The sequence below is a fragment of the Lates calcarifer genome, linkage group LG2 (assembly GCF_001640805.2).
Source record: "Lates calcarifer isolate ASB-BC8 linkage group LG2, TLL_Latcal_v3, whole genome shotgun sequence".
In the NCBI taxonomy this organism is placed as follows: Eukaryota; Metazoa; Chordata; class Actinopteri; family Centropomidae; genus Lates; species Lates calcarifer.
Window position 1 is genome coordinate 29,314,910 of NC_066834.1, and position 116,607 is coordinate 29,431,516.

A 116,607-nucleotide genomic window follows, 5' to 3' on the forward strand; every position below is an offset into this window, starting at 1 on the left:
CAACAGGTGGCAGTCTGGAATTAATAATACAGGGCGGAGGTGCCTCCCATCCATTCATGCTTCAGTGTATGAGAAAACCTGCTTTAGATGACAAATTATCCTTTAATTTCCTCTTGCATGACATATTGTTTTGCTTTACACATAAGTTTTGAACATTTTTTGTTGTCTGATAAAAAATGACGTTGTCAAAGCTTACACAACAAACTGGACATGAACACATCATGTGATTGGGCCCTGCAGTTCCTCTTGTACAATATGTTCCGTGGTGTTTTTATTGTTGACACATTTTGTATGGCATTGCCTTCAGTTACAGGTCATGGAAATCAAAGATCTCCTCTAAAATCTACACAGTTTGAGGTGCTGGAGTGTCCACTGGCTTTTTGCCCAGGGGCTTTATTTCTTTGGGTGTATGCAACATCTGAGTTTATTATTATTATTATGTACAAGTGGGGTTACTGCACTGAAAACTTATGTCAGAATAGTAACAGGGGATGTGTGATTTAATGACCCGCTAGCACTTAACAAACATACTGTATATGATCTTAAATGAATTCATGGGTAAAATTCTTCTCTCATCTGAAAGATTCAGACAAGCACTGTAACTATCTACCTATCATCAGCCTCTGCCAAACTTACCACTGTGCTCCCATGGTCTACATATATAGAGTGTCTGGACATGTTTTTGCTATGTAACTAGTACGTAATAAACATCTATTGTACAATTTTTTATATATATATTTTAATAAGTGTTCTCTAACAGCCTTTACTGTGAAGTCGGTTTTATATTTGTTATAGCTTCAGCTTCATACATTCAAATTGCCATCACACATTTTGTAACAGTGAGTATTCATAATGAGAAAAAGCCTATGGCATGCTGCCAACAATGCAAAACTTCACAATGTTTTCACACACAGCAACACTTAGACATATATTTTTGTCAGGATGCAGTCTGGTGTTTTCTAGGGGTTGACAAAAAAAAATATCACTGAATGTTATTGTCAAAGTATGTAGTCTTTGTCTGCTAAACATGTAGTTTAATATGGTCTACTGTGTGAGCAAAGATCTGAATGGTGCCAAAAGTGTTGGTGGTTCTGGGAGTTTACTGAAGCTGCTGCCGGTGTAACAGGCCACATTCAGCACAACATCTGGATAAGATAGGAGGGGCAACCCCTAGTGATGCACCAACACCCCACTTGACTCTCACAAGGTTCACACATGAATTCAAATACGCTTTTGACCAAAAGTGCCAAAAATTCTCTGGTTCCAGCTTCTTTAATGTCTGAGATTTCCTGTTTTCTCTGTTTTGTATATATGCAAACAGAAAGTCTTTGGGTTTGGGAGTGTGGAGAAAACAAGTTATGTGAAAGGGATCCTTGGACTCTGGGGAACTACGATTAGATTGATCACACATTGATTAGAATTAAGGCTAAATAAGTCGAATGACAAATTAAAAAAAAACTTTGGTAATGTTAGGGAAATTAGTAACATTTTGGCTGTAAAGCAATGGTCCTAGCAGAAGACAAACCGGTCTCACAGCAGGAAACCTCTTAGAAGAGTCAAAGGCAAGCGTACAAGCTCATCCACCACCCATGCCTTCTCAACAACCTTCTGTTCTTTGCAATTTCAGTTTTAAGTTTGTTCCTTTTTCAGTCATTATAGTTTCAGTCAAGGTGTGCCTCCTCTTTAACATCATGCAGCCTCAACACCCACACCAAACTGTCTTCTCTGACTTGTAGGCCAGGTTTATAAACCACTCAAATTCAACAGCTCAAACAGTAACAAAATGTAAAGTATATTTGTCAAATATTGTTCACATGCCTAAAGATAATAACATTTGAGTTTAGAATTATTTATCTACCACACTAACTTGGCAGGGCAGGTTATAAGATAATTATCAATGCATACCTACAGGACAGTCTTTTTCTTCTCAACTGCCCATTGTCTGCACTATAATTTCATGTTAAAGAAGCATCTTTCTTTAAATTAATAAAGTTGCATTTGTGATGTGCTGGAGTGAGCTAGTGCTTTTTAGCCTCTCTGCAATGCTACATCAATTATGCAGTTACCTAAATTGCACAAACAGTAAATCCTAAGCCTGAGGCAGTTGCTGTAGTGACAAGTAGCAGACAGATTTTCATTTCTTGATATGCATCCCCAGGCCACAGCAGTAGCCAATATGAACCTAGCTTCACTGCTGTCCTCTTGTCTGGTTTCTCTACAGCGTGGAGGAAAAAGTAGTTCCAACACAGCGGAAGGACTGCACAGCAGTGTTTGAATATGGTCTTGAAGAGCATTTAACAAAAATAGGGACCGTTTAAATACACTGTGTTGCCGTGATTCTACATATTCTCTCATTTAATATCACCAAGTCCAGCTGTCAAAACCGACCGGCAACAGAAACCATGTTACTGGTCCTGAACATATCTGTAGACATAACAGTAATGTGATGCAGAAACTCTTCTCGTAAATTCATTAACCATTCTCTGTGATTAGTGCACACAGAATAGCAGTGTTTCCCGCGACCATCGCCCTCCCAAAAATGGCAAAGAAAAAAATTTAAGATTTAAAATTTAAAAATTTAGCGGAAAAGCTGTGGAGGAGACGGGTTGACAATTCGCCGTTAAGAATAAGAAAAGCTCCGACAAGTGTTGAAAGTCTCTAAACCATAGATGGACGCCGATCCCTAAACGTCCGAAAATCAGTCCAAATGATCAGCCTTTTATTACGCGCGCTAGCTTCGAACGGTGGCTTTGCTGGCAGAGGAGGCAAGCCGTGCCCCCTACACCCCACCCCCACCCGTCGGTCAAGCCGCCCTCCCATCATAAACGCTGGAATAGTTGGCATACACCACATTATGGTCATGGCTCATAAAATGTTAATCACATTCAGACTTACACAGTGTACATGAGGTCGTTATATCGATCCTCATCCACATTCGCCTCCTGGTTCAACAAATCCAGGGTTTCTTTTCATTATCTGGTTTCATTAAGCCCAACAACTGCAACCACGCAGTTACACAATCGAAGTTTTACAAATTGGTAAGTCAACACGGGTTTACCTTAGGCTTACTTTCATATCTTACTTAGATTTAAGTACAGGGCTTTAGTACTTCAATCAGTCTCTGCTGTAGGATGATATTAGTATACAAAAGCACAATGAAATAGGTTTGTCATTGTTTTAGTGGACATATGACCCTCTGCAATAATGAGGGTCACCCCTCTGCATCACCCACAGCATACATAAAAGTACCTGTGGCAAAGTAAGACAAGACAATGCTTACAGTCTGCCGGACTGTAAGTGCATGACTCAAAATGTGGCTCAAGAAGCTGACACAGATAAGTCATTCCCACTGGCAAGAATCTCTATCTCACATATACGACATTGTCAGGGAAAGCCAAAGGGTAGTGACATCACACATAAAAGGTTAAAACTAAATATATCATTAACAATCACTATCGCAGCTATAAGCATATATCAATGTTACTTACCTACTAGGTAGTCTAGGTCCAAAGCAGGATGCAGGGACAGGGACCACAGAGAGTTGCTTATGGGGTGTTGAGCTTGGCATACCCGTCCTATAACTATTGGAGAGGAAAAACAACATGTAAAGTTATTACTGTTAGGCTGTATCAGTGTTTCAACATTATTAAAAAGAATACACCACTAAGTTATGTTTTGCTATCGTAAGCTATGGACCAGCTCATGACAGTGAATTACTTACAGGGTTGAGGCCTGTAACTGAACTAACAAACTTGTGAAATAGACTTTGCTCTTCATCCCCAATCTCTCCTTCAGTTCTTGCCAATAGGTGGAAGCCAACCCTAAATTCAATCTCCTTGTTCATCTACTTGGCATTTTGTCTTGCTTTATCCTTGCTTTTACCAATTTTGCTTTTTTATTTTATGGTCTGGCACCTGGTGGCTTCCTCTTCATTAAGTCCTGTTATTGGCTAGGGGCTACACACATGCTACCCAAAGGTTAATGCCCAGAAACATTCCAAACACAGTACCTTGAGAAGAAAAGACAGGCTTTTTCACATAAGGTATCCAGACTTGGATCCAAGCACAATTGATCCCAAGACTACAGTTTGACTGACATTATGTGTTTTGTGAAATAGGATTTGTTAATGTGTGCTCTCTATAAACTTGCAATATGAGCTGTTCAATTCTCGTTACACGATAGACTGACACTGTCGGCAGTATCTAGCTAGCAAACTTTATCAACTGCTGTTTGTCTAACTTTAACAGAGAGGCTCAGCAATGTCAGTATTACTACATTTGCTGGATGAAAACGCTAAGTTAGAAAAAGAAGTGTTGCCACACTTAATCATTGACATGATAGTTTCCATCAATCTCATTTCACTGAATACATGCACATTACAGACTTTCTATATAGCTAAATGACTGAATGGGTCTGACAGTAGTTTTTGAGAAGGAGCTGATTCTGCTACTGAAGAAAACCGGCTCCAGGTGGCTCAATTTCCACATGTCACAGGAGGGAAAGATGGTGATCAGTGATCAGCCATATTCAAGGGGTTTTTCTTGACATCTTGGACTTCCAGTGAGCAACACCAGGAGTACAAGCTTCAGAGGGCAGCCACCATGGTGCACCATGAACTGCCGTTTTATGCTGACAGATCTTGATGGTTAATCTTACGGTCAGGTTAAATAAAGATAAGGTGATTAATTTACCAGCGCCAGAAGTTCGGAAAAATTCACAGACCCAATCCACCCAGCACAGTATTTGCTATGTTACACAGCTACAAATTTGTTAGAAGTCAAGATAACACTAGGTAACATTAGCCACCTAAAACCACAATATTGCATCATATTTCACATATGCTGAAGTAATGTTAGCTTACCTGTCCAACGGTAAGGAAGCCAAACGAAGGTCCCTCCATGGATCAAATGTACCGCCGATGTTGACGCTGTAGCGAGCTGAAGAGGGACGTATGAACGTCACATCCGGAAAACTCGACCCGAGTCCTTTGCATGAAAATCGGTCCACATGGTATTATAGGCAACGGAGAAAGACGGCGAGTGGTTCTTTTTTGAAAGTGATTTTTAAAGCTACGCTACAATCTTTGCACACTCTGTCAATAAAAGAGCGATTACTACTCTTACATTCCTTTAATATCTTACATACAGTACTTTTTCCCGTATAAAAAGAATAGTTAAATGTCATACATGAACTTATGGGCTACAGAGGATATTTAAGTTTATTTTACCATTTAATTTTAGGCTTAGATCTTTGGTGTTTGTTAGCAAAACACGCAGTGCTGTTATCAGTCATAAAAATGGTCTAATGATTATTTCACCAAACACTTACAAGTTCAAGAGATAGTTAGCGACGTCTCCGTCAGTCCGTAGATTCTTTTCTTCCTTTAATTTTCTCCACCTTGTGAAGCAATAAGATATGTTTATCCTTGTTTTTACTCGCAGACGGTCGCTCTCTTTTCTCGCTCTCAGACCTTCCTCTGATCGACGGACTGGTTTCGATTTTTTAGCAACTGGAGCTGATGTCTGATTAACATCAAAGGGTTGTGTCGTTTTCGCCCGTTGTTTCGCCATGAAGAAAATGTCCCTCCATTCGTATTTTGTTTAAATACCGGCAAAATACATACTAAAGACAACTTGCAGTTAGCTTGTTTTCAAATGCCCGCCTGATTTCCGCCAACAGCAGCAACACTTCTGGTTTGAACCCTTCAGAATAAAAGCATGGACTCAACATAAATGTGGCTCAGTTGCATAAATGTATGTCACATAACTCAAAACCTACCAGTTGGGATTATTTATCACAAACATTGGCAAATGGGACAAAACGATATTGACCGACTGGCTGTGTGAAACATAGTTGCGCACCTGTCAAGCAGGAACAGAGCAACATCCGCATCCAACTTCAAGCCTAGTAACTCTCGGAGGTCTCTCCATCGTTGAAAAGCCTCCCCGATGTTAACGCGGCACTTCCCCCTGGCTTGATCGTACCCCTTCTTCTTCAATCCATATTCCACGGACCTTATCCTCTTTGGCCGTCTCTCGGCCATCTCTCCTTTTGAGCAAAGTGATTATGTTGTGCAGTTCAACGCGTTAGCATGTGCTGGATTCACCGCCACTTCCCCACACTGGCCTCATCTTTCCTCTTCTTCTCCTTCTTCACCTTGTCCTTTGCAAGAGCATGAACGCCCCCTGTTGCTGTTAGGCTGTGTTGTGTGGCTCGGTCCGACCATGTTATAGACTTGAACCATATCTGACCCACTATGTCTGGCTCTCATTTACAGAACCAAGGCTGTGTAGAAACATCTGATCTGAACGGAATAGACAGCTAGCGCACCAGGGGGAGATATTCAGTGTAACTGACAAAAGGAGTATTGGATTAGAATCCCAGACTAAAAAACCAAGACAGTAATAAGGAGGTTTTGCGGTCCCACAAGACAAGGCAGCAATCTACGTGGTGATGTTCATAATTTTGTGCCTGTCAATGTAAAATGCCTCAATCAAAATAAAGTATACTGAAAACAGGTGTTTTGTGTGGAATTATGTCTTATGTCTCTAAAAGACATGGCTAGTAGGCTTCTGTCAAGAATTATGCAGGCCTAAATAGAGAAATAATGAGGTATAATTTTATTTATAGTAAGGTGTAAAGTATATATAGTATATAGTATGTAGCATGATAAAAGTGGAAAGATCGGTAGTGTTGACATATTTAACAAAATAATAATAATAGTGTGAAGTGTATCGTAATGTACTTCTCTGGCTTGGTTATATATAGGAACTTAAGAACAAAAGCAATTGTTCCCAGTTCACCTCATCAACAGGAGATTCCAAATAAAATCTATCAGCCACTGGCTTTTGTTAGGTATTATGTCCAGGACATGTACACACCATTTATTGTAAAATGGTATCCTATTTGAATATTATATTATTCTTAACACAAATGGTACTTAAATTGCAAATGCTGCCAGAGGTAGGCAAAGTTCTGAGAACAAGTGTAGGTCTTTCTGTAGTGCTGCTAGCATGGGAGTGGGCTGACATCTATGGACCAACAGACTAACTTGCTTGATGGCACCTACTCCACTGACCTCTGTGAAATATCTATGTACCCTGTACCCTCCAAGTTTCCATCAAATTCTAATGCACCTAGTGCTGCTATGCTGGAATAAAACTTACTGTGTTGTTTTTTGGTATTTGAGGTTATTACAGGCATATGCAACAAGACAAAAACAACAAAACAAAATGACCTGATGATGCAGGACCCACCTGAATTTATATCTATTTTTGTAAATTTGTAGATTCCTTTACAAATGCGCAATTATAAAATTACCAATTATCACTGACGTGTAGTACTCCTGGGTTTTTTGGGGGCCTCTCGAGGTCAGGGGCCCTGCAGGCAGTTGCAATCTTTGCCTGGTAGGCAAACCAGCCTCGCTTACATCCCTCTGCTGTATGTATAGCACATAGCAGCTTTGTGAGAAACAAAAACTATGAACAGTTTCAAGAATAAAACAATCAGGAAAAAATACAAAATATAACTTCTTTAAAATCAATTAACTATGTTGCATTTCCTCATGTATTCAAATGTAAATATTTCTGAGACACTGTAGTCCATTAGAATAAACTAGATGTGGTATCTCTTCTAATAAAGTAGATGCGGGTGGTGTTATCTGTGTAGCCCAGGACAGTGTGTGCTGACTCCCACAGCATCTCCCGCTGTGTGGGACCAGCATGTCACTGCGCTCGGCGGAGGGATACAATAACCAATGTCATCGTGGTGCTGAGGCTTTTGCAAAGCAAAAATGTCTGCCTAAGGGAAACTCGTAACTGATATATATAGAGGATATATTCCCAGATTTTGCTGTTTAAATCAATATTTCGCTATTTTGTGGCGTATTGCAAGAAAGTGAGCCTTCACCAGATCACCCTAGTCGGGATTTTAATCGGAAAAAAGGTAAAATATTAGTGGGAGTTTGCCAAAAGCTTTCGGACCTGTGAAAGAAGTTGGGAGTTGAGAAAGACCATTATTGCGTTTTGTGCTCTGGAGCGGGGGATTGAGATTGTCTTTTGCACTATTTGTTTGTCTGTGTTACTTGCCTTGAACCAGTGTGTAATTTACGTTTCAGTCGTTACAAAGGCAGGGTCTTCTCTGTACTACTGTGAACACGGACTGAAACCGCTGCAGCTGGTTGCAGTTCGCTAGCTATTTTCAGTCCATATGAACCAGTAACTGCAGCTAGCGTTAGCCAGCTAGCTAAGTGACGTTAGGTGCCTCCGCTGACATAACCATCGTTATGTTTGGAAAATCTGCCGCACAAATCACTGACATTTACATCGTCAGTGAAAGCTTCATCAGCGAGTTATGAAAATGTCTCACCAGCAGCATGCGGTGTTATTACAGAGGAACACTGTTACTGCAATAATGTGATGCTGCAGGTCCTGGCTTTGACGAGCTGTGCCATCCATTCAGAGCTCCTAGCAGCGGTGTTATTATCTCCTTTTAATCAAGGCAGTGTTGGAAAGAATAAATGTGTGAACAAAATCTTTCAGCACTTTTGATCAATTAGTATGTGGTAGCACTGTCAGTGTCTGTATATGATGCAACGCCAGAGCCAACTTTACTTCACAGTGATGGTCCTTTTATTCTGCATCCATAACAAATACCTCTCGTGGCAGTCATTTCCCGTGGCGCTAGTCCCCGCCGTTAAATAAACCAGCCAAGATGTGACCTGATGCACTGTGTTTTCTCCAGGTTACTAGACCGCAAGGATGAATCCTCAGCAGCGGATTGCCGCTCTCGGAACAGACAAGGAATTAAGTGACCTGCTGGATTTTAGTGCGGTATGATGGCTTTTCATTTCACTTTTTTTCCAGCTCTGAGGGCTTAGAGGTGTGAGGACCTAATAGGCTAAAAGAAGGACTAATTGATCAATGCTGACTGTATGATTTTAGAAGCTACTCTTGTTTTTTTTTTTGTTTTTTTTAAATCACGAGCTTCTTTTAGAATAAAACTGTAACTGATAATCTGAATGTTTTCTTTTACCCAGTTGAGTCTTTGCTCTAATTGTAGAAAAATGTTCATATTCCTCTTTTCAGATGTTCTCGCCACCTGTAAGCGGAGGGAAAAACAGGCCCACCACACTTGGAAGCAGTCAGTTCAGTGCATCAGGTAGGACCCCTTCACTCAGCATACTTCAGTGAACCCTCTTAATATGTAGTCTTTCTCTAGTCCTGCTTGCATGACTCATTGAACTGCGCACACAAAAATCAGTTGTTTACTGACTTCTGCCTTTGTTTAAACGGTGTTGGGGTTTATTTATAAATGGAGGCTGAAGGAAAATGGTCTTAGTTTCCAATCTTAGATGCGATTCTTTTCCCTCCTCTGTGTGACGCTTGTGTGTGTGCTGTTCACATCTGGTGCTTGAAACATGAGCTTCCCACCTGGAATTGTAGCGGAGCGCTGTAGTAAAGATGTGGAACAAAGCACGATGTGGGCCATAGACATGTGTAAATGTTTTATTGAGCTAATTACCACTGCGGTGTAATAACAGTGAATGTCATTCATGTTTCATCTTACTGTCAGATGCATAAATCAGGCATGTTTTGGCTGCTTTGATCAAGGTTTGTTGTTGTCAGTGCAGCAAGTGCGTACAGAAACAACACAGTATGTTCTTATTGAGATTTGCTGTGAGGTGTGTTGGAGGCAAATTTCAGTGCGATTAATAAATATTTTTGAATGAGATTCTTGTGAATACAATTAGTGCTGGAGCTGCTTGTGAAATGCAGTGTAGTTTAATGGGATTGTGGGAAATCCTCTCATCAAGTTATTTCTCTGTGTTTTTTTTCTTTGCCAAGTGGCAGTTTGATAATAGCTCAGTCCCACATATACACACATACATTGGATTGTCTTTTCCAAACTTTACTGGTCCTTTATGATGTTATCTGTGAGCATCTTTATTGTTAAACAAGTTTGTGGATGGTTTTTTTTGTGATAACAAGAGTTCAGATTCCCTGCTTCTGGATCGCTTCTTCCCTTATAAACGCTACGGGACATTAATCAGAAGCACATCTATTGTCTGATGTGCTACTAGAGAAAGTCAACAATCAAGCATTATGTTTTCTGAAAGCATGTTTTGTGTGCATCTACAAAGCCTCGTTGTAGTCGGTTATCTGTGAAACGAAAGACACACATTTAGTGGAAACTGAGGAAAAAGACAAAGAAACAAGAACAGGGCTGTCACACATGAACTATGGAGTCGTGAGGATTAATTTTAGAATACCTAATCATTGAAGTGAGGAGGTGAGGAGGATGCTGTGTGTATGTGTGTATGTGTGTGTGTGTGTGTGTGTGTGTGTGTGTGTGTCTTCAGTAAAACAAATGACAAGGAAACTCTAGTCAAACCGAGATGTTAATTTTATGTGTTAATGACAGAGAGGTTACAGACATCATCATTGGTGCTTTTGAGATGCCTTGTTGTTTTTTTGAGAATTACATTTAAGGTGTTTTTATTAACCTGTGGATGAAATATTACATGTACACCACCACTGACTGCAGCCTCTAAAATGACCGTAGAGTTGAATCGGCTTTTTTCTGAGCCACTGTAAACACACAGACGTATCAAAGACAGGAACTATTGCAGGGGCTTTTTTTTTACTGGATTGATTTAGACTATACATATCTAATAAACTGGTAACTCACTGATTATTTTCAAATTGTGGATAATGAAATGTTCTCACAAGCCAGGTTGTTGTGTCATATCTAAAGCACACTGATGATACATAATGAAATTTTTGAAGGTTCACTGGTCTGCAGAACAGTACGCATTTTTCAAAACCAGATTGCATTGACTGTATACTGACTGTGTACGAGTACAACGGCCAAGTGCAATCTCAAACACTGATGTTAGCCATGTGTTGTATTGAGAAGGCATTGCTATGTGCTGTATGATCAAATAAAGTAAGATGTGGACATCGTGTGGACAGCCACCTTTAGCCTGGGCCTTGCACTCAGTGACTTCCAAAATAGAGCAGCAAATCAGCATGGTGCTTTTTTGTGTGGACTAGAAAAGAATTGGAGACTGTCAGGAGAAATGTGTGTCACAGCCAAAGCTCATTGTCATTGCTGTTTGTTGTCTGGTGACCAGCTTTGTCCTTTATACACGTAACAAAGTCTAAATGTCGGCTGCTGTTTTGTACCACTTCCAGCAAAAAATAAGAAATAAATTAAGACATGACTGCAAACAAGATACTTAGCCTCATTCAAATTAATGACTTTATTATTTATAAGTACATTTTTTAAATAATTTCCTGTAATTTTTTTGTTAGTTATTTTGTTTGTAAAAAGGAATCTGTTCTGTTCAACTATAAAATACTCTGACATATGTCACCACTTCATAATAACCATATCTTCTGTAAAAATCAACTATACTATTTTATATTCTTCAGATATCAATTGTCTCAAATGGGCTAAAAACACAGAACTTGCCAGGCGATAGTGGATTGTCAGCAGTTTAAACTTCATTTGTATCTGATTAGTTTTAGAAGGCAGCCGTAAAGATCAGATCATTTCATGAAATGTGATATTTGGTGGATATATTTTGTTGTAAGGGGACCACAGATGAACAAGATCTGCATATCTGTTTATTCTTAGATATGATCAGTATCCTGTTTGTCTTTGAACTGAAAATAAAATGACAGTGTTATTCAATTCAAACACAATGATAATTGAATGCTTTGGCTTTTGGTCTGCGGTGTTTTTCAGCCTCAAATGTCTGAATGTAGAGCCCATGGTAAATCAGATTTTGAGGATCCTGGTTGAAACCCTGTTGCTGACTGCTTAATTGTTCCTAGTTTGGTGGTTATAAAAGAAATGTGTGCTGGGCATAAGAGGAATGGAACTGAATACATTCTTTCAAAGTTTTTAGTGTTTTTGTGGCTGATCTTGATCCAGAGTGCCAGTAACTTGAAGAAACTGCAGATATTAAATGTACCATGATTTTTTTTTTTTTTTTTCATCAGGCGCCTGCATAACTTTGACTCCTGGAGTGGATTATAATTTCAAGAAACTAAATTTGGTCTGCATCTGCTTGAATCCATTTTAATGTAAATGTGCTCCTGCTGAAAAGTGGTCACACTGACACCTTGCCATATATTGTAAAACTCATCATATAAGAGATGAAGATGTCAAAATGAACTGCTGCACCTTAAGGTGTATCAGGCCTATACCGGGTTAAATCCCTCCTCCTCCTCTCAGCCTAGAGTGCTCCTATGTCTCTGATCCTCAAGGTGGAGGAAGAAGCACCGACATAAGTGATTGTGAACATAAGGCAAGTGAGTGTGCAGACACAAGTGTGGAAATTGCAGGGAATGAGAGTTTGGATTATTGTATCTCAGCTGGGCATAGCCAGATAATTGAGGCAGAGTGGGACCAGCAAGACCCTTCAAAAGTGTGCCAGAGAAAGATGGGTTGGAGAAAAAAATAGCCAAAGTGGCTGCAACAGAGACTCATCATTTCTCCCTTCCAGCTGTGTTGATGATGCAAATTTGATGAGGCCATTGAGTCTTTAGTGTAGTGTGGAGCAGTGGATGGCTACTGTCAAATGGGGGAGTTTTCATTTAGTGGTATGTAGTGGTACATTTGTTAGCAGTGACCAGCAGCTGGAGCAGGTTGTTTTTATAAATCAGAAAAAAACTGTGCAACGTTTCTCTGATGGACAGAGCTACAAAGAGCCTCACTGGTGCTTCAGTTTGAGTTCCAGGTAGTCAGTAAAACCAAAAGCCTGTCACAACAGAGAGCCTGAGCCACAGCCCTGTGTGATGTGAGTCAATTCTCACACTAGTTAGAAATAATCAAATTATTCGTTCACAGATTTTGATGATGATGATCTTTCTTGACAGTTTCACATTTCGTCAGTAAAATAACAATTTAGGTTAAATTGAATAAGTCAGTCAGCTCCTTACAAGGAAGATATAATATGAAAACATGAGATAGTTAACATTTCCAGCACATGAAACCACACCATCTAAGTCTGTCCCTTAGAAAAATGGTAAAAAAAAATTGGTTAAAAAAATGCATTTGCAATTCTTATTGTAAATTTGTTTAAGTTTAGTGAATATATCAGAAAGAAAACAGACCTGGTGCAACTCAACAGTTGGTGTGTGTAACCCTGTGAGTGTGGCCCAGTGTACAGTTTATTTGAACTGCTTAAGATACTTTTACTAAAGCACAGTCATTGAACAGCTCTGGACCACATTTGTGTAAAGACGGGTTTGTGCTATAAGGACATTTACTGTATAGTAACTCTGGAGATGCACGGGACATACATTTCCTATCCTGGCAACTCTTCTTTTGTCTTGTCGTCTGTTTTTTGGTGGCGTTTCTGTATGTTTGTTTGTCTTGACTGTACCTTATACTGGCCCATTTCCATAAATGATAATAGTTACGTGTGTGTATATGTGCCTCAGTCAGTATTGTGACTTGCAGTTTGACAGTCTTTAGTCACTCTCTCTCTCTCCCTCTCTGTTTCTCTCTGACTCTCTTTGAATAGGAGTGTTGCCTCTTTATACAGGGATTTAGGACCTGTAGCTTAATATTGCTCTAAACGACAGGGAAGTTAATGTAATTTCTACAGAGAAATAGAAGGCTGAGACATCAAATACCCCTTTTGACCCTGTGTCCCTGTGGAAACTGTTTGGTTCACATTCATTATTTGTATACATCCAGTTGAGGCAGTCATCGGTTTTACCATTAGCTCTGCTCTCAGTGCTTTTAAACAGAAACCCTTTTTGCCACGTAAAGCAGTAAGCTCTCTGAAAGTCAACAAAACAGGAGTGTGTTTTGGATTTGTTTACATTAACATGGATGTCAATTAAAACTTTTGTTGTGAAACATTGTGGCATAAATCTGATATAATTTAGGTGTAAAATATTAGATTCTTTTAGGAAGCTCATCTTAAACTCATTAGACTGCTGCCGAGCTCGAGCTCAAGGAGTAGTTACACATACATTTACATATTCTCACACATATATAATGATCCTCAATATGTTTTTTTTTGTGTGGTAGGGGCTTTGCACACACAGGGTCACAGGAAATAACGAGAAATAATCTGTGCTGGGAATCAGGTTGACTAGTTTTGAAATGACTGACATTTCTCATTTCTCGTTTCATTCAAGATGCCGTCCGGACCAGAAGTTTTTTTCTTTTTTCTTTCTTTTTTTTTTTTTTGTAGTTTTGCTGCCAGCTGTTGTTGTGTGACGGGAAGTATTCGATACCAGGAGGAATTGGATTTTATAGATTCCTCTATCAGAGTCAGCTGTTAGATCAAGCTGAGGCTTGTGTTCAAAGGTATTTAAAAATGTTTGAGTTTAATGTTGGAAGCATATTAAATCACCATTTGGATTTCTCTGTTTATATTTGGTCTTCTCCACTGTATGTCCTTAGTGAAATTGTTTGGCCAGTTTAAATGTTGATGTAATTGCAGTTGTTGTAAATATGTAATGCCTTGTTTTGCCTGATTCACATCTTGGGTATTGCGAGCATGTTTTTTGGGGGGTGGGGCTTTTGACTTTGCTGTAGCTTGTGTTTTACAGTAAGTTTCTGTATTATCCAGAGCTACATTGGTTTTATCTGTAATTTCTGTCTCTCTCTGTCCATACAATTCAACTTTTGAATAAATAAAACCAAACGTCTTGTTAGGTTTTTTATGCCAAATGATAAACAGATCCAGTTTTCATGAATCAAACAAACAAACAAAGATCATTCTGCTCTCTATGTGTGTATTAATTGATATCAACAACAGTAAAGACACTGGTAGGTAGATCATTTAAAATGTATGCTTTGGTGATGTGCTTACAGTGCTTTTCACACCAGTAATTTGGTTCATTTGGTCCAGTTTGTGCTCACACAGACTTTCTCCAAAACAAACAAACAAACAAACAAACAAACAAACAAACAAAAAACCTAAGAGGAATAAACATACAGTCAGACAGTTGGACAGGTAACTCATTGATTGGACATCATCAGTGCCAGTGCCGTCTTATGTGTTTATTATTGTTCCCTGGTGTCACCATGAGGAAATAACTGAGACAGAGCATTAGGAGCATTATTAGGCTGACTGTCGGCTCGCCACAGTTCTCTTTGACCAAACCCGTTCAGGTTACGTGTGAAAGCACCCTATATGGAGAAAATAGATTGTCTCCTCAGCGTTGGTCTGCTTGTCCTTGCTTATTCATTGGATACGGAGATGAGGCAGCGTCACTGGTTTACAGAGATTATACAGAGATTATAAATAAATGAGCTGATATTTGGCCTTTTTTTCCTCCCTGCTGTTCGCTAAGATGACACTTTGCAACATTTCAGCCTCGTTACATGATCTTACACCAGGAGTATTTCATTCGAATCTCTGAAATCTCTCCCATTTGTACAAAAACGGGCCATAGTCTTTCTGTTGGATGAATTTTTACTGAATTAGGGGCTCGGGGAGGGTGTAGCTGTTTATGAATGACCCAGCAGAGACCGTAAGAATGGAGCAGTCAGTTATGATAGCTAACATCTGTGTTTACTCTGTCAGCCCTCCACATTCTCAGCACAGGTTTTTTTTTTTCATTCAATCACATTGTTTCTCAGACATATTTCTATTCATTCCCATAGGTAGACTGCAATCAGAGAGTACTACATAGCAGAGGTTACTCTTCTGAAACATGCCATAGCACAGGAACTTAAAAAATAGCATTAGGAGACATGTTGCACTTAGCAGACATGTTTTATATTATGCCAAAGACCAATTCATCAGACTTAAAGTTTGTGTGTCTCTAATTTATGCAGGCTCTAAAAATTCTTGAGGGTCACCTCACTTATAGGACATTCAAGGATACAAAGTGTATCCATAATGTGGCCTGTCGTAAAATTGCTGAATATAGTTTTTCTAGTTGTTGCTGAATGTTTTTTTTTAGTAGGCCTGGACTCTGCGAATCCAGTAGTTTCCATCAGTAGTAAATGTGTAATACTGAATCCTTAAGCAGTGTTGTGAGTGGTGACAGGGACCAAGCAAGACAGGATGAAAATGTCCCTTGTGCGCCTCCCTCCAGTGTGGCCATCTTTCATCTGTTTTGTAACCTTCACTGGCCCACCCTTCTCCTTTGGAATGGACCCAAAATGTAACCAAACATGCAAATATCACACCTGGTCTTCCAGCAGAGTAATTCTGTACTTAGAGTCTACAAATATATACTAGTTCATAAATTATTAAAACCCATCAGATGTTCAGCAATATTACATTTTTATGTTTCTTGTAAATCTCTTATTAAATATCACAGAATAACCACAACTGAATGGTGTTTCTGATCTTAAGTCTTCCCTCAATCATTTAAATAGTTAGGAGAAATATTAGAAACACCCCTCAGTGTGGCAGTGTACAGTTCAGCAGCACCACAAACTACACCCTCTGAAACTCTCATCAAGTTGAATTGACACCTCTCTGAAGCTGTTTCAAGAAAAACTCAGCATTAGAACCATCATGAAGGTAGGAGTTACTGCAGGACTGTTATATTAAACTGCTTTAGTTTTAGCTGGGTGTTCATATTAAACTGACAACTGAGTGTGTGTTCACCAGTTAGTCTGTGACTTTGTCTGCAGGCAATTTGGTTGGCTTTGAGTTTTCAGAGCCTTGCCTGCTGCTGCTGCTGCTGGAAACATTTGTGACTAAACCATATAGTAAATGTGCGGCTTCATCAAGCAGTGAACTAAAAGAGACCAAAAAGCTCAGTGGGGCTCCAGAGTTGGTTTATAATTCATGGGTTTGTCACTGCAAGCCCCTTGACACTAATTTGATCCACTGTGAAAATAAAACAACGTTGATTATTGCAGCTTTAAACAGTGTATGAGAAGGGCATGGCTCTCCTCTCTGGGGATTTTCTACATCTTTGTACACAGAGCCTTCATCAGTACAGCAGCATTGGTGCTTCTAATTCATTATCTTTACATTATAGCCAGTGCATTTGTTTTTTTTCTTTCCTTCAGCCTCTTGTGTCAGTGAGTAATCTTATTGTGCTGGCTGTCTGTGTGAGGAGAAGAGAGGGGACCCTTGAGCCCTGGTAAGAGATGGTAATCAGACGAGATGACAGCCAGTGGCCCAGAGAGCAAACACTGACCATTGTTACATTCAGTGTGTGAAAGGCTTCAGTTGGGCCACAGTAGTGTTGTCACACTCAGAAAATTTGGACCCATATGTTATTAGTAACACATGCAGTAGTTAACAGAAGTACCACTGTTGGAATGATAATGATGAGCCAGCCAAATGATGAAAGTGAAAATTAACTATATTTTAACTATATTTTTTCCCTAAAAACACCAAAGAAGAGCAAATGAATCTTCTGTGTGCTAGCAGCAAAACATCATGTTTGTCAGGATGAAACTCATGTATAACTCAGCTCAGTGGAGCATGATGTTCTGGTTAGAAAAATGCCACTGACTTTCTGGTTAAGTATATAATTAGATTTACGAGAGAAGTTTCTGACTAAGAATTTATTTGCGGCACAACAGCGGAAAATAAATGTATGATAACACCACAGAATTAGCATCTACAGCTCCTACAAAATGTGAAATTCATAACTCAAATTGGCCATTGTCTCACTTTCTAGTACCTCAAAAACATATCATACCACTTTTCCATCACGTCTCTGAGGAGCTCTGTTAAGCTTCTATTGCCGAGTGGAGATACCTCATTGCAAATCATTTGTTCCATTTTAAGGTTAGAAATATGTTAAATATTGAAAAGTTGTGTTTGTTACTTACTATATTATTATTTTCCTGAGCATACACAATTTCTTTCAATCTGATATTTTCTTTATTTGACATTGAAGATGAACAAATGGTATTGCATTTTTACTGAGACAGATGAAATTACAACAGGGGCGATCAATAACTTGGAGACTTGTTGATGTTTTACCCGCTCTGCAATTATGTTTTGTTCGTGGGGACTTTGGCTGTTACCGCAACACAATATTGTCTCAAACAGCAGGAACAATTGAGGCATCAAATGTTTTTTACTGACTATATCACACAAATTAGATTGTAAAGATCAGATATTATATTTTTCAACATATGCCAGATGGTCTGGCTTTGCAGTTTGGTTGGAGTTATTGATTTTATTTGTTTGATTTTTTTTTTTTTTTTAACTTAAAAAATGAGTTTTTATTAAATTTCAGTGCTCAGCTGTGTGGAAGTAGCCTGGTGTACACCAGTGCCAAATCATGAAGTTGTAAGTTCCTTTTTTTACGTTGAGGTATATAGAGGAATGCTTATTTTTTCAGTTCATGCAGAGCAAAATAAATGATGCCATTAAAAATAGTTCTTGTTAATGGGTCACTTTTCTTTTCCATTTCCAAACAGGAACAACATAATTAAATTGTAAAATCACATCTCTGTCATGTCAGTTTTCAGGGGAGATAACATTACTTTGACTATTACGTGCGTGCTGGAGTGATATGTTAATCAGACCTTAGATATAACACAGGTCTGCCCTTTTAATTATTTGTAGCATTGCCAACATCTGTGCAGGTTTCATCTGAAGAAAGCAAGTGGATTTCGGGCTCTTGACCTCAGACCATGGTTTTGAGGACCACAAAACGACGGTTGCAAAGTTTTCCATTCAAATTCTGTTTTTGCTGCTGGCCAGACATATTGTTTTGGCTGCCAATTAGGGCTGCAACTAAATGTTGATTTTAAGAATATTTTCAGCAGTTGATTAGACAATTATTTTTTGAGTAATATATTTTTTTGTAATATGTAGGAAAATTTGGGAAAATGACCATGTCCAATATCCACATATTCACATCTTGTGTTGCTTAACCAACAAACCAAAACCCAAAGATATTGAATTTACAATGATATAAAAGACACAAAAGCAAAAAAATACACATGTTTAAGAAGATGGGAAAGCAATTGTGACACAAAGGAATTAATTCTAAAAATAGTTGCCAATGAATTTTCTGCCAATTGATAAACAAACAAATTGTTTCACCTGTCCTGCCACTATTTAAAAAGACTAAACTTAGGAAAAATTACTATGTTATTGTTCCTTGCGTGTTGCAAGGTAATGTTTAGGGAACTTGTGGGAAACACTTGTAAGTTTTGGAATGTCCACACTTCATGTGCAGTAGAGGGAAATTACCCACGAAAGACTGGAAGAGATGAGACATCAGATGGTTACTATGCATCTCTGTGAAACACTTCAGTTTTAAACAGAAGACATCCTGTTAAATGCAGGTTATCTTTGTGATTCAGTTGTTCACATCTTCCTCATTGTGTTTCTGTGTGTGTCTGTGAGGCACAGAGAATGTATATGTACTGCGTGTACGTCCACCTATAGGAGTAATCTGGACTTGCGGACTGAGTTGTGCGTCTCTCTCTCTCTCTCTCTCTGACAGGTATGGATGAGCGGACCAACCAAGCATCTTGGGCCCCAGGTGGCGAGTCCAGTCCTTCCTATGAGTCCTCCCGGGTAAGATGACCCACACCTTACCTCCTCTGAATGGCCTTTCTGCTCCACAGCACATCATTTAACACTCATTACGTCAAAGTGGTACATTCACAATGCCATGTTGTTTATACTATGATAGACATATTTCTCGGTGACAGAGAGGACTGGTGGAATAGATTTTTTCCCCCCAAGTATCCAAATTTGTGTGCAGTCGGCAGGGAAATCCAGTTACTGTAATATAATATTATTGTTGGATTGAGCTTCTTGTTAGGAAGGGAGATCATGTAATGGACATTCCCCCCAGATGTCGTCCCAGCACACTGTTGATTTTTTTAACTACATCAGCTGACATTTCTCAGTTATTTGAATAGTTTAGTTTAAGAAATATCAAAAGAAAAAAATATATAAAACAGAAAAAAGCAGTGATTTTCACTCTTGACAGTCTGAAACAAGAGCATGCTTTGTGTTTTTGCATTGAACAGTTAATCAGATATCAACATAGTTTCCAGTTAATTTTCTGTGGATCAGCTGATCGATTAATCGACCAACTGTTTCAGCTCTAATTAGGAGTGTTAAGCAGGCAGCAACAGGATGCAGAGCCTCAGAATTAGTACATGCTTCTTGTTGTACATTTGAAAACCAACAGAGATGATACAAGCTGATGTAGTGACAGTGCAGGTGATTTATGTTTTAATGTTTTTATTTATGTTTTTATACCTGCCTCATATTCTGTAAAAGCTAGTTATAGCAAACTGACTTTAACTACAGTAAAAGATCTGATGGCTGAAAGCTCCGTGCTTAAACTGCAGTCCTGTTCTTACAAAGAGTTTATACATGCTCAGCATTTTTGCAGACATTACAGTCGTGTTATTTACAGTCAGTTTTATTTGTCACTGGAAGTAGCAACTGGCTGCTATGTGAATGAATGCAGGGAAACATGACTCCTGCCTCTGCCCTGAAGCAGCTAAAGGGTAAATGAACCAGCTCATTCATGGCAATATTTCAGAAGCATTTCATAAACAAAATATTCCCTGTGCTAGAATCAGGCAGTTTTCTGTAGTACATCCAAACACTGATGATGACTGATATGAAGCTGATTTGAAAAAACAAAACAAAACAAAATAAAACCTTTTTGTCTCACACTTATATTGCACTGTGCAAAGACGGTCAGTCGCATGTGCAGCTGAGCAGTTGGTTCAGTATTTTGTTCATGGTCACGGGTCTACAGAAGAAAAAAAACTGTCTGTAGTTCCTTTGAAGCAGTGGAAATTATTGACATTAACTTTGATATTTGCATTAGCTACTCAGTATAATAATTGTGGCCTGATTTTAGTTTATTGTTTTTCTTAAAGGGGAAGTCATAATCACAATATTTTCGAAGGTGATGTATTTCTATAATAATAATACACATGTAAAACTGTGTTTAAACTGCACCTCTGTTGTCCAGTTAAAGTGAGAACATCTCACTGTTTGTGTGAGAAAGTGTGAACAGATCTCCCCCTGTTTGTTTGTCCCTCACACATTGGTTGTTCTAGATGCCCTGTATGAATTTCATTTAATGTCAATCTCCTGTCACTATCTATTAGAATTCAGTGAAATGTCAGAGCCACTCGGGCTGCGTTACCTTGTTTATTTCTCTGTGCCCTTCCCGAATGAACATCTACAGGCTATGGTAACATAGGCAGCTTGATTTGAATTATAAGACAGAGACACTTGAGATATCTTTGCTCCAGGTGCATAGAAATGAGTGTTTCTGACATTGCAAGGCACAGCATCAGCCAGCAGACAGCTGTTTGAGTCTCCATAAGGCGTGCTCACAAACACTTGCATCCCACATTCTCCACACTCACACACAGCTGCGTACACACCTTATATTGATACAGATTTGATTATATAGCCTCTAATATAATATATTCTCTCTATCCTGCTTCAAGAAGTGAGTGGCATTTCTTATGAACCTTAGTGGTCTACAAAAATCTTTTGAATGATTTTTTGAAATTTACGACCATTTTGTAATTGACATTACAGTTATGACTGGGCTTCACAGATATGTGAACAGTGACATAATTACATTTAGAGAATAGTAGCACATTCCAGTTATGAATGTAATTATTAATTGATGATCATTGAATCTGTCATGATGAATTCATTTCATACATCAGGTGAGTAAAAATGGAGCTGAGTCGTGTGTTGTTCAGAAGATTTTTGCCACAACTGTGACAAATTATTGAAGTGAAAGAAATAAATTTCCTAAAGCCTGATTAGCTGATAAAAAAAAGACTCATTCTGTGTCATCCTGTGTTTTATTTGTCAATGATAACATACTTTACAGAGGGCAGATAAGAAATCAAGAATACTTGTACAGTGCAATGTAATCCATTCATTCAGCCCTGCAACAAATGCTGCCTGTTCTTATTGACTCTGTGTCAGAGAGATGTGAAAACATCCCAAACCATATAGAACTAAATTATTGTTATTCTGTTCAAGTCTAACAACAGTAGGTTCAGCACCTTGTTTGAATATGGTAATACTGTACTAGAGCAATGTGTTGTTTAAGCAGTGTGTGTCTGTTTTTGTCATCATAAATGTGGAAATATTTCAGGATGGAAGTGACATCTGTATAAGGAAAGACACTGACAACAAGTAATAGACATGATGGCTAAAGTAAATGGGCTGACTGCCACTGTATATGACTACTCCCCAGGTTGTGAAATTAACATACATCACGTGTTGGTGGTAATATATTTCTGAACAATGATTTTCCACTTGTTATAAAAAAATCACAGTAATGTTAACACACTAACAAAAATAGATTCTAACAAAAATACTAACATTAACACAAAATCAGTCATTTCTGTGGCTCCTATCTTTGTAAAAAGCAGCTATCTACTAACCAGTATTGTGCATGGCCCCGTTTTTTCATTGACGTATTTCAAATCATATATGCATTTCTGAACCACATGTTCTGCTCATGGGTCATGGGGGTCTGCAGCTTATTACTGCTCATGTTGGGCAGTTTTTACATTTACACCCGCTGTAAATTTCACCTAGATAGATTTTAAAGCACGTTTGCACCAGATGATTGTGTCCCTGAGATTTTAAGATGTCCGCTGTGTTGTCAAGACCTTCTGTATACTTTTCCTTGACTTTGGAAGGCATAGGTAACAACAATGTTGTACTGTAGAAAAGACTTGAGTGTTTGATAATTGATCAAAAACTGGAGCTATTTTCTTGTATTTCCCAGTTGATGCTGTATTCACAGTATCTGTCCAAGGCTCTTGGAAGAAATCCTCAGTGCTTCATCTTTCAGTCTGTTACAAAGGGAATTCAGCCTTGTCCCTGAGCTTGTTTGAGCTTCTGCGCTACGAGTGTGTGATCAGTCGACTGTGAACAGTCCTGAGCCCTGCCGTGCTGACCTTGGCTCCCAGCCAGCCGCTATATCCTGGGCAGCTGTGGCTGTAGGCTGGCGGTCTGACAGTCAGGGCTATGCCCACCGCTGCCGCACGACAACCCCCACTTCCCCAGTGCCCTGCCCCGACTTGATACTCGACCCCACACGCATCCATCACGACCATATCATCACTTCCCAAGCTGCCACACGTTCACCTGGGATGCAGCGCACAGACTGGAAGAGATGACTTTTTAAACGCTGTGGCGAGTGATTGGGGGACAAGGCGTGAGCTCCGGCCATCACGCTGCCACAGTGATCTGACAGTTATTTAGCCGGTAGTGCTAACGTAGCCCCGTGGCAGCGATGACAGCGTGTGTTAGTGTCTCGGATAGATGTAGGCCACCAGTGTTTGGGAATGATGAGGGATCTGTGATTGATGATTTAACGGTCGCAGAGCAGCAAACACAGTGTGGGTTGCACTGACGCACAAAAGTGCAAGGTGAGCCTGGATTGACTATTATCCCCCCTACCTCTCTTTCCTGCCCTGCTAACCTGCTAGCCTCTTCCTGCCTCACAGTTCTCTATCTCTAAGCTCTATGTTTTCATTACCAAGTGATTTCTAATGTTTATTTTGAAGAAAACTGTGTGGCATTTTGAGAAATAGGTTTATTCGCTTTCTGCTTTAAATGATAAAATCAGCACCACTCTCATATCAGTCAGTTAAATAAAAGGCTACAGTCAGTGTTAAGGCTGAGAACAGGGGGAAACAGTTACCCCTTAACACATTATGCACTGCTTCTTTCATCTGTACAGAAAGTGAAGTGTAAAAACAGCAATCGATGCTTTGCAATTTTGTTTGGAGGATTTTGTGTGTTTCCATTTCTGTGACACTTTGATTTTTGTACAGATTAAACTGAGCTTTAGGGGTTTGCTGGTATGTTTCTTTATCTGTGGACAGAACCAGGATAACTGTTCCCCAGTGCTTCCACTCTTAATGCTAACCTAAGCTAACATATTCATATTTAATGGACAATATAAGAGAGTAGAGAGTGATTAAGTGTATTTCTCAAAATTCTGAGCTTTTCTTTTAAGTGTTCAGTGTGAAGCGTTTTTCCTTGTTTTGCTGCAAAGGAAAGGAAATGTTTTTTTCTTGCTAAGGTTAGCTGTATATGTGTAAGCCCGTGTGTATGTGTGAGTGTGTGTGTGTGTGTGTGTTAGTTTGCTGGAGCGTCTCACAGGGCCGTTGTTATTGAGTCTGTTCATGGTGTGATTAACAGTGTGTGCGGCCTGGCAGGAACACAATAGGGAATCTCTGAGGATTCCCTCGACACAGCACAGCACTCCACTGCCTTTGAAATTACTCCATCACCATCCACTCACAAAAAAAGATGGATAATAAGATTTACTTTTTTTTTTTACTGTATGTTGAATGCAAAGGGTATGAGTTGGTGAAAATAGCTCTATAGAAATGCAAGCCCACTGCTGCTCGGTCCCTCTGGTGGGAGTTAATGTAGTTTTGGGAGATGTATTTGACTGGAGCACAGGCGGATTTTCACAGGGCTTGGGATTAGCACTGTAACGGAATATCTTTTATTACATGGGACCCCGAATTCTCAAAAACCATACTGTGACCGATATTTAGACCTAAGCCCAGGAAGCTGATAACTGTCATGAAAAGGCACTGTTAAGCTGCAGGAGAAAAAGGCAATTTTTTAAGCTGCAGGTAACAGGGAATGATGTAGGACTGCATCTCTCTGTTTGTTACCCGTCTATTAAACAACATCTTCGTATGAACTACCCGCATGAAATGACATATAAACCTGTTATCTTATAGATGAAATACTAGAACTAAAAAGAAAACTTTAGAATTGATATATAGTGTTTAGATGTTTGTTTTATAGATGCATTTTAAGAAAGAGAAACAAAGGTTCTCATAGGTCCAGCTGTTTTCTATGAGCTAAGAAATGAACACAAACTTGTAAATGTTTATAGTTGATAAGTTGGAAAAATGAAGTGCATATACTGAAGAATTTAGTGATGCATCAGTTAAATTAACGAAATTACTTTGATGACATCCTGTAGGAAAGCACTTAATCATGTTTTCATTTAAAGATGTGAAAATTGGCCCAAAAATGGTCTCACAGTGGTAGAAAAAATATTTTGATGAATAATGCATAATGAAGTTTATTTTACTGAGTTAATATGATTTAGACACACTTAAGTCTGTTTGAGGGTATGATGTATGAAAGACATTATAATAATTACTAAACTTTATTTCTAAAGCATCTTTCGTGCAGGACAAAGTGTTTTACAAGACAGTGTAAATAGCAGTGAATATACACATAAGGGGGGGGGGGGGTAAAACAAACAGTTAAGTGATAAAGAAAAAGAACAAAATGTAAAACGAAGTAATGTAAAAATATAACTAATAGCAGCATTTAACCACTTGCACCATCATCATCTTAACTGGAATCTTTTAAGACTGAGCACAAGTGTACGTGATCAGATGAGTCAGGCTGCTTAAAAGCCTCAGTAGATGTTTTCGTCCTCTAAGGGGAGGCATTTAAGGCTGATAGTTTTCACATCACATCCTACTGATCTTTGATATGGTTAAAAAAAGCAGTAATGTATAAAACATACCACTGATGTTTCTTATAACAGTCTGTACTGTTTAGTCCATGTATTATGGATTTCTGAACCATTTAACAGTTAAAACATCAGCTACAGAGACAGAGACCTGTTTTTCTGTTCTTTTTTGGGGACAATTAATGTACAAGAGAGCGGACTGTTCATTGGCATAACCAACCGGTTGTGCTCTCCTCTTACTAATTAGTGGTATGCAATAGCACTCAATTAGTGAAGTTGCCCAATAATGTGCTTAATATTCTGATCTCTTCCCCCAGGGTTTTGCAGACAGCCCTCATTACGGCGATCATTTGAGTGACAGTCGATTAGTGTCCCATGAAGGATTGTCTCCGACACCTTTTATGAACTCGAACATAATGGGTAAGTAAATGATCCTCTTCAGCTCACCCGTCACATGCCCTTTGGTAGTGGAGAAACATCCTGTGAAGAAAAAAATGGCCTGACTGAGGTTAAGGCACATCATACATCTGGAGGTAGTGCCACTCAAAGGCTTGCCAGGCAACAGGGCAATTTTCCTATCTCCTGCTGTCTTTATTTTCTCCCTTAATTCCCCTCCCCTTTCTGTATCTCCCTCTTCCTCCTCCTGCGATGACCCTCCCCTAGGCTAGAAGTCACGCCATCAGTATAGGTTTCCGTCATAAGAAGCTGTCTCCTAGACATCAAAACTGCCCTCAGCAACTTCAAATGGCAGCAGGGCTTTGTGTGTGGTGTTTTTTTTTTTGTTTTTTTTTTGGTGAGAGGTTAAACAGACCGTTGCATCAAAGACCATCTCATTGAAACATCAAAAATTTTGAATTTAATATAGATTATTGGATGTTCATTTATTTTTTTGCAGTCTTTGCCTTTGGGTTTGTCAAATCATGCTAGTTCTTGTGGAATGGGAAGATTTCTGTTTCTGCATTTTATATTTAATTTTCAGACCAGTTTTATTATTATTGTCTGTCTCAGATCAGATATTCGTAACCTTTTTGGTCTGATGTAGCAAAATATATATTGAAAAAATACCTTGTTCTGCAACTACATGCTCTGGTGCTGACTTGCAATATGTTCTCCCATTATAACAATTAAAAGCTGTGTGTTATCAGCTCTTTGGCCTGGCATCATTGTGATGTGTAACCACTCGACAGTTTTATGGCTAACTACATCTCAGCTCATTATGTAATGGCCCTGGAGACTGGTTTCCAAGCAAAGCGATTAGTTCACAAATGGGTGCTGCTGAATTGAAAATGCTATCTTTCTTGTAATTGATCATGTGACTGTTTCACATACACTGCAAATCTCTCCCCCACTTGAACTTAATTATTATGCTTATGAGCTGCTGAATATAGACGTGATCTGATGCAATGATATGTCAGATTGAAACAGTATGATTGTAAACTGGAATTGCCTGCGCTTATCTCAGGCCTGGAATTCAAGATGAGTGTGGTCTTATTAAATTGTTTTTCCATGGTAATATGTGGGACTTGCATGGATTTATGGAGTTTTCAGCATTGGCAGTAAATCATGTCTGGAGGGTAACTCCTCATCAACGAACAGGCTAGAACAACTGCACAACCATGAAATACACAGTTATGCTTGTAGGTAGGGCTTCGGTAGAACAGGTAGTAATGGTTGAATCCATTCAGTCTACAGTTTCTGAACCATGAATAGGTTGTCTCAAGTCATCTCAAGGCACAGAGTAGTTTCTGAACCTCTGAGGTGGCCATCAGTCACTCCGTCAGGTGTAAGCAAATGTTTGGCCTGAGAAAGTATTCAGACCATCCCCTCATTGTGTCGGACAATACAACATTGCCAAGTGTGTAAGAAGATTACTTTGTAATGTGACTGACGTGAATCCTCACTCCACAGTCATTGCCAAGCAAGATAAAACGATTGACTAGGGAAAATCAAGGCAGAGAGCTTTGTCTCACTGATGTCCTTTACCATTAATTCAACATGCTGAGCTGGCTAAACTGCTGCTGTGAGGTCTGCCCAGAGTAAACTGTGTCGCACAAACCATGGACGACAAATGGCTAAAGACACTCAGAAATGACCCAGAGGTGGCCCGCAGTCAGCTTGGTGTGTCAGGGCCCTTAGGACCTTTTTTATGTTTCCTGCTTGTTATTCAATGTATTGTTTCTGATGGGAAGTGCCCAATTTGTGACCCTAATGTCATACTTTCCATATTTACATGGATATGTTTAGTTTATCAGCACAGTAGATCTAAACCATGCTTTGTGTTAGAACATGCACCACTGATTAGAAATTTCCTTTGGAAAAATAACAAACTAAAACATTTTCTTTTGCTGTAGCAAAGAATATCAGTCCTCTTTGTATTTCTCTGCAGTTGCAACTGAGCAGTCATAATACTGCCTGGCCAAATAGCTTCAAGATGAAATTACATTTTTTAAAAGATCTCTAGAGTTTGAACGCAATGGAGAACATCAATCTTGAGGAAAAAGAACACGATTTGAAAAACAGACCTCTCCACACAATCGACTGCAGACTTCTGATCCTCTGCGACCTCAGTGGAATATGCTGCTGCTGTCCCATGTGCCCACCAAATGTCAAAATAACAGTAATAATGTAGATCAAAGAAACCAGAGGCAAACAATGACTAACTGTGCTCCGATCTTGTATATTATGATTTGCGTGTGGCTGAAATTGGGTCTGCATGTGCTAGAGGCAGGTATGTAGATGATGGTACATGCACAGTATTGTCTATGGTTGGTATGGACTGGATTTAGACATTAAGACTCACTTAATCAATCAGGAAGAAATCATATAACTCCTACTGGTAAGACATTCCTGTGAGCCACAGCACATACTGTAACTATACCTGAGCACAAAAACACTGGACACGATGGATGCATCAGCTGTTGTACTATATGCCATTTAAGGTGCAGTATAGTTTTGTGAAGTTATATTACTCATAATGGGTATTAGATAGCAGGTAGCTTGTTCTTAAAATGACATTAAATGTGAATAGAATAATTCAGCTTTGTTTTATATAGAAACTTGTAACAGCTGAAAATAAGCTGATTTACAGTCTTTTGTTATGTAGACAAAAGCCACTTTGTCTTTCTCCAGCAACATAAACCCAGTGATTTTAAAACAGAGGTAGAATAGACCTCTGAAATGGCACAGTCTTATCCCATTCTCACAAGAGGAGATTGTGGGGGTTTGAAGCTGAAGAATGGAGGTTTTGGTTGACTGCCGGGGAGCCGCTGACTGCTTAACGATGACTCTGTTCTCCCCCAGGGGCCGGCTCCCATGTTAGGGCAGACTATGGATCAGCTGGTCTGGGCCTCACGTGCGTCTTAGCCCCACCCTCTTGTGCTACAATCCTCTTACCAACCCAAACGTCATCCGGTGCATGCTGCCTGACAGGTGGCAGCCACATTGTTCATGTTAGCGCGCTACAGACAAACTTTTTCAGCCTCAGCCGTGTGAGTCCCTTCGACTCAGCCGCTCGTCACATGCATTGAAAGAGGGCTAGACTCGGACAGTCTGCTGACATATCATTCATAGAGATTTGTAGCTGTACAGTACAATGGGTGATTCTCAAGGCTCATAGATATACTGATCGTCTACTTAATAATGAATTACAGTGGCTTGAAAAATTAGATTGTATGATGAATGGTTCACTTACCCTGGAACATATAAGTAAGTCTGCTTTGATTTAGTTAAAAAAACACTGTACTACTGTTAGGGCTGGTCCTGAATCAAAAGTCGCCAGTTTAGGCTGAATATTAGACTTTGTGAGATCGGGGTGTTTCTCAGGTTCTGTATTTTCATTCACAGTGTGTTTGTGATTCCTGCTAACTGTAGATATTTTTGGTTTTTATAAATACGCAGCATTATTACTGGTGTTTTTGTCTTCAGCACTTGTTACCTCCAGTTTAAGTGCAGTCCTGTGCACCTACAGAACAGCTACCTCACTCTTTGGGTTGTACCAGTGTCTGGTGGTGTAGGTAAATTTGGTTTCTAAAAGCTTGTAGCCTGCCTTGCTGTTGTATGCAATGAAAAAGAGAGAAAATCTTCTTGACCGATGATTTGAAACATCAACGTTTCATCTGACTTGAAACTATGACTTGGTTAGGCTCCAACACAAAAATCATTGTCCTCTAGCCATTCTAGGATTACACACTTATCTTTTTAAAATTTACACAGTTATTATTCCCGACTGTCTCATGTACCTGTGCAGCTGATTGGCCCAGTGGATGTGATTCACTGAGCCTCATTTCCTTCTGCAGGTCTTGTCGTGGAAGATTTGCTCTCACTCAGTTGTTCTGATTGTTTAGCCACAGTGATAGCCAGCAGTTCATAGCCCTGACAAGAGATGGTTAGATCTAATTACCTGCTGAGATTTTTTCTTGTGGTGTCAGCTCAATGAGGGGAAGTCAGTGGGGGAGGCTGATTTCAAGCAATCTGGGCAATTACCACAGGCGATGAGCTACAACTGAAAGAGCTGCACTCTGCTTCTTTATTTCACACTGTATTGTGGTTGTGTGTGTGCATGTGTGTGTACACTGCTTAATGTTTGCTTTTTTTGTCATTATTTACTTAATGGACTGCTATTGTTTTCCACTAAGTGCAGAAAGCCTTTTGATTCTCTGGCCTAACCTCAGATGATGCTTTAAAGTTACTGTGCTAATTAGCAAGACAGGGTTGATGTAGCTATTCACAGCTGTTAATGGCCACAGTTTGTCTGCCTTTATTGGAATAAAGAAAAGTTGTAGTAAATGTCTTAAAGGGACATAAGAAGACATAAGAAGGTCTAGCACCAAGAGTTAAAGCCTTGCTGCTCCCTTCCTCTGTCTGCATCATGCAATGATGATCATGTTTATTGTGAGTAAGTTTTCTACCTTTCAAAATAGGTTATATTTTGTGTAATAGACAGAAGCAGATACAACTTTCCTTTGGATGTAAAGAAAGTTGTATTGCATGTTGACTCTCACTGCGTGACCACGGTGCTGACGGTTTCTTTCCAGCCATGTGCCTGAAGACGTGATATCACAACTGCTGAGTTGTAATTTTGCACTCACGTTTCTCTGGCGTGCTTCATACATATTACTCATACAGCTTTAGCCCTGCATGAAAACTAATCAGCTTAATACCGTCACCAATACACGCATACGATCGCATGCACCCTGCTCCCAGCTCGCCGACGTACACATGTGACCTTAATGTGACTGACTGCGATGGAGCACTTGTGTAGCCGTCCTGTTTTCTCTCTGTATTACCAACTTTAAAGATTCAACATTCTAGTTAAACAGAACATTAAAACTAATGATCTACGTCCATCAGTCAGGTGGAGTTTTCTCTTTCTATTGGAGTTAATTATTCAAGGGCAATGAGAAAAAGTCCGGACTGCACAGTACTGATGTTTAACACATAAAATATGTTTTTGCCGCCTGGAGGCAAAGTTGTCCTAGAGCTCGTGAGACTGTTGTACTCAGCAGATTTCTTTCTGACAGCCACTTATTAAAATGTTTTGTTGTTCTGTTAATTTGTTTGTTCACAGGAACAAACAGCTTAACAACAAAGAATAAACAACCAATCTGCTGAGGCCACTGAAATGTTTCGGGGGCTGTGCTACAAATGAAGACTTTCCCTCTTGTTTGAGACAGGAAGCACCAAGAATTTCACTGATAAATCACTGTTAGGAATCTCTGAAGATCATACAGGGCTCATGACTGATTAGGCTGATATGAGATGCAAAAGTAACATGTCACTTGAAGTGTCCTATAACACACTACTTCAGAGAGAGAGCAAAATAAAAAATGAAAGGCTGTAATTTCTCTCTCGTTGCTGTTATACTGTATTATGGAGTTGTCAGCCTAATTTAAGACACTTTAGAGTTGTCATGAGGGACTCAGTGAGAATTTGTACAGAATTTGAACAGGGGCTGTGTATTTATGTATTATTTGACAAAGCAATCAAATAATCTTTGACCATGTTTGTCTAAAATAATTTCTTTGCTCAAAATTGTTTGGCGCTGTAATTTGTCCCAAATGACCACATACTAGAAAAGCATAACAAACACAACCAGCCGCTGACAGAGTATCATGTTGATATGACTTGCATGCAGCATTTTTGCATCACAGTCTTTTTGGGGTCTGTGTTGCCTTTTACACTATGGACTTTTTGCAGCTTTCATAATAAATTACTCCTGATAAATGAATATTTTCTTCAATGCAGCTAACTGAAACAGCTGCTGCTGCTTTCATCTGATCTTTTTTTTGTTGTCATTTTTGCTGGCAATACATCTGGAGGAAAAAAAAAAGCCATTGTTAAAAGCCATAATGCATGCTGGCAGAGGGAAAGTAATGAGTGCTGGTACCTAAAATCTGCATCGTGTTAGCATTCAGTAAGGGTTTGATGATGCAGTTGCTTTTTCTTTCCTCTTGTAAAGTTGTTTCAGTGTCAGTACATATTTTAAGGTACTAAAACCCACATTATACAACCACTGTGCATTGGGGAAGGTTATCTCTTCCAGGTCTTCTCCTTTTTCATTTCTAATTGTTCCTCAAGGCTTTTTCGTGAAGTGTCAAATCCCACATCACAGTGGCATCCCTAGTGTGTTTTTACTGGGGCAGGTGTCATGTGCTAATGCTCTGTCCTGTGGGAGACCCTCCTCAGACCCAGGCTGTGATCATGGCCAGGTGCTGTTCAGGTGTGCACTGCAGTGTGGGTCACAGGTGCTGCCAGTGCTGCTCCCTCTCCCCACTCTGTCATTCACACTGGCACACACACACTCATACACACACACATATATACACGTACAATATGCTGCTAGCTTTCACAGTAGGAGCTGAGTACAGCATCAACTCCAACAGTTGTTTTGAAGGAATCACTTTATCAACAGTGGTACCTGCAAAATGTATATATCCACCGCATATATGACAACAGCAGAGAGCAGAGAAGGGAAGAAGAGGAGAAGTGGTGCAGTACAGTTTAGTGGATGTAGCTGGTCATTATGCAGAGCTGCAGGGTGTGCTTATCTATTACTGCGGTCAGTGGAGCATGAAGAGCTGAAGACGAGCTGAAAGGGCACAAATCCCTTTTCTCTTTCCCCATGCCGCCCACATCTCCCCCACTCATCCTGGCCCTCCCCACCCTCGTGTTTCCCTCAGCCCATCTTGGCCCTGCCAGGCCCCTGCCTTGTCTTCCTTAGGCCCCCTGGCCCCCAGCATGTGACTGGTGAGACTGCCCAGCTGCAGAGGATCAGCTGTAGTCTCAGTGGGCCCGTAGGGCTGTCGCTCTAAAGAGGAAAGAAGAGCTTGGGTATGGCCAAGGTATGATGACACAAGTCTCTGGGAAGCAGCTGCAGGGTTCAGAGCTTCGTGGCTGTATTTATAATATGTCTAAAGGCGTCCTCATGTAGCTTGTGTAAATCATTTCACTGTATTTTATGTGAGAGAATGCTTGTTACTTGTTAGGAAGCTCTGATATATAGCCATAAGGCCTACTTGTGTGTAGTTGTACGTGTTTACTGATGTTTGCACAACAAAAAGAGTCAAATTCTACCAATAGCAAGAAGTTTCGATAACCCCACATTCTGTCACTAAGACCCATTGTGCTTATTTGCCTTCTTCTATATCCCACATCTCTGTCTTTTTCCACTCTCTTGCAACCCCCCCCCTTCCATTCTCTCGTTTCTCTCTCGCCTCTTGCTGCCTTTCGGCTGATGCCAAGAAGAATGTTAGAGATTATTTAATACAAGAGCAAAGCTAAAAAGGAAATGATTCATTCAGAAGAATTACTGTTGATGGAACAATTAACCACTGCTTACTTTGGCGTTTTAAGTTGCTTTGTGTTGCATCACATGATCTCTAGGCTTAGCAAATGTCCAGAGATCATGTGAAAAATTGACTTTAATGCATTATGCAGTGTTGGCATTGAGTGAAATTCTTCTGTAGCTTACAGATGCTGTCCTGAACTTAAAGTTTACACATAAAACCTAACCTAAGGGACTTAAAAAATGACCTGCTGTGTCTCCTTATTGGAGGATCAGACCTGAATATGAAAAAAAAAAGCCTCGCTTAATATATCCAGACTGTTAGGCACAATCACATTTATGGAGATGAGAGATGGCCTTGTCACCACTGAGCACAAAGTATGCATTAAGAATGCAGCGGTCTGCTTGTGGGGATCAACTTCAGGGCTGATTTGGGTAAAAGCCCCTGGAGTCATTGTATGAACCGAGCTTGGGCACAGATGGATGACACATTCATTCCAGCCCTCCTCCTCCATCTTTTCTATAAAAACAAGTAACTCTGTCACATGAAAGTGCATGAATTTTACTGGACATTAGTCTCTGAAACATTGTCAAGTCAGGTTGTGGGCAAACGTTGCAAAGTTTCCCTCACCTAAAACTGAAAATACATCAAAGGCTGAGTCCTTGCTGAGACGAGGCACAGAAAGCCTGGCTCACAGTTGCTGGTTAATTCTCATGCCCACCACTCCTGACTCCCTCCTTCTCCATTTTTTTCCACAGTCACACAACTGCCTGCCCAGGCGTTCCGTGTCCATGCTGGGTTGTGCTGGCAAACCAAATGCCAGATAATGTTGCACTCGTCTCTTGTTGAGACTCTAGTGGATTGTGATTGGTTAATAAAATGCAAACATTTGTTTCGCCTTTTACTCCCACTTGACAATGCCTGACATTTTCTCCTGTGCTGGCACAGCCCCGAGAGTGGGAAGTGTGGGAAGTGTAGAGAGAAGCACAGCTCTGTGAGACTTTTTCTTTACTGCCAGGAATATGGGGGTGGGAAGGTACTTTTTTTTTTGTCAACTTAAAATCAACAAAACTCTTTTAAATGGCTGCCACAGTTTTTGCCCACATACAAAGCCGTCCCCCCAGAGATAACTCATTAAACGATCTGTCCCCTTCAGGCTGTTGTGGTGTTTTATTTAGTGCAGGCTTGTGTTCTTAAACTGAAGAGTGGTTAGGGTTTGCAGGGGTTTTCTGTGTAAGGAAATATGCCCCCAGCGCTTGGAGCTAGATCGGCATTCCTAGCCCATGTGTGTATCCGTCCTTGTCCTTCACCTCGGCTCTCTCTGTTGTTTCACTGTTCAACAGTTGTTTGGCATCTCATCCCAAACATCAACACATACTTTGATGTTACACACTGACTTAATTCTAATATCCAACTGGGGGATATTTTTTCGGCTTCTTAAATGCCGCCCCCCAGACGGCGCTCTCGCAGTCTGACAGCGAATGATGGTGGCGAGGTCACTCATGAACACGTGATGTGAGGGTAACATGTTAGTGTCCCTACCCAAACAGCATCCATTACAGTGTTGGTGTTCACATGGTTATTAGGGAGCTCATCGCCTTTCTCCTCTGAGAGAATAGATGTGTGATTATGAAGTCATCAGCCATGAACCAGTGAGGCTGTGTAGAAGCACCCCTCCTCATGGGTCCTCGGGGTGCCATTGATTGGTGACCATGTGTTTGTGCCTGATAGACTGTGAAATGGTGTGTTGCTGCACGGCTGTGTCACACCTGCGTCCCACCAAGGTGATTGATTGGTTTGGTCATGTGGAATGTTCCCATCTGGTCCGCAGTAATGCATTTTTTTCCTCATTTGTGAATAACAAGCACTGGCAGGAGAATAGTTAGGCCCGGAAAAAGGCAAAGGCCAAGCGAAAACATTTTCCCCTTTCCACCTCCCCCCTTTTTCCTTTTTACCGAGTTTGAAAAAATTCAAATAGACCGAACCATGGCACCTGATTATCCCGGGAGGGGATAAATACAATCAGGGAATCCACATCTCTCTCACACGGAGATGGATTTGAGGAGAAAATAAACTGTTTAGCTAGTGCGATGGGCAGCAGCTCCTGATTTTGAAAGTCATACTTAAGGGCTAAAAAATGTGCAGTAAAATGAAGAATATCTTTGATCTTGCTGAGAATTTAGGCACCTTTTCTTGATTAGCAACCCTTTGAGGATTTCTAACCTCATCTAAAAGCAATGGAGGTGACATTTTTCCCCCAAGCCAAATGTGTTATTTTGTTTCTCATTGCTGCATTCCTCCTGGTTTGATTTCTCTTAATCCCGATCCCTGCGCCTTTAATTGATCTATTCATTCCAGCTAATGGCTAATTACACATCAGGCTGCATGAGCAGATGCATTTATCATCATAGTACGTAATAATCAGTGACATTTCAACAAAGAAAAAAATAAATATGCAAATCAGAACTCATTAACATTTGCTCTTGCTGTTTTGAATAATGTCACTGCTGACAAGACTGCACACAGAAATTGATGTTGGGCTCAGGGCGATGGAGTTTCCTTACTGTTTTGTGGCTCTGTGTCGTGTTTCTCAGTCCTAATGTTGTTCCTAATGCTGAGCTGTAGACATTCTTCACCCAGCCAGAGAGGAAACTGATTTGGTACAGTACCTCCCTTCCCTGTTTCCTCATCCACTCTGACCTAACCTCTAACACAGCTAGCTTTTATCTATTGTACATAACCTGTTGAGAGAAGGAAACAAAAGGAGGCATTTTAAAAGGTATGGGGGGGGGGGGGGGGGGGGGGGGGGGGGTAAAGTGAGTGAGTGTACATCTGATTTGTCCTTGTGCCGTCTCTGGTTGCCAGAGGGGTGTATTAGTAACCACAGAGCCTGTCTAATTTTACATCCAAGGCATCCACTGAGGCCAGAACTAGACTTTATATAAGGTTGAGTGTCATGTTGGCAGTTTATAATTTAATCGTCACTGTGTCTGGTCCTTGTATCCCACTCCTCCCAATGGAATTCAACATAAAAACAACACAAAGCAGTACAGCAGTATTTAAATCTTGGAGCTTTCAATAGAGATGGTGAAAAGTTCATAAAAATGTTCCTTTTTGCCCTGAATTAGTCCAGTCAGGGGTCCAACAGGAAGAAACGGCCTATTAGCTTGACAGGAGCAATGTTTCGTGGTTAGGTGCCATCACATGGGAACATGAGCAGGGACACACGGGACACCAACAGCAAACACATGTGTGCTCAGAGAAAGAAAAAAAACTAACTGGCGTGTGATAAGTTCATTTGGTTTCTACATTAACAACATGTCCTCATCCTGTATTATGTGTTTGTTTTCACGGTCTTGGCTTCCCCCTCGGAGCAAGGAAAATGGACTCGTTTTCTGGACGGAAAAAAGAGGCTCTTGGAATGTATCGGAGAGGCAGTGAAGCACGCTCGCTAATTGGCTGTTTTTGTGGCAAGGGTTTTGAATTGATCCCCCGAGACGCTTAGGTCACTACCTCTCACATTATTAAAATAAGGGGCTCAACACAGTGCCATGCTGTGCTGTACTGCACCCCTGTGATCAATAAGAAGGCACACTGTGAATGAGTGGCCGGCTCGCCTCCTCCTTCAACAGGATTTCAACACCTAGTGCTGTTTATTCACTTCACCAGCTCAGCATGTGCTGCAGGTATCTGAGGCTGGCATGGATTACATATTAGATTACAATTTTCAAGTTATGAAACATCAGCTAAATTTTGTAATTATTCAGTCAAAGGATGTATATTTCTCTGCTTTATTTTAAATGAGCCATCTGGCTAATCCAGTAGAATATTTCATTTTCATTTACATAGCTTTATGATATATACACGGGCTATTCAGTATTTTTTTTGTCTGATGCCAAACACGTAGCTTTTTCATTCATCAACTTGTGAGTTAAATGATTTTGCAATAGTTATCATTTGTAGGGTTACAACTGATGTGAATTTATTAACACTATAACTACAAGGGAAGGATTCAGTTGCATCGCAATTAAAAGTATCGCTCACACTTGAACGTATAGATATTGAAATTAAACAGGTGTACAATGCTTTCTAGCTTTGAGATCAGTCTCACATCTTTAAGGTCGCTGGGTTAAACTTACATAACAGTAGAGAACACTTCAGTTAAATCTGTCAAATTCACTTTGAGCAAAGCACCTAATCCCATCTTGGCTGTTCAAGGTGTTGCAAAAGCACAGCAGGTTTCGTCATTGGGGAAATTGTAGAGCTAGAGACCTGGAGCTGATCATCCCAACCAAACTGAGCAAACCAGGCAAGGAGACGGAGAACCTAAAGGATAACTGACGACAATTGTGCGCTTCCTTGGCTGCAGTGAGAAACCTTGCCAGAAGAATAAGATATCAGAGTAAGACTTGTAAAATGTTGGCTGTATGGCAGAAGGTGTCAGAGCAAGCTGCTCTTGATAAAAGGCACATGACAGCAGCCTGGAGTATGAAGAAAAAAACAGCCTGAGATGAAGACTGAAATCATGAGGCAAAAAGACTCTGGGATCTGGCAAAGCAACAGTTGAACTCCAGTTGTAATACAAAGAGCTATATTTAGCTGAAACTGGGCACAGATGACACCATCTCTACTGCAAAGCATGATGGTCGTACAGTCAGGCTGTGAGGAGCCAAATAATTTGCTGGATAAAGACAAATGATTAAGGTTGCACTGCCTCACTGTGCCAAATATTTTTACAGTGGTATAATCATTTATGTATGTAAAGTCCTCATAGCAATGCTTGAATACCTTTAAAAGCTGTGGAATGACTTCACGATGGCTGTACATAGAAGCTCCCTATCCAGCGTGATCGAGCCTGTCATACAGTACAGTATATCAATGTACAAAGCTCACTCATACAGATATAGGTGCTGTAACTGGTGCCAAAAGTGCTTATGCACTGTATTGACTTTTAGAATTTGGCGTTTGTTCACTCTCAGTGAATGCAGTTGGTAAAAGCTTTTTCCAGTTGGTTTCATGGCTGCAAGATTTAAGGTTTTGGCTGTTTGAAAACTGCAGATGAGCAGTGTTAAAAATAGAGCGGTAAGAATAGAGTAGAATATGGTTTTAGACAAATTGCTGCAAATGACTTATTTTGGCCACAGCACTGATTGCCTCATGTGCACATTGTGTTGAGTATAGATTTTCTTGCTGCAAAATGCCTCACGATCATAGTTACACTCTCACGCCTCACAGTGATATGCTAATAAGCGGCTTTGCAGAATATTTTAATCACGAGATTGATTTTTCGTTGCATTGGGGATATACTGTGAGATGGCAGTCTGCATATTTAAATTGATATTATTGATGGTGATTGCAGTAATTAAGCCGCTTTACTCATGTTGCTTTTTTACATTTTTACATTTCTTGCATCTGTGATGTTTTAAGGCAGATAATGAATTTTGCTCCCTATCAATCATCACACTCATTAGTAGGCTTGTGACACACACATAAAAAAACAACCCCAGTAGATAGTGACCTATTTTCCACACACACTCTTAGTCCCGTGAAGCTCTGCTCAGAACAAATGGGCGTACTCAAGAAATAATAATAACAATATTAGTGTTGCTCTTGTTGTGAAGCTGTGATCGCGCTGCTCAGAGGAGGGAAAACAAAGCATTGCTAATAACAGGCCTGTAACTCATGTGAAACTGATGAATTGTGCTTCTGTTGGTTCCTCCTTTCCTCTCAGTAGGAGCGGGTTTTGATTTATAAGCTTTTGTTTCAAACTTTAATACTTCATTCAGGGAGCTTAAAACTTAACAACTTGAGTTTTATTTTTCTGTTTTATTGGGAAATTAGATTATTACTGTGACCTATTTTCCCCCAAAATGAGCTACAGTATTTGTGCATCAGACAGGAGATTGTGTCACTGCATGATAAGGGTATATTTTATTCAGCTAATTTAGGCTCCTGGCTGTAGAACTGGCCAACCCAGCAATATGCTCCACTTGATATATCGCTTTGTTCTACTTTACCTCAACATCATAAATATGCATTCTCCTGAAATTTGGATGGCAATTCAGCCACGTAGTTGCAAACTGTAAATTTTACAGAGGCTTTCATAGGCAGGAGTTGAGGAGTTGCTCTCGGGTTGTTGTGAAGTTTAAGAGGCTACAGAAGGATTTAAACTGTGTCTCTTGTTGCGCAGTTGGCGTAAACAATTCGATTCAAAAGTGATGATTGGCCTCTGTTATATTGTTTTTTTTGATATCTATTTTTTCTGTTTAAGAAGGAAAACGACTGCTGGTGGTTTCCAGGTGGACATTTAGAGGAAGATGGAGGAGACTGTAGCACCTCTGAGGGCAGAGATGATCAGTGGTTAGAGCTGCTGCACCTTCAGCTGATCAGTCTAAATCAACTAAGAAACCTTGTTCATCCATGACCTCTATACATGGGACGGACGTTAATCCCCAAATGCTGCCACGTGGACGGTCCCCTGAGCACTGCTGCTTTCGTCTCTTGCTGGCTGATTCAGGTTATGGGAGGTGGAGTAAGGGTCTGAGCTGGGGGTGGGGTAGGTGGGTGTATGGCTGCCATGTCCAGTGGGTCTCTCAGGTGCTTTAACTGGCTCCTGTTTCTTCTGTTTCTCCTTTGGGGCTGTGTGCTGGGACATTAAATGACCTTGTTGGCTCCACCCTGTGATTGTATCCTTTGATCTTGTACACTGGTCCTGCAGTGATCGTTTCATCTGCTTCTAATCTACATAAGTGAAACCAAATTTTATCCAACTACATATCAAAGTAAATACACTGACAACAAAGCAGCTAATTATCCTGAAGAAACTGCAAATAGACTGAATGCTTCAAATAGACCAAGGACATGATTCTCTCCATTCATGAGTATGAATGAGTTTGAGTATGATGAATGCGAAAAGTGATACAATGGCGTTGGATCCATTCTTTTAAGTAAGAATGGACAGGAGTAACTCCAGCTACTGCTCCCTGCTCCCTGAACCAACTCTGTCACATTTTAAATGAGCCTGTTGTGAGCTTTCTCTGGATTTAGCAAATCCAGACCAGTTTGAGTACAAGTACATAGTCTACTTAGTCCTTTACGGAAAAAAAAGATTCTTTTATTACATTTCACCTCTATTGTGTGTTCATGCAGAGATTTATGCACAGTGGAGAGAGGCGTGTAACAGAGGTTATAGACCGACTTGAACACAATGTTGAAAACTCCCTAATGGAGGAAAAGGGAGACCACTGTCATGGGTAATACTGAGGAATTATATTTCTGGCTAATAGGGTGTAAAGAACATTAAGCTGTGGCTCTGTTTTTTAATTATTTATTTTAAAGTTTCCTCTAAACAGCAGAGAGGGGAAAATAATGTGGAAACTAATTTCTCACATTCTCACTGAGACAATTTTTAGTTTGAAAGCAGTATTTTCACAGTATTCCCTGATATCACAGGCTTATAGTTTCATGATGTGATATTTTGTTTTAGAGGAAATATAATACCCTGTGTCACGGGACTATTGCTGGATCTTCATTTTCAGGATGATGCCAAAGAAACCGTGTTTTTCAAAGAGCAGTTTTCTATTGTAACAAGCAGCGTCCTTGTAGAGTCATCATGAAAATAGCAGCATCTTGTTGCTTACAAATGCAGTAAATGTTTATGTGTGGTAATTTGCTCAGTGATTTCTTGGTTATATTGTGTATTCCTGTGTATTCTAAGTTTAGGCTACACTGCTGATTGAGCACTGGACGCAGAGTGACTTGGTACACTATGTTTTGCCAAGTTGCCACAGTTTTTTGGGAGCTTCTCCTGCGTCTTAGTGCGGACTGAGACATTGTTTTCATAAACACATCTGTCTGCCCCGGTGGGCCCAGAAACTCATAACAGTGATCATCAATTATTCACACCAGACACAGTGTGTGTGACAAAACACATGCTGCCAATGAATATTTAACTCTTGCACTTAACCAGACCTTTCCTTCAGAAGACCTTTTTAGGAACGAAAATGAATTTCACTCAACCACCTTTAGATATTAGACAGAGAATAAAGAAATTCAAATTCTCTGTCAAAAAGATGTTTCATCATCCTGTCGTGATAGTGAACGTTGGTGGGAACCGACAACTTAATCCTTTTTCCTTTTGCAAGAGCGATGGCTCAGAACTGTATCACATTATTGTTAGAAGAGAAGCAGCTTTGCCAGTTAAACCATCTTGCCTGATTTCCTCAGCCTCCCTGGTCTCTGGAGACAGTCTGCACAGATGCAGAACAACTGTCTCCTGCAGGACTGCTCAGATAAGCACAAGTGAATTCTCTTAGATGTGCCTCTGTTCACCTGCGCTTGTGAAAGCAAGGTTCAGATCAGTCATTGTGTAACAAAAGATCCAGGCTATGCAAGTTTTTAACTCACAAAAAAATATTTACCTTTTCCCCAGAGTAAACAGAATTTAGTTCCAACGCTTGTGTCTGTGCTCGTAATATTTGGAAGTCTGACAAAAATAATGTACGATGCTGTTAAAGTTATTCATCATTCTCCCCTAGGAGCTCTCATTTGTTTGTTTGTTTGTTTTTCCAGGGGAGTAAAACTGCTGAGTTTGGATATTGTGATGTGTATGATTCATGCGTGTTGTGTGCTGTAACTTTTATTTTTCCCCTGATGGGTGCTTGGGAGATTTCCCTTTGAGGTGTGCATACTGGATGTGACACTGATAAAAGGACTCTGACAATTATCACTCTGTCAGTAATTAATCCACTGAAAACAAACTTTTCATACTGAAAACTCTGTGACACCTAACACAATTTTACACAATCTTAGATTTGAAAAAAATTTTTGTCAAAGTAAGAAACAATTCTGCTGCAACTTAGAGAACAAGAAGGGTCCAACTTGTCTAAACTACTGTGTGTCTGTCAAATACTGTAATGTATTTAGTACATTACAGATTGAAACAGGGCCTGAGGGAGTACAGTTTCTATGAAATACACTGATGGAAACTTGACTTAATTTGGTATGACTGTTTTAAAAGCCCATGTGGGCTGCACAGTTTACTGCAAGACAGTGAAATATATGAATTAAAATATCAGTCAGTTAATTCCTCCATTTACTGATCAATCCCTCCTTCTTTCTTTCCAGCCTGTATCAGATAATATTCAAGTAGATAATGGTAGATAAATAAAAAGAAAAAGGAAAAAAAAGTTTACCTCAGTAAAAACCTCTAAACACCTCTAAGATTTTCCAATGGTATTTTGTTGCTGTAGTTAAAAAATCTGAATTTATCAGAATCCTTTATTTATCCCTTGCCTGCCTGGTATCACAGGGACTAGCAGCTTTAACTGTTGCTTAATAACCTGCATTAAACAGACAGAAAGCCACCATTGTGAACTTCAATCTGAATAATGTTAAAAATAGTTTTGTCATAATTTTGCAGAGGGTTGGTACCAAAACAACACAGTCAGGACATTGTATGCTGTCTGCTATTGGGTAATAATCCATGTGTGTGTCTGCATTTCATGGAAGATCACAGTAATGATAACTGTCCTCTCTGTGTTTTTACAGGTAAATCAGAGAGAGCTTCGTTTCTTGGTTATGGGAGGGATGCAGGAGCATCTGGCTGCCAGGTCAGTGTCCTAAACTGCTGTTAAGTCCAATGTTGCTATCAAAGTAGAGCCATATACAGTTTCAATACCACAAATCAGCTTCTATGGTATGTTCCCCAACACCAGTAAAATGCTTCTCTTGACAATAAGTCAAACAGTATTTTCCAAATTGTTGTAGGTGGCCTCAGCTAAGCAGAAATGTGTCAAAACAAGTGGCAAAACATCTGTGCTTTCTCATTAAGCGGTGAAAGCTCAACAGAACACAGGGACAGAGGTTTAGATTATGTAGCTAGTTTTTTATTTTTGACTACTTGTAAACCCACCTCTCCACATTAACCTTTAGTTCCAGGTAGATATATTGGGTACGAAAAGTTTAAGTCACACTCTCTCCAACTTAGAAATGTTCCAGAAATTACACCTTGTGCCTCTTCCACTGATTTCAAAAAGAGAACCCACAACTTTATTTAATCAAGGTTGGATTAATGTAAATCCCTCTTTTCCTGAAGAGCTGCCTTCACCATAATTACCACAAACACAGCAGTCAGGCTTTTGCCAGGACTGGGAGATGAGTTACTTCATTGTAACTTTTTTCTTTGTCCTACTGCAAATTTGACAAAGTTTGATTTATAAATTATAAATCCATGCATTAACTTCAAAGTGGTTTGCCCTAACATGACACTGCATAAACATAACAGTAATGCACTTCTAATACAGAGAAAATCTAAGACTGACACGTAAACTACTTTTGTGCAGAATGTGTGCAGATCTGCAGTTGCAGAGATCTGAGATGATGGATATTCTCTGGTCAGAGAACAGAAACAGGAAGACAGTTTCTTTCCACACAAAATCTGCAGACAGTGTATGGTGGGAACAAACATAAAAACATAAAAATAATTAACAGTGACCACAGCACAACATTTAAGATTTTTGTGTGTTTTTAATCTTGTTGCCCAATCGCTTTGTACAATCTTGAGATGTAAATGTTTCAGACTGGTATTAACAATGAGAAAGTATTTAATCTGCAAGAGTGTGATTTTCTGGTTCCTGCATGACAGACGTTCTTCCTCAGAGTAAGGTGCATCAGCTCTCACCAGTTCATTAGTGGGTAATAAAACTAATTTAGAAGCAGAGTCAGAGACAGTCAGGCATCCAGATTGCACGACTTCTTCGTGGTTCCTGCCTGAGTAGCCTGTGTAAAGGAGACCGGAGCCAGAGTTGCCACAGGAGTTCAGTATGATTGAATAAAGGCAACTGCAGAAGTGGATCTGTTGTGCTGTGTCAGTGCTGTGGCATCATTGACAGGTTGTCACTTTACAAAACCATTTTTCCCCCTTTAGAGTACATTTGTGTTACATCTCTGACAGTTTTTGATGACTATGTCAGGTCAGACAAATCTTCATTTCTTTAATAGTTCATTTTATGTATATACTGACCACTTTATCAGGAACTCCATAATAATCACCCTGAAAACATCCTCAGTTCTATGTGGCACTGATCCCACAAGATGCTGGAAACATCCCTTTGCAATTGTGGTCCACGCTAACATGACCTCATCACAGCATTTCTGCAGATTTGTCAGATTCATGCTGCCAATCTCCTGTTCTACCACATCCCAGAAGTTCAGTTTAGATTTAGATCTGGTGACTGACTCACTGTCACGTTCATGAAACCAGTCTGAGACTTTTGCTTTGTGACATGGAGCATTATTGCGGTGGAAGTATCCATTAGAAGATGGTAAACTGTGGCCATACATGGATGCATATGGTCAGCAACAATGCTGGATAATACTAGGATAGACTGTGGCATTCAAACCATGACTGATTGGTATTAAGAGGCCCACAGTGTGCCAAGAAAACATTCCCCACACCCTCACACCAGCAGCCTGGACAGTTGACACGAGGTAGGATGAGTCCATGGACTCATGCTGTTTGTGCCAAGCTCTGCTGCTACCATCAGCGTGGCTCAGCAGAAATCCAGATTCATCAGATCAGGCTATGTTTTTCCAGTCTTCAACTGTCCAGTTTCGGTGAGCCTGAGCCCACTGCAGCATCAGATTTCAGTTCTTGGCTGACAGAAGTGGAACCTGACATGGTCCTCTTCTCATGCCATGGTCAAGAGTCACTGAGATCTCTGTTCCCCTGCTCTGATGTTTGATGCATCCACTGGAAAGGTCTCAGTGGTTACTGTGTCAATCCTCGGCCCGCAAAGGAGATTTTCAGAGGGCACGTGAGGCTAGTTTTTGAGCCAACTACTACACATCCCTCACGTGATCCCTGCTCTGCGGGTCTGCAGCCGATTACTCTAATTAGACCAAGCGCTTAATTGGTCTCTTAACCCAGTTTGTTGGGGTTGTAGAGGCCAAATAGATATTGGTGATAGGAGGTTGTGGTGAGCTCTCAAAGGCTGGCGCTGCCTGTTCTGTAATTCAGAATAAAATATTACATATATAATATATCACCTGATATCCAATACGTTATTCTAAAAATGACAACAATAAGAAAAGACAACAACTCTTTGGCTTTATTTTATATTTTATTATATTTTAATTTCTTATAATCCTGTATTTTTATTTATAGTAAAAACACTGTTAATGCTTGCATGCTTTTTATGCTTTTGTATTATTTAAGACAAAACTGTTCTGGAGTTAGATGTAGATTGCATGATATAAGTGGGAACAACTTAAAAAATAATATTGTTATTTTCTCTATAATCAAGTGAATTCCACATTCACATTCCTGACAATTAAAGCTGTTTTATTTTTTCAAATTTCCTGTAGTTCTGAGCATCTGTTTTCTTTTTTCTCTTTCAGTCTTCTCTAAGGTCAGACATCGGGTTGGCGAGTCCTAGTTCAGTGACTACGTCGGGGAAGTCAGCTGCTCCCTTCTACTCCTTCACCGTGGCCAATCCCAGAAGACGTTCTCTACAAGATCCTCCGCCCATTGGTCAGTTCCATTCTACACAACACAAAATTACCAGATGTGGTCTGTAATACACGTGGACATTTTTAAGAGCTAACTAGAATATAACACCCGTGCTTAACCTATAGCTGGCATTACAACAGCCTATTGGATGAGCCTTTAAAGGTCATTCTCTCCTGTTAGTTTAAATTTTTTCCTATCATTGTATTGGTTCCGAAATAGGTCCACATGATGGTGTCACAATGTTTCCATCCGTCAGACTAGAAACATTTCTTGACTTCCTCCATTTTCACACAGAGCTGGAAAAAAGAGAGAAAAAGGTAGAAGGACAAGCAGCTCTACCTGTGAAGAATTCAGAGATCCACTTTAAAAATACATGGATGTTGCTCTGGATGAGATTTAGATGACAGGAGAACCAGTAAAGTCTCTGAAAAATAGGTAATTGCAGCTGTAATAATTACTGTGGTTGGGAGGACATGTGCTCGCCGGATGGGATTAAATCACCAACGGAGGCAGAGAAGTAAACCCAGTCTGAACAGGGCTGAAGACTCCAATAAAGATTGAAAAGTATTGTTTGAATTATCAAAGAAAAAAGACAACTGCAAAGTATCTTCCTGCTAACTTGTATATCATCCTCTTACACTGGCTTTAATGTAGCACTCATGAAGTTGAATTAAATAAGATAAGTTGAAATAAAACAGTCTTTTCAAAAGTATATAATTCAGGTACATTTAATGTTGTCTGTGTGGCTAGTCAATATGTATTCACAGACGGTACTTTGATTGAGTTTTGTTGGTGAAACTGTGTTTTGGAAAAACAGAGTTATGGTTTGTTTACAGCACATTCACAGTTGCTTCCTTTTTGCCTGTGAATGAATGGGATGTGCTTTCATCTCTCCACAGATCCTCTACAAACAAAAAAGGTTCGCAAGGTCCCTCCTGGCCTGCCTTCATCTGTGAGTGGAAGATCATCTACCTCTCATATAAATAGATTTCACAGTGAGCTTACTTAAGCAGACACACGCGCGCGCACACACACACACACATCTCTGCTACACACACGCCCTCCCTTTCACACAAAGAGTGCTCTTGACATCACCAGCACGCTTCTTGGATGGGAATTCAGTTGTTTTTTTTGGATGTGTGTGTCACCAGTTAATTTAGAAAGCAGAGTTGTGACCTTTCATGTTTGTTGTTTACACGCTTGTTGTTTAATAGTAGCATGTAAAATTCTCTGTAGGGTACATCTTAGCTTACATTTTCTGTGGTATGTGTATGTGTGTGTGCAAATGCGTGAATAAGTGTGTGTGCGTACGTGCACATGTGTACCTCTAGGTGATTGATTTTCAGTGCTGCCCTGTCACAGTCTAGCCTCCTCACAGCCTCTCCTGGGAGAAAGAGAGGCTGTCAGAGCGGATCCCCAGCTCTGCTCTTTTGATGTTTAATTAGTCATTACGTAGCCGAACAGGAGGACAGACAGAGATTAATAGCACAGAATATCTGAAATTTCTATTGGTAATGATCCCGGTGGAGCAGAAACCATTAGGATGCAGAGAAGTGTGGAGCTCAGCTTGCATTCGCTTAGACAGGGGCTGCTGGAGTTCATTAATATGCATAGATCAGTAAGTCAGATGTTCATTGTTAAAACCCTGGTGGATTGGAAAAGGTTTTATTAAACCTTGCCTTAAATTCCTACAACTGGTACAAGACAGTGTTTTTTTTTCTTTTTAATAAGAAGCAACTGGTTTTCCAAAATCCCACCCTTTTCTTTCTTTAAACAATGAAAAGGCTTTTTTTTTCTTGGTGAGGGAGTCTGAGACTGGATTTGCCTTTCAGAGCTTTGATAATCGTCACCTCCACTGCTGTTTCTCTGAAATCAAATATGGAACAGGCCAGGGAACATAAAAGGCTGGCATGTGTTTTGTTTCTGGATTTGTTTTTCCAAAAGAAGTTTGTCAGAGCATGAGGGAGAGAATCAGTCTCTGGCAGCAGCGGGAACGTAGCGCTGCCTTCCTCTTAAGTAAGTGATATACTTGAGGTCTTGTCAGACGGAGGGAGGGAGGCAAAGAATGGTTGCCTCGCGGGTTACATCTCTTTGTTGTGTAAATGGACGCTGGGCTTTTATTTGTCAGTACTTAACACATGGGCGCAGGTGCGGTTCTGTGACTCATAAGAGTACAATCAAGCAGTACAATGCTAGATAGGGAAAAACAGTGACAGAGTATGGGATAAAATACAGCTTCTTCTTGTCACTCAGTGCTGCTCGGGAGATAAAGCCTGGAGCTTGGAGGAATTATCCCAGTTAGTCTTTGATCCCATTTGAAAGAATAAAGATGGCAGTGTTGAATAAAGGGCTATAGGTCTCTTATAACCTGCTGACAGAGAAAGGAAAACATAAAGCCAGTTTTTTGATAGGTGGTATATGTGGAAAATGTTTGAGTAGGAGGTTGTCTGGCAGCTTTTAGGAGGTGTTAGGATAGTGTTATTGGACTAATGGGAAGCAGTGGTGAGGTGAGGTGGCATGAACTCTTGAATGGTGCAAAGGGCTACATGTGGCCCTTAAAAATGTGTATAGCGACTGTTGCATAGTGTGATTACTGTACGTCTAAGGATGGTTATCAGCCAAGACCATGTTTGCATGGCTGGCACCGACACTGGAAGTATAGTGAGGGTGGCGCTGAGATGTGTCGTGGTGGTGGTGGTGGTGGTGGTGGTGGGAGGGACGCACCTGGAGTCAGAGCTACTGTGCCAGAGGCAGCTGTGAAGAGCCTGCAGCGTACCTGTAAAGCATGAATGCAGCTGCAGATGCCACTGAAAGCTTTTGCTTGTGTAAGCAAGCGCGAGAGCCTCACCAGAGACCTGAATAGCTGCTTGATTTGAAAAAAAAAAAAAAAAAAAAAAAAAAATCAACACAGTGCTTCCTATCATTATGTCTACTGCTGGGAATTTTCTTATTTATTTATTTCATTCTCAAATCCCCTTTTTCCTCCCGGCTCGTATCCTCAGGCCTCGGTTCTAAAAATAAATGTAGGACTTTTAAATCAGATGGGCAATGTAAGTTGCAAGTCCAAGCATGATGTGTGTGTGTACACTACATGATGGAGCTGAATCAAAATATTTACGGGAGCACATCCTCTGTGCGTTTAGGTTTTGACACTGCAGAGCACCAGGATGTGAAGGCTATCTAGACGGGCCAGCTGGTGATTGCAAACATTTAAATGTTTATAGGGCTTTTTTCATCTTATATACAGACACCCTCCTCCTCCCTCAGCCACACACACACACACATACCTTCCTCTGTGGTCTGCTGGATGTGTGTTCACAGACATGGAATACTGCAGATGTGGGTGTAATTGTGCGATGCATATACCCTAATAAATCCTTATCATCTGCCATTATTTTAAGGATTGTTTAACCCAGTTTTTCAAGCTTGACAAATGCATGAGGTGAACATAAAAAAAACCTCTCCAAGCAAATTTGGAATATAGCTCACTGCCTTGCATGACAGAAAAACATCTTTAAAGCACTCATGCATGAAAGCACGTATTTTTGTTACAGTAGACACCTTGGCTATAATTGGCTCCCCGCATTATTTGACTGTATAAACTGAGCACTGGGAGCGAAGGACAGGGCATGCTGTCATTGGACAGACAGGCTGCTGCGCTGAGGGATGCTGATGGGCAGCTGTGTGGGCACCTGTCTGACAGGAGGACTGAAGATGGAGAGAGAGAGAGAGAGAGAGAGAGAGAGAGAGAGGGCTTGGTAGCTTGTGGGGGAAAGTTGCATCTTGTAGGATATTTATAAGAAGCTGCAAGGGCATGGTGTTTGTGTGTGTGTGTGCATGTCAGTTTGTTTGTGTAAATATTGCTCCCCCTCCCCCCCCCAACAAACCCTTGTCAGAGGCGCGGTGGCTTGATGTGACACTTCCTCCCTGGCTTTGGTGACGGTGACTGCAGGATGAGAGAAAGAAAGTGGTGGGCTGAGATTCGGCTCCCCTCGGGGACTTTTGCAAGCGAGAACCCTGAGTGTGGATGACAAAAAAGATTGACATTTGCTTTTGACAGATCACTCAGACACCCTTGTTTCTGAGAGATTTTTACTGTGTGAGCTGTAAGAAAGGAAGTGTGCTTCAGGCTCTGAATCTTAAGACCCAGAAATGTTCCTCGTAGTGCTGTCTAGTGCATGACATTCAAAAGATATATCTTCTGTGTGTGTGTGTGTGTGTGTGTGTGTCTATCCATCTGTCTTTAACAGCTCAAAGACAAGAGATCATAATATTGTACTATAACAGTAACTTAATGTTCCTGTTGCCGAGAAGAGCAGCTCCTTTTTGTTTCTTCCTTTGTACCATAGCAGGGTGGAACATAGTAAATAGGACTTGGTGAACACACTGTGGATGAAATGCATCAGCAAAGCCCTGTGTAAACAGCCAGGATCACCCTAGGCCTTTGTATGTCTCTAGGCAAAATTAGATTTGAGGGCCACCCAGCTGAATAGTAAAAAGCTGCATGTTTTATATTTTGCCCTGGTTATTCTGGTGTTGTAAAAACACAAAAAATGCATTTAACATTGACACTGTGAGGGTTAAAGAATGTGATGATTTTTTAATTGTTAATGAGTCCCCAGATAAAGCATTGTACTCCAGTCCACTGTCATTATTTCTTAGTTCAACCAGTTCAAACACAAGCCTGATGAAAGAGGTTTAGGAGAGGAAAACATTAGGTGAATAATAAGGTCAATACAGTTTGTGTGGCTGGAGGGAGGCCAGATTTTCTGTTCTGAAAACTACAGTTACTCATGTTATATATCATTTTAAGTGCCTGGTAATAATATTTTATATCAGTGACTTGTTTTATATATAAGATGTGACACTATGTATCAGTGCTTTATCATATTGTTGTTGAAGTGAAATGTCTGCACGTCCAAAAATGACTCAACAGTTGCAGCACAATGGAACAAAAGATTAAAGCTGGAGTAAACAGCAGTAACCAGCTGAACAACAACTGAATAATATCATATTCTTTGAATTTGAGAGTTAAATTCAGATTCATTTCATTCTGTGAATAAACCTGATGTGGACATTTGAGATGATTCAGTTTATTCCAGTTTTAGCAAAGTATTTTATAACACATTAATTTTTAGATTGTTTTAGTTTCAGATTCTCTGCACTTGATGTGCAAAATTTTTATGACCAGTACAAATACAGAGGACCTGTTTTACTACATTGGGTAATTTAGTAGTCATGACATTATTCACTGGTACTTAATTTGATCTAAATATGAAGAAATAATAGAAATCAGTTAAATAAGAATTTACCATTGAGAGGTTCAGGTTCATCCATATAAAACCATAGGCAGCTGTTTCAGGCATACAAGCTCAGACAAGCCAGGTAGATACTAAAAGTCAAGTGAATGCTGTGCTTTTCATCAAGTGGCAACTTCAGTGGAGCATCCATGTTGCTGAACATCTGCTTGATGTGTAGACAAGCGAGTTTTATTATAAGCCAGTTGTACTGTGTATCTGACCTGTCGCAGGTCTAAGCTACAACAGAGAGAGGTTTATTCAGTGCTGCAGCCAGTTAGATGTAGTTAGTGTAGTGATGTAGATACAAATCTGAGATCCAAACCTGAAAGATATCGAGGGTTAGAACAGGAGAACAGGATTTAAAGGCAAGAAACAGTGCCACGTAAGAGACCATGTATTACAAACTGTATAATGTGTATTCTACATGTTAGCACTCCAGACTGTCAGGGTTGTTAGGTTTGGCTGTGTATGTCATTTGCATCTGATAAAATTGTTCAGTCCTTTCAACCGGCAGGAGACAGCATCTTAGGCTCTGACCTGACCCCCAGTGAGAACCCTAGAGATGGCCTCATCAGATGGCTGATTAGATAGACACCCTTGGTTTGACGGGCATGACGCTGAACAGTTGCGGCTACCTCTGGCTCCCTCTGTTTAGGTTGCTGAAATTCACCACTGACATTAGAGGCTGCAGATAATGGAACAGGCAAACAAGCCAGAGGTCTGACCTCTTTCATCTGCAAGGAGAACAAGGAGTTAAAAGGACAAAGAGTATGAAAATAATGCACAGATTAAAGTCATTACTCACATTCTGGCCTGTTGTAAATTATTCATGTAGGGCTTGCGTGAGTGTACAGCATTAATGCAAACCTTGATTTGGGATCGCTGGCAGGCTCAAGAACACACAGCCTGTCAGCAATCACTAAGGTAGAGTGTTTGTTATTTAGAGACCATCTAAGCCAGGCTGCTGTGACCTGGAAAACACATCACTGATCCACATGTCCCTAGCTGAGCTTCCTAACTCCAGAACTCCAGGAGGTCAGAGGTCATGTGTAATATGGTGTTTGTATGTGTCTTTTAGGGTAAATGACATCTGTACAATACTGATGTCATTTAATCATCAGAGGATTATCATGTAGCCAGTGTTAGTGAAGGATTGAACTATTTATGATTCAGAAAAAAAAAATATGCAGACATTTTAAAAATAGAGCCAGGTGTACATTTACATTTGTGTTCCACTATGCTTCTACAATTCATACCACACGCAAGCACAACATGAAAGCAAGAGCTTTCTCCTCAAGCCTCGTCAAAACCAGTGTTATACTTTCCACATCCTTGAGTGATGTAAATTTCATCATCAAGAGTTAATGTGAGGCTGTGTGTACCTCCAGTCACCCTGTAACAGTGCACACGCTCCTCCAAGCAGGCTACAAAGTAGGATAGTAAAAACAAATGCATCCATGGTGTCTGCAGCTGTCTGTGTACATGTCTGCAAGGGAGTATATTTGAAAAAGAGGTTGTTACATTTTGGTAAAAGACCCTAAAAGTGATGTGTTTACTAAGTTGTAAATGTTGTGGTGACAAAGAAGATGGTTGTTTTAGCAGTATGTATAAAAAACTGTGATATAGTGCAGTTGTTAGGTCTTTTCTCAAATGAGCCTGGTCGTTGCTTTCCACCCGTAGCTCTCCTTCACTTCTCCACATCTCTCTTCCCAACTTCAGCTTCGCTGTCACATTTATTCTAAAATGTGAACCAATACAGATTCTCAGGTTTATTTGACCCTGAGAATGTAAACAAAGTGAGCTGTTTGTCAGGAAAACTAATATTTTTAGGTTTTTTAGTTTTTCCACTGAATGATTTCAGACAGATGTCCAACAAATGTGGTCTGTCAGGGGTTTTTGTTTAGTTTTTCTGTTAGCTTGAAGAGTGGATACAGTTAGTAGCTTTACTCTATATATTTACAGCTGTCTGACTTTTACAACAAATTTTTAATAGCTGCTGTTTGAAGACTGCAGTGCCCAATTATTAATCTGTTTATAGTCCTCTGCAGCCTTGTAAGTATTGATTGGAAACAGAAATGCATGCAACATACTGTACACACAAAAGGAAAATTATAATGCGCAGGGATGGAAAACTTATAATGATAATGATTACCACCATACCGTCTGTTCTACAATATAATTTATATAACATTATTGTCCACAACATGGAAAATGTTTAGTCTTTGAATCCCATTATGTTTTAAAACCACAATTTTTAGAACAAGCTACAAGTACAACAACAAAAAAAATCTGTTTCCACAGCTCAAACAGCTTTTTACAAGGTTATTTGTAAAAATCAAACACATGCACCGAGCAAGCCTGTGTTTCTTGTTATACAAGATTTAAAAGATGAACTGCTGAATGGTAACAATAGAACCAGTTAAAACAGATGGAAATGGAAATTGGTTAGATTAATTTGGGCAAGTAAATCTGTTTGAAACATTCTGTTTTATTTTTCTCCTTTTTAAAAATAAATTTAAGCCTGTTATTAAACTCATTATGTATTTTCAAACTCAGGCACTACATCCCAGAATATTCCTTTTTTTCCTGCTCAGTGTCTTTACTCTGTGGGTGGACAAAGTAATGGGTCGGGCCCGCCTGATGAGAGCGGAGGAATTATAACCTAGAGCAAAGACAATGTTGTGTTTAACAGCTGTGGTTGACAGTCTCTGAATCTCAAGTAGGTGGCAGTCAGTCAAGTTCATTTAAATTTCAGATTTATTAAAGTTCACGATGTCTCTTCGTTCACTGTCTCTGTGAGGATCCAAATGAACTCAGCGCTCTCTTTGCGTGGCCTCTTATCTAGGGAAGGCTCTCTCATCAAGACCTTCATAAAGATTTATGACAGCTGTAGGTGAGAGCACGTCATGTCGTCACACAGCACGTCTGTGAGCTGCTGAAGAGAATCATCAGTTTAGGCTGAAAAAAGAGGAAAGAGAAAAGCACCATGTTGTCTCAGGATCGTTGGAGTCCTGTTGATCGCCTTAGAGATAAACACAGATTAGTAAGAATTAATTCTAGATCGGACCTTTATAAAAACACTATTAACTGATCACACCGTATGACATATTGCGAGTTACCTCACCACTTATATAACATTTACTTTGAGAGAGGGATGTAGAATTCATGCAGTTGTGAAGCACTGACTGACAAGCAGATTAGTCGATGAGTAGTTGATTAAACTAATTGTCCTGTTTTGACATTAAAAAGTAAAGCAGGAAGAAAACTATTATCATTATTTTGCAAACAGGAAAACCATTTAATTTAAACTGGATTTCACAGCAGTGACTTAGCAAGAGGTCCAGTCAGCCTAAATAACCAAAACAGAAACACTGCAGCTTGAAAAGTCTTAAAATGAGATAGTAGAAAAGTCTAAAATATTTTCTTCAGCATGCCATTATTTTAGCCTTGAAGTATTAATATATATGAGTGTGAACTGTCAGGAGATGTGACACATTTAGAAACTTAGAAAAGTAGGATTGTTTTGACAGGTTTCATGCACAGGAGAATGTTCCATAGTTTCTTGTGGAGAAATGGAAGGCATTTTTAGTGATATTGCTGCCGCTGATTTTCCCTCTCACTTTGTATTAAATTACAGCAAATGTGAAGGTTTTTAAAAGTCTGAAATGTAACTCTGCATTGTTTTGAACTCAGTCCATTGATGACACCGTCAGGAGGTTGAGGGTCTGAGTCCCCCATGTACTACCCCCCCACCCCCCACCCCCCAAACTCTCAGAGTCAGCCATCCCTAATTAGAACCAGAGCTTCTTACAGGAAACAATCTTCCTGTCTGATGACATCATCCCTAAATCCATGCGTGAGAGGAGGGTGACCTCAGCCCGTGGATTTGCTCCGTGTTTTTCAACACCCAAACAAATCCCAAGAAAAGCACCTTGTGATGACTCTGGTGTCCTCTGAGAGGGTGGTGCGAACAGGTGGGTGGAGCTGAGCTTTCATCTCCCACGCTGTTTTCCACAATATCCAGGCTGTGACCTGTGTGTCATGATCACTGATTCACCAGGTTTAATTAAATCTGAAACTTGAAATGCACTGACATAGACTCGCTGCGTCTTCTGCAGAGCCAGTGGGTCGGTGGTGTCCTGAGTCAGCCGGCAGCGGCATGCTGCGTGCGCCTGCTTTCCCAAATTAATGCCCATTTTTCCCTGCTTTCATGTGTTTTCCTCACAACACTGTGCTGTGTGTCTGGACTTGTTTTAGACCTCTTCAAACACTTCTATCATGACCATTTTCCTTAAAGCATCAACTTGAAACGGCGCCAGATATAAAGCGGTAACAGCGTGTAAAGCCAGTGTTTTGGATGAGTTTAAAAGGAGTCCTGGAGAAGAAAAGGGGGATAAATAATAACAGTACTAAAAGGAAAAGCACAATAAAGGCCTAGTTTTCTTAGGGAAGTGGAAGCTTTCATCTTTCTATAACAATGATGTTCTCAATGAGTTGACAGGCCTGTGTTTAGTCCAGGAAGCTACGAGTGGTAGACATGAAAGGCTTCAGTCAGACTGTGCAGAGACCCGGGCTCTCGGTGGAATATGGTATCTATCCTCTCCTCCTCGCCTTTCTTCTCCTCTCCTTTGCTGTGCCCCCCCAACACACACACACACACACGATAAAGGTAATGTGGGAGCTGTGTGGAGTGCGGTGACAGCAGACCACGGTAAAATGGCTGTCAGTGTGTGTGTGTGTGTGTGTGTGTGTGTGTGTCCCGAGGCCCCCAGGGTTTAGGAAATGGAGCATTATTTTCCTGCTGTGACGTCATGAGGCAGCCTGTTTGCAGCTGTTGCATGCTTTACAACTCTGGTGTTTACAGGCACTTCTCAGCTAAAGGTCTCACCCTGCTAACACCAAAACTCTCATATTTCACATTTCATAAATATCACTGTTTGTCCACGTCTCTCTCTCCTCTCTGTCATTACCTGGATTTGGATTCAGTTTTCTTCTTCTCTGCATGTTGAGCCTTCTCTTTCTCTCACTAATGACTCCTAATTGGTGTGTGAGCCATGTGTGGGAACAGGTAAAATGTGTTGCCAGATGGTTGTGTTCTCACAAAAGCCATATTTCACCTGGCTGCCTGTAGCCTTGTTAAATCATCTCAAAAAACAAAAAGATTAGACACTCAGGATTAAAACGTGTGGAAGAGAACAGCCACTCATTTGGTGGCCTTTGAATTACACATATTAATGAAATCCTGCTTAGAGTGAAATTATTTTAGTTCCAGTTTGTTGGGGTCTTTTTTTTTTTTTTTTAATGCCTGGAATTATACATTTTTCCCCCTCTCTTTCTAAATCCGCTCACACATTTGTTTTCCGTCCCACCCACTTCCCTTTATCTTTTTCATACCCACCCTCCCTCCCTCGTCCTTTTCCTCTTTGCCTCAGCACTTAGAGGCTTAAGAGAAGGATGTACCACATGAGCCACTCCCTTCTGACAGCCACCCCTTCCCACGGCGGGGAATGGTACGGTCCTGCTTTGCATAAGTTTCCTCTGAGTGGGTCGTGTGTGCAGGCCAGTACTGAAAGAATTATTAGTCCCTTTTGAACGGTTTGGATGTATGTCTAGAGAGAAAGCTAGTGTGCTGCTGTACTATACCTTTATCACTTAAATTGTTAAAGCTATAATGTATTGCGCCTACCCTGTCCCTGGAATGGGCAGTAACTCTTTAATGTATTACTACAACGGGAAATCGGTGAGTAGTCTCTTTGGGAATGTGTGTGTTTTGGACAGAGAAGAGCTGGAAGAAATGTGTGTGTGTCTGTGTGTGTGTGTGAGAGAGAGAGAGAGGGAGAGAGGGAGTGACTGTCGGTCTCAGTCTGCTTGTCCATTTCACTGTTTTAGTGTCCATCATTTTTGTATTTATTTTATGATAAAAAGCTCTGTGTTCCTCTGTGTGTGTACATGCATGTGCCCGAGACGCCACTCATTTTCCATTACACCAGTTAAAGTTGTGTGTGACAGCAGAGTTCAAATTATGCAAGTATTTTAACTTTTATTCTACTATGTACCCCAGTCAGTCTTGAAACAAATAAATATTTTTGGTACATTAAAAAAAAAAAAAAAAAGTTTTTCTCATGCATAGAATGAAACGGTGCAGCAGAAAAAGTTTTTTTTTTTTTTTTACTGGCTGGTTGCTTCAGCTCCGAGACTGGGTTGAAATAATAACAAGTGGGAGTCTGGGAATGATTAAGGGAAAGAGGCTGCCTGTTGAGGTTAGACTTTCCTGTTTGCAGATTGAGCTCCAAGCACCAGTGTTGCTGTTATTCCATCTGTTTTTAATCACTTTGGCATTCTTGACGCCACAGGGAGCCTAATGTGATTTCTGAACTTCTCTGTAATGACCTCTTTGATTTTTGTTGCTCTGAAAACGTTTTCTGTGTGAGTACTTTTGTTTTATGTAAATACGTGCATTTTTTTCTGTGAATATGTGTGTGTGTGTGTGTGCATGTGCATGTTTTTGCTGCACTTGGACTTGAAGGCGCTGCTGTTTCGACCAAAGTTACTGGTCGTGCTGTGTGTTGCAGAAAGTTTTCAGAAAGTGTTGCTCCTGTTTTTTTTTTTTTTATGGTAGAACCTTATCGTAAGAAAACAATCCAGTGGGCTTATGAATCAGCTCAAGGACACAGTCTAACAATGGCTGAATGAGCTCTGTAGTGCCTTTCAGTAATCCTTAAGTAATGATCCTGTCATAAGCAAATTACACAGGCAGGCAGATTTCCACCTGTCATTGCCTGTGCTATTTTTGCTATTATATAAAGGGCACACGCATTTGAGGGAAAAATAAAGAGGTTAGCTTTTTTATGATATTCTGTTGAAAAGGTCATCTTACTCAAGCTTATGCTCCAACTTTCCTTATAACCCATTACAGCGTTTCCTCTTTGTTCCCCATGCACAAAAGATTACTTTGATCTTTTTCATATTAAGTATTAACAGGCTTGTGTTACAGTTGGTGATGGGGAGAAAATTGATAGCATGTGGACAGAACAGGCAAACTTTATGATCAAAAGCACTTGTTAAATAACCAGCACCAACTTTTTTTTTCTGTTTTCCTTGCAAGAGAAAAAGAAAGATGGTGCTCATTCTTTGCATCAACTTGATCCACATTAATTTGTTATAATGCAGAGTTGCATACTAGCAGGCTCACCATCTGGAGCACTGGGAGAATTCACAGTGGGCCATTGGCTTGTGAGCTGGTGGCACGGAACCAATACAGATGGAGCAACTCACTGATCTTTCTTCCGTTGCCTATTAGTGAAACAGAAAAAACTGAATCGAAAGCCCTGCAGTGATTGTTAGACCTTCTTTTTTCTTCGTTTTCCTTTACAGAAAGCCGCCGCCCCCCGAACAAGTGGAATGTCATAAAATTTAAGCTGAAATAGTCATAGAAACACAAAAGAGACAACATGTGTTCTTTTAGATGGGACATCCTGTTGTTGTTGTTTTTGTAGTGCAACAGGTTATTTCATGCTTTCTAGAGGTTAGCACTCATCACCAGAAGCTAATCCTTACATTCCCCTAATGTGCACATGTGTTGCACATGCACTCAAGCATGAGTGCCTGACTGTGTGTGCAACACAAAGTGAGTGTAGGGGGTGCTGGTGTGTGTGTGTGTGTGTGTGTGTGTTCCTCTATCATATATTCACTATGTATACGAGACACATGCTGTGAGTAGTTAATGAGGTTACATTGATGCCAAAACCAAATTTTTGTGGCATTAACGACTGGAAGATATTATTCTGCAGTGTGGTTGCTCTATTTTTAGAGAACCTGACTCCCAGTAGGCTGCATGCTGTCAGAATCAGCACTCGGATAAGAAGAGTTTGCTGCTTTTCTAACAAGAGGAATAGCAAATATCTTCAGTTATTTATTTTTGTTATATGACAACTAAAGTCATGTATCCAAATACATTTTTATGTGCTTGATGATGGTTAATAAGGCAAATTACAGATGATGTAATAGAATACATCATGAGATTATCATCTGTGGTTGAATGTTACTTGTATAGTATTCATTTGTTTATTTGATAGAGCACTGACTTGTTCCATGAGAGTAAATTGAACAGGCTTTTGTGAATCTAAATATTTGGAATTGCGAGCTCTCTCTGTTATTCATGTAAGCTCTTGTCTTTTCTTTCTAATATCATTTTAGCACAATAAGACAAAAGCTACTTGTTCAAGTTTTTTTTAAAGGTTATAGCCTTGGAAATGTCTGCACCTCACATAAAACATTCCTCATGTCAAACTAACTTCTTTTATAAAAACATTGTGCCAGTGAAACTTGGTCTTAGTGTTTAATGTCACAGTTGTATGCATGAAAATACTGAGCTCTTTATTTTCTAGAAAGCACTCGCAGGTATCACGCACAAGTGTTTAGTAGCAGTTTGAAGAGGCATTGTGTCTGTTGTGCACACTAAACCTTGTAAGTGTGTAAGGTTTGGACTTGAGACAAAATGCCCCAGAGATATGGTTTGATTCCAAGTAATGACACACAGCACAAAAACAGGACACGCCATTAAGGGTGCGTTTGAACTCTTCCCTTTGAGCTTCTTGGCCATTAGCCCTATTTTTTTCCCCCTCTTTTGTTTTGTTTATTTATTTTTTTTAATATTTCCTTTCCCTTCCTGTTATTATCCTTAGTGGTGGTTGACAGATTGTGTTTTAACGGTTGATACTGTGATTGGCGTGGCATGAACTTCAAAGGCAGGTACCACTGGCTTTAAGACATGGTGGAAGGTGTGCAGGATATATTCACTTCTCAGCGGAGTGCTGTTGAAAGGAGAAGAATTTACAGAATTGAACCGATAACTCAGTACAGTATCTTTTGTCTGAAGCAGGGTATTACTCACCAACAGCTGTTTCTACCATCACTACCTTAGATCATAAGTCTTCATAGCTTACCATTCTCTTATTAGGAGTTCACCCAATTGTTTTCCTTATTGTCTATTCTAGTTAGTTATAAATAACTGTCAGGTCACTGCTGAGGGGAAAAAAATCAATTATTACTGTTGTTGTCATATTGTCACCCTGATGCAGCCTTGATGCATATGAAGAGGTAAATAGAAGCTAACTGAATGCAACTTTGGTGTTGTCTGTTGTATTTGGTGTTGTGTAAAACTGATACTTTTTTATGCTAGTAAACTGCAGTGTAGGATGGGTGACATTGGTAAAAGAGAGCGTGCAGAAGGGAGTTTATTTTTTTTATTAAACAAACCCACTGATGCTCAAACAGCCGATGGAGGTCTGTGTTGGTGTGCTGATCCGTGTGAGTGACGGCTTTTAATTAATGGGCTTGTAAAAGGAAACCCAGGCGGGCCCTCTCTCTTCCATAGGCCCGGCGGAATGAGGCACCCAGTGTTTGGGATGGTTTATTAATGCCTTGACTGGTTAGCCCAGGGTAAAAAGGACAATTAGCATTATCTGCTGCCATATGCTGCCCATTGAGTGTCTGACAGAGGCGAAAGACAAAAGCGCTGGGCTCCTGTGCGAGGCTAACCTGAGATCTCTGTGGAACTACTATCAAGCCTGGTCACATGTGTAAGCCAGAAGACCCATGAGAGCTCCACCCCTCCTAGAGCACTTTAATTACACACCCAGACAACAACACATCAGAGTCCTGCTCACTCAGCAAAGTCCAACGGCCCTGAGTCCCCCTTAAGCTGCGTTCTAGATGTAATGAGTGTGTGATTGAACTGAATTTGTATACTTTGGTTGTGATGCATATTTTCCGTCAGTGCTGTGTCATAAAGCAAAAAAAATAAGGCAGGTAAACAACCTTTGTGGCTGTCATCACATCTGCAGGCAGTAGAAAACAATCTCTGAGGGCTGAGCTGTCTTAATGCCAGCAGCTGAGTGCGGTGGCGAGGGCCATTAAATAAGGGCATTTATCTCGCAGAGTGTGGGACATGAGCTGGAAATGTACAGGTGGAGTCTAGCTGGCAGGTCTGGCTCTGATTAGTGTTACTCGACGGCGGGGTCATCCAGGACTGGTCTGTGGGAGGGAGAATTAGTTCAAACCTTCCCTCCCCTCCGCGCTCTCCCTGTCTCTCTCCCTCACCCTCTCTGCCTCCATCTGGAGTGAATGAAGTCAGAGACCACATCACTGGTGTTTGGCCTCCAGTGTCTTTGATCCTCCCGCCCTAGCTTGGCACACACACAGCTGTACAACAGCATGCCCATTGTGCCTTTCCTTTCACTCTCCCACCAGCTCGCAGGTACAAATATAAAGAAAGCAAAGACAGGCTGTTTTTGTACCGCTTATTTGATTTCTGCCTCGCTGGGAATGCTGTAATTTGCCAGGCATTTAGTCTATGCATGTAAGTGGGTATCATTATACTTCCATTAGAGGTTGAGTTGATCTGAAATGCAAATGCCCCTGATAATCCACTCTTCTCTTCGTGAGCTCGCTAGTCATTTAAGTGTGTGTGTGTTTTTGTTTTTAGGGCCATATCTTCAGGACATGTGTTTTTACGTGTGCATGTGCATGTGTGTGTGTGAGATCACATACTGTTATGTACCCAAATTAACTGTGATTGTACATTGTGTGATTGAGATAAGAAAGCTCCCAGTTTTTATAGGTTTCAGCATCGTCATACTTGACAGTACTATATATGACAGCCTTGCCTTTGTTCTGTAAAAAACTGATCAGATGGATATGTCCCACAATGCATTGGGCTGTACTAATAACATTTGTTTTTCTCCTGGCAGGTGTACGCACCGTCTCCAAACTCAGAAGACTTCAACAGAGATTCACCTTCTTACTCTTCCCCTAAGCCCTCCAGCAGTATGTTTGCAAGCACTTTCTTTGGTGAGTTCAAAAGCAAGTTTCCATGTTTGCTGCATACAGTTTCAAATTTAGTAAAAGACCTGCCTGGTCCTGCAGTTTATAACACAACAGTTTAACATCATATTTTAATTCTTAATGCGCTCTTATACCACATATGTTTTCACACGGTGTTCTCTGTTTGTGTTTGAGTCGAGTCGGTAAAGTCTGTATATTATTGAAGAATATTAGAAAATGTTATTTCCATTAAGCTTTCTTTTGCATAATTTTAACGAAATGGTTGTTCTGTCATTTTTTGTATTTTCAGGCAAAAATAATATACCAAATATTGATTTCAGTACTGATGCTCGGGTGTTGCCAGACTGACTCAGTTGTTTTAGTAATATTTAGTCTGTGCTCTGTCTTTATTTCAGTGTGACCGACCAGATCTAGACAGAAAAGCAGACTTCTTTGTTGGTTTTAGCTTTGTGTTATCTCAGCTGTGTTCAGGACACGGATCATGTTTCAGTCCCAAGAGAGAAAAAAAAAAAAAAAAAGTACTCCTTGGATGACCTCCCCCCTCCTCTGTGGAAGTTATGAGGGGAGGGTTGGAGGCTAGCCACTGTCTGACACTGAGTCAAAACTAAATTCTATCTTGTGGCCCTCTATTCTAATCAATTGTATACAAAAATGATTTATTTATTGTTGTTGTTATTATTATTATTAGATGGTACCCACAGTTCGTCTGACCCGTGGAACTCATCCAACGGGATCAGCCAGCCCGGCTATGGGGGAATGCTCGCAGGATCTTCATCTCACATGCCACAGTCAGGAAACTACAGCAGCCTGCACTCACATGACCGTTTGGTAAGCAGCACCGCTGAGCTGGTCGTGCCTACGCCTATAAATAAGTGATAAATGATTGTTAGTTGCTTTGTTTTGCCGTTACACTCAAGAGATCCAATGTGCAGTGTTCAGCAGCAGTTCTTTTTCAGCCCCGCACCCCCACAACACAGCTCCCACATTTGGAGTGGGTGTGTGCGTCTTGAAGTTGTTGTCTGGTTATTATCAGTGAAGGCACTGCTGACCCTCTTTGTGTCAGCGTTTGATCTGGTCTTGTCTGCCTGCCTCCTTCAGCTGGCTGAGTATCACAGGGAGCCTGCAGATGCTGCCTGCCCTCTCTTTATCTCTGTCCCTCCCCCGAGTAACTTTTGTTTCATCACAGCCTGGGAGATGTCAAAGGAGAATATAAAATTGAGAGAATAAATAAGCTCTTTCTTTCACACACACACATGCATACACACACATTTGTGACTGAAAACAGAACATTTCTGTTTTTTATCTTCCAGAATTACCCTGCACACTCAGTCTCTCCAGACATCAATGCCAGTCTTCCTCCCATGTCCAGTTTCCACCGGAGCAACACCAGCACTTCGCCATTTGTCACCGCAGCACACACCCCGTCCGTCAACACGGCCGATGGGGTCATGGGTACGCTGCCCTGTTAACAGTTCGGTTACCTGCTCAGAATGACTAATTCAGTGGCCCAGATATAATTATTGCTGAACTTCCATTCAGTAAAGGCAGCAAGTCAGAAGGTTGGACAGCCGCTTTGTGTTCCGTGACCGCTCTTCATTTGTCTGAGTTTGCTGATACAAAGCGTCCCTCTGTGTTTTCCTAGCTGCTGCAAATCGGGGGAACGCCACTGGAAGCTCACAGACTGGAGATGCACTGGGCAAGGCTTTAGCCTCGGTGAGTCACAATCCCACGTTTAACTTGGAGTCCAGTTCATCACACCATGCATCCCTATCAAAAATGCATTAGTTTCTGTATTGCGTACATGCAGCTTTGCTGTCAACATACACAGAACTCTCTTGACCTGTGTGAAACTCACATCTAACCTCTATGCACATGTATGCTAAAAAACATATTTTTCTGCAAATCAAACCAGAATAATGGTGCTTCTCTGTCTTTAAAGAAGTTGACCTCAGTAATCATGCAAGGAATTAAGTGCTATACTGAATGCTGATTAAAAAAAGCCCAGAGAAGTTTGTAGTTGTTTTTGGGCCTAAGCCTGGATAATTGTGGGCTTAAACTAAGAGTATTCAAGAAACAGAATTGTACATTAAAAATACTCCTAAAGCCAGTGGATTACTCCTCAGTTTGTAAAACCAGCCGTGGGTATCTGTGACATCCTGTAATGTATCATAAGAAGTATTTGTCCCTGTGTAGCTCGCAGAGATTCAAGAGAGAATTAAATATGTCTGTGGGTGTATGGGTAGATTATAGGTTATGGTTAGATTTTGTCTTCTGTATTAAGGGTTCATAAAGCTCTATTGTTGCTCTGTCATAGTTACAGTATAAGAGAAAAACCTGGATACAAGAATTGTTTCGCTCACGAAAGCGTGACAGTATGACAGAGAGGAGAAGAGGTGAGTTGAAATGAGGTAAATGAAAACAGAGATTTAAGAGGAATCAGAATGACAGTATTTTGACTTGTGTAGAAAGGTAGAAAGTACATTTATGTGAAAGTTAGCACATCATAATGGGCATTTCTTATCTTTCCTCAGTGATTCTCTTCACTGTTCTGGAGTAACATCCTGCCTCAGGAACTGTATTTGCTGTTTGCTCTTGTCTTAAATTCTGCTTTTGAAGTCTAAACCTTATTAATTCTACAATGTATCTTTAACTAGTGTTAACATGTTGCATGGACATGATGTGTGCATTAACAGACAGGTATTAGATACAACAGCTGTTAAATTCCACACATCCAAGGATAAGCTGTATGTTCAGGAGGAATATTTCTTACTGGTGTGAATCCAGAATATGAGAGTTTAGAGACGGTAATAACAAATTAAGTCCTTTATATTTGCAGACTCAGTTGTATTAGCATGACAAAGCTGGAGTGAAATGGACACGGTTGGACTGGGGTGGGGGTGGGTGTTTTGGAGCAGGGGGCACAGGGGAGTTTATAACTGCTGTGGCTCAACTCCACGGGCCGCCCCATTGTGGAGCTTTTGTTCTCCACCCTTTTAAATTGGCTGTGCTTATTGGCCCCATGCCGCCTGGGGGAGCGTAACTGATGACGAGGCGGAGCTTCATTTATTCCAATAAAATGAGCCTTGTCTCACTTTGAATGCAGCGTTAGTGGCCAGTGAGCTAAAAAGAATAGAAAGTCATATATTGTCGGGTCAGAAGTCATAGATATAGAGGGGCTCACTTTTGAGACAGTAAGAAATATTTGGAGATTTGTTTTGAGTCTTATTGGTTTCCGACACCAGTGGTGACCACAGTATTAATCCTCCTTAGTTTTTGTCTGTGAGTGAAGATGCTAAGGAGAGAGAAACACTCAGAGGGTAGAAAAGCATAAACTGTCATTCCTGCCTTTAGACAAGAGCCGATCCCTCCTCCTCCACGCTCAGTGACACACTTCAATGAAACCTCTATCCTGATTCTCCAAGTTGATTGAAAAGCTAAAGCCCAGAGATCAAGATTGAATGAGGAGATTATTAATAATGAGTGCATTCTATCATCCCTACAGAAGTCAAACGGTTTCCTGCAGGCTCAATTTGATCTTAACTTGGAGGAGAAATCTCTGTGGATCTGCTGTTTTTTCTCTCTGCTAATTATTCAGGATCCACCCGTAATACCCTGAGTTCTCTGAGACGTGTTCCATTATGGCACAATATCCTCTTATTAAAGGGGGGGGGGGAAATCAGGGACGTGTTTGTGCTTTAATCCAGCATTTGTTTAAACAAATGAAATCCCAGTGGAAGTTCTGAAGACGTAATCTCCTCATTCCCTTGTGATTGACATGTCATCCTAAAACTCAGTGACCTCAGTGTAACCTAGCACAGGATACAATACAGCTGAAGTTACTTTGACTGGGTTTGTGGCATCATGAAGAAAACCAAGGCCTTTGTCCCAGTTGTGGTCCTATAGATGCTAGAAAGTTTAGAACGATGCAAAAATAAACAACATTCAGACAGTGCTAGATGTTGATACATGGTTCACAATACAATCTGGTGCAGGCTGACATGCGGCCCTTGAGATTTTCAGTTGCTGGCTTAACGGGGTTTCCAGGTTGGGCGTCTGTGCTTATGAAGCCACAGTGGAATAATAACTGGGGTGACTTGTACAGGCACTGAGTCTTTATACAAATGACAAACAAACCTCCTGCAAAACTGCAAGTTTTCACTAGTTTCTCCTCAAACCAGTACAACACTGACCTCTCAGCTGCAGGTTGCGTTCAGAGTAATGACTGTTATACTTCTTGATGCTTATTTAATCATTGACATTATTTGTGATATACTGGTGCAGTTGTATTAAGCGTGAAAGTTTGAAAACTTTACTCACTTGATTTCCATTTTTCTCATCAGCTGGAATGAAAAAACTCGACAGTACCAATGGGAGTGTGTTTACATGCCTCTTGATTCATTGTCAGTGTAAATTACAAACTTTGAGTTGTAGTGTTACTGAGTTAATACTTTGTGTACTGTTCATACATTAAGAGAGCAACAGAAAATCTAATTACTAGAATTTAGACAAACAGACAAACAAATTCAGACTGTTTTTCCTCCTCCTGTCAGGAGATTAAGCATAGACCAAAATATATTGTGTGACTTAGAGAAGTGAATACAGAGCAAGACACAAGCATAAGACATCAAAGTGAATACTGATAGTGATTCATTTTGTTAGGACTGTGCTCTTAGCACAGTTGACTGTAACCAATCAAATGTATGCATGTGGAGTTTTTATGACATCCCTGGCAGTAATATCCACATAATTGATGATACAGTTTTACAGTTTGAAAAAAAAAAACAAAACAGAGAAAAAATATGAAGAAACAGCAACTATTGATGTATAATTTATTTTCATTTAGAGCTGCTGTTGGTGCATTAATGATGAATCTTCTCTCTCTCTATCTGTATTCTTCTCTGCGTCCACAGATTTACTCACCTGACCACACTAGCAGTAGTTTTCCATCCAGCCCGTCAACACCTGTGGGTTCTCCTTCACCTCTGACAGCCACAGCAGGCGCTGGCTCAGCAGGTACCGTGGTGACTGCTGCTGGCACCCCGTCTGGAAGGCCAGGTAGAGCACCAGTCTTTGGATTTTAATCTCACACACACCTCCTTCATTCTGAAACTGCTTTATGATGAAGTTTTTTCGAAGATTGTGTTAGAATTAGGCCTTGACCTGGAATGGCCAAGCTAATTAAGAGGCTTTCATGAATATGGCGTTAATTAATTTAATTACTTTAACTACATACTGCATTAGCTGGATTCATTAAAGCCTGAGCAGACTGAAGTGTGAGAAGTTTCCCTAAAACTTAATTTAATACCTCTTTTAGCTTCAGACTAGCTCTGATCATTTGGTGCTCATCCCCATGCTTTATCTATGCCAGGGCAGTTAATGCCATTTTTACATTAATCCTGTCAAAAAGAAAGCTTAGTTTACTCTGGGGTAAAGCAGCACATCCAATGAAGCAACAGTTATTACAAGTATCTGAAATCATAGGCATCACTTTATTGAATGTGTTTTCTGTGACTCAGTGAGAACAAACATTCATCTCAAGCAAACAGAGGAGATTGTCTGTAGCAGATTTAGCTACCAGTTGCTTCCTGGAGTCCCTGAGCAGGGTGTACTGTACTGAAGCATGAAATCAGTTTTACAAGTTAATTCAGATTTTAAGAATAATAACTTAAAACAACATCTGACTTGCTGGTCTAGAACATGGCTGCTTCACATTGACTCCTGGTGATATCACTGACTAGTTTTGGCTCTCAGTTTTTCAGGAGGGACTTTGTTCATGTTCATATATTTAGATCTAGCTGACAAGTACTGAGACACGTTTTGCCACGGACTTGAAGAAATGAAGATTTATTGACAAGCCCTGGAATGACAGTGTAAATGAAAAGGACTGGGGCTGTGGCTTTTAGGGTGTGCAAGTATTTGAAAATCTTGTAGTGAAAGTGTTAGAAGTGGGTCCTGAATTACACTATTGAAAAAGCTCTTCAAATTTTTCCTCTTCTGCAAAACTATTATCCAAGTTTTTATGATTTAGAATAGTGGCTTCTGGCACTTTGTAATAAGACACAATTTTTTTGGGGGGGGGGGGGTAGATCTGATGTTACATAAACCTGTTTTTCCAGACATATGCTCGGCAGTTTGTGTCTTAATGTCAGGTTGATTTTTGGGGATGGACAGACGAGCCTCACTGTAAATCTCTTCTGTCTCCCAACCCACACAGCTGAGAGAAATCCTAAAGGAGGTTCCTGTCTGTAACATACAGGTTTTTTAAGTACAGTAAAAAGAGATGTGTATCAGGAGAATATGGTTTTGCTGGATGTGTTGACAGAGGCGAGAGAGTAATGGAAAGTGAATGAGGGGGAGACAGTGAGGGAAAGCCCAGTGTGTTGTTTTAGTGGGCAGTTGTGTCATGTGTGGTAATGGAGTGGCGACAGCTGTCTCTATGTATGCCCCCCTCATCCTCAGCTGTTGCCCTACCCCATGGACAGCTGTTCCCTCCAACACACACACACACACACACACACACACAGACCAGGCTGCAAAAGGCCTTGTTTATCTGCCAGTGGGTGAAGGAGGGTGGCTGTGACTCAGCTGATGAGGAGGACTGTGACGGCCTCACATAGGGAGATCCCCTATTGACCTATTTGCAGTACGACATGCCACACCTTCCAGTGTAACAATGGCATTTCTACAATTTTTCTAATCCTTTATGATTGAAACAATAAGACATTTAAATGAAAAAGTTCAGTGTTATTTTTATTAATAGAATTTGTATTATATTGAATAAATAAACAACACTGCAGCAAAATAAATACATCTGGAATTTCCAGGAAATGGATATTGTTTCACTAATTATTCACCCTTATTATGCATCTGGGGTTAGAGAAAGAAACATACTTTGAAATTGGCACAATTTGGCCCTCTGTTGATGTTAGCCACTAAATCCATTCATCATTAGGATTACACCAATATACAGCACATTACTCAAGACTGGTTTGTTCAATTAGCCCTCTCTGGTGCACGTGGGGACCAGAGCCCCAGGCTAATTTTTCATAGCCGCCAGCCAGCAGAGACTCATGTGAGACTCCTGTCTCACTCGCCTGGGAGAAAGCTGAGGCAGAACAGAGGCTTTTTCATTTCCTCCTCCAAAGTCACTTTTAATAGTCTGTTAATTAAAGTCTGCTTTTTTTCCAAAACTGAAGCATAGGAGACCACAGAGGTTTAGTGAGATATTTCATTAGAGTGAATCAATGGAAAAACTTATGTTATGGTTTCCTGAGCTTAAGGGGGTGTGATTTTGTGTTTGTCAAAAATATACATTAGTTGTGTTGTTCTTTCTTGCTGTCTCTCAATTGCTGCAACTTGCTTTTTAAATACATGCTGTTTCGCTCGGTGGGTTCAGTGTGTATTTGTCCGGACCACCTATGCCTTGATTTATAAAAACAAACACTGAACAATTAGTGGTAGAAATATTCTGTAATATTCACTCTCCTCCACAGTTGAGACTCAGAGTGCCACTCAGCACTTTGTAGCTTTTTAAATAACCCCCTTAAATTAAGAATAGATAAAATTCGATCTCAGTCAGCACTCCCCGGGCCCCTCTCCTATAAATGATTCCCCTCATCCTGGTTTGCATTTTTAATTTCCTTGCTATTTATAAGAAGTGGAGAACAGTACCCAAAATGACATTTAAGAATCACGCTAAATGATAGATTACCAAAACAAAGTCTCCATCTGTAGGTTGTGCTGTAGTGAAGTCTGTTTACCAGAATGTGGGCTGGGTTTGGCATCTCTCGCCCATAACAGACAGCAGAGGAGCACTGAGAGCCCTGAGCTGAATAGGCCCACAGACATCCTATCCTGTAAATAACCCAGAAAGGTTCATTATTGTCAAAATCCATTAAGGTTATTTGATTGTATAATGCATTGCCTCCTGGTGCACATGGCAGGCAGGTTACTTGGATGATTGTGCTTCAGAAAGAGGAAAGAAAGAAATGTTGTACTGGAGCTAGAAATGTGATGAGCAGATGTGGATTCCTTTTCCTGTGCTCTAATTTACACCAGATCAAATCAGCTTGATTTGCTTTCCTGTACTGGCCTGTAGATTAGCTTTTTTTTTGGCTCAAATAAATGTATAAAATCCACTGTGAACGTCTCCCAGCCAAAAGTAAATCGTAATCTCTAGCATAGAGTATCTTAAGTTTCTCTGTATTTAGATTATGTGATTAAATTGCATGATTTTTCATTCAGAATAAAACACAGGGAAAGTACCAAAGTAGAATGGGTTCATGGGAAAGATTAGTATAAATGAAACAATGGCCCTCAGATGTTTCCATGTATCTCCTGTAAAATAGATGATTCAAACAAATAGGTGTTTGACTGACAAAAGCTAACGAGGAAGACAACTCAGCAGTGCTCATGCAAATGTAGTGGGAAGAGCAAGAACTTCATTAAACCCAGATGCTTGGCATTTTTCCTTCATCAGAAACCCTGATGAAGGCCATGTGTCGAAACACAGTTCAATCTCACTGCATTTTTGATCACTGCGATGTGTTTCTAGAGACTCAAAGTTTCCAGGAAAAAGGAAGTGCGAGGGAAAACTGGGGTTAAAAATCAGATTTGTCAGTGCTCGTATCGTTCCCCAGCCTCTCATATCTGTGCTTATTAATGTGCAGATGCAGCAGTGTACGTTTCAGGGTGGGAGTGGGTGTTAGATGAACTCTCTCTGTTGGCTCATGTGTCAGGATGCAGTCCAGCCGTCAGGAAGTGATGCAGTAGAGCCCTAAAAGATAAAAATATCTCATTTAGGACAACGAGAAAGCAGAAAATCAGGATGTCAGTGTGTGATGACTGCGTGTTATTGCGTGTGTCAGTTAGCTGTTGTATTAGTGTACCTTGCAGGGCAGGATACAGCCATCAGCCACGTTTATATGTAACTGAATCAGAGGGTTTCTAATGTTGATCTCTGCTGTATCTCTTTTGTTTCTCCTCAGGTACCAACCAGTGGCCCCGCACTAGTGGACAGACCCCCTCCTCTCCAAATTATGAGAACTCCCTTCACTCACTGGTAAGCTCCCCCCTCCCGCCTCCGTCCTCCAGTGAGCGAGGGATATGATGGATGCTCACTTTAGATACGTTACCATGAAGGACTGAGCTAGCATTACAGGGAGATTCCTGTCTGACAAATGTTTTGCTGAGGAAGGTGGGGGCAGAGGGATAACCAAACTGAACAATACCTGTCCCTTGGGGCTTGCCATCTGTCCTCTACTCCGTGGGCCAGGATGGGGATGACAGTTGGGGGATGGGTCTAGTTATGGGGGCTGGTGTGGGGGCGGCAGCTGTTTGCTGAACCACTTCTCCAGGATTCCTTTGCTGCCATGTGACCGGAGCTACAGATCACCTTTCATCTAGCCTGCTACCTGATGCATGTCATATATCTGCATCCTCTTCTGAGAGGCTTTTAAAAATATTTTAATCAGTAAGAATGTTTAATTATAAAGCATGTCTAACAGAGGTAAAAACTGTTTTTACTTTTACTTTATGATAAATAAAAGTCTAGAAGTCTAGAGTTCTCCTGCTGCTGCAAAATCCACAAATCCACCACAATCAGTCCTGCTCCAGTTTTATCACATAGTTCTCTGCAATCAGTCAGTTGCATGTGAGGAGGACATTGAACATGGCCGTGAAGATCTTTTCCTCCCACTCCCCTGCAAGCTTTGTCTTTTCTCCTCATGGCCAACAAAGATAAGTGACAGCACAAATGAAGGTAACAATGAAGGTGAATAGTATCAGATAACTGCTGCTGATAAAAGCAGTGTGGAAACAAGTGCAATTCACATGCTCTTTGACATGTTGTATGAGGTAGATGCAGCACTGCAGTAGTTGTATGTTATTATCTGTTTGACATTATACGTGTTAATTTTGAAAAGTGGAGATATCTGTGTTGTGAGAGAGAGTGCAGACCTGTGGTGAAGGACAGCAGCTATTGGTAGCAGTGAAAGGACAAAACTTAAAGGGGTGTCCAGTTTGTCCAGCCTGATTTCATCTTGCAGGCTGTTTGACAACCTATGGGCTGTAATGGAAAAACTGAGCAACCCCTAATTTTGAATCTGGACTGCATGACTAATGGTATTTGTTTGGTACACTAATACAAATGAATGCCAAATGATTCCAGAGCCATTTAGGTTCAGAAGTGTCAGAAATGACCTCAAGTACTGGTTTTATATTCTCACCATTCATTCAACAGTGTGTTGCAGGCAAAGGATGGATCACAGTTCCTTGGTAGCTGAGTCAAAACTATTTTGGATGTTGGAAATCCCTGTTAGGTCTGTGCTGAACAACTGCATAAACATGCTAATTTAGGATTAGATTACAGACAAAATGACTGATCCTGTTAGTGGACTAGGCCACCAACAGTAGTTTGTATTAGAATAAGATTTATGTAATATGACAAATTAGCAGATTATGATAATCCACAAATCTTTCTTGTAAAGTGGCCAGTTGAATGAAAAGAATGGCTTAATTTAATGAATATAACTATGCCAAGTTATAATTTGTAAAATATTTCTATCATTCAAAAACTGCAGGTTTGCCAACAATAATAAAACGCTAAGCTTAGAAGCCAATGGTGTAACTAAACTGTTTGTGCAATGTAGTGAATTTAATGTTGAAGTCCAGTAATAGTAGTCGTGACTGTTAAATGTGCAAACAACAAAACATTTTCCTCCACACAAAGTGAATGGTCAGCAGCTGGGTGCTTCCCTCCAAATCCCATCCTCCTTGTCTGTGTGTCTTTACAAAAACAATCTCTATCCACAGTGTGTTCTCTAGTATTTCTAGATACTGATCTTTTTTCATAATCCTGTCTTATTCTTATTTGACTTTGCCAGAAAAACAGAGTTCATCAGCAGTTACATGAGCATCTCCAGGATGCCATGTCTTTCTTAAAGGATGTCTGCGAGGTACTATTTCAGATGGAGACTTTACTCGTTACGTGTTCCATACGTCTTTGCATTCCTCATTTTGTTTTTTCTCACAAGCTCGACTCGCAGTCACACATTCCACACAGTAAAATGCAGTTTCATTTTTATTGCCTTTGTTGCCATATTGTCATGTTATGTCGTCTTTTTTAGCTGTTCCAGCTTGCAGTAATCAGCTTAGGTGCAGATGTTAAATTCTAAATTAATTGTTGAAGCGCTTAAAGTGGCTGAAGTGCATCTGTTTATTATTCAGTTAAAGGAAATGATGTTGACTTTTACATCTCAAGCTGAAATGGCTCAATTGATCTTGCATTTGAATTGCCTTCTTTATCTTATGTCTCAGATGTTTTTTTTTTTTCTTTTCAAGTCCACACCATAAAATCAGTGTTTTCAATTTTGGCCCTAATGTGCTTATGCTAAGCTGCTCTGTCCTTCTTTTCCTCTCTTCTCTCTCCCCCTAACCCTTCGCTCCTCAATCCCTCCGGTCCTCCCAGTCTCGAATGGAGGATCGTCTGGACAGATTGGATGATGCAATCCTTGTTCTGAGGAACCATGCAGTGGGCTCCACCGCCAGTCTGCCCAGCGACATACACAGCCTGCTGGGACAGGCACAAAATGGGCCAATAGCAGCCATTGGAGCAAACTTCCCTGCCTCTGCATTGGTTCCAAGTCGGACAGCAGCGATGGTATGAGAACTTCACATAAGTATTTTGATTTGAAGTTTTCTGTGTGTTGCATAAAGTGAGGGAACAGCACAGTTCTCCTGTGTATTCCTATATGTTGTTTTTCAAACTTCACGACACATGAAGCCTCGCCCACCTGTTCGAAACGGGTCTGCTGCCATGTGTTTAAAAAAAAAAAAAACAAACTAGACATTTTCCACACATGAACAGTTGAATTTATCCTGACATATTTTCCATAAGTGTAATGGCTGGCCGAAGGCTCACCCTCCTCTTGAGAGCGGCTGTATACACAAGGGTGAAAGAGAAATGAGAAAAACAGGCATAACGGAGTGAAGTTGTGCTTTGGTGTAAGAAGTGTTTGTGTGTTGCACTCCTTTTAGAGTTAAAGTCGAATCCTCTTGAGACGCAGGGGAATGCAGGTCTCAGTATAAATCATGATGTGTTCACCCATCCTCCATCCGAGGTATTTCATTTTAAAGAGCCAAGAGATTTGAACACATCTGCAGTGGAAATTAAAATGGGACGGCTCATCCAACTGTAATCCAAAGGTGTTTGGAAATAATTTGGGTCACATACAATAAAAAAAAAACAAAAAACCCCGATGCTGAATCAGTTTAAACATAGATAGAATTTCAGATGACTTATACTGGAAAGAAACTAGATGCAAATGATGGAAGGAAAAGTCACACAATGAAAGATGAAAAGAGTTTTTTCTCTCCCTCATTTAATGTCCTGATCATCTGATGAACATAATATTCTCCCATGATTAACATTAAATTAGATACCAGCTTCAGACACAGACCTGAGATCCATCTGGTTTTCTACAAGTTAACCTCTACAGTTTTATACATTTTAGCAGTTAGAAACCCTGACAAATATCTGTTTATGTATAAGTTTTTTTTTTTTTTGATTGATTGAATATCAATGAGAAACAGTATAAAAACATTTTATTTGTACTGTTTAAGGCTGCAACTAACAATTATTTTCATTATCAATTATTTGCTTGTCAGAAATTAGTGTAGTAAAAACCTGTAACAGTTTCTTAAAGTGTGTAATGATGTCTTCATATAGCTTTTTTTAAATCCAACTGACAAAACCAAACACATTAAGTTCACTGTCATGAGGAAGAGGAGCTGGAAACAGAGAATGTTTCGCATTATCGTGTGTAAAATATCTCGAATGAATAATCAAAATATCTACTGATTATTATTCTGTTGATTAGTCTGTTGACTAATTGATTAATCAGCTAACTATTTCATCTCTAGTTCTGTAATATCTTAACTGTTAACTAAACCACAGCTGACATAAAACACACACATTCATACAGTTAATACAGATATTTTCATCTGATGCTCAGTTGAAATTTAGTGCATCAAAAAGGACGAGTAAGAATAATAGATTTATTTTATGTTTTGATTGAAACTGACATTTTAGTGCGTATTCCTCAGCAGAAAGATTGCGCAGTGGTTTTTTGGCATCATCATCAAAGCTGCTCTGTATTTTGATCCTACTTCTTATCAGGATTTCTTATGTCCCTCTCTGGTCTGTGATCTCACATCTCCTTTGCCAACATTAATTTATTTTAAAAGCATTTTCGGCAGTGTGTCCTCTGTCTCCGGTTGTTTTCACTTTGATGCTGAAGCTGTTGGATCTTTCAGAGTAGCTTGTTTTGTCCCCTAACAAGACTTTTTTCTGTGGTTGTCAGAAGAGCTCAGTTTGATGTATTTGTTAGACAGAGCTGGGTTGTGGCAGTGATGTTGACCGACTGCGACTGTGAGATAGAACATACTGTGTCTGCACTAACACAGCACTTCCTGTGTGGAAGAGGTCCCCTCAGACAGGGCTCACCAGCCTCGGCACGGCACAGCCACAGGCTTATTACTCCGGCTGACACCCCACCCTCTAACCCCCTTCCTCCCCTTTTCATCACTTCTTTTTAACAACCCAGGAAATCTGAATCGTTGGAAACGTGTGTCTGAACCCACGGCCTCCACCCAAATAGAGGTCCTCAGCTGTATGGTAATCAGGCCCAGCCATGAAAATGGCAGCGTTCTTTTCTTGCCAGAGCCCCGGCTTCCCTCCTCCTCCTCCAGACAAAGAGTTGTTTGGACACCTGTTGAGAGCACAGCAAAGATTAGCGTAGTGCCGAGGAAAGGGGAGGGTCTCGGGGTGGCGGGGTTAACAGAGGCCAACAGTAACCGGGGATCACATTCCACAGGAAAAAAGGGGGAGATACCCTCCACCCTCAGTGACTATTTCCCCGCCTTTCCCTGGTTCTCAGAGGGGAAATCAAATAGCTTGAGAACATGTGGTAAACCTCAGGAAGGAGGGACTTTGTGGTGCAACATGGTGGGAGTTGACCATTTTTATGTTATGAATGTGGACAAAATGAAAAAGGAAATGATCAGACAGTGGAGTGGGTTTAGCTTGACATCTTTTAAAAAGATTTCAGAGGATGTGAGAGTGTGACAGCAGCGAGCAGTGAAATAGAATGTAACATAAACAGGGAGAAATAAAGAGGTTTTCTCAGGTGTCTTCTATTAGCTTTTTTGTGTTTTTGTGTCGGCATCCTTCAGCGTACTACTGTGAAACAAATCACCAAAGCACCCCCCAGTGTTGGGAATGATAGATTTGAATGACTCCTTAGACCCTGAGCTTTTCATATAATTTCAATATATACAGACTGCAAAATTTCAGCATTTAATGTTGAAGGTTTAAAACACAAGTCACAACATCCTTGACCTGTGTGGATGGACGTCAGCTTGCTGTGGTTATTATTTCTGTTCAGAACCGCTGGATCTTTTGTTTGAGGCTGCTCTTCTCTTGTTGAAAAGAACTGTTGTATGTGCCGTCTCCAGAGAGCGTCTGCTTCCTTTCTTCACATGTCCTTCCTGCCTGTGTTGCAGCAGGGTGGTGCCCACGCTGACGATGCTGCCAGCCTGAACAGCAGCCACGGAGGCCTGCCCAGTGCCGGCTCCACATCCAGCACAGAACTCAACCACCAAGTGGAGACATTCAGAGGTGTGGTGCCCCCTCCCCCCACAGTCTTACTGTATGGCTGACACAACATGTTACTGCAATGGATCAGTTTATTTATTACCTTTGTGTTTACATTGTGTTCATTAGGTCTTGCCGCAGGCCTGGCTGGCCAGGTGCCCACCACCCTGGAGCTGAAGGTGGAGAAACAGGACAAGGACGAGATGCACGACAGCCTCTCCACAGAGGACAAGTCCGACGACGAGAGCGATAAAAGGGATATGAAGACACCCAGAGCAGGCACACGCACGAGGTACTAACACAAACACATAGTTTCAAATTATTTGGGTTTTTGTCATGTGTGCCATTTAACTGTAAAATAGATCTGACTGCAAGTGGATTCCTTCTGTCTCCCACAGTCTCACTGAAGACGAGGAGCTGAATCCGGAGCAGAAGGCAGAACGCGAGCGTGAAAGAAGGATGGCTAACAACGCCCGCGAACGCCTGAGGGTGCGAGACATCAACGAGGCCTTCAAGGAGCTGGGTCGCATGTGCCAGCTGCACCTGAAAAGCGAGAAGCCTCAGACTAAACTGCTCATCCTTCATCAGGCTGTGGCCGTCATACTTAGCTTGGAGCAGCAAGTCAGAGGTCAGTGTCCAGCTAATGAAAGCTGTATCCCAGCACTGTTGCAATAACTGAAATGTCAGTGCTACGTCACATCAAGTCAGTATTGATTCCTGTCTCTCTGAACCTGCAGAGCGGAATTTGAACCCGAAAGCAGCCTGCCTTAAGAGAAGGGAGGAGGAAAAAGTGTCTGGGGGCTCTGGTGACGCCCAACAGGGCCACACGGGAGTCCATCCAGGCCTGACTGACACATCCAACCCCATGGGCCACCTCTGAGTAGCAGGCAGGTAATGTCACCTCCTGCAGCGAACCATTATTTTACTGATTAATCTGAGGATTGTTGTCTCAAACAATTAATTAATCATCAGAGGAGCTCAGGCAGGCAAAGTTAGTGTTAGTCTTTTCTTAAAACTCTTTTTTAATCGTATGGCTTCTCTTCAGGAATTTGTTGTAATCTAACATTTTTATTATCTTTTCACGTTTTGAATTTTATTTAACTTTTTTGTGTTGCTGATTTTAATAATAACATTCATTACTATTAGCATTCTAAAATGGCGATAAGTGTTCATCACACTTCCCTAATTTATTTTACATTTGAGAAGCTGGAACTGTTATATGTTATATGTTATATTTGGCACCATTTCATGATAAATGACTGAAGTCAAAGTCGCTGATTAGTTGTTGTCTTAATGGACCAAAGCACTGAGTACAATTTTCTGTAAATGTGTGAAAGAATTGCAATAACACTATGAAACTGTGATTGTGTTATGATGTTGAACCTAATTTATTTCATACTCTGTGTGATTAGTGATGCTCACTCCTGGTCGGTGTATTTCTCACCTCCTCTCTCCAGATCAAAGAGATCCAGATCATTTCTGTCCCGTTTTGAAGTTGGTTGAAGTTGCTTCCCAGTGACAGGACTCACAGTTTGTGACACCAATTGGAGGAGACAGACCACTTGAAGCAAAACCATGAGACTAACAAACACAATCCAATCCTACGATTGAGGAAGAGCCAAGCGTCCAGCTCCCTGTGACCAGTTTCCATCTGCAAATTTCTCCCCACAAAGAAAAATCTTCAGCACATATCACTGTCTGCAAGAAGTGTGTTGCTTCTGAACAATCAGAGACTTCGCAATCTCCTCGAACCGTATGTGGAAATTGCCTCGTGCCTAAACTGAATTGACGAATGCATTGTAACAGCAGTTGTTTTTGTTTGTCTGTTTTCTTTTTTTCTATTTATTATGTTATTGAGCTATAAAGTGTATGTCTAAAGGGAAAGTTAAGCAAATTCAAAGAGAAGTATGCGGCTTTTCAGTTGATCTAAAGTTTGCCAGTGTCACCGTTAAAACTGAGCACTCCACCCTGCAAAATCTTTGGCAAGTCCGAGATGAGGGGAAAATATTTGGGCACTGAGAAGATTGAGATTAATTTATTGGCCAGTTTAGAGTCATATTTATACCCAACTGAAAATTATCATTAGCTGTTAGAACAAAAGCGCCCCATAAAAAAAAGAGGATATATTATTTATATTTATATTTTATTAATTCTGCCACTGGCCTCACATGTAACCAGAACTACCTACAGTATATTTGTTTCTGCGTAGTTTAGATCAGTCTCTGTGCTACTGACCAGTGGAATAATAGAAGGCCCAGCTACATTAGCATCAACGATATTGTCTATGTCGGTGACAGATGGGTGGCAAACTCTAGTTTTACTGAAAGCTCAGATTTAGTTGTTTTCTTTTTTTCATCGGTAGTGAGCAGTGAAAACACAGAGAGCAAACTATTCGCAAACCTTAGCATTCCCTGCATATTTTTAGTGTCTTAACTAAAGGAAAAGGGGGCACTTCACTGCCCCTTCGGTTTCCTTTGCCATATAGTGTTAAATGTAAGCAGTGACATATTTTTGCAGATTCCCGTCTTTGTTTAGCCTCCTGACAGTTACGTGCTCCTGACGTCAGCACAGAAGTGACTTGTGTTTTTTTCTTTTTCGTCATTCTTTCCGCCACCAGCTAATGAAGAAGTAGTTTAAAAAAAAAAAAGAAATAAATAAAACGACGACCACACTTTCTCCTGGCCTGATGAAGATACCACTTTTTCACTTTTTCTTTCTGTTAATATCTCAAGACATTAAATTTCAAAAACAGTTACTGAGTAAAAATTTAGTTATGCTTATTTGTGTTGTAACGAGTCCTTTCTTTAGGCTTCCAGCATTATCATGTCCAGTTTCAGTCAGCGGACAGAACTTCTAAGTTATTTTTCAATGATATATTGATCCAAGCCGTGATATACTCAATACAGTAATAAGCCAGACTAGATCTTTCATGGATTTTGTTGAATATCATAGAACTGTAGCACAATAATGAACAAAGACAGTTAACAGGATTTGTTTTTTTATGTTTCAAGACATTGGTCATGGCTTTATTTTGTTTTTCCCTATCAGTGTGCATGCTTTACATTTCTCCTTTTATGTCTTTGGTCTTAAGACCTGCTTTATATTCCATTTATTTCTTTGTATATTGTCTATCATTATCAACACCTTAAACAAGACTGCCACATTCAGAATGAGTATTCTGTACAAAAAGGGACTTAAATTACAATAAAGGATGCCACGCCAAGAGTTTACATTAAAGATTCATGATTTAACAACTTTGTTTTAGTGAGAAAAACAAACAAACAGCTTTTGTGTATTCTCTGACTGAATGTGGCCTTGTTCTTCATTTCAGTATTCACAAGTTTGTATTTATGTCGGCAGACTTTGATTGAGGGTATAATGTATGTCACCTCCTGCTCTCTTTCCTTCATTTTTTATTTTAAATTTCCCTGTTCCTCCTATATTTCCTTGCTCCTCTGTTTGCCAAGTTAGACTTTGCTGTATTCCCAGATGCTTTCCCTTGTATAATATATGAAAAAAAAGAAAATCAAAAGGAAAAAAAAAAAACATTTGGCTTATTTTTCACTGTAGTTAGTCTTTTATACAATAATACTGTAAGAATATTTCTTGAATTCTAAATATTACTCTTTCTAGATTTTTGAAAGCAAAAGTTTTGAGTAAAAAGTTTCTTACTTTATTTTACTATATTAGATAGTAAAATGTACGGTTATTTACCATAACCTGTCCATTATTACAAGAAATTTACGAATGGCATCTCAAGAACATAGCTGAATTGTTGCTCGCAGTCTAGTACTTAAATAGGCTTCATACGAGCTCAGATTCCTAAAAAGTGCGACCTCCATCTTATTCTCCAGTCTCCGCTGTTGATTGATAAAAGATTTGTTCTTGTGACGAATGAAAAAAAAAGGTATTGTCGATGCACATCACAAAAAAGAAAAAAAAAAAACAACCTGCGGCAACGATAATTTGAATTTTCTGTCTTTTTCAACAGAAAAACACAATGTATATAACATTTATGTTGCAATAAATGTGCCATCTTTTTTTAAACTCAGTTGTTTGTGCATTTATTTCTCTCACCAAGCGAACGTTGTTTGTTTCAGTTTCTGTTTCTTCTCCATATTCACATTTTCTCCTTTTCTCCATAAAGTTTTATTTTATGAGCACAAGAAGGATGACGGTGGGTGAGTTCAGAAACACGGCGGTTAGCTTAGACTTCCTTATTATCATTTCTTTATTTTGTTTTCTAAAGACCTTTCTACAGTGGATTTAGGCCAAATGAGTGTTTTATAGTATGTAACTCATTTTTGAAAATAATGCCAGTGGACCATCGTAGTCTGTATGAAAAGTACTATGAATATATGTTTCTATTTTTAATAAAGTGTGATAGCAGCGTACTTTACATGCTGTGGTCCTACTTTATTTACATTTAGATGAGAGATGGATCCTGATTGAAAGTCATTCCAACAAAAAGGCAATGCATGAATATTTATCAGCTAGAGATGTGTTTGGATATATATATTATTCAATGTCAATTCATATGATGTGAATTCAATGTGAATTCTTAAATCATTTCAGGATGTTTTACGGTGTGTTTTAATAATTTGTTTTGACACACATCCTGTAAATTCAGAAGCAAAAGCCTTATAAAGAACTACATGAACTCAGGGATAAAACTGATGCAGCCATTATGAGAAGCACAAACCTAAACTGTATTTCCTAATCAGTGTTTTTGGTGGTAGCAGCTTTCTACAGACTGCCACAGTCAATCTGCTACTTGTGCTGTGACTGAAGTTAATGAATCCCAAACGTGTTATGAAAATGCTCCTCTAAACCTGGAGGACTGTTGTGCTGTAAATCTCAGACCTTGTACATCTGCGTGAAATTATCCTCTTGCAGATGTGAGCATGAGAGTACTCATCACATCCTGAGAGGTCTGATCCCAGTTCAGTTTTTTTCTGACAGAGGGTGACACTCTGGAAGAAAAGTGCTGACTGCTGCTCTGTCTGTGGTGAGCTCAGTGAAGCAGTGTAAATCATGACTGTCGTCTCTCAATGTTCCCTGCAGCGGAAAATAAAACCAAAAAAACAAGAGATGTTAGTGTGTTGGGGCTGATGGTGGCGGTGCATGTTTTCTGTAGGAGTGGGACCACCAAGTCTGAAGGCTGACTTCCTGTCATGGCTGCTGGGCCAACTGACAGAAAGTCCTTGGCTTGCATCCTTGAAGCCCTACCAAAGAGCCTTCTGCTCCTTCTGCACCAAACAGTACGATCATCTGCCTCTCTGCTACTTTCAGGATGCGTGCTGCACTGCACATGCTTCATGTCTTCTCTCTGCTTTCTGTGTTCCAGTTTCTAATCACACATCTTCAAGATTCACCACTTTATTGTTATTTTATTATCATTGATTGGAGTGTGATTTTGTGAGTGCACATAAAAGGAAAACCTCCCTCAGGACATCATGTACAGTAACTACACTGTAAAAGAGTTGAGTTCACATGTAAGTGATGGGGGACACAATCCACAGACCTTGTTCATGTGTTTCTGCTGGAGCTAATTTGAGGCTTCAGCTTCAGTCTGCCTCAGACAAAACAAGTAAGGGATCTTCCAAAGTTACAGTCTTGTTAGAACAAAATTCCTTTGTTTGAATGAATCAGTGTTTCCTCGCTGAGCTGTGGGATAGTAACACACAGAGGGAGTTTCATGCTAAAAAGACTCATTTTGGAAAATACCCACTTGTTTTTATCAAGTTCAATCTGTGGAAGCCTCGTATCAGCTCCAGATGAGTGTCTTTTCTCACACATATCAAAACACAAACTGAACTGATGAAAATGAATTTCATCTCCCATCAAAAAACTGCTTTAAGAAATGATCTTTTAGGAAAGGAGGGTAGCCAACATGCTGTTACTGGCAGCACGGTTACGACTGCATCATATCTTCTTGTGATTTGGAAAACTATTTAGTTGTCTTAAAAAGTCTTCGCTTTGTTTTCTTCAATGCTCTTGTGTTGACTTCCCATTGTTACACCAACAAATCTGTTATTCTCCACCTGCTGAATTTCTCTTGCTGTTTATGACCAGAGCTACAAGGCCACTATGACCCTTAGCAACCATCACTACCTCATTTATTTTGGGAAATCCAAAGTTGTTGGCTGCACACCAGTCCACTGTTGTAAGAAATCAGAGCCACTGATGTGGTATCAACAGCAAAGTCACAGTCAACTTCACAGACTAGGAGGGAGAAACAGAGCTGTTGTGTCACCATGTTGTTTTCAGTGGTGGCTTTGGTCTGCCACACTGGTTCAGAGACAATTTTTCAGCATGTTTCTTTAAAAAAAAAAAAAATCAAATAAACAAAGATGCAACAATGGAAAAAAATTAATCAAGCAAGCTAAATGTGAGCATCTGCGACATCTCTGGTACATGACAGCTCAGTTCCTTACGATCAGGCTAAGGCTGAGCTGTGCACTGAGCATGCCCAGAAGTCCCAGCTGTGGCACCTCGGCGGAGAACAGAGCTCTCATTGTGCGCTGCTGTAACCCAACACAGTGGCACAGAGCTCAGATTAAAGGCTGTAGTGGTGCACAGTCTCTCTGCGGACACAAATATAAACAGTGGACTGCTACATAGGCAGAGGGGCAGCTGGGCCTCAGTTTAATGTAGTTTATGCTGCCGTGGTAAGAGTTAGAAAAGGAACTTACTCACTGTAAGTCAGAGTGAACGTTCCAGTTCTATTTTTTCAGTAAAGTAACACTGATTAAAATATTCTCTATATTGAAAATTAGTGCATATCAAGTGTAAAGTATGATGTAGTGAATGATCCGAAAAAAAAAAGAAACCTTTGAATTTCTGTAAAGGAAACTGTGATTTTTTTGTTGTTGTTGGTGGTATTGTATGTTTCTAATATTTTCTCCACCTCTTTTTTATATACGAAGGAACAAAATTACAAGCACCTATAAACATCTAAACTATAAACACCTTAAAATTAGAACAGAAATCAATAAACAAAAAATTAACTGGTATGTATTTTGATGACTGATTAGCTGTTTTAGTCTGTTTTCAAGAAATAAATGTAATGATTTGGTGTCATAGTAAACTGATTGTTTACTACTGAATTAATCTATTTAATTTTTTGTTTGTTTGTCTGTGATTTATTCCATAATATATGTACAGTACAGTGCTACACTTCAGCATGTGCATGTTGAGACATTTTGCATGTGATATATGTGGGAATATTTGTACATAGTGCCACATATAGACAGATCAGTGCACCCACAGTACCACAACTGTAATCCTACCTCTGCTACTATCTACTGTAATCCATCCATATGATGCGTTTACTGCACTGTCTATGAGTTAGATACATCCATGCACCAGTGTCACCGACACAGGTTCTCATTAAGTACCCGCTCTCAGATCAGCTTACTGTCCACTAGATGACGCTCTCGGTTTTTAAAGACATGCAGCTGCAAATCGCGTTTATGCAGAGTGCAAATAATTAATCTTACATCGACTTTGAGGCGATACGTGTTGTAATGCTCCCAGGTCATTAAATAATTCATAAAACCATTAGTTTGTACAAGCAATGAATATCCGCTGATGAACCTGCAGTGTGTAACTTGATATTTGAATCTCCCAGTGTTTTGAGATATATCAGTGGAGTGGTCAGTATTAGTACTATCTACTCCACCCGTTTTCACATAGCAAAGTGACTCATACTTCAAAATGTATTAACTCAGTCATTTTTATTTGTGATATTATTATTATTATTATTATTATGTTGGCCCAGCTGCTTGCCAACACAAACTATAGCCCTGCATTCAGGGCGCAGTCTGCCTTTAATTTGATAACAGGTTTATTCAGTTCAGTTCAATTCAAAACATTTCAAGAAGATGTTTTTGTTAATATTGATAATGAGCTCATATCAAAGACAGAAAGGTCCAACCTACAGCCGCTCCTTAAGAGCCTGCTGGGGGGGTGAACCAAGTCAAGCTGGGTCGGTCCAAACCAAGCCGAGCCTCAGAGTAGTCCTGCCAAAACTACAGGAGGATTTACTTAGTGATGTGAAATCTGTTCCTGGACCGGCTGAAGGGTTTTGGGTGGGTGGGCGGGTTTGTACGCTTGATTCAGGAGGCGGAGCGGCCCGGAGGGTCGGACGTCCTTCTGAAACCGTCCTGCTCTCTTCACCTCTCTGAAAACAACACAGGACCAAATTAGTTAGCCAACTGTGGTGTGGGCACTTTGCTCAACAGCTTATACTGTTTTCCCCTCAAAAAGCTTTTAAAGAAACGTGTAAAAATCCTCGATAAGTGAAGCAGAGAGAAAAGCGACGCTGGTGAGTAACTAGTTAACAGTTTTCATTGTAGATGTTCAGTCTGCTGCGGGGAGGTTAACAGCCGTTAAACTCCACAAAGAGGCACAAAACTCAACATTTAACGTCAAAAACGGTCTTTTTTAAACTACGCTATAAACTTTACACAATTAAGCGGGTGATAGAAGTGAGAGGGTAGCAGAGAAAAGCCTAAGTTTTACAGTAAATCTCAGGCTGGTGTGTGTTTCATTCCACCTGTTGCTGCACTGAGCAACGATGTAAAAAGTCTAGAAACTGCGTCAACTCAAACGTTGCTGTTTCTTCTCTTCACTTGACCTGTTAGTGTTTATCTAAGGGTTTGCTCTGATGCTCTGTTTGTGATTTATAACTAATACATTTAGTGTGGTGTGATATAAATTGTGTTTACTGTACGGTCACGTAGCATTTACCTGACGCTTCAGATCAGTGAACGCTCATTCACGTTACGTAACTTTAGAATACTTTCCCACACTGTAAATCCTCTCAGTCTCGACTGACTTGGTTCAGCTCTTACCTTCAGTTTCTACTGATTTGTTTTCCTCATGTAGTCATGTGAGCCACTGCAAAGCATAGACGCACAGTGCCATGACTCCATCTGTGACACAGAAAACTAATCAGTTCACATGAGGAGATAAAAATCTGCTTTGTTAAATCTTAGCTCAGTCTCCTCTCTGCTCAGATCGAAGCCAGGGCCATGACATCCTAACCTGTGCTAGCTGCTGACCTCTCCACTCTGCAGCACAGGGGTCAGTGAAGGCAGCACTGTGGGCAGTGGGGCAACTCAGTGAGAGGGTTTCCTCCCTTTGCAGTGAAGAATACAATGGGAGGAAAAACGTTGCACATTTGTTGGAGCCCCTGCCTGTGTCGGACGCAGGTGAAACTAAGGATAAAAGGGTCTACTGTGTCATCTTAGTCTTTAACCTTGGACTTCCTCTTTCCTCACCATTAGGCTGACTAATTCTGACTAAATGAAGTACCAGCACCAACCAGTCATGACAGTGAAACCCAAGTGGATTTGAATTATTCTCATGTTGTGCTAGGAGTGGCAAAAATGAACAGTTTCTGGCAGGGTTTTATGGAAAAGGCAGGCAATGTCACCTGAAACAAAGATGGCCTCTGTCTATAAAGGTAATATGCTTAAATAAAATAAAATGTCAACCCTAGGGGAAAACCAAAAGAGGTGTTATTTCATGCATATATTGAACAAATATGTCTATTACTAGGCCATCATTTATTGACTAAATTGATTGTTAGACAAAATGCATCAGGCTTACCAGCCTGGCTAAACAATTTACTGGGTAAATCATCTTCTTTATCAATAAATACCTTGATTGAATGCATTTTTCTGAAAACTGCTTGAGAAGTGTATGTGTTATAGTTAAAATAACCAGAGAGGAATGTCTGTTTTTGGCCTATCCAGCATAAATACCTGTGCCTTTCTTATATTATATTTTTTATTTTTCTTCTGTGCCTTTCTTATATTTTTGTTTTTTATTTTTCTATATTATATCTTTATTTTTCTATTTTTGTCACTCTTGTTTTCTTGCTGCTGTAACATAAATTTCCCACAAGTGAGATGAATAGAGTCTATCTTAAATACTAGGTATTTGTCACAAAATATTGCCATAAAGCTTTCCTGCCCAGGCTAAGATTATGGCAAAAATCTGTCTCATTTGGCAAATGTATATCCTTTCAAGGTACATGCCGTCATATCACCCAACCCTACTTGGTGCTGTATTTTCTTTTCTGAATAGGCTATCGGTTGTCCATAGGTCTGTCTTCACCTGTTTCATCCTAATGTGATATATCCTGCTTTTGCCTTTGTTGTCAGTGTTATCAGTGCCCTTCCTCCAGGCCCATGTCAGCCTCTCTTTGTATTCTAACATCAGGTAGAATGGGACACTATCAGGGAGGCAAACAGGAACCTGTTAAAAGCCCATTGTCCAGTGAAACACATGATGACTGCAGATGGCTTTTGTCTTCATTGGCTTCCCAGGCATAAATATGTCTGATGAACATTTACCAGCTCACTTTAATATTTGTACACAAGTTTGATATTTATTGCCAGCTGCGTTCTCACGATGCGGCTGCAAATCTGTCAACTTGGACAACCCTGTAATTATTATAAATGTGATAAAAAACTGAACCAAATAAGATTTTGTTGCTCTACTTTAATGGCATTTCCCATGTGTGCGTGGGCTGTGAATTACAATGTCACATACAAGGATGTGTCTGCCTTCCAAAGTTGTGTAGAGACAACAGAGCTCACATTTTTCTCAGGCCTGGCTGAGGGTGTTATCTTTCTGTTAATAAGTTTCTGTTTACATGTTTAACCTATACGCTTTATCATGCACAGGAAACAGTCATTTTGTTATATCATACCTGTTAGTCACTCAGCTGTAAGACCTTTTTAAACAGTGCCCAGTTATATTTGCTGTTAAAGAGAATGTGACTGATGTTGAGTCATATTTGAGTGATGTTATGGGTTCTGATATGTTGCAGGGACAACACAGCAACACAGGGAGCTTATTGTTTCATTTGGCCAGAGTGTATTAGATGAGCAGCTTGACGAAAAAGATCTCCCTGGAGAGAAAATAGGGCATTAAGAATGCAAAACAAGAGAAGAAAATGAAAGCAGATGACATAATTAAATGCTGCGTGGGTTTAATGTTTCATTAGAGGCTGAGTATGGAGCTGGGAAGCATTTGTTGATATTACTAAATAATGTAGTGTCTCATCTCTGACTAATAAAGCCTGTCTAAATCTATTGCTTGCAGCAGTGGGCCACCTGATCCAGGGAGAGGGATTTATTTTCCTTCTCTATTCCTGATGGAGTCACACAGAGTGACTGGCATTCCTAACAGTGGACCACAGCAGGCCTACACTCAGCCGTCCCGCCCCTCCAGGCCCCACAGCAATGGAACTGGCACATACGGACTGAGCATCCGCGTCCAGGGTATAGATGGACACCCCTACGTAGTTCTCAACAACCAGGACAGGGGTCCTCAATCCTATATTGACCCAAACAGTAATGGGTACATTGACACAGATGGCTCCTTCATTGAGAACTACCAGGAGTATGATTTCAGAGGAGGCAAGGAGGCCGGATCCAACAGCCCCTTCATAGAGTACAGGTCTCAGAAGATGAAGCATTACAGTGGTTCTCAAAATGGTATCGCAGACTCACAGGGAAAGAAACCATCCAACCTTCTGAACTTTCAGAAGCACCCTGAGATTCTGCAGCCGTATGATCCAGAGACTAACTCCCTCAACCTCGAAGGTTTCCACAGTCTGCCTTCAAGGCCTCCACCTGTGGCCAAGACTGACAATGAACACCAGAGTTCCTCCTCCAAATCTGCTGTACCCCTACCATCCCACGCCAGGTCATCGAGCCTGGATCAGAATAAAGTTCCTGCTCAGCAAGACAAAAGGCAACCTCCGTCCCAGAGGCTGAGCGAGACGGCCCTTCCTAAGCCGAAGTCACAGCCTCAGCCTCTGGCCCAGCTCACTCAGCCTCAGACCAGGCTGCAAACGCAAACAGCTGAGCCGCAGTCCAGACCTCGTCTTGCCAACCTTAATCCATCTCAGTCCAAGCCTGCCTCTAAAACTCCACCCCAGCCTCGGCCCTCCACTGTGTCAAGTCCGTCGACTGAGCAGAGCAAGACCTCATGCAGATCCCCCAGTTCTATGAGCAGCGCCAACTCCAGCCTAGAGCGCACCAGCCACGAGCCCGATGTCCTTCCTCTGCGCCGGACCGACTCCAGTGGGCCAGTCCTTCAGTCCTCCTCCCGCTCCCGCCACTCCTCGTCGTCCTCCACCTCTAAGGCTCTAATGGATGAACAGATGGAGGCCCTGTACGCAGACACCATCAACCGCCACGAGAACCGCCGCTACATCCCTTTCCTCCCTGGTTCAGGCAGGGACATTGACACGGGCTCCATTCCTGGCGTCGATGAGCTCATTGAGAAGTTTGACAACAAAGATGGCAGCCACCAGCGCAGGGGCAGGGCGGGGCGCAGGAACAGAATCAATCCAGAAGACAGGAAACGCTCACGCAGTGTGGATAGTGCTCTCGGCCTGCAGGATGGCTCCACCTACATGGATGGGTTTAGCCGCCATCGAGGCACATCAATGGAGCATGTCCTGCGGCCCTCACAGCTGCGGCTGCAGAAGACAGCAGGCAGTCAGGACTCCTGGATCACAGCTGTAGATGGTAAGGTTGACTCCAGGGCTTCGTCTCGTGCCACCAGTGCACCTGGCTCTCCACAGGGCACCATCTCTAAAGGTGTCGGGTCCATCCAGGGGTACAAAAAGCCACAGACTCGCTCCTCTTCAATACCATTCAAGAGCAAAGAGAGTGAGGATGGTGCCTCTTCAGCTGGAAGGACTTCAACGACATCAGTGTCGACGTCGCTATCTAAGTCCTCTTCCACTGGAGACAAAAAGCCCAATAAAGAGGCAGATGTTCAGGTAAAAAGCCAGAGATCTGTGCTGCAGCACTATGATTTGATCCTATGTTTTAATGAACTTCTGTCTTATTTTACTTCAAATATTATCATATTGTCAAGATCTCTCTTTCATTCCGTGTTACATCCAGGCGACACCTGATCTCCTGAAAGGTCAGCAGGAGCTTTCACAACAAACACATGAGGAGACAGCAAAGCAAATTTTGTTCAATTACCTTAAGGACGGGTGAGTTTTCTTAACTTTTCTGTTCTCATCAATGCACTTTTTAGGTTTATCTACTCATATTAATAAAAAAAATATATTGTGAAAATGTTATGGTCTTAATACTTGGCTTTTAATTGGGTCATGAACTGAGTGTCTTGTTCCCGCTGAATCTTAAAATCAACATGTTGCACCATATGGCAATGCATCACCAAGGAAGAGACTGTTGTGTGGGAGCACATAAGAGGTTTTTATCAGAGCTGGACTGTTTGTGATAAAAGTGAAGGAATGTTCTCTTCTTACCCCCCCTTCCATCCAGGCTCTGAGAGATCCAGCTGTCTGGAGTATGTTTTCTTGCAGAATCCCACTTTCTCTCTCTGCTTTCTTTTTAGCTGCAATGTGAACTTTCTGTTTGTTTTTGTAATCAGACACCTACTGCTAGTCAAGGAGAGGCATGTTGGGTTAAAAGGTTAAATTCAGTTTAGTTGAGGCCATATAAGAAAGTTTATGCATACCGTAAAGTCTTTCACTCAAGCTAGCAAGTCAATTATTGTTTCTGGAGAATGTTTAAGTTAAATACAAATGCGAGTTAAACTACGTTCTGCAGTTGTTGCGTTGGTTGTGTGCATGATTTCACAGTAAGAGACACAGTTTGCAGGTTTCTACAGTTGAGCATGGGCTTGGGGTAAAGTAGAGAGAGAACAGGAAACTCCTTGGGTGTGTCTGGCCACAGGTCAGGAGTCACAGGACAAAGGAAAGGAAGCACAGATGGAAGTGCAGGGGCTGAAACTGAGCTACATTCCCAAGGCCCAGAAGACAAACATTCACCAATGGAGGTTATAAAGATTTAATGAAGATCATCTGTATGAGGAGAGGGGAGGTTCTGAGGGTTTGGCTTTCTGTGTCAGCCTTGTAATTTATTGAAATAATATGTCACTGCTGGCATGTGAAAGTGGTGAAATTCCAGTTTTGTTGATTCTGATGTTTTCACTTTGAGTAGAATTAAATGTTCTTGTGTGGGTGGAGAAAATCCTCCCATCTTTGGGTTTTCAAACATCTATAAACGTCGATAAACTCAGAAATTCCTGCTGTTCAATGGCAAAGACAAAGCTTTTTCTTTGCTTCAGAGAAGTTGATGTTAAGGAAATATGAAGTTCTTGCTCTTGCTTGCTCTTGCAGTGCTGCTATCGGTTGCCACTTGTTTTTTAAATATAACACAAACTGTGTGACCCCTACAGAGAATAGGCCTGAAATAGACAATTTGTGCTTGTGACTGGTTTTGAGACCAAATACTGTGAATCCAAGCTTCTTTAACGATCACAAAAAAGTCTGACAAAAATAATGTTTTTGTTTCTGTAAATAATATGAAGAAAATCACTACTTGACTGTCATTGTACATATAGATAATTACCTGAATATCAGGAGCAAGCCATCTTGCAATTTGGAAGTTGTACAAATTGCAAGTTGTTTAAGCTCTGGATGTTTGCTCCATCATCTTTAGCTCTTGTTCCTAATTATTTACATGTTGATGAAATGGGACTCAGAGATCCCATTATACTGCCCATGGTTTACTGGATGGGTGAAATGAAGCCATTCATGCTGTGAGGTGACACATCAAAGCGGCATGATCCTTCCCGACCCCCGTTCTAAGCAGGGAATGAGTTCCTCCGTTCCCAGACCAGTCCGGGATTTATTCCTGATCCCTCAAATACAGAGACAGGGTTTTTTAACCATTAATAATCAGTGTGTTAACATACCTGTGTGTATGTGTGTGTGTGTGTGTGTGTGTGTGTGTCTGCAGAAGCAACGATAATGATGAAACGACTAAGAGAAAGGTCAACCTTGTTTTCGAGAAGATACAGACATTGAAGTCTCGGGCCACAGCGACTGCACAGGGCGACAACAAAGTGAGAAGCTGTCACATCATTAAAATAGTGCATCAATTACAGTCAAGAACCCATTAAATAAAATAAATGTTTTCTCTGCTCTCTGATGTGATTTGCCAACAATGAATCAAAAGTGCATTTGCATATTTTTATATTTAAATGTTTTGATCGTGAAGAGATTGATAATTTCAACAAACTTATTTGTGCTAAATTGAATTATCAAAGTAACCGTTTATGTCTGCCTTAACATCCTGTTTGATTGAAAGCACTGAAGAAAACTGTGATCTCACATCCATTTTATGGGACCTGTAAAACTGTGAGCATATTATCTCAGGTTCTGAAGCTTTGGCATCTAGGCTGTTTGTTTTGAATAGCAGACACTGTCAGCTATCAAATATTTACCCTTTATTAAATAACAGAGATTTGAGTGCTAATGCCAGAGTCAAAATTATTGCTTTGTATTTTTATTCTTGACAATCAAGAAGAAATAACTACCTTTAAAACGTCTGTGTTCTTCTGTCAGTCCCTGGACCTCACTGCACAGACCAAAGCTCTGCAGGAGCAAAATGCTGAACTGGAGAAAGAAATGGTCGAACTGAAGAAGAAACTTGAGGAACAAACCACGGTAACAACAATCCAACTGTAACTGTCTCTGAAACCAGCCTGTCTATGTTCGCATGTCACTTTTTTTTGCTGAACTTGTTGTTTGAGAATATCCTTTAATCAAGGGTTTGGTTGGAAAAAAGGTTTAAAGGATTGCTGTTCAACGTCTACTGGTTGCATGCAGAATTGGCTTAGGTTTAGTTCAACTGCATTGAAATGTCAAACATGAATATTTGTGTGTCTCATCATCAGAAGAATCAGGCTGACAAGAAGACAGCAGCAGGTTTGAAGGAGCTGCAGCAGGAGCTGGAGCGGAGTGCAGAGGAGTGCAAGCGTCTGAAGGAGAAACTGGCCAAAACAGAGGCCGAGCTCCAGACCACAGTCGAGGAGTAAGTGTGGAGTGACAGTGCTGGAGAATGACTGGTCAATAATGAGTGGTGATTCATCAACTAGCTTAGCTTTGTTTAGCATTTGCATAATGTTGTGTTGACTCCTTTATTTGTTAATACCAGTATTTTTAGCTCTGGTTAGAAGTGAGTGGCTATGAGGCAAAACACCCAAGTACAGCTTCCTTCACTGGTATCTCCATCTTAGTTGTATTGGTTGTTTGCCCCATTGACCACATCTGGCAGTCTGTGGTGGGAAACTGGTGAGGGATTGTGTTGTTGCCACTTCAGTATTGATCCCCACTTATTTGAGAGAGGAGGGAGCAGAGAGGGTGAAGCTCTGTGTTGGCAGGTGAAATGAAGAAACAATGTAACGCTCACACCAGGTTATATAACAATAAATAATAATAATAATTAGCTTGAGGTGTTATTCATCATCTATAGCTTTGCACTGAAAGTTGTTTTGAACTAGACTTTTCCATGCACTGTCATACTGATATGAGTGTAGGATGTCTGTTGATGAAACCACTCGGACTGTTGATAGTTACTGAAGTGGTTACCATGTCAGTTCCTTGTCTTATTATACAGCCCTTTGTGTCCTCTCTGGTGTATAAGGTTTATCTTTCACTCTTCATATTAATGTGTGCCTGGTGACTGATTAACTGTTCATACTGACACCTCTAACTGCCCAGTTCAGTTTCTGCCCCTTCACATATTATACAGCAGTTTGACAATCAACAGTCATGTCCATGGAGTGTAGCCACTGTCTATAACTTGCTGATTTTGTTCTGGGTTTCTTCATGTTTCAGATGGGAATAGTTGGAAAATCTTTAAATGTTCTGTGATTTTTTGGGGGGACTTTTTCTTTGAACTTGCATGCTGTTGAGCTCCACATTCTTAATTCTGCTTCCTAATGTATTGGGCCTTTTTAATTTTTTTTTACTATTAATATTAAGTATTTTTGCCTTTATTGGAGAGTTAATAGTGAAATGGGAGACAGGAAACACCAGGGAGGGAGAGGGGTATGATGTGCAGCAAAGATCTCTGACTAGAATTGAACCAGGGATGGTTATATAGCATAAGCTGTAACCTGCTGGACCATCAGCTGGTCTATTCTTGCAGCAGACATAGATGTTCTTCTCAAGTCTGCATTACTGTGTGGTGTTTGAGGTTCCTCACATCACTCATCACCCTCCCCCTCAGTGTTGTCATGTAGAGGCAGTTAGAACATCATTAGTTTGACATTGTTCAGGTATTCGCATTAACCTCTGCACTGTGTAGGCCTCGTATTCAGACCCAGCACAGGTGTTCCCATTTGTATGTGCGAATTAAGGTGCAGGTGTGTGAGTGTGTACGTGCATATATGCAGCATGTAGGGGTCCTGTATCACGACATGACACGCTGTGTGCTTTGTCAGACTGTTCCAGGTGAAGATGGAGAGGGAGCAGTACCAGACAGAGATCAGAGACCTGCAGGACCAGCTGTCAGAGATGCATGACGAGCTCGACTCGGCCAAGAAGTCAGCTGCTGATGGAGAGAAAGAGATCATTATAGCGGTAATGCGCAGTGTTCATTGTTTCTTGAGAAGAGAAAAAAAGACTTTTTGGCTCAAGGCTTGAAGAGCAAATTGGCCACTATTCACCAAAACCAACCATGAAAGATGAAAGCTTCTCTCTCTTTCCTCTTGAATACTGAAACATTCTGTCTAGTTTGACTTTTATACATTTTAATAAATGTGTTTGCAGTGAGAAAAGTCTGTATAATCAATGACAAAAATAAACTCAAAGGTCATACTGAGCAGCATACTGATCAACTCCAATCTGATTCTGCAAATTCTGCAGAGATAAAAAGTTGCCTGTCCTCATTTTCCACAGGACATGATGCAACTGAAGGTGGAGATGAACGAAGTTCTCCTGGCCAAGGAGGAGCAGGAGGAGGTGCTGAGGAGGCGAGAGAGGGAGCTGACAGCTCTGAAAGGAGCCCTGAAGGAGGAAGTGGCTGCTCATGATCAGGAGGTGGACAAGATGAGGGAGCAGTATGAGAAAGAAATAAGCAAGCTGCAGACGTCTTTGGAGGAGGCCAAGCAGGTAATCAGCCTCCCGTATGTTTCCCCTCCCTCCCCTCTCCTCCAGTCTGACTCCCTGCGTTCCCTCCTCCTCATTTCCTTTGCTCTCATCCTCCCCCATTTCCAGAAACACACCCTGTCACAGAGGAGTGTGGAGATAAGCATCTCATCAGGGGAGCTGTAACTGTGTGTGTGTGTGTGTGTATGTATGTGTATGTGTTTTGCATTACAAGTTGTGCCAAATGTTCTTCATCAAAGACTTGGATGTTGCTTTGACATGATTTATTTATACCTTTTAGTTTCACCTCTGTGGCACTGAGCATCACAATGCTGAGACACTGGTTAGGCAAACGTCATTGTAACCACATTAAGCTTGGCCCTTTAAATCTGTATCAGTGTTTTTCTGTGGAATGAGATTTCCAGAAAAAGGAAGCAAAGAGACCTTGTTCTATTCACCATTTCCACTGCATCTGAAAAATACAAGATGTGAGAGTATGATTTACTGCACTAGACAAAGATTTTAGTGAAACAACAACAATGTTTAATATTATAAAACAAGACCTGTTCTAAGCTTACTGCTCTTCACTCTTCTTAAGTAAATAATAGTTTCCCAAACCATTTGATAGACCTGTAGCCTGATGTACATGCTGATGGACACGTTAGCAGTTGACCTTCAGTTTCTACAGAGTTCCTGTTAATCCTTTGAATTCTAGTTCTACTTTTATAATATGATAAGCAGATGGTTTTCTGCTGTGTTAGTCATAAATCAGTGTTGGAGGCTTGCAGAGAGACGCTGATGATTAAGAGCTTAAACATCCCATTTTTTAATGCTGATATAATTGCACTGCCTAAACAAAGTAAGTTAAACACACTGATCGTCATTAGATAGGATGTTCAACTACCGATGCAAGGAGTCTTTTCATATGACACAAGTGGAAATGAAGTTCTGCTTGACTTTACACACTTGAGCTGCATCAAAAGAACAAACTGCAAAAATGAAAACGAAACACTATGTAACAACTAAACGTAGCCCGTCATCATTTTTCATGGGAAGTCAAGTGTGGAGACGTTTTCTTATCTCAAACATCTCTATTCCAATGTTCGCTGATAAAATTTAGAGACATTTATCTCTACATGACTTTGCTGGGACCTTACTGGTAAGGTCACTGTTGTAGCTTTGTAGCAAGTCTCAATTAAAGGCAAAAAAAAAAAAAAAAAAAAACTTCTGAAAAGCTGCACATCACAGTCTAGGAATTATTAAGTACTAATGTTGAACTATCCATGTTTAGAAGTAAAACTTTTTTAAAGGAAAGCAGAGAAGGTCTATTGACTGTTCTTTTGAAAATAGAGGGAGGTGAATTAAGATGAGACGAGCAGCAGTGCATGGCAGGAGACGGCACGCTGAGAGGACTGAAGACACATTGTTTTCAGTAGGTCTGTGTGACTCACGTGTGTCCTGTTTGTCTCAAAGAGTGGAAGTTGTCCTTGTTCTCAGCTTCCTGCAGATCTGTCAGGGGTCCACAGCAGCGCTCTGCTGTAAGAGTCTGTGAGAACATTTCCTTTTGTTGATCAGAGGTACTGCTCCCCAGAGGGAGTGTGTCGTCAGGAGTTTACCCTCAGTGCTTTGTAAACACTTGGAAAGATGAAGTCATTGTTTGTGTCTCTTTTAAGATATAAAGAGGTCTCACTCATTGGAGCCTTTCCTTCATGTTGTTGTATCAATGTTCTGTCCTCAGGTTAGACTTTGTGAGACATTTGTAGATTAGAGGACTGTGCCTATCAATTATTACAGAAACTTAAACTCAAGTTCATCTACACGGGCACCATTTATGCTTTATCTATTTATATATGCTGTTTATGTTGGGGCAGTGTGCAAATGGATGATAAGATCCAATGACGCCTAAGTTTTAAAATAAGCATGCTTTAGACAGCACTGTGTTATAGTAGATATGATATATTATGGTTTTCTGTGAAATGAAAATACTGCATGATGGACACAAATGCCAAAACAAATCTTGCAAAATAGTAAGATAAATATCAGCATGAAACCCGAAGCCTTTTGAAGTCCAAAATGTGCACAGCATGTGGCCAGTGGTCTGAGCTAAAGGTTATGAGAAAGTCTCATGTACACCTACTCTTTGTGTAAGGGTGTTAGACAGAGAAAAGAGAGAGACACAGTGGACTGTATATCTTTTCATTTATCTGCCCATCTCCAACCAGAGTGTTGCCTCCTCTCATTTTGATGCTGTGAAGTTCGCACTGACCAGAGTGACCCATGCAGAGAAAAATGCTGGAAACTGGAGCACCAAATTGCTCCATACACTAGTTAATTGCAGTGGCAAGCCATCACTAATCTAATGAGCTGCCGTTCCTGAGTTGCGTTGTGTCCCCTCTTCTTTCTGTGCCCTGAAAGAGTGGGGGTAAATGTGGACCTCAGTCAACGATGAATGATGAGTTTGTTTCACACAATAATAGCAGCGGGGGTTGCTGAATAAGTGGGTCAGTATGTTGTAGAAAAGGGGATGCGTGGCCCACCCTCCTGAAAGGAGTGGGGGGCCTGTTTTGTGTCTTAAATTGAAAGCTGCATTGTGTTTTCACTGAGCTGAAATCTGTGGAATTTTTTTAAGGTTTAAAAAAAAAAAAAAAATGTGCTCATACTTTCTGAAAAAGATATTACTTTGCTTATTTTAGATATTACTAACCTCTGCTAAGACCTCTGCAAGTGGATTTCATCTTTCGTGTCAGCATGTGCTGGTATGCAAAAAATGTGGAAAGACGAGGTGTGGTGAGCAGAGAGAGGGGTTTGTTTCCAGGAATGTTGGGGTCAAAGTGGAGAATGTGCACCCTGCAGACCTCCTTCTACCCTCAGCTCCAGCTCAGTTACAGTGTGCCCGCTCTGACCTGCAGGAGAAGCTCGGATCTTTTCATTTATACCTCTTCATGGTGCTGCAGTTGCATCTCCATCTCTGCAGCGCTCCAGATTCTCAGCGTTAGAGGCTTTAATAGGTCTCAGTCATACCCTCCCTTCCCTAATGCAAAGACAGAGCCTTGTGCTTATCACACCAATTCCAGCTCTTGTTATGTTTCACCTACAGCCCCGAGCCACAGTGTGTAACACAGCCACATTGTTATCATGCTCTCATCTGTAACCTCAATCCCAAATGCTGCATTTTTTCATTTCCTAACGCCACAGTTTCCCCACAAGACGCTGCAGTGATCTCCCGCTCACCAGTTCATTTTCTGGCCTGTGCCATTCTCGCCCGTATCTCAGCTTGCCTCTCGAGTAATCTCTGCCGGTGTGTGAACTGAAGTCTCACTGTCTGATCATCAAACTTACGTGGCCCAGAGAAGAGTTCCCCCTCAGGCTTGTTTTGAAAGTAAGGACTCCCGCATGAGTCTGTGTGTTTGATGATAGCGCTATATTTCCCAGCGTAGCTTTAGGAGCTGATTTAGCAGCCAACTGGAAAGGGGAGGAAGGAGACGTGGGGCAGCAAGCGTGGAAGGAAATGATGGAGAGACTTTCTGGATCTGGACAGAGACGGCAAGGAATTAGTCATTTATCCTTGCTGAAATATTACCTCCTCTAGGTCTTCAAATAGCTTTAATGATAACTTTATAGATCAATGACATCAAACATGCGAAAGAACAGGAATGAAATACCCAGCAGTTCAGTCAGAAAGTGTTCAGTTTAGAAAATGGTTGCATGGCAGTATCAGGGTCAGGTCTGTGTGAAACCAGGCAGCAGCCTGGAATTTTCTGTTTATTGTTTCGCTACCTATGAGCACTGATGCGGTAAGAGTTGAATTTGCTAGAGCTTTGAGTCAAGGGAAGTTGGAGTCAAGTTAAGCACACATCACCTGTTGAGATGACAGAGAACATTTGAGGCATCAAGCAGTGCTTTTAAAGGAGGGTCAGTGTGGTTTCTTGTTAGGTTGTAGGCAATCATTTTTCAGGTGGTTCATATTGTTTTGTTTTTCAATGTTCAGCTTTATATTCTGGCTGTTCATGAAGAAATGAATCTGAATCTAGCAATTGTGATCTTATATTTGAATTTAGGCCTCCTGACTAACTCAGTACACAAGTTTTTACATAACTGAAAATGTGTAGTGTGGGTTGAAATCTCAGTGTGCGCTGTTAGTCTCCAGACTTGTGTGGATTTTGGGCGTTCCTTCTCTCGCTCTGGAAAACTTGAACATGGAGTTTTTTCTTCTCTTTGTCTTCCTGCTGAGACTTTGCTGAGCCTTTAAGTGAGTTTTGTTTAGGATGATGATACATGATTCAGTTGGCACTGTGAGGCCTGTAAGCCTGAGTCACTTGCAACTGACATTCTTAATTTTGATAAATGCTCTGTGATGGATATTTGATTACTTTTAAGAAGCAGTACATCTGGTACAGTTCTTCACATCATATTTTCTTCCTTCACATTCCATTTCTGTTTTACATTACAGAAATGAATATATTTACAGATCTTTGCTGAACATTTTCCAAAAAAAGGCTACAGTAGAAATTATTCAAACGTTTTTAATATCCAGAAACCCAAAGTGGTGAACATGAGATTACAGATTTGGTACAATATTTGGTGGTAGGTTTGACAGAAAGTGTCCCTACAGTCTTTGGGACATAAGCAGTGAGTGATGGAACCAAACCTGTTTATGTGACGATTACAGCTGTGGTCATAGTTATTAGTAAATTATGTTTGTAGCATCAACAGCCAAATCCAAGTCAGATGTGGTTCTTTGGAAAGGATTTAGCAATTATCAGCAAAAAAGGTTCTTTTAGGAAACTGTGTTCCTAAAAGTGTTATTTATTTTCTAGATTATAAATGTGAATTTCTCTCTGAGCATTTGTATGGTCACAGTCTCACTGGTCTCTTTAATTCCCTGTGATACTCACACACCCCAGCAATCATGCAGCTTAGCTTTGCACAGAGACTCTTTTAAAAGCAGGTTTCTGTTTCCATTTCTCTGAGGACAAGACAAGATTTGATTACTACCCTCCTTTGACCAAAGAAATGCCAGTGCTTCTCAGCTGTCACCTTTTAATTTCTACTTCAGTCCTTCCTTTCAATCCATGACAGCCCTTCTGTTCCAGTTAACCTCAGGTCTGGGTACCTTTTTTTAATGAGGGGAGCTGGTGTATTTGTAACACATACTTTGTGCTGGCAAAGCAAATCAAGGCATCTGCACTGATACAGTAGTTTTTTTCCCCCGTCGTGTGTGGGTTAAGTTCAGTTAGTGTGGTACATACAAGAAATGCTTTTATGCAGACAGAGCATAAAAGAGTTAAAAGGCTTATTATAGTCGGCCACACATATTTTGATACCTTTGCAAAGCTCTAATCTCTGTTTAGACTGAAGTTGAGGTGGAGTTTGTGGGTTTGCGATGATTGGTCTAAAAAAGAGAATCATTCTGATTGGTTTGTAGTATGCAGAAGGAAAGTTAAACAAAATGACCACATATATTGGTTATCTTTGAAACTTGTGAATGAGATGAGCTTTGACAGCACAGGAAAGAGGATACGACTTAGAGGCAGGAAACATATGAGTGAAGACTGACAACAGGAAGAGCAGGAAAGAGAGAGGGAAGTCACCAATAGTAGAAATGTGACAGAAAACATCTTCCTCTTGGAGCTCTTGTATAACTCTCATTGGGTATTATCCTCTTCAAAAACTTCAGTGTTGCTGTTGTGAAATCACAGTTAGCATGTTTTTAAAGCTACTGTAGAAGGAGAACTTGCAGTTGAGTACACCAGTGACATTAGAAAACCTGAAATAGCTTATCATCTGTTTGAACACTCTAATGCATTTTAATGTATCCAGTAGTGCTGTGTAAGGCTTGGGCTTGATGCAACTTCTGTTGTATTGTATTGTGATATGTGATATGTATTGTCTAGAGGTCTCAGGAATGTTCCATCCAACATACTTGAAAATCTTTTTCTAGTTCAACAAGGACTCCCTGCTGTTTTACTTTAACCTAGCTTTTCATCATTAATGAATTATTATCATTTTCATTTGTGACTTAGTAGTGTAATATGTATAAAGAAAACAGACCATCACCAGGAATATTTGCAGCCTGTATGCTACATGTTACAGTGTACAGTATTGTACAGCATTCTGTTGGATTTTGTTGAACAAATGTTTTCAGAGTTTGCCAGATGGAGGACTGGGGGGGGAAACATATGGAAAAATACCTGTGGCATGTTTGTCTTCAAAAAAGAAAACAAACGCAAACAGAGCAACATGATGAATGGGGAGGGGAGAGAAATGACAGCATGTTAACAGCTGGCTTTGTAGAAAATGGAGAGACTCACAGTTTGTTTTACAGTAATTCTGAATGATATTTAACAATGACACATTGCCCCTGCTATGACTTGTGGACTCGTTCAGACAAAATCAGGTGTCCAGTACTTATTGTAGTCTCAGGGTTGCATTTGAACTTGGTTAATTGTTGCTCAGATGTTTATATAAAAGTTTTATGTGTAGTATCATGAGGTTTTATGTACAGGTACAGGTAAGTACAGAAAAACAGAGGACTCTGGTTGGTTGTGGATTTCTGCTTCAGGCTCCTTTCAGCTGTGCTTTTTTTTTTTTTTAGGCCATCAGCTCTTTTGTTATGCGTGAAGCTGATTTGGTGGGAGTAACTGAGAGAGCCAAGATTTCACCACAGCACACGACCCGGGACGCATGCTTCACTTTCAGCATTTGTGCTGCGCTTCAAAGACTGCACAATGTTAGTTAATGTGCAACTTTAGGCAAACAGTTTGAATACACAAGAGGACCTAAGTCAAACTTAGAGCAAGGGTAGAAGAAAAAGAACTGAACTAGCAGTATGATATTAGCACATATTCTTCAGTGATATTGTACTGTTACACTTACGTCAGCTTGTGTTGTCCGTCTCTTTGTTGAATTTGTTTATTTAAAGAGGTGATAAAGAATTGTATTCAACAGACAAATTAAACAAATCATTGTCTAATAGCTGATAGAATGATTTGTTTTGTTAGTGCTGATCCCTCAGTGACTGTTAGGTAATCTTTAATAACACTTTCACACTTTTAATGACTGATTGACTTTCTGTAGTAGTGAATACGAAAAGAATCCAGTGAGTGAAGTCTCATAAGAAACTGAAAAACTAATGTATAAGACATTAGTGGGCTATTAGGTGTTATTAATGGCCCTCTTGCACATGATTGTAAATCACATTTTTATCTTTGTCTGTCAGTTTAAGAAGAGTTTTCACAGGCAGTTTTAAAACTGAAATTCACAGACGCTGCTGAAACAACTGGCACCATAAATATATCAGATCATGATGCATGTCTGTTAAAATCACTCCAAATAAGTAAATAATGAGTGTGTTGCTGAGGTTAAAGTCTTATGAAAGAGAGACTTAAGTCACTGCATTCTCTCCCTGCTACCCCTCTCAGACAGCAGCAGAGTCTCTCTCTCTTGCTGGGTGGTGTGCCATGTTTTTAACTGGTATGACCCAGTGTGGGAAGTGGGGCAGGCAGACAAGTGTGAGGGCTGAATTTGTTGTGTATGTTGTTGAAATAGAGCACTGACACAATGCTGACACACACTATCAATGCTTTAGTATTGTAGTGAAAGATGTGTTTAGTCCCACATCCCACCCAACCCCTCTCTCCATTCCTGAGCTTCCATTCTCTCAGTCACAGTACTGTATAACCAATTCAACCACATTTATCACAGAATGTTTTACACAAGTAAAACAACATTTGGGTCATTTTAGGTTGAAGGGCACTTAGAAGTATTTTTGGCAACTTTCATATTAGTACAACTGTGATAAATCCTACCTTCATGGAAATTCTAATGTTAAGATTTAGTTGTTTTAGAGAGGTGAGATAGTTTGTTTGTACTATATTATACTGACTGTTTCTAATATTTAGTTTACCCTGAAATATACAGACCAGATATTATTGCCATTGTGATGTAGTTACTGTAAAACTACATCACAATGGCAATAATATCTATTAGTTCTTGTTTGTCTGGCTAATCTTGACAGATGAAGCAGTGTTTTTTCTGGTTTTGGTAGTAACAAGTCCTGTGACCAAACTAAATGACCCACTGAGGCAGATATGAGGGCGGCTCTGTGGTGACGGGGGAAACAGGTTTGACTGGCCTGCCAGCACTGAAACAGGGAGGCACCCGTCACCTTTCTAGTGCAGGAGGTGCCTGTTATTCATGTGCAATGACGACAAGACGAGCTGACCAACGAGTGCCTTAGTCACCTTAGTCGCAAAAGATATGACACAAAAGGTGAGGAGTTGTACACTTTGGATTCCAGTGGAAACACAGTTTTGCATTTGTATAAATACGTTGCCACCTTCAAAACCTTTGAAACCACCTACTTTGTGGTAACTGACAAAACTGTACATTTGCTTGCTGCAGTAAAAATCTCACGACCGCTCAAATCCGCTATGATAACTTTTGTCCTTTTTAAAATGGACACATGTAGGTTTGTTGTGATATATTAGTATCAGAGGTACTCATATGTTATGATTTGATCTTCCTGCTGACTGGATTAGCAGGGAGCTTTCCTTGTGAAGGTGCTGCTTGAGTATAACAATCCAGCTTTTAGCTCCATCGCACTTTTCTGTGCCACCTTCCGTCAGTGTGTCACCAGCTGGGTTACAACTCAGTCAGTTGGTTCCCTGAGGCAGAAGGGTGTGTGTGTGTGTGTGTGTGTGTGCGCGCATTCTCATTCTGTGATGCACATACACACACACACACACATGCAGTGATGTACTTGGATGTCAACAATAGGTGTCGTGTGTAACAGAGAGTAACCTGCCTGTGCAAGAACAGCATTAAACTTTATTAAATCTTTGGTACATTTTTAAATGAACCTTTGAGGGATTATTTGATTTAACTTTTCACCTGTCCCAGCTGTCTTACATTGTGTTATGCAGATGTCTTCTGTAGTTCTGTGCTCACAATTGCACAAATGCCTGCATTCTTCACTGTCCTGACATAAACGTGAAATTGCCAAACCAGTTTGCTAACATTCTTCCTCCATGCCAAAAAATCTTGTTTCCAAACAAACCTTTACAAGACGGTTGTCTACCGGGGCTGACACTCACTGGATGGATGTCATTGCAACTGAAACCTGTTATCTGTTGTGAAGATTGGGTCACACAGTTGTTGTCAGTTTTCTTTGTCTCCTTCTTTTGCGGAGACATGTATTTCCGTCTCTGTCTCCTGTATTTTTTTTTCCCCCTGCACAGCACTCCACCCTGAAATGTCAGAGCCAAAGCAGACTCTTCATTCATAAATTTGGGCTCAGGGAGAGCTCAGAGGACTCCATTAACTCACAGCCACATATGTAGGCTAACGCTGTACAGCTCTGGCTTTATGAGGGAATCTTTAAATATTCCAGGATAGGTAGTGGTCACAAGACAGATCTAAAAACCCATCTCACAACATGTCTCAGGAGGAAAAACTGTGAATCTAGTGACACAGGAGACCAGCAGGTCTGCTGTGCTTGTTAACTGACTTTGTGTAGCCTTCATTCAGCATTGGCTAAAGAGCGCTCAGATTTAGTCACCTTCTTTGTGTTTATTATGAAGTGTAAGGGAATTACTGGAGGACATTGTTATTCTGTGTCTCCACAGCAAGAAAAGTTCAGTGAGAAACTGAGCACTACAAATAGTTTTTTGTTGCAGGAGGCTTTTGAGGGAGTCTCAAATGTTCCATCATGCATCGTTGTTCCACTTTCTGTTGAGTGTCACAGACTCCTGCTTCCTTTGTACTGAAGCCTCGTGTCTTGTTCTGATCTGCAGAGCAGCGCAGCGGTGGTCCGTGAGAAAGCTGAAGTGGAGGCTGCCAAGGGTGCAGTGGAGGGCCAAGCGGGGCGGCTGACCCAAGAGGCTGAGCGGCTGCGAAGGCGGGCGCAGGAACTGGAAAATGAGGTGGCCAAGCTCAACCGAATCATCGATGAGGCCAAGCTGCAGGAGAGCAGGCTGGGGGACAGAGTTGACCGATTGGAGGTGAGTGGTCAAGATGAATCAGGAGGGAGTCACTCACAGAGCTGCAGCTAATTTTATTACATTGCTGTTTAGCTCTCCGCTGCCACTATAACATATTATACCCTGTGCAAATCCAATGTGCCATAATGTTTGCTCAACAGAGAGAGAAAAAGCAATTGGAAGAGTCTTTGGCCGAGATTAAGGAGCAAGAGGAGGAGATGTCACGTGCCAACCGAGCGTTGACCATACGGCTGGAGGATGTACAGGTGAGATGAGCTGCGCTGTTTATACAGCATGTAGAGGAATGTGGGTTTCTATCACAAGCACAGTTTGACACCTTAACACTGTGTTTTTCTGTAGAGGAACTTGACAAAACTGAGCAGTGAGCACAAGGATTTGGAGGAGCGGTTACAAGAAGAGAAGACTCAGAAGGAGCAGTTCAAGAACATGAAGAATGACATAGAGGATGAGAGGAGGCTTCTGGACCGCACAGTGGAGAAACTTCAGAGGGAGGTGAGCATCCCAGCAGGAGTTTGTCAGCCTCAGTTGGAATTAGTTTCCAAGTTGGTTTGATAATAATGAATCTCTCTCTAAATTATATAAACAAGGCAGGTGTCACTCAGTTTCACATGCAGTGATTACAAGGAACCTTAAGGTGCTGTTGAAGAAAAAAAATGGTCACAAAGCGGAAACAGGTACTCCCAGGAAGAGCAAGGAGAAAGGGTTGATTTAGTCAGACATATTGGTTTAAAACTGGTTTTTGACCTAATCCAGGTGGAAATAGTGAGAGTGCCTAAAGACCGTTATTCATCTACGACCAGTGACTGACTTTCGTCATTAAAGATGAAGGGATGCAATAGGATTCCAGTTCAGTCTGCTGAATCAGTGTCTTATTAAGTTTTGACAGGATCATATGAAATCCCAAACTCACTCTTGAGCCACTTCAACCTCATTACAGTTCTCTACATTTCTCACGTCTCTCTCCTCCTCTCTCTCTCTCTCTCTCTCTCTCTCTCTCTCTCTCTCTCTCTCTCTCTCTCTCTCTCTCTCTTTCTGTGCCTGTAGATGAATGACATTGTGGAGGCGTCCCAGTCGTCCACTCGGGAGTTGCAGGAGCAGATTGACATTTATAAAGAGAAGAACCGTCGGGAGCTGACGGAGCTGCAGAGGCTTCTGAAGGAGCGAGGACAGGAACTGGACAAGTACCTGCTGGCTGCCAAAACCCTGCAGGAAGAGGTATAGTGGCCTGCGTCAGCCTCATCTAATGTAATAGAGGAGACATAGATGTGAATGCTGACGCTGCTTTTCGTGGTGAGAGCGGTCAAATCAAGGCCATCATTAGTCAGGCCAACTGAGCCCTCCCATGCAGAACAGCAGATGATAAGCTATTGTTCTTACTCAACCAGTGACCCCTCCCGCCTGCATCATCCTCTCCTTTCAGAGAGCGATGTCATCACTTAGGTATTTCTACTCCCCGCTGCCCTCTCAAACCCAAAACATAGTATTAAAGTGAAGTCAGTGAGCTGGGTCATGCCCCAGAAAATCCCTCTTCTTTATTGAAATGAATGTTTACTCTCAGTGGTGGAATTAAAAGGGAAATGTGGTAAATCCCTTTGTGATCCCTTAATGTGCGGCCATAACAGCATAATGGTGAAACTTCACAACCTGTGACCACTCTGTATTATTTGAATTCAATCAGTTTATTCTTGTCAGCTTGTTGGAATGTGAAGAATGTTTTTGTTGAAAGTAGGAATAGATGAATGTGTATCATTTATGTTAGTGTTATGTTTTTATGTATTTATCAGATATTTATTAAACAATGAAGGGCAGCAGAGACTGTATTAACGGTGACCACACAGAAACTGTCATAACATAGACAGAAAAAGAGCATAGCAACAATGGAGTAATACAGATAACTGTACATAAAAGACCACTGGTTTCAGAGCTCCTTCTGAGACCATGTGAGTGTGTGAAAAGTCTCTAAGATAGAAGTGATTATCATGCCTCCATGGCTGTTTTGATATATTACTGTTTTCCAGTGGTGCATAGCAAATATGAATCTGACACTTAGTGTTTTAATGAATTGAAATGTCCCGTGTTGAGGTTTGATTTGATTATGTAAAAAGAATAGAATTAAAAACAAAAGAGAGAATATTTAATACTTAATGGTGCCCTGTGGAGTTTCTGAACTTTTTAGATAAGCGAGTGCACATATTGTTTGTGTCTTGTTCTCTACTTCACATTTCTGCTGACTGCACAGGAAGGTAACAATTTGTTAGAGGTAATAGCAGCAATGTGCCAATAAATGAAAAGAATTAAATGACTGTAAACAAGTCGATGTTAACACAATGCTGATTTCAAAACATTTTTAAAAAGAGGTTTGCCAAGGTTTTATGAGATAGGAAATGTTTGTTAGGCCTTAAAGATAGACAGAATGTACCCTATCTCTAACCCTGTAAACAAAACTGTGTTTATAATAAAAGCTCCACTGGGTACCTTTTTAATAGAGGTTTTGGCAGGTAATGTCTGGATTTTAAGCTCAAGGGGCTTTGTCGCAAAGAAAAAAGGAGAGGGGAGTTCTGGGAGGAACTAATGTCTGGAACCTGTAGTCATTAGCTGCATACTCTGTTTGTCTGACTGTTTGTCATGCTTAATGGGCTGCCACTTAATTTTACAGCATTTAACAGCTGCACATGTCATGTGGTAGTAAGTAAAGTTTATATGTCAGGACTAGGTCAGCATCCAGGTTCTTCCTTTTTTCTGTCTATATCCATGCTGATATATCTCAGTCCAGCTGCTGCACAGGAAAAGGTGGATGTCATTGTTGTGATATCATTGTTGTGAAAGCTGTGCTGGCTGGATTCACATCCTCCTTTTCTGCCTCTCCTGAGAAACCGATTGCTCCGGACTGGGCCCAGTGAGTCCACTTTTCCAGTTGCTCTTGAATGCCCAATAGGTCTCCACCCATGTGAGCTTGGCAGACCATAACTAAAATAACAAGTGGAGGTTGAATATATCCCTCTTCTTTTCCCTTATTGAACTAGGTAAAAGCTTTTATTGGTTTAAATCACTTTTTCAAGAGAGATCCGGTGAAGACGGCAGCATAAAATCAGCAACATTCTCATTCCCTAGATCTGGTTTATTCAATCTCTAAAACATGAATTAATTCATTTTTAAACTTGCTTATGGCCTTTCGGGCCTGATGGAAGATGCACAATTATCCTATTACATTTATTTCTATCTCTTTGTGTGCTCAGCTTTCGCTCCATGGCTTCAATTAGATCTTACTTAAGTGTGTACAGGATGAAATAAGATAATCCTAACATAAGATAATCCTTTATTAGTCCCACAATGGGGAAATTTACAAATATGTAATAATTCTGCACTAATGGCCAAATATTTGTTCTGCCTGAGAAATAAGGGCAGATGATGAATTTTCATTGTCTTAGCATTAAGCAGTGGGGGCGGTTTTACAGCAGTGGGGGGGGCTCTACTTCTGAGGTAAACACTAGCTGCGTTGGATTCATTAGTCACCCAGGGGAACCTCACAATAATTTCCCCAAGCAGCAACTAAATTCTTGGTCAGCGCTACAGCGATAATACTTGATAAGAAGCAAGGCGACACATTGAACAGCGAGATGGACTTTCAACAAGAGGGCAGGGTTTAATCCACCCTCACTGCAGAAGTATTTAGAACATGCTGAGGGTCCTTTAATGAGACACCACACCCCTACTAGACAAGTTTGGCTGATCTTCAGGGGTCAGACAGTGTCAGGAAATGTTTCTGAGGAAAAAAAAAAAGACGTTTAGGTATTTAGACAGGACAATAAAATGTGTTGGCCATAAGCAGTGCTATGTCTGGAATTTTTCAGGTAATGAAGTATATTAATGCATTTCATTTTAGTTGTCACGACGGGAGGAGGACCTACGGCAGTGTCAACGGGAACGTGATGAGGCTGAGCTCAGGGTGAAGACGCTGGAGAAGAGGGTTCAAGATCTGGAGGCGGAGGCTGAAACAAACACCCACACTAAAGAGGACAAGTCCAGACACATCAAACTCCTGGAGGTAGGTAATGACATCAAGTAAGGCTTCTAATGACAAAGGCTTTGTCATTAGAAGATATTACAATTAATGTCACTGCAAAAGACTATGATAATTTAGGATACTTGAACACATCAGTAGACCTTGATGGTCAATGATGAGGATAAATATTTATAGAAAAAGATTTAGATGGCATCACTTACTGACCGGATGTGACTGCTTCGTTTTACAGGACAGGGTCGCTCAGCTGGAGTTGGACCTGGATGAAGAGCGTCAGAGCGGAGACCAGCTGATGGACAGGATAGACCGAGGAAGAGAGCAGGTACAACACACACACACACACACACACTCACACACATACTCAACACATTCTCATTAACAGTGCTCACCTGTGTCACTGACCTGCTGTCCATGTTCTCTTCAGTTCACACAGACATGTCCCTGTTCCATCTCAACCTGTAAATGATATCCAGATCTCCTGTTGCTTTGTCTTCCACCTCTAACATCATAACTGTGACCACTAATCTCTGAATGAAAGGAGCATGTGACACCTACAAAAAATCTTTAGCTCTCAGATACAGTCCTATGCTGGTTGAAGGGCTATATCAGGACTTTGGTGCATGTGCACACTCTCAGGTGTTTGTTCCTTCAAACATAATATACACACTCCCAGTTTACTTCTGGTCTGGATAAAGTGCACAGGTTATTGCTTTGTAAGTTGATCTTGCATAATCATTCAGACTGGCAGCCTGCCAGTGGGGCCCGAACGTCTTCTGTCCAATTTTCATGCGTCAGTCACAAAAGACCCTTCTTAATGCTCTGCCCGGGCCAAAATATGCGAGTTGCCAAATGTCTCAAGTTTTCAGGTTGTGGAGTTCACTTTATGCTCTGTAACTTCATCTTGAGAACAAATCCAGTTCTTGTGCTTGAAGTCAGTTTTTATATCCTCGCTAGCAAATGCTCCAGTTTTCCTTCCTCTGTGATAAAGCTGCTGACGGAGGCACTGTGAAGTGAGATTTAGATAAAGTACATGTGCTTTTAGGATTGTTGTTTGTTCATGGGAGAGTGCTTACTAATCAGAGGGAGGATGTTGGTCCTGGAGTTTTTGAAATAACACTGCTGATTTTATGCTAATGTGTATGTCTTGTGTAGCAGATTTAGTCTGGTGGTCAGAGTTTCTTGGTACCTTTTACAACTCCTTCATATTAAATCTAAAACTATGAGAGCCAGAGGCAGGCTTGTACATTTGGCTTGGTTACAGGTTCCCCTTGGTCTGGAACTGACACCGATTCAAAGGTTCTGACCAAAAATTCGGTGACATCGAGAGAGGCTTAGTGTGTTTGAGTAGAGTTTTTAAATCTCTTTAAATGGTTTCCTTTTTAAAAAATTTCTGGCAGAGAAAGAAGAGTGGCATTGTGACAAAGTGGCATTGGTTCAGCATGAGGCTGAGGTCGGTTGTCAAGGCAACGCTTTGTGCAGTCAGAGTGGAGTAGGTTGAGTGCTAGTGGTGTGTGTGCTTGTGAACGCACACAAACACATGTGCATGAGGGTATGTGCTGGTGTGTGCGTTCTAATGTCTGTGGGGAGGCGAGGTGGGGGTGGTGAGCGGCTCCAGGGGTGGAGGGGTGGTGGGGTTGCAGCAGAGGCAGCAGGAAGAACACCTGCGTCTCTCCTGGCACCAGGTGCTCCTCTCCTGTCTAAATGAGAGTAATCTCCCCTCTCCTCTCCTGCCGTCTCTCACAAAGCAGATTAGTTTCGCTCTATGTTCCAGTCTGCTGATTCAGCTCCCTCAAGCACTGTGCTGGGTGCACCAGTTATAGGGGCCATCGTTCATCAGAGCAGCCCACTGTCACCCACTAATTGGCATAAAATATCACCAATTCTAAGCTCCTCTCACAAAGAAAGAACCATCTCCACTGTATCGATTAGTTTTCATCCCCTCTTCTTTTGAACTGGGCTGTCACTGAACAGTCATGTTCATGCAGTCAGGCCTCTCTGAGTTGATTTAATGTGCAGCGAGTTGATATATGATGGCGCCAGATGAGTATTAAAGAAATAATTAGACATTTTTTGGAAATACGCTTATTTGCTTTCTTTGCTGAGAGTTAGATGAGAAGCTTGCAGACAGGCTAGCAGACAATTAACTTAGCTTAGCATATAGATGGGATACAGGAGGAAGCCTGGTAACAAAACCTGCCTACCATAACCTTCAAAGCTATTTATATACACATAGAACTCTGTGTAAAACCACATCTTGTCATTTTTAAGCTTCAGTTTTTGTACACACAAGATAAGATGTGTTAATTAGCGAGCTGGTAGGTGTAATGTGATACCCTGGGACAGAGCCAGGCTGCTGGTGGTAGCTTATTATTCATATTTTCTACACAGGCATGAGAATTGTATTGATTTTAACTCTTAATATGAAAGTAAATAACCAACATGTTGAACTATTCCTTTAATGTTGTATAAGTGTTGCTAAGTTTAATAACATCTCTTTACACAGTGAAAGCCCACGGCAATACTGTCTAATCTTTACAGAAACTGCAGTCATTGATTTTTTTTTTTCTACTACAACCATCTGTCACTGAGACTTGACATGAAGATCAACAAACAGTGCAATGCAGCCAAACAAGAAAATCCAGCTCACCAATTAACCAGGGCCCTTTCAGCAGTAACCCCGCTATTGTTTAGCATTTTTGACTCACTGAGTAGTACAGTGGTTTCTGTTGTTCCTAAGTGAGACTCAGACAGTGTCTCATAATAATTGTCATCAGAGTGTGTGGGAGCGTAGCAATGACAGTGTCTGGACTCGGCTTGACAGGTGGAGCAGATGAGGAATGAACTCCTGCAGGAGAGGGCTAGCAGACAGGACCTGGAGTGTGACAAGATGGCTCTGGAGAGACAGGTACACACTCTCCTGTCTGGAGGAACAACAACTACACACAGTGTCACTTCACAAAATCAGTTCAAAGCCCCCAGCTCATTGAATTCATACATGTCTTTTCATCATTTTCATTTGTATTGTATCCATCCTCTCATCAATGTTATTTTGTTATTTTCTGTACACAGATATAATTAACGGTTTAAACACACATTTGTCCAGTTAAGCACCTCACTGTTTTTCACTGCATCTGTCTCTAGAATAAAGACCTGAAGGGCAGAGTGGCTCATCTAGAGGGCTCCCAGAAGTCCAACAAAGAGGGCCTGGTAACCCAGCTGGAGAATCGTGTACAGGAGCTGGAGGAGAGGCTGGAGGGGGAGGAGAGGTGAGATGAAGAAGTAGAGATGAGGTGATGGGGGGGCAAAGTAGAGAGGTTCATTAGGTTGGGGATGACAGCCAGTGACCTCCAGGTTTCAGATGAAAGTTAGAGTTCATACTCAAACACTGAGCTGGATCACAGCTAGATTATGGATTTAAAGTTGTGCATATCTTTTTCAATGATTTTCTCTTTCAGAGGAATCATCTGACTCTAGGTTAATCAACCAGCTCTCTCAGTTGTTATTTGTGTTGTAACATTTATGTCAGTCAGTATGATGATGCATCACACTGCATGTGTTTCAGGGAGCGTGCCAACCTGCAGCTGGTGAACCGCCGATTAGAAAGGAAGGTTAAAGAGATGATGATGCAAGTTGAAGAAGAACATAACTCAATGCAAGATCAAAAGGACCAAGTATGTAACACACTCTGTTGGCAAAGACCTAAATTAAATAACTAGAGACCAATGTTTGTCTCTGTGTCACACTGTATAATGTTTAACCATTTTAACACACCCCGTGTTGTTTGTCTCTTGAAGCTGAATCTGCGTCTGAAGGCACTGAAGAGGCAGATGGATGAGGCAGAGGAGGAGATTGACCGACTGGAGCACGGCAAGAAGAAGCTGCAGAGAGACCTGGACGAGCAGCAGGAGGCCAATGAGCAGCTCCAGAGCCAGCTCAAAGCTCTGCGAAGTGAGATCAGGTAAACACATGCAGCACTATCCATAATCAGTCATCCATCACGGATCAGTGATTTAAAATGAGAAGTGCTTAAGAATAATACACAGACATTCTCTGTGCCCGAGGCGTAATATTGCCCTGTCTCACGCAGGCGTAAGAACACCTCCGCTCCGCTGCTCAACAACCTGGACGACGACGACGACGACGACGACATCAGCACTGACGGGGAGACGTACTTCAGCTCGTCGTCAGGGTACAAGCGCTCCTCGAGTCAGGACAACATCTTGTCCAACTTCACTTTGTAAATAAGCTTCGAAGTCGAGAATGAAGCTGCTTCATATGCATCACTGTTGGACCAAACAAGCTGTACATGTTACACTAAAACAGCTGCGTGAGACTCTCCAGCTGACTGAGATCATTTGAAATATTGTTTTTGAAAATCCACACTTAACCTGACTTCACTCAGTATTATTTGAGCAGCTTTGAGATTAATGGATGAAATCCTAAAAGTTGTGATGTTTTATCCTGTCTTGTGGAAATTAAATGTATATACTGTTTAATTTGATAATTTTACATTCCCACATGAAGTCTTACCTGAGTCTGAGTGGACTGTTCTTTGTTAACGAATGGATCATACCTGCTTGTCAATGATTATTTTAGCATTAGTTAACTTGAAAACGCTCTGTTTAATGCACTGTAAAACAACACAATCAGTACTGCCTTTGTGAACAGTATAATGTTATTAACACTAACTTTTTTATGCCTATCAAATATGTTACATTTACACACACAATATCTGAATATAGATTTGTGTATCATTCAGTTAAATAAAATATATTTACCTTTTTTTTTTAATGAATGAAGATCAAAATCCAAAAACATGAAGTGAGAAATGCCAGGAGTTTTTTTTTTTTATTTATTCATGGTTCAATATACACAGTCCTGGCTCAGTGAGGTTTTTAGGGAACAATAAATGAGGGACTTTGTACACATCCATTTTTATACAGTTTTATATAACTGATGACCAGTAATACTGTAGATCCATTCAGTTGTTATCAGCAGATATTCTTTTATACTTTACCAGGTTACTCCTAATACTAGAGACATCACAGTATTCCTTTTGAATGGCTGTTTCATGTGAACATGTGCCGACGCCTAAATGAACATTATTGATTTATTATTGATTCTGATTCAGACTTTTAACAGTTACAGCACTGAACACAAAACCATTTCATTTCTGAGGACATTTTTATACTGGAAACACTTTGATGTATCTTCTATCTCTGGTGATTTCTCTCTTTGTGTTAACACTGAACATGGTGGAAACCTTTTTGTTTAATTTCATACTTCTGTGTTTGAATTGTGCCACTGTGTACATAAGGCCTTACAGGTCCTGTTGAAGAACATATGTGGACCCCAGTTAAATTTTCCTTTAACTGGATGAGGGAATTTCTGCGGATGAGATAAACAGACAATCGATGTTTTTGCTACACTGTGATGATTTGCACTCTCTGTGTTGGTTCTGTGCTGAAGTCTGACGCCTGTGGAGGGGGAAAGTCGATTGAGACAAATTCCTGCCACTACCTCTCTGTACACATTTGTATGTTCATAAATCCTGCTGAGACTAAAATAAAGTTACTTTCAGTTACTCTCACATGTTTTTTCCTTGTTGAATAATTCCTTGCAACTTCAATGTTTAAAGAGCCCACAGATAAATATACTTACAGAAAGCACAGAGAAACTTTTTGCCCCTTTAGCAGATGAGTGTTAAAAGCCTTCTAGTGTCAAAGTACTCACATCCTGTACTACTACTATCAGTGTCACAAGTCCTACATTTCCAGTTTTTATTATCAGAAAAATGTAGTTAAAGTAAGAGCTAATAATGCAGTATTTTCAAATATATAAGTTTTTATTTCATTAATGTGTATGTAGGATTTTAATGTTGACCAAGGTGGAGCTGATTTTATCTGTTTATATGATGATCACATTGTGTTTCCTTAAAATAAGGAGAACAAATATTTCAACCTGCTTCAGAGAGAAATCAACTTGGTTTGAGAACTTTAGGAAAAGAAAAAGGATTGCTGCTTTAGAGTCAAGAAATATGTCTCACTAGTCTAAAAAATTCATGAAACTATGAAAAATATTGAAACAGTTTGATGTTATCTCACTGCGCTCAGTAAAGCGTATACCACCACCAGGGCCAAACAATAAACAAACAAGGTAAAAATGGACGGAGTAACAGACACAAAATACTTGATAAGATGAATATTTTGCAGTGTTTGTGCAAAAGGTTAATCTTCAAAGTAACTCAAGCAGATAGAAACATGTAGAATAAGAAGCAGAATATGTCTCTGAATCATAAAGTATAGGAAAATGCAAAAATTCAAGTAAAGGTACATTTACCTCAAAATGGTACGGTAGCTGAGTGGATGTGAGATGATGAGATGATTGGATCAGTCTAATGTCTAATGATCACCACACACTGACTTCATTCACCCTCACATAAAGCCCCTGTGGGGTCAAAGCAGCTGTGTCAATAGTAGCTCTTTATCTTTAATTTCGTGCTCAGCGGGTCAGTATTTTTCCTGCTGGAACATATGAAGCATGTGCATCCTGTGTTTGGGTCTAATCACCTCTCAACCCAGAGCTCTGACCTCCTTCAGTAAAAACCAACATATTCTGATGTAGAACTGGTTTTACTTTGATACTGAAGAGTATTTCTCTGTTGATCAGCATCTAAATCATCTGAAAACTTTCCTTACATTCAGCCACACCACAGCAGTAAAATGGGGCTCTCTTTTTCTCAGCGGCTCAGTGGCTATTGTCGACAGGGCACGACCTTCATTTGTTGCTATTCTGCGTGGAACAGACAAATCAACCTTTCAAGTGCCACAGTATTATCTCTCTGTCTTCTGTGTCAAGCCAAGCAGTAAACTAATAGGGGCTGCAGGGCTGAAAGGCTGAAGAGGGAAAAAAGTTGTGTATACTTAACGAGGTGATCATTCTTGGGATTCCTTTATGTGCTTGAGTGACTTCAGCCAGAGTGACTGCTGGGAAATAAAGAGGTGGACAGCTGAGAGAGGGGGAGTTGTCTTGGAGGGAAATGTGAGTGTTTTCTGATGTGGTCCATTTACAGTTGTGAGCAGCTACTCTGTTTCACACAAAGATCTGTTTCACTGTTGTAATTAGAAAACATACACGTTTTACAAGTCTGACAGGGACTGAGAAACATCTCTGGCAGTTCAGTGTAGGTGGTCAGAAAAAATAAAAACAGCATGTTTGTTTTTTGTGTGTGAACGTGTCACAGTACCATGCTGCCTCCTAGCGGCAGAAATGGTAACTACATCATGTTTAATAGTTGTGTGTGTGTGTCTGGTGAAGATTTCCTGAAACTAAGAAGTGATAAAAGAACAGAAATGAGCAAACCAGAAATAACAAAATTTGAAATCTGAATATTAATTTGTCAGTTTGAGATAAAAGATGAGTACTTGTGTTGCTTGTTTGAGTAAAATCAGTGTAGAAAAAGTGGTCACTATCAGTGTAAAAGCCTATTTCTGTGTTCCATTACTTTTCTGCAGGTATGAGGGTTAATAATGAAGAAGCAGACATGGCTAATCTCTTGTATGTGGGAGTGGTGGCTGGTTTTTATCAGCCTGTTGAGCTGTCAGACCTCTGCAGAGCCAGAGGGACATAAAGGGGTCTGAAGTCTCCCACACCAGCAGCCTGTTTAACTCCCACATGCTTCCATTTTGAAGATGACTAGTTTGTTATAATACTTTTATGAGTGATTATGGTTATTGATATACACGTAAATAAGGTAGATGACGTATTTGTAAGTACACTGTGATCTTCACTGCCCTCTGACTTTAGTAGTCACATCCCTATGCTTATTTTTAAACCAACACCCACAAAGTTTTATTGTGTTTTTGTTTTCAGCAATACTAAAAACATGACTCAGGTTCAGAAACACCAGCAGACGCCTAAGGCATTGAATGCCTGAGCGCAGCAGGACAAACCTGCTTTCAGGTTTTGTGTATTTGGAGTCACTGTCAATGATGGAACAAGTATTCTCGTGAAAATACTCCACGTTAAAGTCCTGCATTCAAAATCTTATTCAAGTAAAAAGATGTATTATTTTTCAAAATGTACTTCAAGTATCAA

General features: G+C 40.6%; 2 protein-coding genes across 9 annotated transcripts; both read left to right on the forward strand.

The window, feature by feature from the left end:
• Positions 1-7,760: 7,760 nt before the first annotated feature.
• tcf12 (transcription factor 12) lies at positions 7,761-80,585 on the forward strand. Of its 6 annotated transcripts, XM_018667924.2 has the most exons (21): positions 7,761-7,944; positions 8,743-8,831; positions 9,087-9,159; positions 19,416-19,489; positions 25,763-25,865; positions 42,779-42,840; positions 45,629-45,761; positions 46,640-46,692; positions 61,792-61,891; positions 62,574-62,713; positions 63,196-63,337; positions 63,528-63,598; positions 66,796-66,940; positions 70,873-70,946; positions 72,769-72,840; positions 73,353-73,544; positions 76,451-76,562; positions 76,668-76,830; positions 76,937-77,166; positions 77,276-77,429; positions 77,996-80,585. In XM_018667924.2, exons 2-20 carry the CDS (start codon positions 8,760-8,762, stop codon positions 77,416-77,418), a joined length of 2,154 nt encoding a protein of 717 aa, XP_018523440.1. In that variant the 5' UTR covers positions 7,761-7,944; positions 8,743-8,759; the 3' UTR covers positions 77,419-77,429; positions 77,996-80,585. The 6 variants fall into 6 exon arrangements, with proteins under 6 accessions (XP_018523440.1, XP_018523436.1, XP_050934092.1 ...); XM_018667920.2 differs by lacking the exon at positions 72,769-72,840 and having other exon boundaries at positions 7,762-7,944; positions 76,448-76,562; XM_051078135.1 differs by lacking the exon at positions 72,769-72,840 and having other exon boundaries at positions 7,762-7,944; positions 76,448-76,562; positions 77,276-77,425.
• A 4,080-nt stretch (positions 80,586-84,665) lies between these two features.
• On the forward strand, positions 84,666-114,100 carry cgnl1 (cingulin-like 1). 3 transcript variants are annotated; one of them, XM_018667983.2, is made up of 19 exons: positions 84,667-84,867; positions 87,660-89,352; positions 89,480-89,574; positions 91,352-91,457; positions 91,960-92,061; positions 92,292-92,428; positions 93,843-93,981; positions 94,300-94,512; positions 104,283-104,489; positions 104,630-104,734; positions 104,829-104,981; positions 105,534-105,704; positions 108,373-108,534; positions 108,743-108,832; positions 111,332-111,415; positions 111,652-111,776; positions 112,073-112,181; positions 112,305-112,468; positions 112,598-114,100. In XM_018667983.2, the coding sequence occupies exons 2-19, from the start codon at positions 87,712-87,714 to the stop codon at positions 112,749-112,751; spliced, it is 3,957 nt and encodes a 1,318-aa protein (XP_018523499.1). In that variant the 5' UTR covers positions 84,667-84,867; positions 87,660-87,711; the 3' UTR covers positions 112,752-114,100. The 3 variants fall into 3 exon arrangements, with proteins under 3 accessions (XP_018523501.1, XP_018523499.1, XP_018523500.1); XM_018667984.2 differs by having other exon boundaries at positions 87,663-89,352; XM_018667985.2 differs by lacking the exon at positions 111,332-111,415 and having other exon boundaries at positions 84,666-84,867.
• Positions 114,101-116,607: the final 2,507 nt, after the last annotated feature.

Bases quoted from the DNA above. Each gene is read 5' to 3' on its own strand.
- cgnl1 (XM_018667983.2), top strand. From the start codon at position 87,712: ATGGAGTCACACAGAGTGACTGGCATTCCTAACAGTGGACCACAGCAG. The intron at 111,777-112,072 runs GTGAGATGAAGA...CATGTGTTTCAG, and splicing joins AGGCTGGAGGGGGAGGAGAG to GGAGCGTGCCAACCTGCAGC. The intron at 112,469-112,597 runs GTAAACACATGC...TGTCTCACGCAG, and splicing joins GCTCTGCGAAGTGAGATCAG to GCGTAAGAACACCTCCGCTC.
- tcf12 (XM_018667924.2), top strand. From the start codon at position 8,760: ATGAATCCTCAGCAGCGGATTGCCGCTCTCGGAACAGACAAGGAATTA. The intron at 61,892-62,573 runs GTGAGTTCAAAA...TATTATTATTAG, and splicing joins GTTTGCAAGCACTTTCTTTG to ATGGTACCCACAGTTCGTCT. The intron at 77,167-77,275 runs GTCAGTGTCCAG...CTGAACCTGCAG, and splicing joins CTTGGAGCAGCAAGTCAGAG to AGCGGAATTTGAACCCGAAA.